General features: G+C 42.7%; 6 protein-coding genes across 8 annotated transcripts; 3 read left to right on the top strand and 3 right to left on the bottom strand.

The window, feature by feature from the left end:
- The first annotated feature begins 73554 nt into the window (after positions 1-73554).
- Positions 73555-75001, top strand: insb (preproinsulin b). Its single transcript, XM_084550253.1, has 2 exons — positions 73555-73947; positions 74663-75001. Exons 1-2 carry the CDS (start codon positions 73758-73760, stop codon positions 74809-74811), a joined length of 339 nt encoding a protein of 112 aa, XP_084406379.1. The 5' UTR covers positions 73555-73757; the 3' UTR covers positions 74812-75001.
- Positions 75002-75131: 130 nt separating this feature from the next.
- On the bottom strand, positions 75132-83587 carry hmmr (hyaluronan-mediated motility receptor (RHAMM)). The gene is made up of 20 exons (XM_084550252.1): positions 83356-83587; positions 83029-83127; positions 82851-82939; positions 82665-82742; positions 82039-82227; positions 81839-81925; positions 81615-81726; positions 81451-81516; positions 81131-81204; positions 80961-81031; positions 80510-80877; positions 80260-80408; positions 79874-80109; positions 78765-78881; positions 78453-78653; positions 76949-77674; positions 76787-76859; positions 76112-76288; positions 75800-75962; positions 75132-75649 (listed from the first exon to the last, which is right to left on the bottom strand). The coding sequence occupies exons 1-20, from the start codon at positions 83399-83401 to the stop codon at positions 75633-75635; spliced, it is 3138 nt and encodes a 1045-aa protein (XP_084406378.1). The 5' UTR covers positions 83402-83587; the 3' UTR covers positions 75132-75632.
- A 380-nt stretch (positions 83588-83967) lies between these two features.
- On the bottom strand, positions 83968-113862 carry cyfip2 (cytoplasmic FMR1 interacting protein 2). Of its 3 annotated transcripts, XM_084550191.1 has the most exons (30): positions 113701-113862; positions 106555-106704; positions 106365-106454; positions 105552-105629; positions 101993-102094; positions 101643-101824; positions 101466-101562; positions 99093-99221; positions 98900-99004; positions 98719-98807; positions 98274-98511; positions 97967-98119; positions 96219-96358; positions 95951-96098; positions 95264-95417; positions 94841-94997; positions 94652-94748; positions 94490-94566; positions 94290-94398; positions 94067-94186; positions 93787-93986; positions 93619-93706; positions 93332-93475; positions 93091-93181; positions 91063-91193; positions 88624-88696; positions 88387-88481; positions 88028-88266; positions 86127-86274; positions 83968-86014 (listed from the first exon to the last, which is right to left on the bottom strand). In XM_084550191.1, exons 2-30 carry the CDS (start codon positions 106669-106671, stop codon positions 85847-85849), a joined length of 3759 nt encoding a protein of 1252 aa, XP_084406317.1. In that variant the 5' UTR covers positions 106672-106704; positions 113701-113862; the 3' UTR covers positions 83968-85846. The 3 variants fall into 3 exon arrangements, with proteins under 3 accessions (XP_084406317.1, XP_084406316.1, XP_084406318.1); XM_084550190.1 differs by having other exon boundaries at positions 106365-106704; XM_084550192.1 differs by lacking the exon at positions 113701-113862 and having other exon boundaries at positions 106555-107187.
- Positions 113863-116056: 2194 nt separating this feature from the next.
- itk (IL2 inducible T cell kinase) lies at positions 116057-123582 on the bottom strand. The gene is made up of 17 exons (XM_084549420.1): positions 123388-123582; positions 123170-123274; positions 122973-123054; positions 122755-122880; positions 122516-122553; positions 121750-121901; positions 121590-121655; positions 121424-121478; positions 120921-121000; positions 120534-120676; positions 120265-120339; positions 119479-119647; positions 119179-119395; positions 119029-119093; positions 118817-118935; positions 117518-117675; positions 116057-117423 (listed from the first exon to the last, which is right to left on the bottom strand). Exons 1-17 carry the CDS (start codon positions 123523-123525, stop codon positions 117358-117360), a joined length of 1854 nt encoding a protein of 617 aa, XP_084405546.1. The 5' UTR covers positions 123526-123582; the 3' UTR covers positions 116057-117357.
- Positions 123583-126315: 2733 nt separating this feature from the next.
- Positions 126316-128085, top strand: med7 (mediator complex subunit 7). The gene is made up of 2 exons (XM_084549662.1): positions 126316-126460; positions 126922-128085. The coding sequence occupies exon 2, from the start codon at positions 126931-126933 to the stop codon at positions 127693-127695; it is 765 nt and encodes a 254-aa protein (XP_084405788.1). The 5' UTR covers positions 126316-126460; positions 126922-126930; the 3' UTR covers positions 127696-128085.
- Positions 128086-128727: 642 nt separating this feature from the next.
- lonrf4 (LON peptidase N-terminal domain and ring finger 4) lies at positions 128728-138959 on the top strand. Its single transcript, XM_084550251.1, has 12 exons — positions 128728-129973; positions 131452-131570; positions 132174-132296; positions 132893-133081; positions 134051-134168; positions 134371-134446; positions 134657-134771; positions 135942-136063; positions 136160-136318; positions 137063-137225; positions 137339-137488; positions 138260-138959. Exons 1-12 carry the CDS (start codon positions 129676-129678, stop codon positions 138407-138409), a joined length of 1782 nt encoding a protein of 593 aa, XP_084406377.1. The 5' UTR covers positions 128728-129675; the 3' UTR covers positions 138410-138959.
- The last annotated feature ends 5220 nt before the right edge of the window (positions 138960-144179 follow it).

Below are 144179 nucleotides of genomic sequence, written 5' to 3'. Positions count from 1 at the left end.
CGGACACCACTTAAAATTAGATTGCAAATGGTGCCAGCATCCCGATTCACAAATGATTGCCACTTATAAATTACATATAAATGTGAAAAGCTCTTCAGCGCTCTCCGGCGCTTGTGCACGCCTCGAAGGCAATGCCTTTCATCTGATGCGTTAAGAGGTGTCAGCACGAGAGAAGATGGACTCGTGATGAAAGCTGCAGCTTGCATATTGCAGATTTTGAGGGCCAGAAATGGGGCCCAGCTCACCTTGTCCTACTTTCTGGTGTCCAAGGCAACTTTACTTCGCAATGTGGGAATAAAGCAGCAACTTTAAACTCCATGCTTAATGGAGTTACCTGGGACATCCAGCACCACGAGAGAAACACTAAGGAGTTATATCCGTTGGATTTTCCTCATATTACATTTTTTTTCTTTCTATGTTTTTATGGCAGTCCCTCGTCAATAAATTATCAGTATTCCGCAACTGTCTGCTCTATATGATGGCTGTAACTGTTACTGCATTCTGCCTTTGCCATGCAGTATTCATACAGCGCAAAGGCACAAGGGACCCACAGGGAACAATGCACGCTAGTGATGTGGAGGATAAAAGCGAGTGCATTTGATCACGTTCTCAGCCTCATTGTTATTGGCTTTGCAATTTATTAAAGCGGTGTGACACCACGAGTCCTCCCATCACGTGGTCAGCGTGGGTGTGATGTGAGGCCATGCACGAGCTGAGCCTCCTCCGTTGCATTTATATTGGAATCACCGCTCGCAGCCCGTTTTGCTGCCTCCACCGATCGATGCATGCAGCATTTCCAATGCAACCTCGGGACCTGTATCGCTAAAATCCACTCGCTGCTACCACCTGTAACCATGCGTGTCGCCAAATCAAGCGGGACTTATGTCTGAATTGTTATGTCTTAAAGCGCAAGAGCATAGCAACACTTCACTTTTGACAGTATTTTATTCTACAAACCAAGACCTGGAGTAGCTGAACAACAAATACTCAAGAGTGGCACATTTAAGTCCGCCCTGTAAATAAACTACAGCGGTGTGGTTGTTAGTTTGCTCTGCGATCATTTTTGCTATTATTTTATTTATTTATTTCCACTTTTTATCGCCTTGTTCTGAGTAAGCAAAATGCTTTATGGCCACACATTCGAGACAGAGTTTCAAGGACCTCTCTTTATGCCGTGCCCTCATTTATTTCCTCACCACGGTTGCTTTGTTCGCATGTACACAAATAATAAAGAAATTTAATTTATAGCCCAACCGGAATAACAATACCTCATGTAGCCACCTCATTTGGATGTGCCCAGACAGATTGAGAGGGGCAGTGTAAACCCTTGATAATCAGTTCAACAGGAAAATATCAGCGCCCAATAGCCACGTGAAGAACTGATCAGATTTTCTCTTCCTGGTTGGAATAAATACAATCTTTCAGTGCGTGTTTGCCTCCCGAGGGGTAAACATCAGGTGATGCGAGGAGTTTCCAGCAGGGACAGAAACATGGCGACAAAAGAAAAACAAATATCTTGTTGATTTGTTTGAACAAAAGCATTCGAAAAGATGAACGAATCCGGAATCGGCGTAAGCAGCGGCGTTAGCAAAGTGGGTCGATCTCGGTCTGTTTTGTTCATCGTCTTCTCTGAAGAAATAACTTCTTCTCCTCGTGCTTCTGTTATGTTTCTGGGAGATACGGTGCTCCACAGCGGGCAGGGCCAGTTTGCAGATTATTATTTCAATAATTTAAGAAACACTGCCCGTGTAAACGTAACCACAGAAGACTTCGATTTATTTCAGATTATTGACTCTGCTCTCTGTTTATGTATTTTAGCTACACTGAGAGTTTAACAAATAACACAAAACCATCGTCATAGAAATCTGCTACTCTGGTTTGCAAAAGATCCATAGCAGACATATATTATTCAGCAGCCAATCTGACTGACATTCACCTGGCCCCTGGCTCCGTATCTCTGCCTCAAAGAGGGGCATTTACTGTTTAAAGCATCCATGAAAGGAGAATATTGATTTCAGCACCAACAGCCTGGCCCTTTTACTGTACGTTGAGATGAATAAATTTACACCACAAAGTGTCTCTTCAAGTGTCTTTCCTGGTTACAAGACTGGACCTTACTGCAAGAAGCTACATTCAGCAAGAATATGAATTATTTCACCTCAAAACTAGCACATTTAAAAAATCCTCATGTTTTCATTTTAGGTTTTATTCCACAAAGATACAGAGCAACATCTGATTTTTACATTGTATTGCCGTCTACCTTTAGTACAATGATGGAGAAAAGACAGTAATATATTGGAAACCTTGAACCGTGTTCAGAAACTGTCAAGACTTCATGCATACGTATTTTTTACCCCCTTTCACCTATTAATGCCCCGTTGTCTAGGCTGTGAATTGTTTCTGGGCAGTGTACAACCACAGATGGATCCGCTGTGGGGTTCTGCTGGTGATTCATATTAATGGACCTGACCCCAATCCCTCCTCTCTTTTTTCTTCTTCCAATCTTTCTCCCCCCTGCTCCTCCCACTGCTCACTCTCTTTCTCATCCCTTCCAAACACCCAGGAGACAGATGGACCGACACTCGACTTCACACCATTTAGCTTTTCAAGGCTGCTAAAATAGTGTGCGCGAAGAGGTGGAGTGAGTTAGTTGGGAAACAAGGACTCTGCGTGGAGCTTTGTGTGTGTGTGACAGATAGAGAGAAAGCGAGAGAGAAAGAATGAGTACATCCCCTCCCTACATTAAATGTGTTTGTGTGCTTGCGCGTTGTGTTTTGGCGCATGTGGTTGTGTGTTTGGGTCACTGGTGTGAGGCTGGCAGACAGGGGAATGTGGGGAGTAAATGAAAGACTTAGTGCTCTACACGACTGACTGGTCAAATCTATGATGCTACCTTGAGCTTCCCTGGCTCAAGTCAAACACTCCTGCTTGTCCAGTAATAGAGACTGAGTGCTGCTCTGTACTAAGCTGAAAAACCTGCATGGCAAAACTTGAAGTAAAGTCAAGAACATACAATTTTTTTATTTTTTTTTATTTTTTTTTGATTCTTTTAAATAAACTTTGCCAACTCGCCAGACTGGAGTGATTGCAAAAAATAATATAGAATATATTGTGCATTAGATCAAGTTAAAGCCAAACAACCACAAAATTATGTACATGCATAGTTATGTTTGAGTTACTTACTTTTCATGGAGGGAAGGCGTTTAATAAGTTTAGTTTAAACGATGAATTGTTAAAATTCTTAAAATGAATAATGAATTTGAAACCTAAAAGCAGCTAAATGGAATTCAGCCATCTGTGAAAATGTCGATAATGTGCAGTCTAGCCTTTCAATAAAGAATTTGACATCAAGTGCATACATTGCATTTATTAATTTCTTTTGCATCTTGGTTTTGTAAAACTTCTTCAAAAACTCATTTTGTTGCTTACATGTTATATCCCAAGTACCTTAAGGACACAATATCTAGTAAGGTCTTATTCCATCATGCCCACATTCCTCTCTGGCACTCGATTGTACAGAATAACATAAAGGCTCCTCTGTTATTATTGATGTGACTCAATAATTGAGCCAAATTCAAGGATGACCCGCAGCTGCAGAGAAACTTCATTCTTCACCTTTGAAAAGAGGTGGTGATAAAACCGCTTTGCACTTAAGTCAACCCTATTCAGTCAGAGTCGCAACTTAACATTGACTTGAAGATGCTGCAGATAGAACTGTAGATTTGTGCTATTTCCAATGGCAGGAAAACCTAAAAACACTCGAAGTTTAAGAAGAACACATGGATGAAAAGTCCCAAACTTGGTCACAAAACGTGATATTTCAAGATCAATATTCCATGAAAGCCCTATACAGTTCAAAAGTAAAGAACACAGCTGAATGGATTTTGTGGTGTGATTGCTTTGTCAGGTTTATGTGTGATCTAGACAGAGTAGCCATAATTTCTTTTTTGACTGCTGAGATGAAGGCCTTCATTTCTTTCTTGTTTTTTTTTTTGCTTTTCTTTTTCTCTGCTTGTAATTATTTCAGTGTTTGAGTGCTTCTGTACTCTCCACACAAGGTGGGTGACTTTACTGAATCCTATGACTAATGGAAGAAAAAGGCCAGCAACCCCCTGAGCCCATCTAACTTCACTGAAACCAAAAACCAAACCTTTTCCCATTGTAACAGGATGTGTCCGTCTACGTGGGGATGATGCCCTGTACTTTGATATCTGACACCATGATTGTCTCCTTGAAATAGATGATGAAATTGACAGTCATTTTGGTGCAAGAGCTGCAGTGATGCAGCAGATGTATTGAGCCACAGCGAGAGGGGAGCACAGGAAAAAAAAATAACTTTAATTTTCCCACTCAATCCTTCGTTTTGACCCTCACGTAAGGTCACAGGTTTTGGACGGTAATTTAAAGAATAAGATCCTGGGCACGCAGAACTGAAATGAGTTTTATCATCAGGGCGAATTGCCTCATCCTAGAGTCCCCTAGGGTAAGGCCTCACACCTACCGGAGCAGGTGCGCTGAATCAGGAACTGGGTATATGCCTCCTGAGACTGTTGCTTTTGGGGTGAACAGGCCATAGGCAACTGCTGGGAGGCTACCCCCTGGGCAGAACTAGGACATGCTTGAGGGGGTGCGTGTTCCATCTGGTGCAGGAGTGTGAGGGGCCTCCCAGAGAGCAGCTGAAACAAGGTTGTGCCCTGTTATGATCTTGACATAAGCGAGGTTGTGAGAGTAGATAGAATAGTGATGATTTCCTTAGTGCTGTTGAACTAAAAGTCAAGTAGTAGTTGTTGAAAATATAAAACAATTTACAGCTTGCAATGGATGTAACAATCTGAACCTGGTTCACGCTTCCTGATTATCACACAAGGACTGCAGTTATCCTTGTAAAGCCACATCAAGAAAATGTTGGGTAAAGGGGCGTGCAAACAATGTTGCCCTATGAGACGAAGGTTTTTAAATAAATTCCCATAGCGAGGACAACTGACAAGTGGCCTTTGGTTACACAAACTGGGCGAGTACCTGATGGAACTACTCTCAACTTTGAGGCAACAAAGTCAGCGTTCCCCCAAATGCAAGGAAACACCATCCGCAACTTTGGTACCTACTAACGGCTGAACGACTTCCGATTATTTAAAGTCGACTAGTCGTGGTGAAAGACGAGTCAACGTCGACTAATCACAGATGACGTCATGTGTAATAACAAAGTAAAAAATAATGGTTTGCAACAATGAAATCTATATTCTTGACCTGAATACATAGTGTCTCACATAAAAGAAGCTATGTAGGCATCTCTGCAAGATAACTGAAGCTTGAACACTGTCTACTGTCAGCCATAGCCCACCCCAACACCATAAACACCATCAGTCAGGCTCTCGTTTGGCGAACTCTCAGCTTTATCATAACTTCCATCTCTCGCATGGTGCATTCACTGACATCAAGGACAACACGCTCTACAGCAATAATGTCAATTAATAAAATGCAACAGAACTGAATATACTTATCAGTACTGTGCGCTGCACCACGGTGATTGTGGGAATGCAACCGTTTGATGAACTCAGATAAAGTTGCAGCAAAGTCAAAGTTGTTTTACACTCAAGCAGAAAAGGCTGACTTCAATGAGAGTTTCCTCTGTGCGATCCATAGGGTACAGGCTCAAAAACTGAAAGAACTGAACTGATTTAAAAAGAATTACCAGTGTTGGGGCAAATGCTGGCTCTCTCCATACACTAGCAGTCTTTTTATCTTCTGTCTGGTGCACTCTGAAACAATTAGTGTGCGAAATATACAAGAGGGTTACATAGGCCACTAGTGACCAACTGTTAGCTACAAAGCAATGGGCATGGAGCAAATGTCTTTATATGTGGATTAAGGGTTTTAAAGTATCTTGTTTCTGCTATCAGTGTGTCACAGCTGCTTGTTCTCACTGCCGACCATGCTGGCCAAACTATAATAACTATCTTTCCTGTATTTTCAAAATTCCTGCATGCGACTGTCTGGTGGATGCACACACACACACACACACACCCTCACGAACACAATTATACCCCTCCATCAACGCATGCATGCATGTTCACCTGAACCTCGCACGCATGCAAACATACTCTGAGCCCAACTTTTATTGAACAAGAATCCAATTACTTAAGCCACCTTCAGGCTCTGTGCCCTCTGCACTCCTCCACCTTGACGAGTCTGCGTTAATATCTGCTGACAGCCTATGTCCACCATTCGCACACCCACACACACAGACACAGGCATACAGCTGATCCCATAAGAGTCTGATTAAATGAAAAGTGTGATGCCCATTTCTCCATCCCAGGGTCAATGAATACCAATGAGAGAGACAGATATCACAGTCCTCGCTGCGTGAATGTGTGCGTGGCAAAGAGAAAGAAGGGGAATTTCCACTTTGCATTCCTACAGTACTGAAAATGTAGCTTTACGGATTTATTTTCATCCTTTTTTTTCAGTCTTCCCGCTTCATACGTCTCCATGGCATCTGGATCTTTATTGTTCCCAGACCATAGATCACTTATTAAGCCAAGTAATGAGGAGGTCATGCATAATTTCATTTGCTCTAGCGCTACCTGGGGACATTTTCTTACTTCACTAAAATCTATGATAGTTTCCTTTTGAAAGGCCATAACTCTCCTTCAGTAGCAGGCATTGGGGTCACAGATGCTAAATGGGCCATTTATAGATTCCTGGTGGAAGGAGAATATTGTGTTGAGTCATTTCAAACCTCTTATTGAGGCTATTTGACTCCACGTGGTTTAATTTGCTCCTGGTGATATATCTGATAAAGGACCGGGCTTTCAAATCATTCTTGTAGCTTTGCTCCGAAACGTGCGCACACTCTCCGACATCAAGTGCAAGGCAGCGCATAACGGATGTTATTTAAGAAGAGTGACTTCAGTTAGGCAAATCGAGTATCAATATTATTGTCCAATAGATATTCTTACCAGCAGTAGCCCACGGGGATTTGCAATGATTACTGGTAAATACAATTATGTCCAGAGCGACGGGGCTTCAGCCAGTGCACAATTTTGATCACAGCAGTCCTGCATTCTGCTTTGCAGTTCAGTAGCAACAATTTAAACCCATTTCCATTTTCATAAGATAACTGTAGCCATCATTACTTAGCCATTGCATTAACTACCCCCAACTGTATTATTTACATTGGAGAGAAAGGCATTTGCAAGTTATCATATTCCTTAGTTCTGCTTCGCTTTATTTCCCTTTGTTTATGTTTATATAATGCACATGATAACCCCTTGCCGCTTGCAGACACACCACCCCACAGACTTTCATATGGAGAAATATCAAATCACAGCAAACAAATAACATTAGCACAGCGTACGTGAAAAATGACTGTCCTTGGAGGCAGTTCATGTATGACAATCAGAGACTTTGAGAGATAGGGAAGGCTGCCTGTGTGATACGGCGTGTGTTTTTTTTCCCCCCTGTGCTTCTTAGCTTGAGAAGTGTGCCACCATTGGTCAGTTGTCCTGCAGGGATGGCTGCGAAGCTTATCGGTCTGTTACAAATCAGCCAGAGAAATTACAGCAGGAACATCTCTCCCCTTTCTCTCTGCTCTCGCTCACCGATATCACTCGAGGGGATTGAAGCGCTAAGAAAACAGCACAAATCTTCGCTTCCTACTTCGCCATCTTTTTTTTTACCTCCTCATGCTTTAGAAAAGTTGCATTAAATGGGCTGCAGTTTTCAGTATGTCATCCAGCTTTCCACCTTTTGCACAATCCATGTTTGAAAAAAAACTCAAAAGTTAAATATCCAAGGGTTTCCATTTCCCTGGGAAGTCTTGGATATTTACAAACAACGTGCGAAGTAAGAGTAGTTTTCACAGAAACTTACCTAAAAAAAACCTAAAACATTTAATAAGGTTGGGAGAAATAAGCCCTTGGGAATTTAGCTTGCTTCATGGGTCAGATTTGTTTAATGATGTATTTTCCCTTTTCATGGGGATAATTGGCCACATGAAAAAGGCGGATAAGGGGCAGAGATAGCAATTTCTCCGATGACAGCCGCCTCAGTACACCATAATGCAGGCACAAGCAATGCTACACTTCATGTTGAAGGCAGCAAAAGAAGGCTGCAAGGCTAATGCCCACAGTTTTGTCTCAAAGGACAGTGATGGATATCACTATTTCTAATTACAACAACACGTTGAACAGAAAACAAGGAGTCATATCATTGAAACTGAGAAAATCCACAGCATATTTACAATACAACTTAATGTAAAGCGATCTTTAAAGCTGTCATTCAAAATTCACACATACAGTAAATGGATTTCGCACTCATTGAAAGTCACACTAACACGCAGATCTCAGAGGTACCTAATGGAAGAGTTATTTCCTCCACTTGCTGTGTCCAATGTGTTCTTTCCGATACAAATTATGTTGTATTGTCACAGCCGCCGGCGTCTCAGAGAGACACACCAGGTGTCCTTTTGCGTCCGTGCAGTGGATTTGCAACTGACCTCAGTGTTAACCCACCGACGGCAACATTAGATGCGGAGCAATAACTCTCGCAGGAGTTTCACCCGGGAAGCTGGGGTATGCGCCGACTCTGGGGACCGTTACGCTTCCACTGAGTTTCATTTTAGTCTCAGATTTAAGTTTTGTTTTAACTCGCCATTTTTTTTTTTCATTGCATCAAAACTACCACTTGCTTGGATTTAGATTGTCATGGTTTGTTTTAAAATATGTCACATGTTCGAAAGAATACTGCTTGTCGCGTGAACAGGAGCTGCACAGAGTGGTCTCATGGCATCCAGTTATGCCTCAAGTGGGCAAAATATTAAATGGCCTTGTATATATTTAGAGTTTTTTTGGGGTGTTTTACAGTCCCAGTCTACTCACACAATCACACACTGGAACTGGGAGAAACTTTGGCTTCAGTGTCTTGCTCAAGAACACATTGGCATGTGGTCCTTGAAGCGCTAACCCCTTGGTCCATGCACAATCTGCTGTACCTACAGAGCCACAGACACAATTGTGCTAGATTCAGCTGCGTACCCTTTGTGTCACATTACCAATGCCAAAAAACACATTGTATTGCTGTGTGAGTGGATTGGGTTATGCCAGTGCCCCGTCCCCTGAGGAGACTGGGGTCAAGTCCTGAGTCTGCTCTATGTGAGCACAGATTCTGATCAACCACTGAGCTAAATATCTGGTGCATATTTGGATCTGCCAGCATGCCTCTTCGCAAAATGACGGAAACAATAAATTCAATTTGTATCAGTCTATCTTCTGTTATTTATATTTATTATCCATCATATTATTTATTCATTGTGTTGACAAGGACAAACAAATAGTCCATCAGTCTGTTTGTGTTAAAAATGCTCCACGCAACAAGGGATAATAACAGTAGTTTTCTTTTTCTTCCAAAGGACGTACAAAATAAATGAGCTATTAATATTAACTAATGTCACACTTTATAATGTAACGCCTATTTTGTTGTGTTAAAGCAAAACCCAGACTACATACATGCATACAAATAATGTTCACAACACATCTGACAGCGCCCTCTTAGAAGACAAGAAGTGTGTACCATTTTTTTTTTTTTTATTTACCATTAGCACAGCTTGTGATGCATTAACGCTTTTGTTAATGCATCCCCTTCCTCCCTCTTCCCCTGGTGCTGCAGGTGGCAGCGAGGTTACACTTCCTGTTTGCCGCACCTCCACATGAAACAGCTTAAGTAAGCGCCATTTCCATATTTTTGATTCCGATAATGGACTGCCTTGCTATCACCAAATTGCCCCGACACCACACTGGCAGTCAAGTAAGTGAATTAGCTAATGTCCAAAAATTATGCGTCCACTATTTCCCACATCCTCGCACGCGTTTGTGTGCTGGAGCTTAATAAGTTTTTCACCTCTCACACGGGCCTTGAAGACACATTTCAGTTTACATTTTCAGTATTGAATTCCTAATTGCTTGTTGGCCGTATAACTTCCTGCATAATGAAATGCTTTCATAATAATCAATAAAGGAAATAGAGCGGATCCATTTGAATGTGGTAGCAATGGGAGAAACGCATCAAGCTCAACCGTTGCTTTCAGTGCAGCAGTGTGTTGTCATATCAGCAAATGTAGCATGCAGAAGAGACGTGGAGTGGATTCCATTTCAAAAAATCTCCACTCGGGGACTGCTATATTTCTCTCCTGAGCGATGACATGCAGGAGGCGAGGAAGGATGGATGTCTGTCTGCGGTGTTGGAACCATTCCTGGCCCTTAGGTGCCCCCTTGCCCAATTTCTCTAGGCAGCTCACAGTGGATTGTGCTTACTCTCATTTGGTCGGGGTTATTTGTCTTCCCTCTAAAGCCCAACCTGCTTCAAAGATGTAATTCCATAAAAGCATGCAATCAATACACCAGAAACTGTACTCATCTATCATTTTTTGAAAAAAAAAAAAAAAAAGCAAATAGGGAAAACTGTGTGTGCCTGTGTGTGTGTGAGTGCACGCATGTCCACGTTCGCCATAAATATTGCAAATCAGCCAAAGTAGGGTCGGTCAGAAACGCTGGCTCAGTCATGAGTGTTGGCACACACACACACACACGCCCATACACACATCGGTGCACAGGACAGCTCTGTCCACTGGATGGCACTGTTAAGAGTTTTTTTTTTTTTTTTCCCCAAAGCAGAGGCAACAATCAATTCATGTGGGGTGTACTGTGTCAGAAATGAGGAAATATTAATTTCTTTGCTCCTGGAAACCTTAACATTTCCAGGAATGATATAAATACAATATCCACACAGGCGCACGCACACAAGCACCCACACGCGCGGCGGGCCTCATTAATCTCCTGTGTAACAGGACTCTATCCTCTGGCTGCAATATTACAGTAAATGGTGATGCTTATCTGCAAGCAGCCCTGCCCTTGAAATAGGTGCTGTTCCATTCCCAGCTAATTCCGCTGCCATTAAATGGCTCGCACATTTTTCACAGGTATATAAATTGCTTTAAGCCGCGGCTTACTCTCAGCACGTTGAAATACAAACACGGATGTTCTCCCCTTTTTATCTCGCTCTGCACTCTGTCTCCTTAATACTTCCAAACACCGGCGACGCCACCCTCCCACCCTCCGTCACACGCCTCCCTGCCACCCCTCCCATCTCCTTACAAGTGAAATGAGCATGGATTGACTTCTAGCTTGCAGCAAGGTTGAGGTAATAGCTTATTAGCAGCCAATAAACATCAGTCATTTCCATTTAAGCTAACACTCCAGCCTTGTTCATAATCACCAAGACATGAATAGGGCTGGAAATCAATGGCACATTTTAACAGGGTGTCCCCTGTGTAGTGTTTGATCTTACCTGATCAAGGAAGTGAGGGGCCGAATTTTTTCTCATCCGAACATATCCAGATGCATTAAAAATAATTACGACTAACCCTTGCATGCTACATCATACAGTCATCCTACCATTGCACAGGACTAATCTACTGTATTATGCAGGCTCCACAGCATGCGGCCATGCCAATAAATCAGAATCTCGAAAACAGCTGAAGATGGCCTGTCCTTCAGTGGAAAGGGGGCTGGAGATCAGCCATTCAAATCACACACCTGCCCATCCAGACCTGACAGCAGGACACCTGCAGCCTCACTGATGAGGGGATGAAATACTCCTCCCCCTTGGGCTCTCACATCCTCTCACCCATCCGTCTTTGCGTTTCTCCCTCCACGTGCGCCCACGGCCACAGAGCAGCTGGCTAGTTATTTGTGACCTGCCAGTCTGCGGGTGTAACAAGGTTTCGGCACAATTAAGAATACATTTCCCAGGTTCCAACGCAACAAATCACAGGCGCCGGGCTCTGGATATACACATACATAAACTTCACCTTCAACAGTCGCACAAATCAAATGGTACACAAATGGCAACATGAAACAACTAATCATTGTCGGAGAAGAAAAAGGCAATTATTAATCGATTCCATTTGTGTTGGGCTGAAAGGGAACGCAAACAGCCCCATTCTTTAGGGGAAATATTTGCCGTGGCAGTGCACCGTGGCTGGCGTAATCACCACCTATTATGTGTGCTGATTTCAAAGTAAGACGCAAAGTGGTCAAATACATCACAGACGGCCATTATTGTGTCAATTCACGGGCAGAAAAACAATCCATTGTATGCAATAAATTATAAACCAGGCAACGGGAAGGCTTCACGGCGCGTTTGATTTTTACAACCTCGGCGGAGGCGCCGGGCAGGTGGGAAGAAAGCGCTGCGGTTTAACAGGGAAATGGTACACTGTCATGTCAGAATTACAGCCTAGTGTTGAGCCTGTCCAGCCTGTTCTTCAAACCCAGGTGCGGCTAGAACAACAGCAACAAGTCAAAGTAGAGGAAATCTGACTTTTTTTTCTCTTTTTAAATTCGTTAAGCTTTGCCACTTTAATCGTCCATGTAGTAAAGGGAAACAGGGCCTGCTTATTTCGAGACGCGTGCAATTTGCATTCGACCAACTCATTTGAATAATTTATTTAAATAGGATTATTAATATTACAAACAGCACTTTTAAACTCAACGTGTCCTTGTGCCTTCTTAAATTCCAGATTTACCCTCGCCATTTGAGCCTACCTCCTGCCTGCGGTCCTCAGGTAAATCCCACCTCATCACTAACAAAACGCTCCGAAGAATTACAAAACTCAAAAGCTTCTTATACCACTCCTCAGAATCTACCATTACAGGAAACCTCTTTTAATACATCTGCTTTTGTTTGCCTACTTTATTATCGTCTCCGTTTTTAATTTAGTTTATTGTTATTACTATAATATATACTATAATAATGGTAGTGGTAATTTATAGATACAAACGCTCCTCTTGAGGAGTCTATGGAAAACATTTTCAGAAGAGGAGTCTGCGCTTATCTGATAAAAAACCAACATGGAGATAAACAGAAGATAGATTAAACAATACTTAATAGCTACAGCTATAAAAAATAAGCAACTCAAACCATGTTTTTTTCTCTCACTAATGGCTCATGGGCAGCTTAACAGTTAAAATAATGATAAAATACTGGGTGTGCATGATACTAGTAACGCAGTTTTGGCATCCAGTGTAAGATTAATCGTAAGCCAATATTAGAGAAGAAGAAGAAGAAGAAGAGGCTTTTATGTCCTGTCATATCACTCGCAGCCAGACTTAACTATTTTTTTTTCTTTTTTTTTTTGGACGATATACAGTATTAAGAGCAGTGTAGCGAGCTACGTATGATTTTTTTTTTTTAATATGCGGCACAATGAACGGTCTCCATTTTATTCTCTTTTTTACCAACTTTTTTTGGATGCATTAAGAATTCTAGCTCAGCTGATGGCAGCTATTTATTGGCGATAGCAGCCTATAATCAGGGTAATGCTGGCTGTAAAAGAAAGCAGTCTCTTGTTTGTCTGTTTCGGGCACTCACGGCCTAGTGCAGTGGTAGTTTTTTTTTATATTTTTATTTTCCTCTCTTGGAGTTTGCCTCACTTGTGTCTAAGAAAAGCTGAACTGTCCCCCCTGGCATGGCACACAAATCCTCATAGTGAGTATCTTTGCACTGCTTGATGTTTGATTCAGTGCTTTGATTCAAATCTCTCATTAGTTAGCTTCTTGCCACAAATGACCCATTCTGGCCAAGTCTGGTCCTGTCCTTGAATAAAATCAAAGTCCGGTTCCTCTTGAGATATAGCGTTACTCTCGTCTTGTTTTTAGTCATCTGCACTTTTACATTTCTTGGACATTTTGTTCCATTCACAAAGTAAAAACGAGGGAAAGTCAGGATAAACTTCCTGCTAGCTGACCTGATGACGCTATTTGAGAGCCATGTTGTGGAGATTGACAGGTAGGCAGATGTAGCCTGCTAGTTTTTGGTGAGAACCAAATCCTTTTTAACTATTTGTATAAAGGTACTTTTAATTATCCAGTGAGTATGTGATTTTACTTTTGAACTGCCCTGATCAATATCAGACACGTCGGATATTGATCAAGGCAACCCCCATGAGTCAGTGAGTGGTTCAAGAGGTTAAAGAGTGGATCTGTTAATCCAAACATAGAGGTAAAGCCTCTGGTAAAGCTGAACCTTGGTATCGAGCAAGGCACGGACCGGATTTATCCTGCAATTATGAAACAGGGGGCCCAAAACTTCTTTCTGCTTATCCTGTCATAAGTGAACTCTGCCTTATATATCTTATACAAAGCCTGGCCAAATACTGTAAAAGTCACACACTCTAATAATTCGTTGGACCGCCTTTAGCTTTGATTACAGTGCACATTCGCTGTGGCATTGTTTCGATAAGCTTCTGCAATGTCACAAGATTTATTTCCATCCAGTGTTGCATTAATTTTTCACCAAGATCTTGTATTGGTGATGGGAGAGTCTGACCACTGCACAAAGCCTTCTCCAGCACATCCCAAAGATTCTCAATGGGGTTAAGGTCTGGACTCTGTGGTGGCCAATCCATGTGTGAAAATGATGTCTCATGCTCCCTGAACCACTCTTTCACAATTTGAGCCCCATGAATCCTGGCATTGTCATCTTGGAATATGCCTGTGCTTCTCTCGGCACATACTGTTGCTGAACCTAGACCTGACCAACTGCAGCAACCCCAGATCATAGCACTGCCCCCACAGGCTTGTACAGTAGGCACTAGGCATGATGGGTGCATCACTTCATCTGCCTCTCTTCTTACCCTGATGAAATGGTTCCCCACTATCCTTCCAGTTTTTAATAATGCGTTGGACAGTTCTTAACCCATTTTCAGTAGTTTCTGCAATCTCTTTAGATGTTTTCTCTTCTTGAAGCATGCCAATGATTTGACCCTTCTCAAACAGACTAACATCTTTTCCACGACCACGGGATGTGTCTTTAGACATGGTTATTTAAGAAATGAGAAGCTACTCATTGCATCAGTTGGGGTTAAATAACTTGTTGCCAGCTGAAAGATAATCGCTCGTACCTATTTGCTTAGTTAAATCCAGGTTGCGACATTTTTTTTGGCCAGGCAGTGTATGTCTTATATGTCTGTTTCTGCAGGACATTTTGCACACCCAGGCTCGGATCTCAGATTGGGAACCATGGGTCCAGCAGTTGGAGATTCAAGACTCGGACTTAAGGGGGTTTTAATCCATGCAAGAATTTTGGAGTGAGCATCCTCAACATCCAAGTGCCCTTAAGGGAGGAAAGTATCCCTCAACAAACTGCTCCCTGGCCACTGCATGTGGCTGCCCACAGCTCTGAATGTGCACACCGCTCTTTACGAGTGTGTCAAATTCACATGTAAACATGAGGACAATGTATAGCTACGCTTTGTCTCGCCATCCAAATAATTACCTCATTCAGTGTCAAGAAAAAATGCGAATACAGCGTTGATGATATGTCGCATGTCTTCTTCCACTGAAATACTACTTCTAAAACGTGTTTGCCTGGGAATAATCACTTAGCATATGAGCATGTAGGCATAACAATATCAAATTCTGCTACTGTCAGCACTAAGCAGCAATCATACAAGCACTAATAACGAAGAAAACAGAAAAACTTGTCGGTACGCTGAGGTAATTCACAAACATCAACACACCATCCAGCGTACACATCATCCACATGACAGGCACTGTATTATTAACACAGACTATAGCACGCGCCCAGATGCTACAACTGACGCTGATGATCATCTAGTGTCACGTCGTAATTTGCCATTGGTTGATGAAACTTTCCACCATTTATTTTAATTGCAGTTTGGGCGATTTCTTATACTCGGCCGTTTCCCAGTCTGCAATTTTCTGAAGTCTACTAAATCAAACTATTAGGAGAATCATAAATTCATTCTTTTATTGTTGGCAGGAAAAAATGCACGTTAAACCGCTCTGAAACTCCACAGCTCGAAGTGAAAGATCCCTCTGATTGCTGATTACACATTGTGCACGGTGCAATTTAAAGAAGCAAGTTTCCCCTGCTTTTATTTATTTATTTAGTCAAAATCGTTTTTTCTTTTTACTTCTTTAATAGAAAGCAGCAGCGGCTCCATTCTGCATCGGACACAATATACATGGCGACACGGCGTTGAGCTCACAAAAAGAGCACACCGATCATACGTATGAGTGGACTGGACTGGAAGGGGTTTGGTGTGCATCACTTCTCCTCCCCAGTCGCCTCTTTCCCTGAGTATTCTGAACAATACAGTTATCTCCACCTCATACGGTTTTCACTGTAAGACACGCAGAATAAACAACCATGCGCCATTTGTGCATGCGTGCACACGTGTGTGCGTGTGTGTACATGCGTGCTTCGTGATGCAGACGTGGCGGAGAGACAGAGGGGGGCTGAGTTCGACATCTGCAAATTGAATTCTGCCCAGACGTGACAGTGATGAAGTGTTGTTCATAGCAGCCGTGATTGTCTCTATCTTCACTCCTGTCCGTGGGTATTACAGAAGGCCTGCCCGCTCCACAGGCCTCAGCCCCAGCCCCAGCCAGCTCATCTATTAATGACAGTACTGGAAAATCAAATTCATACAAGATACATGTTTTATCGGCTCGAGCTGGCTGGAGAGAGGCTCTGCAGCTTTTGTGTCTCTACCTGTCTCTCTCTGCGTGTTTTTCCTCTCCTTCTGTTGCTTCTTGTAAGATCAGGCCTCCTTAGCCCTCAGGCCAGCTTTTAATAATAGGATAAGGTGCGGCAAATTGATCTGGCTTCACAGGCACAAGCTTTTAGGATTATGTCAATAATAAAACAAAGTTTGGCCTTTCCCCATCCTGCATTTCTCTTCAGGCATTCTAAGGTCCACAGCGTTGCACTATGACTCTCTTTGTGGCGTGTACCTTTTAATAGGAGAGACCGGGCGGAGGAGAATAGAAAAGAAGAAGCAGGAGAAGGTGTGGTCACCTGGGGAGATGAAAGAATTTAGAAAGGAACCTTAGCCCGGGAACCTCTGCGAAGATACCCGTTTCCTGCCGGGTGTGAAAGGGGGGGAAGCAAAGTAACTTAAGTGGGAAGAAGTCAAACGTCAGGAGGTATGGAGAGCGTGGTCCTGAAATACAAGCTCAGAATAGAGGTCGTGTTGAGCAGGGAGGCGATTGATCAAATGCAGAGAGAAGAAGAAGGGGGGAAAAAAAATGGGAAACTTGGTTAGCAGCTTGGTTACATCCAGTATGTTCAGCAGCAGTGCACCATGCCCTCCAGGTGTGCTGAAAATAGTGTGGCAGAGGAAGGATCTCAATACCCACGCTTCAAACAAACACTTGAAAAGCTAAGTGGGAAAATATGGAACCCCACATCCAGCTCCTAGGAAATCAAAACTCTCTCAAGTTTGGGTAACAATAAATACTACATATAGCCTCCTATAAAAGCCTATAGACCCTCCTTTCTCTGCTTCCTTCCTTATCGTGGGCGTTGTTTTATTTGGTATTCTAGACACAGAAGCACTCAAGCCCAAGCTTCCTCCTGTGATATGTGCTGTAAGGCTCTTGTTCCTTTCTTCCTCCACATCTCACTAAATGGCAGGCAAACACAGACAAGACGCAGCCGGCTGACTTGACTGACTGACTCCTTCAGCTCACACCAACAATACCACGGAGCCCGAGACAAGGCCGCTCCGACGGATGTAGCCCCTCCTCCGGTAAACTAGAATCCTTTTCTCTCCTTTTCCCGCTCCCTCTCTCCAGATGTCTGTTCCTTTTTCTCTCTTAGCAGAGAGTGCCGCTGCTGTCAGAGTCTGAGTGATGTAAGTGTGAACTTGCTCTGACCTCTCCACTGGTAATAAGGATGGAGCGACATAGCCTTCATCATGACATGAGCCGACAGTGAGGGAAAGGGAGATAGACTGTGTGTGTTTATGTGTGTCGAAGTGTGTGTGCGCGCGCGCGTCAGCGTGTACGTAGCTTTCGTGAAAACGGGTGGCAGGCGGCGGCAATCCCTACAACATAGTTTATGAAGGTTAAGCAAAAATGTCTCCAAATTTCATCATTCTCAGCAAAAGCGCGAGAGGACAAAACAAAGAGAAATAAACCTCTCAGCAGCTGGAAACTTCTGAGGTTTAAGGGGGGAAAGTCACACCAGAGCACTGAGCATAATTCAGGATGAGTTGCGAGCCAGGCCGTTCAGTCTCTGCAACCCACATTAGAGATGAGCCTCTGGGCCAAAGTGTGAAAAAAGGACAGAAAAAGAAAAAAGACTTTTAACTTTTACACAAAAAGCCCCAAACTTTCCCACTCTGCTTTTGATTTGACCGAGAAGAGCGCCGCTGTTTGTCGAAATGCATGCAACAAATACAGAGTGCACAGACCGGCTGGCTAGGGAGACTAATCACGAGTGTACTTAAGGTTAAAGGGAAACATTTTCATGTGCTTGCACTTCAACTCTAAAGGCTCTCTTTCCATGAGCCATTACGGGAGAAAGACTGAACACACCAACAACAGCACTTTCTCTTTCCATTCCCTTTTTATGTTCACTAGCACCAGACCATAACCTTTACCCGATACAAATTTACTTAATAACAGAGCATAATATCTGCATTAAGGGAAGAGCTGGCCATTTTGGAAAACTTGATTTGATGTGGCGCCAGTTAACTTAGCACTGAAACAGCAAGCATGGCTCTTTCCAGCCTGTAGCCTACAACAACCGCTCTCACATGGCAAAATGTAGTGTGATGTACATTTTCCAAGGCTGTCCTCGCCAGAAAAACAACAGTAGTGGTTGAATTTAGAGGGGGACTGGAACTACCAGCGTTTACACAGCTATGTGCACTAATTCAGTCATGTAAATCGAGTAAAGACTCAATTATACAACGCAAAAGTTTGCCTTGTAACATTTGTTTGCTGTTATGAAACCCAACCCATATAGAAATGATTCTTAAACACACACTTGCAGAGAAACTACACAGATATTACTCTCTTCAATCTCAAACTTATACATTAGACTTAGACTTAGATAAACTTTATTCATCCACAAGGGAAATTGCTTGGTCACAGTAGCAGTAACACTCTTAAGAACCACATGGTACATGATTTGAGAATAATAATAATACGTGCAACTACACATTACTTATTTAGGTTATAGTGCCAGATCAGAAAGAGACTGCTGTAACTGCATTACAACTCACAGTAAATCTACACTCGCAGTAAATCTCCACACTCCAGTCCACTAGGCGGCAGTCAGCACCTGCAAAGCGGTTTGCCAACAGCCAACAACAATCGTGTGCGATATTGCAATACTTTCATTGAGTAAATAAAGTCGAAAGGCTAAACAAATGTGGACAACAAAAATGTGAATGTGACGTAGTTAGCACCTCGAGTCGTCAGTGAGAACCGTAGGGGAACTGGATTAACTGTCAGTGGTAGCATGCTAGCCAATTAGGCTCAAGGGACAGAATGATCGCCAACACGGTCAGCTGCTCTGTGTCCATGTAGACATGTCTCACCGGTTATTCTGAAAGTAGATACTAAATACCAAATATGAAATCCAAATAACAAAATTAATAACAAGGCAACTGGACTTGTGGAGTTTCTTGAAGACATTTCACCACTCATTCAAGTAGCTCATTCAGTTCTAAGAGATTGGTGGAGAGTTGTAAAGAAAGACGTTTGCAATTTGAAAGAAAGACACGGTATAACAACACCCATAGATGTTCCTATTCAAACCCCAACTACCCACCTGGCTACTCGGATAAAACGTCTTCAAGATACTCTACAAGTCCAGTTGCCTGTGTCTTAGCTTGTTTTTTTTTTTAGGACATACCATGACCTGCACGGCTGAGAACTGTCACAGATTAAATTAACCCAAGATTCACTAGTGATTTGGGACGTTTAAGAGCAGGTCTGTAAACCAGCAATGTGAGGTAAAGCCTCTGGGAAAGCTGAACCTTGGTACCGAGCAAGGTACCGACCAGATTTCACCTGTGGTTGTGAAACAGGTGCCCAATCTTTTTTGTCTGCTCTCTCCATCATAAGTGCTCTTTCTCAGTCTTATATGTACAGTACCTTTGCCTGCCCACAAATTCATAAGCTGTAATACATGATGTTTCTGCAAACAATTATATGTAACGTCTGGGGAGTCACTGAAAATCGGCCTATTCTTCAGCTTGCATAGTCACCACTTCTCTCTCCCCATACAGTTTTTAGATGTTCCCTGTTTTCAAGACTTATTTGAAGTTGCTAAAGAGTGCTACGAATTTTTCACATTAACAGAAAACAATCACAACGGGCTGGAGGACTTTTAATTAAAAAGTCTGCTGGAAATGTGAAGTTGCACGCACAGTAGCTTAACATCAAATGAGAAACAGCACTGGCGAACTGATGAAGGAAAACAGCCGCAAAGAACTGTGCAAGAAAGAGAATAAATGTCTTTCCCCAACTATCCCATTAAGACCCAATGACGTGTCATCTATAATGAATTCCCTCTATTATGAAAGAGTGCTTGTTGTTTTGACTTTGACCTGGATTGTCCCTTCTCGCCGACTCCTGTTCCAGTGAGAGGAGCTGCACACACACACGGTCATAATCACAAACACATACACACTCCCTCCTGCACGACGGGACATCATGAAAGCTTTTATCGCACACTCCCACAGGTCAGCAGTAAAAAGAGTGAACGAGGGGGACTGACCTTTTAAGACGCACTAAATACCTGAGGCTTGCCTATGCACATGCGCATGTCCTTACCGGTGTGAGTGCAGTCCAGAAAGGAAGGAAGGAAGGAAGGAAGAGCAAGGTGGGGAGGGGAGAGAGGACAGAGTTTTCACTAGTGGTGCAGCTATCACCACCGATAGACATCAAACCTAAAGTAGCCGAGTCCCGATGTCATGGGTGACCTTTAGAAGATCAGACCTGCCACTTTAGTTACAGACCAGCTGAGGATGAGGCACTTACACACTCCTATTCCACCTTTTTTAACTCAATTTTTCCTTAAATGCCCCCTCACAGTCTATATGCTTGTGTTTGTTTTAAAGACAAAATTATCTGGAGCTCACTCATGTCTGTAAAATAAATTAGAGAAGTAAAGCTTTTGATCATGTTTCCTTTACGTCTGCAGCAAGTGCAGCTGATCGAGGGCAACTGAATTCATAGATTCGCAGGAAGGAACAGTAAGGAATGAGGATACTGTCAGGAGTGGATAGATTTGACGCTGGTGCAGCTTTTGCCTTGAACGCAGGTGGTACACTCACTTTTATCCAACGCACCATTTTGCTCGAGCAGCTCTCAACGGCTCGGCAACTACAGAGACTCGCCGCTGTGAGGTTGCTTCCAGGGAGCTCTCTGTGATGCTCCAAGGAGGTATAAGCTGGGTCTGTTGTGTTGACGAGAGAGTATGGTATGTCTGTAACAAGTCAACGTAGCCTACGGGGGGAATGAGAGAGCCGAGATGAAAAGAGGCGGAAATCAGAAGGAGGAACAAGTTTGCAACTTTGTTCTTCCATCTGAAAATAGCTTGTGTTGAGCGTGTGACACGGTGGCCTTTGAGATGAGAATGTGTCCCCCCTGAGAGTGAGAGGAGACGGGGAAGGAGGTGGGGGAGGATCAGAGGAAGGAAGAAGTAGTCGCGCTGTGTGCAGCCTAGCTTGTTGACAGGTCATTGCCTTGGCAGGCTCAGAGTTGCTCATTGTTTCATCGCTGTTTAAGCCTAATCACCGAGATCCCGACAGCCGATCTCATTTTCACGTTTCCAGAAATCTTGGGTGAGAAACAAAGCCTGCTTTTCATTTTATCTTTCCTCTTTTCGCGGCGTAGAAGGAAAATCCTATTAGTATTGTTACAGCCAACAAACTTGTAAAGAGCCATGAAAGCGAGAGACCTGATTAATGATGTGAGATTGCAGCACTGTTTAATCATAATGATGAGAGATTAAAAAACAACTGTTTTCTTGGGATGCACGTAGCACACGACGGCAATTACAGCTATTGTTAGAAATCCACAAAGGCATATTAAATTGTTAACATGATCCTCTCTGTTGTTTCTTCAGAAAACTCCTTTAGGCGTTTTCTATGCATTGCAACATAATCCTATATGATCCATACCATTGCGTCCCAAGGGCCAATTTACTTGGCATCTTCCTCCGATGCTTATTACTTAACGAACCACGATATAGGATATTATCATGTACAGACCATCTCTCTCCCGCCTCCTCCTTCCGCTGTTACTTATTAGCATAAGCTATGCACAGCACTGTTTACCCCATATGACATCGGCTGTGATAGCGGTGAAATTGATTGCTATTACAGGCTCTGTAGTAGGTTCCTGTGGGTAATTTGTGTGACTTTGCAGCAGCTGATTTTGATGAAGTAGTTACTTTCTGGACCGGGGGACAACAGTTGCGGAATATAGAGCAGCTAACTGGTGACCTGCATGTGACACAATGCCTCGCAAACACAGCGCACTGTACATGTGAATTCATGCACCTAATTGGTGTGCAGAGTATGTACGCAAGACAGCCCAGTCCTGGGATTTGACACTGCTGTTTTTGTTTTAATCACCATATTCACATAGTCACGTGGAACAATGCATTATTTTGCCCTGTTTTCTAAAGCTACACATTATTTTTTTGCCTTAAAAAAACAACTTTAATTTGAAATGTACATTATTATTTTTGGGTTGTTTTCAGCAGCACAACAAGATGCAAACACAGTACTGACATACCTGCGCCATCCATACCTGTCAAGTATCCCGTTTTGGCCGGGAAAGTCCCGTATTTTACCCTTCTTTCCCGCCGTCCTCCCGTATTAGTATTTTCCCGTAAATCTCCCGTATTTTAACCTGCGTTATTAAAAAATAATAATACCCCAGGCCCAGGCGGAGTAAAAAAAACAAAAAACATTCCCAATATCAGCTCTGTCACTAGCCTCGCGATATCTGCCGCCTACAGTAGCCTACTACAGGTACTGTAGGTGGCAGTTGTCGCGAGGTTAGTGTGTGACGTCAGACGATGAGTGACAACGTGAGAAAAAAAAGAAAAAAACAGAGATGGATGATGGACGCCACGACAGAGAAGGCACTCCTCCTGCCAAAAAACCAAACTACTTCCTGAACTTAAGCCAGCTCCTTTGTTTCCTGTCTGCCGTTATTGGACAAACTGATTAATCCAGGTGTGTCTGATTATTGTTGATGTGACTATTGAGGTCAGGCACACCTGGATTAATCAGTTTGTCCAATAATGGCAGACAGGAAACAAAGGAGCTGGCTGAAGTTCAGGAAGTAGTGCAGCTGTGCATAAAGCCAATTGTAGTTTATAAGTGGTTGACAAGTGGTGATTTTAGCTTTCTTGTACACCTGTCTTAAAATGTAAGGGATACTGGAGCTTGGTTGGGGTGGTGGGACTGCTTGCGGCGGGTGCCGGAAAATTTCCCTTATTTTCAAATCCAAAACTTGACAGGAATGGCGCCATCGCCTTTTAAAACTGCCACCCTGATTTTCTTTATACAAAAAAGTATATTAGCAATCTCGACTTGGTGTTTTTGTCCACCTATTTATTTTTCAACTTTTGTTCTCAGTTCGGCTTCCACCAAGTCCAGAGGAAAATGTCTTGCTGCTAAATCCTCTGCTGTGTTCTCTAACTTTGGGAGCCTGACAAGGTACTCAGCGGGTACATTTTCACAAAAAGCAGCAGAGGTAGATGGGAACTGTGAGGATCAATCAGGACAGTAAAGTTCCGGGCTGTGAAATTAAAACATTTGAGCTTCAAGACATTAAAACACTGCTGGAAGCTGACGGAAACAGAGTTTATGATTCTGGCCATCGTTTGATCCATTGTTTTCAACAGCATTTCTTTTCTTCTACAAATACAGATCTTCAGACTACCTCAGATTCTCAGGGTAGAGTTCAGAATTTGCTTTCAAATGAACATCATGGACCCAGAACAGCACTGGAAGTAATTATACAATGTTCTGTTTGTAACAAGCTTGGGATATAAGTTATTACATGGGCCTGTTTTTTTTTTTCAGCATTCAAACCCACGTACTTCAACCAGTCAAAGAGTAAATACCGGTATCATCCAAGTGGCTTTTAAGAGCATATTTCCCTTACAAAGGCAGCAGGAATTGTCCACCGACAAGCAAACTACATAGCTACGTAAGTTGACAGCTTGTTGCTTTGCACAGACCACCATTTTGCCGCATCAGGTTATCTAGGTACGCTCACTTGCCAGTTCATTAGGTACGCTACTGAAAACGAATGCATTCTAAGACTTTTTAAATGAAAACGTGTACATATTCTATAAATATACCTGTTAAACAAATAATACACAATCAAATCAACAAACTCACGGCATTGCGTCTATGGTGATTCAAAGCAGATGGTAGCGGGTTGCATCAAGATCATGCACACCTACTCAGAGCCAGGTAAAAAGGTGACAGATGTGACGCCATAGGAGGTGATGTCATTACCCAATGAAATTGTGCAATTACCCAAAAACTAATCTACACCTTCCATTTACATATAATCAACAAATAAAGAGAGAATGTGAAACTTAAAGAAAATGCCTTAAGGGCAACACACTGACTCACAACAGCAACTACAGTACACACATTGTAAAAGAAAACACACAATAATGCAGTATATTAAACTATTGTAACAGTCCTGCATTAAATCTCCCTTCATGACTGTTCTAATGTTTAGTTTATGCTGACAGGGCGTAATAATGGTGGCAATTCAACTGGATGATCATTGTGGAGGATGTAGATTGTGGTGCGGTTAAACTGGATTGAATTAAACACAAAAGTGTTTTATGTGTTAGCCTAGCCCATTGACTAAAATGGGGTTGCCAAAATGATAGAAACATTTGTCAGTACACAACAATACAATCCGAAAGAACTACAAACAGCATCCTTCTAAATGAAAACACTGCTGAATCAGCAACTCACTCAGTTGTTTGAATACCATAACATTCATGAAGATAAGCTTAAGTGCGAGTGTCATATGATGCTCTTAGGCTTCATTTTTCTGGGCAACAGCAGGATTTAGTAAACAAATGAATAAATTTGCATTGAAACAAAATCACTATTGATCTGTAGCCAGGTTAAGGCACCAAGTAGAGACGAGTGGCAGGATTGACTGGACACCTGAAACACTGAGAGGTTTCTGATATATCAGAATAAATTACATTACATAACATGTATTGGCATTTTTTAAGTGCAGTTTCGTCAAAAAATATGCCAAAGCTTAGAAGAAAAGGTTAAGAGGTTTAGTTTGTGTGCTAAATAATTTAACCCACTCCGTCTCAAAGGTTAGAGGTATTTAAAAATATCTAATGCACGGTCTTCGAACCAGATTCCACTTGAACAAAATAAATATGGATATGGTAGAATCAGTATAGAGCTGAATCATGTGGAGCTGCGATTCAACCGAAATAATTATTTGCACTCTTTAAATATTTTATCAGCCATCAAAGTCAGTCAGCTGGTGTCTGCTAATGTGCATGTTTGATTCTTTATTCACTGAACCCGACGGATTGATCATTAAAAAAACATGAGACGTAACTAAAACTCAGACCGAACCTTTAAGGGCCCTTATTCATTATGTGCCAGTGTTTTGTTTTTCAATTTGTGGCGCGGCTGAAAAATATCTTACACACAAGGCCGTGCGTGTCAAAAGATGCCAACGAATCCCAGGACTACACCAATAACCCTAACTCTATGCAAATGACCTGACAGCGAGCTGAACAGTAGAGCCATAAGAAGCCATTAGTGCAGCCCACACAACAGGGCAGAAAATTTGACTGCGTGAACATGAGCTTATTTGAACACTTTACAATAATCCTATATCCCGAGAACAGAATTAATTTGCAGCTTAAAAAGGTGTCAGACATTGTGCTGTTGAGAAAATGGTTGCTATTCCGTGTGACTTGCGGTGATCTAACACACTTTAGTTCCTCTTGAATACTGTGGGAAATGTCCTTCCCTTCCCTGTATGCGACTGAGGTGCTCTTAGACCTCATTTATCAGGGCAATAGGAATATTTAGTAAACGAATAAAGAAATTCTCATTGAGACAAAATCACCATTGATCCGTAGCCGGGTTGAGGCACAGAGTAGAGACGACTGGCAGTAGTGAGTAGCACGATGTGACTGGACATCTGAAACGCTGAGAGGTTTCCCAATGAGTCCAGCAGCATGAGAAGGTCTGTTTGGTAGTCTTGTCGTAGACTGGTCTGCCAGCTCCAATGTGTGTGTTTGTGTGTGGTAGAGTCCGAAATCCATCACATACCCTACTATGAGACCATCCTTCTTCTGCTGCTAGTTTAGTTGCTTTGCTAAGCAGCCAAACTGTTTTCGCTAACTAACCTCTAATACACACACAATTAGAAACTCATTCATTCATTCATTCATTCATCTTCTATAACCGCCTGTTCCTGTGAAGGGTTGCGGGAGGGCTGGAGCCTATCCCAGCTGTCATCGGGCGGTACACCCTGGACAGGTCCCCAGTCTATCTCAGGGCTAACACAGAGAGACAGACAACCATTCACACTCACATTCACACCTACGGCCAATTTAGAATCACCAGTCAACCTAACAAGCATGTCTTTGGACGGTGGGAGGAAGCCGGAGTACCCGGAGAGAACCCACGCAGACACAGGGAGAACATGCACAGGAATTGATGCATTCACATACAGACAATACCCGAATAATTCATGTGAAGTTGTGTTTCTGGCCAGTGGATGAAACTAAGTCTAATATTCACTCTCTAATTTTAACACTAATTTTAGGCTCTGCCAACTCCTGACAAAAATAACTCCGTTGTAGCGGCTAAATGTTACATCTGCGGTTTGGTGCTGGGTATTGTCGGTTCATGAGAGCTTTTTTGATGAAAAAAAAAACAAACGTGCCTGCTGTTACTGATGGAGGCGGTGAGATTTTTGAAAAAATCCCCGTCATAGCATACAGTTTGTGGTATATACTTTATATTCCAGGCTTTAAATATTTGCTGTACGCATGGTACTCTGTATGGTTTGCAATGCATTCAGCAATTGATTGTGACTCAGATGCAAAGGTCACAGGCCCCCACCAACAACTTTAATGCAATAATGTCTTGACATCTGTGAAATGCAACTTAAAAATTTAACTTGACACCTGATCGGGCCCAAGCAAGTACACAGTCAACCCTCGAAGTTAATGCATTGGTAGAAGAAGAAACGGTTGTGTTACACAAATTTGTTGGAGACTCTTCTGTACCTAGTAGGGTGTACCTGGTACACAGTTCATTTATTCATTTGCAGCTATGCAGCAAACCGATCAGAGTGCCCATGGATGTGTCTCGAACCAGCATGTGAGCATCAGAAGTGGACCATGAAACAACTAAAGGTGACCTGATCCGGTCTTTGTGTGTCATGTGGACGACCGGGTATATGTGCACACTGTTGCAGGAGGACACAGAGCGTATGATGGAGGCAGTGTGGTGCTTCGGGCAATGTTCTGCCGGGAAGCCTTTGTTCCCGGCATTGATGTGGCCGTTACTTTGATACATACCACCTACCTATCTATATGGCAATAGTATTCCCTGATAGCAGCGACCTCTTTCAGCAGGATAATGCCGCACAGCGCAAAAAAGTTTCGGGTGAAGACCGATCCACGCGGGCCCCGCCTCGCGACAACTGCTGCTGACGTTCTGACGTCCGACACCGCAGGACACCTTTTCAGAAATCGTCAATTCAAGTCGATGGGTGTATTTTAATCTGCCCTAGTCAGTAAGTAGGAGCCACTCAGTGGAAAATAAGAACATGATCAATCACCGACTTCCCAGAAAATGTTGGAAGTTCTGGTTGACGGGGCAAAGAGCCAAGCCTAAAAAGCACACTAAGATTTAAGAGAATTAGACTTAATTAAAAAAAAAAAAAAAAAGAAAAAAAGGAAAATGGGTCAATCTCATTAAAACTACAGTAGCTGTAAACACTAATAAAACCTTATGGAACTGATACCAGATTCATGTCAGCGGGTACTTTCTGTTTGAGTAATGATATGAAGAATGTAAAGAGCCTGGTTTACAATATAAGTGTGATTTATATGACTGCATTACAGATTATGTTTCCAGAGAGCAAATTCAGACTGCGGGATTCAGTAAGTACCCCAAAATTTTATAGTACTGTAGCTATGAAATCAGCATACACTCATATTTTAGCGGTGTGCACATCTATGCGGAGGCATAGATTTAACATGATTTAAACAGTGGGCTTCGATCCCTCTCACACTTGAAGTCACTGCAATATTACACTGTTCGAGTGCTGCATTAGATAAGTCACTCCATCAGTCCTGAGAGTGGAGGCACAGCACTGTCACTGTTGTTAGTGTTTATGTGCATGTGTGTGCGCTCACTGTGTGTGTGTACGCAAGGATTCGCGAGGGCATGCATAAATTTGTGTGCAAGCTTCCATATGCACGCATGCATGCGGCCGTCCGGACCGCAGAGAGGGCCTAGGAGCAGGTAATTACTGCACTGTGGTGAAACATCATTATTCACTCATCTGCCCACTAGCACCATCTGTCCTGCTGAGCACCACCTCATACACAATCAGCACCACACCAAGGACAACTCCACCCACACACACACACCATCCATCTCCTGGAGCACTGGCTTATAGGACACCACTCATCACTTCACCTTTCCCTCTTTCCATCCTCCATCACTCTCCTTTCTTTTTTTTTTTTCTCTCCCCCCGTATTCTGTCTTTTCCCATCTACGCATGATCCTAGTGGGTTATTCTGTTTCTCATTAAGTAATTGAGTTCCGCACTGTTCTTGCGCGGTTTCATGTATCAGTCTGACACATCAAGAAGAGAAGCCATATTTCACTGTGCAGTTTCACTTTTGGCGTGCATTAGTCCGGATGAGATCATGGGCAAACGAGAAACGCTGCATTACAGCGGGTGTTGTTTGACTGCGAAAAAACGGCGAAGACATGCGGCTAAAAAGAGATAAAAGACAGCAAGGTCACTTAAGACAAAGTGAGAGCTCTGACTCGAGGAGCAAAGTGGGCCGTAAGAAGAAATCCACGACCTAAACTCTGATACTCTTGCAAGTATGGAAGATTTGCTGGCTGCAATTAAAACCACAAGATGACTAAATCTATCCTAATGATGTGCCTTATTATGAGTGTCCATTACTCTCCACTTGCTCTCCTTGCTCTGGTAGAAAAAAGGAACTTTAATAGCAATTTGCAGTAATGCACCATGCCGTAATTCTGACTGTGTCTGCTGGCTGCATCGATGGCTGGGTGTAATTGCTGTTTTACTCAGAGCTGATGGATTAGAACATAAAGTAACAAGAGAGGAACAATCATGTCAAGGAGATGGATGGATGGGCTCATAAGAGTGAGTGTAGGATCGTGTGTGGGTGTGTGTGTGTGTGCGTGTGTTGGGGGGGGGGGTAGCAGGCAGTTGGATAGATAAAGGCAAAAAGCATCAAGCTACAGATGTGGATTGCTTCTGGGAAATACATCCCATTTCCCAACCTCCTTCACCCCGTGTCATTCTGGTGTGCAGCGGGAGCAAACACACGCGGCTCAAACACAGAAATACACGACCCGCACACACACACACCCCGCACGCACACACCCACAGCAAGGAAAGCCTTCAACATCAAAACCAAGCCCTAACTTATTTTTTTAGGACAGATTTTATAATTATCCAATTAATCTAGTCATTTTTCAAAGCCAGCGCGGTCAGACGGATCAAGGAGATGACATTTTTTTTAAAGTGTGTTTCATAGGTATTAGAGACTCTCCCCTGCTTTCTCTCTCAAAGCCTTGAACTAAAGGCTAGTCTGCCGCAGAGCTTTTAAGTTGTTTCGCTGTCAAATAAATTTGATTACCAAGGCCTTCCTGCTTTGCCGTTTCCCCGAGGTCGTAAGTGGAAAAAAGAAAAAAAAAATGTCATGGAATATAAAAAAAAAAGTCAAAGCAGTCATAAAATGCCGCGCATTCAAGCATCAAGGCCTCATAAGCTGCAATACTGAGTATTTTTCAAAATAGTCTGGCCGCACAAAGCAGTGATAATAAGACAGCAACGCAGAGGCTACTCATTCATCACTGCCGCAGATTATAAGACACTGAAGCAGTTCAGTAAGAAAAGACCCTGAATCCTTTAAGAACTGACACAATTACCATCTTTTTTTTTTTTTCTTGAATATACTTAATAGACATGAAACTGCCTCAGAAATATGAAGCCTGCTATTAGAGTCATTAGTTACCGCACTGAAGGTATGTTCCTCTTGCCACACCTAAGTGAAAGATCTACAGGTTTTGTGGACCAGATCTGGACTGAACACTCGGCCCCTGTCAATCCCCACTTTGTCCCGGAGGCACTGAGACGATTAATGCTGTTTTAAAATCTACGGCTAGGTAAATAAATAAGAGGCCAGGGTAAATTAAAACTCTGATGCAATTACACCACCACTTCCAGTTAACCCCCTGGCAATTAACAAGCTGTCAGCTGGGATGGATAGGAGTGTGCGTGGCGGCAGGGCGGGCGGGAATGCGTGTGTGGGTGCATCCAGCTGGCCATATAACATCCCGTTGCTGATGCAAACCCAATACGTTTAATTAAACTGCGCGGAAACTCTATCAGCACACTCTCGGAGGGAGCAGCAGAGCGCCATCGCAAGTAAAAAGTGCTCTTTCAGGAGAAATATTCCGACTGCGCCCTAATAGAAATAAACCTCAATGGGACCAATACATGCTTGGGAATGTCAAGAAAAAGCCTGAATAGAGCAGGGAAAGAAAGAGATTCAACTGGAGCCAAGGATGAGGTGAAATCATAGAATAACGCTGATGCTCCAGCAATAGTCTTTTGCAATACATCAAAGGCTGCAGCAATTTGGCGAGAGAAAGGAGGAGAACGGAAAAAAAGAGTGAAATAAAGAAAAAGGGGGAGATGAGAGCAAGGTCTTGGCTTGGTTTCAGACACCCTGCAGTTTTTTTTATTTTTGTGTGTGTAGGCGCGCGTCTGCGTACACCCATCCCTGGGGCAAGGCTTTAAGGAGCCATTAAAAGCCAGATACAAGCCAGAGTGACCTCCTTGCACTCCTAACGATTTTTGATGCCAGTGGAGAAAAAAAAAAACGAAGCAAAACATATCATCCTGCCTCACAACCATATTGCTATCATAGCACTTTAATGAAAAAGAATGCAGGGTACTGTCCCAGAGGTCCCAGACGGATAGAAAGGTTAGAATCTAGAGTTTAGGAGAAATTAGAGAGAGAGTGAGGCTCGCAGGACATAGATGATGACATAGGACAACATCAGCTTCCTTGGGGAAGTCCTAGACAATATTTGACCTCCTCGGGCCAACGTTTAACACGATCCACACCGATGTCAAATGCCATTCAAGACGCCCGCACGTACTGAATGTATGTACAACACATTCACGTGCGATCGATCTCGGGTGCAACCGCGCCAGGGCAGATCAATTGTGACTCAAGCGCAATTTGCAAAAAAAAACTCCTGCGTGGAAGGTAGGCAAACACAAAGAGTTTGTTCTCTATTGAAATGGCTCATGTAGATGTGCAAAATAGCACACACACACACACATTCGCTGAACCCAGTCTCCCGTCCAATCAAAGCAAAGCTAATTACTGTGTTTCAGCGATGTTATTCCAGCGTGGAAGTAGCTCGCCTGTTGATGGCGTCTAGGCTTAAATTACTGCTTTAATTACTGATGCTAATGTTTTCCCTGCTATTAAACATTTATGCAAAGTGGCATCCGGAGATGTTCAATCCTTATCTGCACGGTTCCCCAGGGGCTACGGGGCTGAAGAGGGAGTGGTGAGGAGGCCAGGGACCGAGACGGGAAAGTGCCACCGTTGCAGTTCCGCTCATCCCGCTCGTTGTAAAACACCAGCGCTGGCCTTTGGCTCGAGGCCCAGGGAGAGAAACACGTCTTTACTGCCGCTGGAGAGAAGTACCAAGGGAATTAGACACACAGGATGGAGGAGAGGTTCTGCGGGGTGTCAAGACAAAGGGCAAAGAGAGGTGGTGAGGTGGGAGGCAGTGGAACGAGAGGAAGTAGATACAGTAGCACTTACTGTACATTATGCTGCTAGAAAGGGGTCGCGAATGAAAAGAAATGAGGAGAAAAAGACACAGGGAGAAGCCGAGACATAATTGGAGTAAGCCTGCTATTACAATAAATGTTAATCAGAGTTTTAGAGACAACTTATCTTGGTCGTAGGTCTCCCACAGCGATACTCTGACTGAATCAATAACTCTGAGTTTCAATTACTCTCCCCTACTGTTCACTGTACTCATCCACTTCTCTTCCTCTCGCCGCCTCTGCATAAGAAATGCAGACAATTAATTTACCAGGGTGACATTGTAGCTCAGTGAGAACGCCAAGGAAACTTAGCACATGCAGGGCCGTGGCAAGTTGGACAATCTTGATAAATGCATGCAGACACTTCATTTTCCTGGGTATTTTTAAAAAAGTAGTTTGCAGCATATTCATTTCTGACTCCTTCCCGTGAAAACAAATAACAAAAAAAAAAAAAACAGCCAGTGTTGTCTTACTGTGAATAAAATATGAGAGTTCCCCTGGTCAAACTACTGGCAGGGATATCTGTGCAGAACAGTTGACATACAGCACTAAAAACAACAAATGTGCTGAAGCTGCCAGTGGCCTCGCAATAACCTCTGTTATTTCTGTATATTTGTAACAGTTTACGGAAAAAAAATAAAAAATCCAACAGTTTTTCTATAGTTCACGTCCTGCTGTCTGCAGTCCATGGTGAATATGCGTTTATGATGTTTTTCTGCTTTCAAGTACTGCAGGAGGTTTATCATTTTAAATGAATCCTCTGGATAAATGGTATATATCGAGTAGAGACACAGTGAAAAATGAGCAGGGATAGGCAGATGCACAAAACAAAAGGTATTTAAAAATGCATGAGCAACTTGGAATTTTTCGCCATGTTTGCGTCTGGCTCCAGGGATTATAATGTCAGCTGGTGGGTCCATCACTGAAATATGACTGAAATACATACGTAAAGGCATTACCAAGACAGGCACCCCTTAGGGCCAATTCCCGGTACCGCGTTGGTGTCCTTTTACGTCGCTCTCTGTCTATGCGGAGCGAAGGATTATGGGAATTTAACTGCAACGGAGGATCTGGAGACATGCTTGCATGCAGCCCTCCGACAAGCTAACAGCTTGTCACCTTTGGATGACGCGTAAGTCAAATGCTGATTGGTTGACAGGTTGGCTAGAAGCAGAAAGGTAACGTCCATAGTAAAGTTCACCACAAAAGGTGCGAAAAAAAAAACTGGACAAAGGAATATCCAATCCAAGTTTTTTTCTGTAACCTGCGGAAAAGCTGAAGGGCCAGCAACAAACACAAAGATGCACAAGAACTGCCTACGTCACGGGTTCACAATAATGTTCATTCATTCATTCATCTTTTGTAACCGCTTATTCCTGTGAAGGGTCGCAGGGTCTGCAGGAGCCTATCCCAGCTTTCATCAGGCGAGAGGCCGGGTACACCCTGGACAGGTTGCCAGTCTATTGCAGGGCTAACACAGAGAGACAGACAGCCATTCACACCATTCAATAATGTTTTGTGGACCAATCTGATATTGACGATCATCTCGTGGACGTGACTGTGAAGACTTAAAAACATTGCAACTGATCGATAACACAGAATCAGAATCAGCAGGAGCAACTTATTTTCCTGTAACAAGGTGGTCCCACTGCGGCGATACTCGGAGACAGCAACAGACTAAATTATGTCCAGTCCAGTTTAGTTTTTGTGTTGCATTCACTGTATAAAAGCCTTTGGACACATGATGTTGGAAATGAAGCAAGGTCTTCAGTGCTTTCTTAGAATACTCTATACAGCTTTGAGCCAGAGTTCTCGCATAGATTTTATGTCAAAGAGTTTTTAGTCGATTGTCTGTTGCAAGCTCATGGAGTAAATCTTTGATTCACAAGGACGTTCAAACATGGGTCATAGAGACACCTCTTTGCATTTGGTAAACTATGGCTGGGAAATAGCAGTCGAATTCTGTCAACATCAAAACTAGGTGACACCGGCTCGGTTAAGGAAGATCCCGCCTCAGTTTCTCCAAAAATCCCATGTGGCGAACATGTCAGATATTCTTCTGTTCACATGTGGTCTGCACATATCCAGTCCAGACCCTTTATTGAAGGGACAGTTGTCATTCTCCTACAAAGTGACAAATTGAGTTCACTGAGCGAGTTGAAGACCCAACAGAAGCAAACAAACTTTGCTGAGCTTTTCTCTGAAAGAAATTTCTGTAGGGGCTCAAGAAACCTGGCCAGGGATCTCCACCTTGTTCACAGGGTCTTGACTAATCATATCTTAACTTTACAGGCCAGTAACAGATCCTGGGTAGTGGTCCAAGGACCTATTTCGAGTTGTTCCACATATCTTTGACACTGCCTTCAAGGGACGGGGGAGAGCAAGAGGTAGCGCAATTATTGGATGAATTGTTACAGACACTGTTACTTAGACATGTACCACCCACCTAGACCAGACCAGGCACCCCCACCCCATAGCAATGACACTCCTTGATGGCAGCAGCCATCCCCAGCAGGATGCAGCCTGACACAGGAACACACACAAAAAAGATTTAGGAACACCTTAAAAAAAAAAACATGAAAACCGGCACAAGGTGTTGACCTGGCCTCCAAATTCACTAGATCCCAAACTGATCAAGTATCTGTGGGATGATCCACAGAGGCCCATCCCCTCAACCCATAGGACCCAAAGGCCCATGTCCATTCTCTGATGAGTCACAACTGTTTTGGAGGCACATGGTAGACCTACGCAATATTACGAAGGTGGTCATAATGTTATGCCTGATAGATGTATCAGGCATCATTTTTTTCGTATTTTCGTAGGATCGTGGGGTTACATACCAGCATTAATTTGTATCCCTTGATGTGTTAATTTTTGACATTAAAAATGCAGGAACTGTCACCTTAATTATGGGTCTAAACGTGTAATTATCACTATTCAAAATGATCATTTGGAATCCCGCCCACCGCTGGGAGGGTTCAGGCAGGTACACACACTGAGAAATCCCTTAAATTCCTCATTCGTCCTCTCCATCAGTGCCCTGAGCCTTTAATGTTTCTTCTCTGTGCAAAGAGCAGAAACCCCTGATTGTTATTGTTTGTTGTTTCTCAATTGAGAATGCAGTTTCATTTTCTGGAACACATCTCCACATCACTCTGTGTGTACACTTACAATGACATGAGTGCTGGGTAGCATGATAGATAATAGAATTCCACTATGTGTGCATCCATTGAAGGGCCATTTCAGACCCAGCAAAGAGAATTATGCTGACAGAAAGGGAATTTCTTTTGTGTTGGAGTGGGGAAAAAAAACAAAGTTTGTTTCTACATTACACCGGGAATTGCTGAGTTCAGAAAAAAAAAAAAAAGAAGCATCCCTACACAGCCTAAAGTGTGCACAGCCAGCATCCTACCTGTCTGCATCCATTTCTCCTCTCCCAGATGAAGCGTGTGGCATCTCTGCGACGTTCCAAGGGCAATCCAGTCCGGTATGCTCCAGTCCTGGCTCGCTCGGCCTGGCAAACGGTCCCCATTCTGCTCAGCTCTGCACAACTTGGCAAACGAATGTAATCTTCCGCTCCCTCGCTCTGTCTCAGGAGCCCTGGGTCAGAACACAATATGTTTGCACGGGATTAGAAGAGTTAAAATCATGTAAATGAGCAGAAATGATTTTCCCGCTGCATCTCTCTGTTCTTCTCAGCGGCATGTAGTTACAGCTACGTTACAGCTCAGTGGAAATACTTGCATATATCTATGGACAGAAAGAAAACCGCAGGGAATGAGCTCGGTGAGAATGGTAGTTTATCTTATACTTGGAAAACCTGGTACTTTTATTGGTTTTTATTTGTGTCGCCGTTTCCCTGCCAACCCCGGCACTCCCTCCAGCTGTGATTAAATTGGAATACACTGTGATATTGCATTATATCTCAGTGTTGTTTCATGCCGTGTCATTAAATGATTGGTGATCCTCCGCAGTGCTCCGTTAACCACTTATCAGTCTGCACGGATCCTCAAGTCTGGTCAGTTGAGACTCATTGGGAAGGGGAAAGAAATAACTCTACGCCAGTGGTACATGATCAGAATATCTCTGTCCTTTCCTGACTACTGTTTCTGAGTGAGCCAATGAGGTTGCTTTCTTACGAATCCATTTGCATCTGCGAGCTGTAAAGGTTGACTCGTCTTTTGTCCGGGGACTTCCTTATTACTATTCACCATACTGTAGCAAACCCTTGCTAAATCCCACCATTCAGTGGATGCTCTAAATAGATATATTGCAGGAAATCAATCTTGTGTATAGAATAAAAAAGAGGCCTGTTAAACTACTTTTCTACCTATAAGTAATTCATCACGTAAGGAAAATAATTATCCAGCAAGGTCTGTGTATCAGTCTGGTCTATATCCCTGCACCGGTTGTCATTATCTCTCTGCTGCAAACATATAGGCACAGATGCACAATGCGCGCCACAGAACTCCCATCTTTGTATTTACTGTATATATCTGTGCACTTTGATTTTCAGCTGTTACTCTCTTGAGTAGTATTTTCCGAGACAGAGCGGAGTCAGCCTCTCAGGAAAGTTCACCAAAACATCCCCAAATAAAGGCGCTTCAGACTGTTTAAGCACAAACAAGATAACGGAGGCACGGCAAGCGCAGGAAAACAGAATTCGGGGCCTTAATAGCGGGGGGAAAACACAAAGAGAATGTTTTTCAAATTTCAGCACGAACACGGTTCTGCTGGAGGATTAGAGCTGAATTTCGAGAGATCTCTCCCACAGACAGCGCTCATGAAAATGTGCTAACTCTATTTCAGAAGGCACTTTTTGCTCAGTGCACCCACCCACGTGGTTGTCAAGCCGTACAGCCCAGTGGAGTCCTAAAGATAGAGTCAAGTCTGTTATCCCCCTTTCAATTCAGAAGTTATGAAACTGGCCTTAACTAATGATTTCTGGTAACCCCAAGTAAATGTCACCAGGGAATGGACTTCTTTCAGTGGCAGCTGGATCCATATTAGTGCGAAATGTCACCAGAGGTACAGCCATGCACGTGTGTATTGATGTGTACGCGTGTGCAAGTATCTTAGCGCGCACATTTGTGTGTGTACTTGTGTGTTTGTGCAGACTGTGCGCTCTGTAAGACAGTGACCTCCTGCAGCCCTGAGCTGAAAGTGCATCCTCAGCAGAACCCCAAGAATGCCGTGAGAAGCCGAGTCTGCAGAATGCTCATAGTTTACACGCACACATACGGGCTCAAGATTTAGAGCATTAAATAACACGCACACACACGCGCGCGCACCCACGCCCGTCTGCGTACACGCACGCACACAGTACACATACTGTAGAGGCGCTTGTGTTTTACATTTTCTCAGCAACATTTATCTCTGCTTTATTTCAGGTGATAAAGCCTCCTGATATAACTCAAAGGGGCAGACTGTAGGACAGCATGTAAATGCAGCCATGAAAATGAAAACTGGGCTTCGGCAGAATTTCAACTGCCCCCAAAAGAATCGAGCCGCTCTGCCTCAAGGAGATATATAACTACTGCTCTTCAAAGTCAGCCTGTGCCAGCTCGGTAATGCAAAATGCATGCAAATGGAGGCGGTTACTGGATGGTCTTAAAAAAGAGAGTACTAATTGAGGATTAACACTTTGGACGACCGATGTTGACTCATCGTTTCGCCTTTAATTACGGCGCAATTTAACGACACGTTTGTGGTTATTGCGGAATCATCAGTCAGTTGTCGTCGGCGGGATAATAGCGCAGAGGGGATTTTGACACGGGAGGGCACGGCTTGCAGTCGCCATCTGCATGCGGTATCATCGTCAGGCACGGGCGAGGTTCCTCAGGACACTGTTTGTTTCCGGCAGCATATGTCACTTTGTCAACGGGAAAGTGTAAAATCATGCAGCCGATGAGCTCATAAACGCCTGCTCCCACAGGTGTTCCATAAAGTTGTTGTTGCAGAGGCTGAGTGTTTTATACTGGGAGGTAACCTTCCATCAAGACACTAACGGTCCCGCTGAGAATCGCGAAGGACGAGCAGGTCACAGGACGAGCCAATAAACGGCGTCTTATCTCCAGGTGAACGCGCAAATAAAATCTGCTCAGCTGCATAGATTTTGCGATTTCACGAGGTCACGACCCGCGTGTGTTTACGCATTTAAAAATGGGTTCAGCTCCTTGATTGGTTATATGGTCTTATTTAAACTACCTAATTATGTGGGCAGATTATGAGGGCTTTTGTAATACATCTGCCTTTCACAGTGACCTCTGGCTACAGGATTTACTGAATCGACTACTCAGTCAAATGATGATGGCAGCCAATAAAGTTTATCAAGCCCAGTTGATGTGGTGCAGAGACTACCGGGAGGCGTAACTGGCAGAGTCTTATCTTTTTAACACCTTCTAACCTCATGGCTGACCTGGTATCAACTTGATGAGAGATGGATGTGGTGAGGAGCCCTGGCATGTTTATTGTGGCACAATCACGAGCTTTACTTGGATTAACTCAACACAGTAGTCGCGGTTTTTATAAGCTTGAGCCATGGCAGTGGTTACGATACATACCTTAAAATAGATCTGCTACAAACACTTACTTTTTTTAATCAATTAATCAGTTTTTTATACAGTCGATTATCCTCTCTCCCTCTAAATATACACTGATCAGCCACAACAATAAAACCACAGACGGAAAAAGTAAATAACATGACCATTTTAAGACAAGGCAGTGTTCTAGTGGGAAATGTTTGGACCTGGTATTTGTGTGGCTGTTACTTAGACATGTACCACCCACCTAGACCAGGCGAAGGACCCCGACCCTATAGCAATGACACTCCTTGATGGCATCCCCAGCAGGATGCAGCCTGACACAGGCACACACACAAAAACGGTTTAGGAACAACTAAAAAAAACATGGAAAACAGCACAAGGTGTTGACCTGGCCTCCAAATTCACTAGATCCCAAACTGATCAAGTATCTGTGGTTGATCCACAGAGGCCCCTCACCTCAACCCATAGGACCCAAAGGAAAGTTATTAGGAAAGTTGCTGTTTACTATATTCTGCCATTAGCTAACAGAGATAGTGCTGAGTAGGATTGATTGTAACAACAGATTAGATTAGATTAGATTCAACTTTATTTTCATTACACATGTACAGGTACAGAGCAACAAAATGCAGTTTAGCATCTAACCAGAAGTGCAATAGGCAGTAAGTGCACGTGGCATAAATATTATGGTATATAAGTGGTATGGTATAGGTTGTTTTTTACAGCATATGGACAATATTTACAGATCAGATCAGAACCTATGTACAGGTGAGACCATATATACAGGCGAATGAGCAGGATATACACAATGATTGAATGAGGTACTATGAACGTGTTATACAGATGGATTTGTTCGTTAAATGTGAGTGGACTATAGGAACTATAACATAACTTAATTTACAATAAAGGAGATGGGCAGATGATAAATTAGGCGATACAAAAACAGATAAAGTGAGCAATTTACAGTGCATAAACAATAAGCAGTAGCTACCTAATGTTGCTAAACTAGTGCAATATTCAGTACATAGCACTGTGCAAATAGATTGTTTAAAGTGCGCATGTGCAGAGCAATAATGCAGTGGTGATGGTGTAAAAGTCTTTGGTCAGCAGGGGGAAGTGGGGGGCAGGGGTCAGCGGGGGTTCGAGTTCAATAAGGTCACAGCTCTGGGGAAAAAGCTATTCCTCAGTCTGCTGGTCCTTGTCCGGAGGCTTCTGAAATGCCTGCCTGAGGGCAGGGGGAAAATAGTCCATGTGCCGGATGGGAGGAGCCCTTCAGAATGCTGCGAGCACGATAGAGGCAGCACTTCTTCTGGACGTCCTCAATGGCAGGGAGTGGAGTTCCTGTGATGCATGTGTACTATTTGTCTCCACAAGGTTGCTTCCACTGACCTACAGCGGAATGTTCTACATTGTTTGGTTTCATAATGTTTACATGTGCGCACTGCTTACAACTTGCAAATGCGCTGGCAAGCTGCGTTGCCGTGCTATCCATTAGCATGCGGTCTTCAACACAACAGGTAAGGACAAAAAGGCGGCTCACGGGCACCGAACAGCGACCGACAATCAGACGGGACTCACTGTAGAATTCCATATGGTCCAAATGACCCCGGCGTCCTGTTGTTTTAAGGTCGGAGAGAAATCCCGCACAAACACAGTGGGCTTTACCTGTCATTTTCCAGAAAAGAAACTTTGTGAAAAGACTGTGGCATTGCACGTTGCTGCAGCCCTACCGTCAATACATAGCGCAATAAGCAGGTCATGTCAATTCCAATTTAATTTTCAGCGATTGCTACATAAAGCTGCACTAATCCATATTTTCAGTCACTGAAAAAAATAAAAAATAGATGTGGTGTGAAAAGCGTCTGTACAGCTCTACAGAGCATTTAACATCTTTTAAACCTTTTAAATCTAGTAATATTAATATGTTAAAGTTATATGTATAGATGTTGTGCTGCCTCAGTATGGGCGAATAAATAATTGAACGCAGATGGGATTAAAATCTACTTATTCGCATTTACTGTAGACTAATATGCAGTTTGTGTGCTCTCACAGACACAAACCTTTACTGGATATTAATGAAGGTCTACCACAAAGAGAAGCAAAATGGTGGAGGCTTTGGCTTCACATGAAATACTTGTTAGAATAAGCTGATAATTGCTTTCGGCCCTTTAATATGTTTTGTTGACAGTTAGTAAAATACTATCCGCCTCATCATTAAAACTGCCATTTTGTCCAGTGTCACTGCATTCAAAGTTTGCGCTCAAAAAAACGGAGATGCCCTTGATTCCCTTTGAGCGCGCCGCCATAAAACCGTTCAATTATCAAACGCTAAACTTTTAATGTTTCTCCGTACTATGATATGAAAATAGCCCCCCCCTCGTAAATGGATATTTGCTTAGGCAGGAGGGATTCATCTCCTGCGGAAAATGGCCTCGTATTCTTTAATTCATCTGTCAGACTAATTGTCTACCAAGACAGCCAGGAGCATAATGCATCAAACAATTTTGTCCCAGCACAACATTAGTTTGGCAAGTCCAACAGAGAAGGCGAAGTAAAAAGTCACAATTTACACTGATAGGAGTATCATTTGTGTTCTTTGCGGATTTTAGAGCTCATTTGTTTGAGATTACTCTTGCTGTTTTATCACTGGGATTGTTCAAATGAAAAGAAAAAGGGGAAAATATTAGTTGCTTTACAATCATCAATTTTACAGCGGAACTTCATTTAATAATGTGTGGAGACAGATGTGTTTAGGGCTGAACGCGCTCCATAAGCCGACACAATAAAAAAGGAAAAATCTCCCTTTATTTTGAGCCATTACGTCGTGAAAACTTGCGTCGGTTTTTGCCTCCCATAAACGTCTAAGTGGTAAAATGAGATGTTTCGCTTCTCTCGGTTGATGAGTCGGACCAGGCACTGCTGCGGCATCTGCATTGTCTCACATTACACGACGCACAAATGCGCGCGCACACAAGCGCTCTCACACACAAATTGCATCCAGAAAATTACATCACTTCCCCGCCGTTGTCTGAAAATTACATCTGTCCCCCACCGTTCCACCAATCACTCCCCGGGTCTCCTTTTTCTCCCCCTCCCTCACCCCCTCCCACTCTCTGTATCGCACCTTTCCCTCACCATTTTAGGCTTTTCCCTCCACTTTAGCTCGGCCCTAAATTGCCGGGCCCAAATTGCCCTGTGAACAGCGTGGGGTGGACAGGCCAGCGGGAGGTGTGTATGAATGCATGAGTCTGTGTGTTATCGCCATCTCTTTTCATTTTCCTCTCCGAGTGATGCTGTCAGGAGCCAAACGAGATATCACTCTCCACCGAACCCCCCGTCCGGCAGGCAGCCGCTACACAACGTCGAGGAAATGGAATAAAAGAGTAAAGACAAAGGTAAACAAAATGGTCGCCTTCCAGACTCCGGCACCTCTACCGTACCCAACTAATCCCGCGGTTCTCTTTGTTCCTTAATCCCATCAGCCACTGGGGCCCTGCATGGCTCTCTGGGTGCAGATAATGGCACCATGCTGTGTGTCTTGATGAAGTTCAGGACCTTATTAAACAGAATTTGCACGCACGTGTAAGCGCAGGAACACTCTCAAAAGGGGAAAGAAAAAACCTCATGATCCTGGTTGCGTGTGCGAAGCTTTTTAACCTTTTCCCCGCATTATTCTGCAACCCATACTGTTCCAATTTTGCCAGTGTCAACAACAACTTTACTTCTCAGCTTAGTGTCTTTCTGTGTAGCTGAATATTTTACTCAGCTTTGAACAAAAACAAAACTTGCCTCTTCGTTGTTTCAAGGTAACTTTGTAAATACTTGACAACCTTTTGACTTTTAATTGTCGTGGCGCATTTTTATTGAGCAAATAAACCTGCGGTCAAGGAGAGACGTGACTACAACTTTGCCAGCGCTGTGAATGAGTGTGTTTAGTCCTCTGTGTCATATTGTATTAGCAGCCTCACTCAACAACAACAGCCACATACATCAAATGCACCGCTGACTTGCGCTTTAACGACCGCGTCCAACTGTAAATCCCAAACCGAGTCCGGTAACAACACCGTGCCGAGAGGTGATTCGGGTTCCGCATTTCTCCAATTACAAAGCATGCCACCTTATTCATTCGCGTGTCAGGGTGGGAAGCCGGGTTATAAAAGCGCGTGATTTAAGCCGCCTGCTATCAGCTATCAAGGCTGTGAGGATCTTGGCTTGTAACAGCTTCTATTCAGCATCGGGGAGGCTAAATGGGTGCACAGGGCTGCATGAGAGGATTCACAAAGCAGATCCGACCTCACTTGGGAGCCCACCCAGAAAAAGTGGACAGTATTTTGAGCGGGAAAGAACAAAGCATTTTCCAACATAAATACCTCACAACGAGTATGCCCTCATTCATTGTTTTGATAAAGAATCGAATAAATCGGCGAGCTGGCGCCTTTAATGAACATGCAGCCTCAGACAGAAGCTGTCGTTAAGTATTCTCGGCTGCCCTGTTCCATGAAGTTATGAAAGCCATTGTAAGTAAAGCACGGTGGGGCTGTCACACAGGCGGCAGCGTTGGCGTGTGTATTTCGGGAACAATGGTTTTGGAGACCTCCAAGTGCCACCAGGAGGTTACAAAATCGCAAGCTTTCTAGTGCCGCAAACAGCTTGAGTGGTGCAATTTCATGCTCAGAGTAAATAAAAACGTGTCTGAAATAAGCAACACTGCCTGCTAATGTTTCGGACTTGGCATCTCGCGCGCCATTTGCAGATGAGCAAACAGTCTCCACGCGCCATCTCTAGAATAGTAAGAGCCATTGAACGAGCTCTTTTGCTCTACTCTGCGTTTATAGGCACACAAATAGTCCGGTGCTGGAGTGATCGCATAACCGGGGCATTTGTGGCGACCCCGAGAGAATTCTGGTCATGCATTACAAATAAACAGCACATTCCTCCCCACTAGTTCTTTTGCAAACTTTCTACAGACACGCGTGCGTGCGTGCGCATATACACACACACTACCAGATGTTTAAGCCTGTGCTCTCCTGTAGCTTGTCTCAGGCAGCATCCATCTCTGCAACTCCATACGCGGAGATTACCCTTAGGGCAACCTGCTCATTACTCCAAGCATTGCTACACAAAGTATCCACGCACCGATTCATCAGCACACACCAATTTGTCAGAGACGCTCACCTCTGCTTGTTAGCGCAGTACTTCATGTCTGAAAGTATGCCAACTCTTGTGCGTATGCCAACTTGCTTCACCAGTGTGTGTGTGTCAGCGTGTGTCTGCTGTATTTTTTTTCTGGATGTGATGTGGAAAAAATCAACAATTTGTGTTTCTTTGTGGTTGCACTTCACATCTGCTGCTCAGTGATTTGTACGTTTGTCCATCTGCGATTTTCTCCGTCGGCCCTGGCCATTTCCGTTGGTCCCAAAAAAAGCACCCGCAGCAGATAAAGCGCGTGCAAACGCGGTGACTGCCTAATCTGCTGCTGCAGAGGAGCCGTGGCGGGGGAGACCGCAGAGGATATCCTTTATCAGACTGATTAGAGTGGAGGAGAGGAGCGATGGACGGCGGGGGAGGGAGAAAAGAAGGATAGGAGGGGGGGGGGGATTGAGCTTTTCGCAGGTAAACACACCCCGGGCGCCGTTCGATCCCAACATTTAAACACACACATGCTCAAAGCTGCAATCCAATTATTCACCGCGAAATCCCGCTTTCAACGAGCTCTAACCTCCATTTAAGAGGTCTGCTCACCCAAAGGATTCTTTTTAATAAACAGCAGCGAACGAGTGTTGACCAAACAGCAGCGAACCATTGTTCTGTGCTTTCACTTTCAGCTACTTAATTAATCAAGGACTTTGGCTGTAATGACCCCAAGATCTCACTTCAAAGTAACTATTTAGACGTGAACGCAAACGAGAAAGGAGTAACGTGGGAGGCATAAAGAGAGACAGAGCTTTATTGCGATGTTGCAGGAGATAAACTGTGCAGCCAGTCTTTTGTATAATATAGCATGAAGAAATGTGCTTGAGTACCAGGTGCCAACCCAACGTGCAATCGCTGCAGCTCAAAATACGGCATGTGAGCGTCACATGCCAAAATAAGAAGAAAAGAAAAAACAATACCTTCTTAAACACTCCTTTTCATGTAAATAAATAGCTTCCATTGAGACAAGACCAGAGGCAGAGTTGCCAGCCAGCTCTCATTTGCATAAACACTTACTGTTCAATACACAGTGAGAGCAGGCAGGCTAAAGCAGATTGACTCTCATGTACCCATCCTATTAAACATTTATTAAACATAGTTAAGGCAGAGACGGGTTCTCATTCTTGGAAAACAGTGTTAAAAAGCCGCACAGAGAAACTGGAGCAGACATTAAAGAGTACAAAGACTGCAAGTCTATTTTTGGAAATCTGGGGTGATTGAATTCCGCTGACCTCTGCTTGCATCACGCGTGCTGATATGTTGACAAGTAGTAAATAGCAGTAGTGATTGGACCTCTCTATTTTCCTCTCTATTTTTTTTTCCCTTTTATGCCCTTTGCTTGCCAGCAGCTCTCTTGTAAACCGTGGTGATGTGAAGCCGGGGCCAGGGGCCAGTCATCATCTTGTCATTATCTGAAGGGAGCACAGATAACTTCCTTACTGCTTCCTTGTTGAGGTGGGAAGGGTCAAGAAGCCGACCTGTGTCAGAAAACTGGAGACGGAGCCGGAGAGAAGGAGCTATGATATATTGATGGCATTGACATATGTAGCAGACTGTGATTTGAATTTGCAAATCCTCATTATAGCCTGAGCCTGTCTGAGGACAGCATTATTAACATAGAGAGAGATGCACACAAGCCCCCATGAATACTAAAGTCCTGCTTGCCTTCAGTGGAGGATTTGCTCCCAAATCGATTAGGAAAATATGTACCCTGCATCAGTATGAGTTGGAGAACTTGACATTATTGAAGTTAAGGCAGTGATTTTCCCCCTACTCAGCACATTAGCAAAAAAATGCTAAACGCAAGGTTAACATATTCATATTGGCCACCCTTTTGGTCAGTGATTTATCGCCTTAGATTTTTTTATGATCGGCCTATTTTGATCTCGGGGGCCGTCAAAGATCATGATATTTCACGGCAAATCGTAACGTGGGAGCGACTTCCAGAATTTGAGTCAGCAAAGTTTTACTCATCACTGTCTAATTTAGGGAGATGTCATTATGCATGCACACGCGCTCGCTCTGAAACACACACACACACACACACACACACACACAAGCCGGGCAATCTCCTGCTTTGGATTGCCCTTGCATCTTTCAGTGTTTGCAAACAGAGCTGCCCTAGAAGCCTCTGGCTGGCCTCTCCATTGCTAATCAGAGCTCACACCCACTGGCCCCTGTAATGCTGCAGCTGCCATAAGCACAAGTGTGGTATCCGGTATTATAACAAAGAGCAACCTTTTCCAAAAAGGATTTTCTAAAAATGTGGTCGATGCGTGATGTCCCATTGTTTTACACTGCATAGTGTTTAATCCGGTGATAGAATGAGAATTATAAGCACGGATAAAGTGATATTTTTAAAGAGGCATGTGCACCACTAATTGTTAAAATAATTCAGCATTTAATAATCTTTTTCTTTTGCCAATTTACGAGCGCAAAATGAGAACGCATGTAAAATATGAAGCTGCGGCTAGGAAACTGCCGCTTAGCTTAGCATAAAAGACTGGACACTGGCAAAGTAACACAATCAACATACAATCTACCTCTAAAATTCAATAATTAGCATCTTTCATAATTTTTGACTCATTGGTTTTAGAGGTGTTGGGAGATTGTGCCGAGCCAGCTGTTTCTCCACTTCCCCTCTTTGTGCTAAGCTAACCGCTAGTTGTACTATCTCTCACGGACAGGCCTGAGAGTCGCCATGGTCACCTCTTTTAACTTTTAAGACAAAAAGTAGTTCACAAAACATCACATTAACCTTTATGAACTGCAGCTTCTGGACCCATTTTGCTGTTCTGTGTGTTTCTTTATTAGCAGATGTCATGCTGAGTTGCTCCCTGCCAGAAGGTAACCAAACACAAGAGTCTGCGTCAGCTCCCCAAAATGGATCAGAACTGTTTCTCTCGGGCCTTGCCGTTTTGCCTAATGAAATTCACAGTGAAAGAAACTGACAATGATTTCTGAAACTTTAAAGCAACTCTGGGGAGACAAAGGGAAAACGCTAGTGTATACCTCACCCTATAACTCTTCACAGACTGATATGTGCACAGCAACGTGATACAATCTTCCTTTGTGAGTCAGTGTTTGCAAGCGTGCACGCTCGTATGTCCCTGTATGATCTCTCGCCCTCTGGGCTGTAATTAATTACGGCTGCAACAAGGCCTGATCAGGATTCCTCTTTGATTCGCAGCCTCGCCGACCTTTCCATCCAGCCTTCAGAACTGATCCCAACCCAATGCAGCTGCTGCTGTTTTATGTATTGAATGTGTGTAAAGCTCATTTAGTCTGGATCGTGTACTACGCTGACTATGGGGATACAGTAAGCATGGACCAGTCATGGAGAATGCAAGAATACACCGATCAGCCACAACATCAAAACCACTGACGGAAGAAATCATCAACATTGACCATCTTGGGACAATGCAATGTTCTGCTGGGAAAATCTTGGGCCTGGCATTTGTACTACGACATGCACCACCCACCTAGACCAGACCAGGCACCCCCACCCTATAGCAATGACACTCCTTGATGGCAGCAGCCAACTCCAGCAGGATGCAGCCTGACACACAATATTAGGAGAGTGGTCATAATGTTATGCATGATTGATGTTCTAAAAATAGGTTTCAAAAATAAGCATGACTTATTGCTCATATGAGTATTGCTATGGTTTAACATGGATTTAACATAGTATTACATGGTGTATTAATGTGATTCAGCAAAAAGATAAATAAATAAAACCTCTTTGCATTCTGCTGGGAAGCTGCCACTGGGAATATCTTGAACACCGCTGCCTCTTGTCCTTGGCCACAGAGGATTACTCCTACTGGCCGGCTATCGGAATTGTTCCTTTTGATCATACATTTCCAAATTAGGATTCTAATTCGCACTATGAAAAATTAATTACCATTTTCTGGAGTTTCAAAGAGAATGGGCGTGATTAGATTCGCACACGGCCCGGCATTAAAACGTGTTAAAACGAGGCTTGCTTTTCTTTCTCGGGGACACGTTTTTTTGTTGCTTGGTCAGGGTGCCGGGCGTTGAATTAGTGATGGCTTTCACGGCGCTGTCTGGAAAGTGAGCGTTTGGGTTTGAGAGGGCACTCTGTGCTCGTGTTGTAAATTGCCCATCAGCAATTATTCAACAGTCTGGTTGAAGAACTCAATTTAAACAATTTTTTTTGTGGACTCTCCAGCTACTTGTCAACGTTTCGGGGGTGTTTTTTTTGGCTCGTCGGTCTGGTTATTCCGCTGTGTAGTTGTTTCCCGTTTTATCTTGAAATTACTTTCCCCTTGTGTCTATAATTGTGTTGCTTCCTGTCTTTGTGGCTTCCCTGCCTGTTTTTTTGTCCTCATCTATCTTGTTAGCCATATCAGGCTTGTGTGTATGCATAGTCTTGTCTCTCTCCACTTATTTCTGTGCCAGATAGCTGTGGCTGCAACTTCACTTCATCCTTCGTGGCACATTTCTCCAGTATTCTCAATTTCGCCGTGTTTTTTTTGCACCTTTTGTGTACTTGTATCACCTCATAGTAACTAAAGGTCACTTTTTGTTTCTTCAACCTGCCTCTTGTGTCCCGCTGCAGGGTCTCAAACTGCACTCTGACACTGCTGTTACAGTTGAGGAAGGTTTTATATATAAAGCTCCCCAGTCTGTTGTCAGGAAAGAAGCGAGGGGGGGAGGATAAAAACAGTCACAGTATCTGTCATAATATTTTTTCTCCTTTAGAATAGGCGGGATAAACCCAGCAGTCCATGTTACTCACAGAATCTTAACATCTTTATATCTTCCCGCCCTGACAGCGAGGGAAAGGGACGCATTTTTAATACAAACTTCGGAACACGTCGGATGCATCGGGGCACCTAGCATCCGCTGAAGACATGATTCAACAGGCTGATTAACATTTACAACCGCATCACCACCGGGCGGCTATTTGTGCGGCCACCAGACGACGGCTACGGGTGCATACGAATGAGAATAACGGCGGTTTGCGTCTATTATGGATGTAGTCTGTTAATTTAAGTGTTTTCATTTGATCGCAGAGACCAAAGTTTCACTCAGCTCGGCTGCTTTGATCACTGGCATATGCCTTTACCCTTCACCGTATCCTTCAAACGGCTCCCCCTTATTGTTCTTCGCTAATTAATGATGTTTCATTCGGTATTTCATTTATATGACAAATGAAGAGTCTTTCTGTCTCGACTGATTGCAGAGTGTTTAACTTCTTTGTCTATTTCAATAAGCGATATTTAGGTATGTAATTAATTTCTTTTGCTGGAAACACAATTGATTCATTAAAAAAAAAAGAGGATTCTCCTTATCATTTTCCCAGAAGGTTTGCACCCACAATTTCCTGTTCTATTTCGAGCATATAAACTGTTGAGTCGAGGCCAATCCCAATCAGGGCGCATTTAATGATAATGGTGGACTCTAGGTAAGCTATTCAAAGTTAGCTGACCTTACAAAATTGAAATGAAAGGAAATTAATTTTCATTGAAATTAACAATATGCTTAACATCCAATGGCAAATTAGCAAAGCTTGAAAGGCTTTCCATCACCTCATGTATGAATATTCTGAAGCTGCAATAGACTTATTCACACTAAAGTGTATATTCCTTGATTATTACAGACAGTGAAGGAGCCTTGATTTGATTGTGGTGTGTATGGTCGCGTAGTAACCTGTTATTTTAGACATTCAAACGAATAAAAACATTTAATTTTTTTTTTTTCACCCCCTAGAATGATCCATTCCTTTTTGTGTCGGAGTATAATAGTTTGAGGGTTTGAAATAAGCAGAAAGAGAGATTCTTGTCTCCTTTCTGAAGCCATTACTGGACAATAGATATTGATCCCTGCTGCACCATCCGAATACTCTATGGTGATCCATTTATCTGTTAATCTGTCTGCGACCAGAGGTGGAGAGCCAAAACGGACGAGAGCCAATACACCCAAGTCTACACAACATTTTATAAACTAATTAATCAATGCTGGGCCTCAGCACAGGCCAAGGAACCCGGCGCGGGGACAGCAGAAGAGCAACACTGCCACCTACTGCCGCTCTGCTCCGCTCCATCAAAAAGTAAGAGGCCGCTTGCTTTGGCACTGACAGTGTTATTAAGATGAGAAAGCAGGCTTTGCCAAACGCTGTCATATTGCGTTTTCTGGTTAAAAGAGACGACCACTGATTCAGCTGTTATGAACCTGAGGGAGATGAGCATATGGCCACGGCGACTAATACAGGACCCGCCGGCGATGTTAATTACAATTTAGGGATTTAATAGAGATGGAATGTTTGGCTTGAGCCACGTTCAAGGTTAGTGTATGATTTATGCAGAATGCGCCGGATTAAATTGTGTTGCTGATAATGACGGAATCAATTGCCAGAAGCCTTTACAGCAATCTGTTAGTAGAATTACAAGAGGATTTGGGCATCGTTGTTTTCTAATGACAAAAATGATATAAAACCAATTTGGATTTGTAACATATATTAAACTGCTCTCAATGGTTAATTCATAGGTGCAATAAACAACTAAATGCACAAGGGATAAGGTTTGAAAGTGTTGTCTTTCATCTCTCTGGATCTGTGTATCTTTCAATCTTTTGTGCTTTTATTTTGTCATGTTCCTCTCTCTTGACCTGATCAGGCTTAAAGGCACTAAATCATACGTGTCAATCATACGGTCCGGGGGCCAAAACCGGCCCGCCAGAGATGAATTTGCGGATTGCAAAAATTACATTGAAGACATAAACTGCAATTTTTCCAATAAAAGAAATTGCTATTCCTAGGGTTCACACAGATTTAGTAAGAGTTGTGGACATAACACAACACTGAGACCTGGAACTAAACAGAAATTGCATTTCCTTTTCTTAAGAAATGTCCAGTCATTAAATGTAAACATTTTCATAATGTTCTTCTTTGCACTAAAACAAAGGGAAACATTTGGAGTTGTCGTTATTTATAGGTAAATATGCTATTGTGTTATTGGTCTGGCCCCCTTGGCATCAAACAGGGCCGTATGTGTCCCCTGAGCTAAAATGAGTTTGACACTCATGGTCACTTTAAATGGTCTTGGTCCTCCTACCATGAAAATGCTAAATGAGCAAGACAAAAACTGATGAAGAGCTGGAAAAAAAAAAAGTTTAACTCAAGCTTTATTTAGTTATTTAGTTCTTTTCTTGATCACACAAAAAGTGAATTCAAGCTGAATAAAGCCGAAAGCTCACTTTAAACACAGCGCTAACCACTCAGTATTCCTCTACGTATTTCGAGGGACTATACGGCAGGAAATACCAATGAAGGAATAATTCAAAGAGGTCCATTTTCAAAGGTAAATATGTCAGACATTTCACTTTTGAAGTGAAATGAAACTGAATTTTAATGCAGCACCATCCTCAACCTATTTCTACAGCTTATTGCAGGATAAATTGATTAAGGATCAGTGGGAAGTTTGCGCATACTTCACGTGCCTCTCGAGGCTTGGGGGAACTTCAGCTAATGTCACACATCTTTATCTACAATAATGATATGATTACCTCCAAATCCCCAAAGCATCTGTTGGTGTTTACAGCGGTGTGTCATCATAATACTGACAAACCACAAGTAAAGAAGAAAAAAATACATTTTGCTTCCTATGCCTCAGTCCTGGCATACGTTCTTGAATCACTACACAACACACAAGGCATCGGGGGAAGTTTATGTCCTGCAGCATCCAGAACTGATTACACTGTAAGTTAATTAATGAACTATGTACTCACGTTTATAATGGTGATGTTCTTTCCTGCTTTAAACGTTTGTTTAAATGACTAAGATTCATTATAAAAAATGTCTTCATGATTTTTCCAATCTAGGTAGTCATTTTTTTTCCTCAAACCTGCAAAAGTACATATTTGACAAAAATATAAATATTATACAGCCAGAGTTATTGAAGACTCTGGTTCTGTTTATCCTCTTCATAGCTTAGGTCAATCATGTACTCAGGAGATTTGAATATATTTGTTTAGCCAATAAAGATTAGCACAAAGTAAACTATAGAATGTGTGAGAACTGTTCCAGCCTGCTAGGTCGTGTAAGGCCCCTGTCAATACCAAGTACCAGTAAACTTTCGAAGTGTGTACTTGGTGGTTTGGAGTTAACATGGTCGTTTCCTAATCTGGAGGACGGGAAGACGCGGGACATTCATTCTTGGAACGGCAGCGTACTTGAAATGCGACTGTACCAAACCAATACAAGTTGCCCCCTGATGCATCCTCGATAAAATGTCTAATGTCTGCTTTGAATCATTTCTAAAATTCATGTGAACAAAATTACAAGAATGCATATTGATAACACCCAGATTTATGTTTTCCCATTGCCTTTCTCCCTCTGCCGGTTTGTCTTAAGCTGGGGACACACTACACAACTTTGACAGTCAATACTAGGCGTACGCACTAACAGAATGGTTTCAGCAGATTTTTGTATGACGACTGAAAGGCTTGGGATCACACACTTAACCACTGCGCATGATGAGGGGTCACAGACTACATGATTTGTCAAACCAGCTAAAGCCAAATGAACGCATCAAACAACCAACATTACATAGGCACTTGTGTTCCTGCCACAACTCGATTAATCTCTCCTCTAGTTCTTTGGTCCGGGTTAGCTTTGTCGCCGTTCTCCCGCTCTTGCTGCTCGTCAACGTTGTTTTGATTTTCCCACTACTTCCTGTCATCTTCTGACGCTGTTTCTTGTGTCCACCCACTCTCTTTTTCATTGGCTGTTGGCAACGTGTTTGCTGTCGGGTCAGTAATCAGATTGCATTACCCAACTGCATCCAGATTTGGCTCAAAGAATTCAAACGTGTTTGCGACTCAGGTCGGGTCAGATCAGTTCCCCCCTCACACACTAACAGATTTTTGTGCCAACTACCCAACTTGTGCAGATTGGTGCAGACTTTGCCCAAATGGGAATCGTGGGTAAAATCTGGCAAAAAATCTTGTAGTGTGTCCTCAGCTATATATATATATATATATATTGCGACAAGCGTACCAGCATCTCTTCATGTGTTGTCTTCTAAGATTTTTGGATTTCCTCTTTGTCCACTCCTGGTCGGATTTGGTTGCGTACTGTTGGACTGGTTTCGTTTTTACCGATCATCTTTTTCCAGTTAAGATTTTCTGCACCATACCTGTTGTGTGGCGTCGCTTTTTTGAGTCCTTTTCTCTTGGTTTTGACGTGTGTCACAATGTGCAGCTAAAAACAATGCAGTGGCAATCCTTATTTTACAATGTGACAACTACAGCACATAAGACTGTTGAAATGCACTGAAATGGGTGCCACAGTCTCCCAGTGTTGTTTGTTCATACTTCTGACTCCTATTTTCTCCTTGGCGTACATTTCATATCGTCATTTACCAAGGCTTGGCCGCTTTACAAGTTCCCAGCTAACCTAACCACCAAAAACAGACTTTTGATACATACTGTAGCTGCTCATGATTGTAGTGCTACAGATGAATGTTAGTGATTTAGACCTCTCAAAAGTTTCTAGGGCATTCACTGAGTTACAAAGGTGCAACCTGATTCAGTCAATCACTTGTGTGAAACTATTTTGTAGACTTACAAAGGATCCTACACACAAACAATGGATTTAAGAACAGGAGCCGCAACACAGTTCAAGAGTGGTGAGATTACAACAACTGCTGCACTCCATCTGATGAGAACAGCTTTAGAACTTCTACTCAAACATTTTCTTGTACTATAGTAATGGTGGTGTTATAGTTATCAGCGTCCCATTTACCTGTAGGTGAGACAAAATCCCCCAGGAATGGTTCCAGACAGATCTCCTGTGGCCAGTCCACCACCTTCATTTCCGCTGGCTCTAGGCACCGGTGTGTAAGTGGTGTATAAATGTCCCGTCTAATAACTTTGCCCTGCAGTGAGCCGAAGCTACCCTGACTAAAATACTCATTGTGTCTCGATGCTCGCCATCTGTTTTTCCGCTGACTGTGGAGACACATATGGGAAGTGGCATGGCAAAATGTGGCATCCTATTTTGCAGAAATTTGCTGGCTAGAAGACAATCAACTCCGAGGGTGGACAGTGCGAGTGTTTGCAAGTAAGTGTAAAGTGTCAAGGTTAATACATCAGACCAGCAGCACTTCATCTCATCACAACTTTTTTTGGTGAAAACAATACTAAGTATGTGCCCAAATGGCAATGGTATAAAAACATTGATGCCACCATCAACAAATCAAAAAATGCTGATTTTCCAGTGAGTTGTTGTTTGAGCCACACAACGAGCACCAGTCGCGATAGAATTATGTACAAGAAGGCAACAAGAGTGCACTAATGAGAGGTCTCCTCTCTTATATGGTGTGTTTGCAGCTGTGCTGCTCATTTATCAGCGTGTGTAATGACTTAGTTCACCCTGTAAACTTATCTTAGCTAATAGAGGGGTACAGATAAACTATTGTACTTCCATGAATTAAATATTAACACCTGCAGCATAATAACAGTAACACAGATGCTTGTCAACTACAGCACATATTGCAAGAGCAAGACAATGAGAGGAAGCCTGTGTGATCTTATCTGCATTACAGAGTCAAGGTGGCTAATAGTTATACAAAACACACAGCCTTCTGTAACCTACGTTATACACAGAGAAGGTTGTAGTTGGTCTGGCCTCTCTGTAGGCTCGTAGAGGTTACTGGTTGGGCCTCAGATTAAAGTGACAAGACAATGTACAGGTCCCAACGTAGCTAGGTGAGTTGTCAGATCAAAGCGTCATTGCCAGCTGCCCCCTACTCTACAATCTCTACACTCTGTACACCTGTGACTGCACCCCGGTCCATCCCAGCAGCACCATTGTTTGGTTTGCCACGCTGGCGGGGCTCATCTCTAAGGGGGATGATTCCGCATACTGGGATGAGGTGGAGAGGTTGTTGGTGTGGTGCACAGACAATCACCTAGGCCTTAACACCACCAAGACTACAGTAAGGATGAGGATCTGACCTGAAGCACAAACACCTCAGCGTTAGTTAAAAATGCACCGCAGAGACTGACTCAAGGATTGCTTGTGCCCTACTACCGCTGCATAGAGAAGCAGAGAGGAATATGCTCCAAAGTGTCGTCGCCACCAACCAGAAGATCTACACAGTACCTGCTGCCTAAAAAAAGCCCATGGCATCATCAAAGACTCATCCCACCCAGGACACCGTCTGTTTGAACTTCTGCATTTGGGCAGATGTTTTAGGACAACACAGACTAAAAAGACAGACTAAAATCAAAAGCTGCCATCTCTTGAATGCTTTAAGAGGAACTGGTTGTTCAATAAATGTGAAATGTCTTGTGTGTTTGACTTCCATTTCAGAGTCTTATTTTTTCTTTTTATTGTTTTGCCATTTTTTGCACTGTGGAGGTCAACTTTTTGAATTATGTTGCACATGTACAGTGACTGTAAAGTCAATATATTGCACTATATCACTGGTAATTGGTTTATTTCAGTAAGGTAAAAGAAACTAATGCTCAACACAGAAGTAATTTGACTGCAAAATGGATCAAATTAGCATTTTCTATGTACAATGTACCTTCTCGGGTGGACATATTTTTATTTGACCTAATGTCTTTAGATTATGTAGAAACTATTCTCATTACCTAGTTTTTTTCTGCTGGTTTTGTTTTGTTCTGCTATTTAGTATTGAAGTCAAGCGTCATTTGTTTTCGTCCTAAACAGGGTGGGGGCGTGTTGCACGCCAAAGTTCCTGGATTATGGCTTTGCGTTAGAATGATTGGTGAGTTTTTCTCCTTTTCCTTTTATATTATTTGCCAAGTCCAACAGAGAGTGACATTATGAGAAGGGAAGCAATAAATTAAACATTACTTGGTGGAGAAAAAAATAAATAAAATGTTGTGCCGGATGAAATGAACAAAAGGTCACAACAGCGGAATATTCAGCATACATAAAGAAGCTGAGCACTTGCTTCCCTGCTGCAGGAGCTCCTGTAAACATTTTTTAAGGCTTTAGGTGGGACACTGAACTTGGTTTTATTTGCGAACCAGCCCCGCATTTTAACTTCTTGCAATAAACAACTGTTAATGACGAGGCTCTTAAACCTCTTGCGTCGAAGTTTCTCAACAGAGGACGTGAAGTAGTTTTATCATTCTTCATCCCTACTGATGGACTTCGGGTCCCCAGGCCTCTCTACTTTCAAAAAGTATTTGGAACCTCATTCTCATGACCCAGTTCAAAGAATAGGCTGTGCCTTGGAATGGAAGGACTTATAAGTTGTAAAGATTGAAAAGCCCTGAGTGATTTTGGTCGATATATATAACGTTGACCTTCACTCTCCCCCAGTTTGATGGACTTCAGCCACATGGGTCTCTGCAAAGGATAAGAGGGAAAGAGATGATGGATGGATGAAACTGACTTAACTTGACTGGAATCTCAGTTCAATCTGTATCAGAAACAAACCAGTCACTCTTTTTTCTTTCTGGGCACGTACATCCTTCTATGGCATTAAGCGCTCGTTCACCGTGTACATCAGTTTAATATTTTCAGGGTTTTTGCCGTTTGTATTCGCTGCCACTTTCTAGTAATAGGTAAGAAATGGTAGAATTTCTGTATGTATACTAAAATATTATAAGGCGTTTCTGTGTTAGTGTCCAGCAAACAGCATATGCTGAAGACCTGGTAAACAGAGTAACATATTTGAAAACTAGGTCGGTTAGAGAGATTGTTGGAGTGAAATTAAGTTGTGTTTGTATGTAAGTGCAGGAGTGTGTATCCCCCTTCTTTGCACGCGGTGGTGTGTACTGAATCGCATGCCATTTTGAGAAAATGCCGCTTATGAGCGCCTGGATCGACGGTGGAGGCGACAAGGGAACGTGGGGGAATTGAGGAAGGAGTGTGAGCTACACTTAAAAGAATGTGACAGCTACAAAATGACAGGGTTTGGCCCGGGAATCAGGATGCCATGTTGTGCGCGCACAACACACACGCACACACACACTCTCGGGCTCTCAAAATCCCCAAACACAGACACAGACACACTTAAGACACACACACACACATATATGTGCACTCCGCCGTGGAAAAGTGGGTACAAGCATGAGGGGACAATTTGATCTGTTCCACCAAACACAAATCAATGTCGATATGTGGCTCCATTTTCAACACACACACATCTCTGTAATTCCAACTTTGTGAGGACCCTCATCCACATAATGCATTCTCAATAGCCCCTTACTGTAACAGTCACAGCTAAACGCCTAACGCCCCAAACACTCACAGGCTCTAACCTCAACCTGAATGCTTACAGCAAGTTGAACATTTGCCACAAAATCCAACGAACGTCCTCACTCTCAAGGTCGAAAACCCAAATTGGTCCTCAGATACGGACAAAACAAAGTCATCTGAACCACCAAGTGACTGTTACGCCCGGCTGTGACAGCCAGTTTGCTATTAGATAGATTAACCTCAGGGATTTCTGCCCAACCCGTGCTGCTGCTGCTGCTGCTGCTGCTGCTGCTGCTGCTGCTGAGCAAGGACACTGCATTCTCTGTCTCTTTAGCTGCACGGTTCTTTAATCAAAATGGACATTTACAAGCTCACGGTCTTTGAATGTGTATATTAAATGTGTATATTAAATATGGGGGAGAACTCTAAAGAAGAGACAAAAGTTATATCAGACGTGTTAAATCATTCATTCATTCATCTTCTGTAACCGCTTGTTCCTGTGAAGGGGTGCGGGGTCTGCTGAAGCCTATCCCAGCAGTCATCGGGCGAAAGGCGCGGTACACCCTGGACAGGTCGCCAGTCTATCGCAGGGCAAACACAGAGAGACACACAATCATTCACACTCACATTCACACCTACGGCCAATTTAGAATCACCAATGAACCTAACCAGCATGTCTTTTGGACAGTGGGAGGAAGCTGGAGTACCCGGGGAGAACCCACGCAGACACAGGGAGAACATGCAAACTCCACACAGAAAGGACCTGTGGATTGGAACCTGGGACCTTCTCGCTGTGAGGCATCAGTGCTAACCACCTCGCCACTGTGCCGCCATGTGTTAAATTGTTTTGTTTATATATATATATGTGTGTTAAAATTGCATGCGACAAACGTGTTACATTATACATTAGGATGAAGGCCAAATATCCAGGATGTGCTGTTCTCTAACAGGTTTGTAAAAACGCCAGATCGCTGCTAAAAAGAAAGAGGAACTTTATACAGCTTGACCCTCAAGTGTACACACAGCACGACCGAGCCAGCCACTATTAATCTAGCAATGTCAGAAAACACTAAAATAAATATAGGTGCAGAACATCCCCTGTTCGCTACACTACTCACAACTCTGCATGTATCAGCACATTTGGCTACGGCTGAGCTAAGACTCAGGCAACAAAAGGATATCTCTCTTCTCCGACGTGGCCACCTCTAACTATTTGTATCCCATTTCAAAACCTGAATCCTCTAGCGTCTCACATACGGAGACAGAAAAAAAAAATATAAAAACTATTGCTTGGCACAAAGCATTGTGCTCGGTGGTCCTTTAATACAGTGGGGTGAATTCCAAATATTCATTGCCTCCACTCCTATCTCCTGCCTGTCTCAGTCAGTCAAAATAATGGCCGCAGCCGTGAGTCATCTCCCATGAGCTGAGCATGCTTACCGTGAAACATTGAATCTAAAGCGGTGTATTTAAGGAGTCGGAGCAAGGGTGAGTAAAGAACTGAGAGACTGGAGCGGTGTAAAAAAGATGTGAAGAGGCCGACAATACCGACGCGTTTCCTGGATGTGTGTAAGTAACACGGAAACGAGCGAGGGAATAATACGGGTGGGGAACAGGTGGATGAAGAGAAATAAGAAGTGGAGGAGAAAAGGGTGAAATGCAGCAGGATGACAGTGACGGATGAGGGCCAGAGCTGACAGAGCGCTCAGCGATGGCAGTTTATCAGCATCTGGGCCGCGGGGTCACTTCAGCTCCCGGAGTCTCGTTCTCATCTGTCTCCATCTCTCCCCCCCTCCCTTATCTTCTGACCCCACATCCTCTCCCCTCCCCCCACCCCTCCGTTTTAAACCGACGATCCCGACACAAAAAACAAAATGTGCTGCAGTGCTCTTTTTTTTCCCTTTCATGACCCAAGACATTTTCTAACATTATTGTTCTGCTGCACTTCAGTTGCAGCTGTCTCAGCTCTGATTTGAGTAGGTTTGAATTAATATAGAAAGCACTGTGTGTGAGACAACGACCAAAGTGTCAGGGTTCAGAGGTAGTGTTCAGCCCGAATTTTTTTGGCAGGAAAAGCAGCAGGATAGTGGGGTTTCTCTGCCTTCTCTTCATCTACTGGAATGCAGCTCAGTCGGATTAAGATCAGGCGATTGACTCGGCCAATTGAGGATATCCCGGATCGTCACCCGGACAAGCTCTTTGGCCATATGTTTAGGATCGTCACCGGCTGAATTTCGATGCATTCAGCTAAATGCTTTCCGGATACCCCCCCCGAGTACACCCCGCTGCTTCAGTCAGCAGTGAAACCATCGATAAATTCCTGTGTGGCAGCTCCACTGGCATATTGTCACACCAGAAGCATCGCCATGTTCGACAGATGGTGTGGTATTCTTTGGCTCGTGAGCCGTTCCCATTTTACACTCGACGCTCCTCTTCCCACTGCCTTAATAAATGTGGATTTTAGTTTGGTCAGGCAGGAGATCTTTGTGGCTCAACTTTAAATCACTTCTTCTTGTTTTGTTTTCTTTTATCAAACCGAACGCCGAGCTTTATGTATCTGATGCTTACCAGGGGGTCCACATCTTGTCGTGAGTACTCTGAAGTTATGGTCATAGTCTTTCCTTGATCACTGGCGAGAAAGTCTTACGCCTACGACCTGGAGACCCTCGCTGTGCCATCATAAAAGCTTTTTTTCTTTTCTATGCTAATGATTTTTCCGGCCATCAACAAGACTCACACTGGTAAACTTAAAAACAACTACTTACATGCAAATATAAACTTATAGCTTGATTCTGGTAGAAGCAGGCACCCCCAACGGTTCTGTATAAAGGCTATGGGCTTCTTGAAGTTGCAGCGGAAAACAGAAGTTCACTTGGCAAATTACCAGTCGATAAGGTACATACAGTACATTTATCAGAGCTATGTTATTAAAATGCAACAAGACAAGCTCACTGTAAAACTGACATTTTAACTGACTGCTGTTTTTTTGCAACATGGCTGAATATTTTTTCCGATTCTGAGGTTGTGGACAACGACTTTCTTTATGATAGACATCCTTACCGTTTTGAGCCAGAGTATACGGATGAGGAGCTCGTTGAAAGGAGGCAGAGAGAGAAACAGCTGGCCAAAGAACAACAAACCGCTGCACGTCCGCGAACAGATAACAGGTAACTCCGGACTCATCGGGGAATAGCACTAGCGTGGGTGAGTAAATGATCATATTTTATGCCAGAAATAAGGTCCAGGTTGTAAAAAATGGTAATTCCCCTTTAAGATTTCCACTGTTTTTAAAACTTTCTGAACTGCAAACACAAACTGGTGTTACATGGGGTTACACAAATTTCAGTGTTTAAGTCTTTAATACTCCATTTCGAAAGTATAATTAATCACTCCCTTAATTAACTCTTCCGTAGGCATTCAAGATGCCTGACAAACTGCCAATAACGTGTTGCCTTTATAAGTAATTACTGTTACTTCAGCACACTTCGTGAACTTTTAGCATCTTGTTTCTTTTTTTTTCTTTTTCACATCGAGATGGAGATAACTTTGGAAGCTCATCTTCGAAGATATCTGTCAGCTAAAACTGCACAAAAGTTTTCAGACAGCAGATCTGGCAGCCGAAAGTAGTTGCTGCTCTTGACCTTCACTAATTTGAACAGATATTTTTTTTATTCCGTTCAAGAAGCATTGGTGTTTATTTATTTTTTTTTCTGTTGAAAAATAGTCAATATAAATGCATTTTCAATGAGCGACACTGCTTTTTGAGACGATGGATGCAAGACACAGAACTGTGAATAATCCAACAGTCAATTCATATTTCCATGTTTATGTTTGTTTGTTTTTTTTTTGTTAATGAACTCTTCTTGGTTTACCAGCTTGTTTTCCATTTTCTAGTTTTCCCGTATCCTTTACTTTGTTCATTTTGGCATCCACCTTGGATACTTTGCTTTTTGGCCCCAGTATATCTTCTTTACTTGCTACTGGCCTTCGCCTCCACCCCCATCTAAACAGCAACTGTCAATTGTCCTCAACTCTGAGCCACGTGTAAGCACTGCTGCACATGCAGTAAGGGCTGTGATGCACCAAGCCAGCAGTCGGCTATCAGGGCATTGGCGAGCATCTGTCGCCCCGGTTTTGGCGCTGCGTCTCACACCATTGGCACTAGTCGGGCCCCTGTTGGTGGCTTTTCGGCCGACTGAACATGTGCGATCGGCGGCGGAGTGAGTCGATGGGAGACATCCCTTTGATTGTCTGTTTATCTTGGCAAACCGACGCTCGAGAAGAAGAGAACAGAAATTAGGAAAGTAAGCAAACTAAAGGGCACACGCAAGGTTCTTCTGATGCTTCAATTTCATCTCTTCCGAACTTTGAAATCCACAAATACTTTGACAACAAGGTCGCTGTCTGAAAGTAGAAACTGTCCAACTGATCAGCATTATTCTGGGAAGGCCAGGTCTGTACAACAGCTTGTAGCTCTTCCCAGCTATTCTTAGCGAATGCAAACTACTTCCAGCTGCTGGTATCGCAAGTTATTTTCTCTCCTCTACTTGAGCACTGTCTCTAGCCTTTGTGCAGTGTTCAGTTGCAACTACGTGACCCAAACAAAAGCAGCAAGAGGCTCGTCGCCAATTGCCTTTTGTCGCCCTTAGTTCTTTGAGATCTAACACAAAGCTACTCACTTTTTTTAGGAAGATCTGCGTGGTGCCCACCTGAGGGTCAATGACCGATCCCAAACTCACCTGCAACTAGAGCTTCTCTAACAACCCATTAATCTGTCTCTGGGTAAAATGTGTGCATTGTTAAGGACAACTTTAATGCTTAAAGCTTTAATTTAGCTATACTATGTCCTGCATGACCGAGAATCATCACAGACACATTCTTTGACGTTGTGTGTCTGGGCCTTAACACTGAAACGCAGTCACTTTTGAGCCTTTGCCACTTTGGCACTACGTGTTAACACAGCCACACACAGTCATTTCAATATTAATGTAAGCCTAATCAAATTAAAGCTGGGACTTGGGACTTCAATCAAGTATCCATTATTTTATTTCCACTTCAATGTGCCGGAGGACCGAAACTGAGCAACTTGACCAGTCTGAACGACACACACAGTGAGCACAGTGTCCACAAAAACAAATCCACCAGTGCGCCAATTAAGATAAAGAAATAGTGCTAACAATCTAATAATAGTTGTCAATACCCTCCACGGTAGACTAACCAAAGACTTTATTGCTTCGGCATTAACATATTTAAAACGCCTGCCTCCTTGTGCAAGAGCAGTGGATTTATGCCAACGTCCACCAGCTGATTAAATGTGATGTTCCGGGATAAAATACAGCCTTGGTGAACGAACGAGGAGAAAGTCAGGGGAGGCCAGGCTCACACTGCATGTGTACGACATCTTAATTGCATCAATGATTATCCCTCCACATTACGCTTTCCCTGCTCATATTTATAGTTGTGTCCAATTTTCATTATGCTCTTCATTATGGAGCATAAATAACCTGCGTAAATGTGCCGGCGCACCATGACACACCCCACAACATTGCCAAGCGATATCCATCTTGTCCCCCAGTGATCTGACATTACCTGGCTGAATTATGTCTATTAGCTGCATGTGGCCCCTCCCACTCCATAAGGACAGCAGTCTGCAGATGACAGCATTAACTTTTAAGGCTTTATAGCATCTTCTTTACCCAACACACACCATTAATCCACTTAATGGCCACCATGACCCCTTTCATCGTGTTTCATAAAATAAAAATATGAATAAAGCCCATTACAGTCTCTATTGTGGAGCCTCGGTGATAAATCAGAGCGGCTCTATTAGAAGGATTGCCTTCTGTGACAAGTCAGGTTAGCTGCTCTAAATCATCAGAGCTGTTTGCTTTATCACAGCTTTTTTTTTTTTTACATGCTTTAATGCTTAAATCTGGAAACTTTCTATACGAGTCATAGATCAGTCCCTTCTGCCCTTAAGTTGTTCATGTGAAAATCTTTGACTGGTATTTACCACTGTCTTTAAGCAAGTTTTTCCTTTCTCACATCTGGGAGATTTTGCTTGCTTGCCTTAGGTATTCGTTTCTTCTTGTTTACATATGTTGCAGGGAAACGCATTGACAGGCCTATTACTTAACTGAATTACAGTGGTCCTCCACTGTATAAGTATATTATTCTCTTTCCACTCCGTGCTGTTGATTTATATGTTTGAGACTGCAAAACTGACTTCCTATGTACAGTAATTGTCTCTAGACGGACTTTATTAGCCTTCTCTGCCAAAGAGGTCACCACACGCACTCACGAAGCCAGAACATGTCAGACATGTCAGTCTAGCTAACTAGCAAGTTAAAAGTCTAGCTAACTAGCAAGTTAGCTATACTTTTGATAAAAGATTAAAGTCGCTCAAATCCATATTTTTATACCAACAATGCACCTGTTGATAATGTTTAAATGAAAGGAACCACCAGAACTTATTGTCTAGACAAAGCTTTATGTCTTTTGTTAAAGCAGTCCAAAATTATTTAGGTTCACTCCTATTACACAGATCTTTGTTATACTCACTAATTTACCAGCAGCACATTGCACATGGATAGTGGATAGCACATTTAGCTGCCTAAGGTCGCATAGTTTTTAGCTAGTAGAGACAAAAACAGAGCGTCTCTCATCACATGGCCTCAAACACAACTTCAAATATTCATCTAACTAGCCGATTAAAGCCACTCTTTGCTAACAAGACCCATTTACCAATGTTACAGTTACAAATATGCAATGCCACTAAAAACCACTGTGAAAAAAAAAATGCCTGCAACTATTAGCTTGCTTGGGGTATGTACACTAGACTTTTTATATCTACTGTGAATTTAAAATAAATTCAATTAAAGGGTCCGCTTTAAAAGCTTGTCCTCGAAGTCCGGCAGGAAAAAATCTGCAAAGCTGATATTTTTTTCTTTAAGATTTAATCCCATTGCCACTGAAAAAAAAAAAAAAAGCCATTTTTCATTGCCTCCTTTTCCTTGGTTATTACACCACCCACATGTCTTCGAATGCGCATCTATTTGTGCAAGACAGGGACACGTTCAAAAGAAAACTGCTTTATAAATCGACTAGAGGTCAGAGAGCCTTTCATGCTTTTGTCTGTTGTTGCAGGACGATGAGATTTGTTAGGACATAAAAGATAAAAATGGTATCACTTTAATTTCAGTCACTGAAAATTATCCTACAAACGCAGCAATTATTAACTAGTGGCCTAAACGTCAGAGACTCATCAATGTGATAAAGCAGAATCTGCATTCAGGACGACTCACATCTCAAGACAACCCATCCTGTGAACCAGGGCAAAGGCCAAACACACAGTGTGCAAGGTGACTGCTCTTGTGCACGTGTGTATAGTGGAAGTACTGTGTGGATGAAGAGCTGAGGTCTGGATACTGTTGAATTATGGAGCAATCCCTGCCTGGAAAGAACTTTGTATTCTTGCGTAGTTTCAACAAAACCCTCAGTCTTCTGTTTTCTCCTTTTTCCATTCCCACCATGTCTTCTTTTCCTTGAAATTCTCCTTTGTGGCGTCTCAGAGGGGAGACCTCTGGTTCACTTCAAAGAATTATCTTCTACTTCCATTAATGGGTAACAACCTTGCTATTGAGCGTCACATATAATTTGTTGTTTGGGCACTACAAACCAGTTTGCGGGAAGACACAGTAATGATAAATAGAATCACGCTTAACAAAAATGCTATCACTGGGTGCAGTACAAAGGCCTTTCAGTAAATTCTCAATTTGAGGATCTAACGCTGCCCTTGAATTGTTTAGGCACAACTGGGACGGGTGGAGGAATTAATTTCAGATATTACCGAACAGCGGGATACACAGCTCCCCAGGCACCACTGACAAAATCTTTCATCCCTGTTAAAAAAAATTGAATGGGGATTTAAGGAGAACACACATAATTCAATCTTTATCTGCGGCGAGCCACAATGAAATGTTAAGTTTCCATGGGATCCTCGTACCTCAAAGGAGGAGCCTTGAATGAAAGGACAACACATCTGAAACATGTCCCTCCAGCTCTCGAGGAAAAGAGGAAAACACATGCACGGACACACACAGTCTCTCAGAGATGCAAACTCACGGCATAAAAGGTTCTCATCAACATATCAAAGCTAACGCGTCCTGATCACCATGCTACATGCAAACACAGTGGATGCCAACAAGGCATTGTGCAGTCTAGGCATTGTGCAGTCTATATATCATATATATATATATATATATATATAAATATATATATATATAGTTGCAAAAAACACACTGACAGCTCCTGCAGAAAGCAGACAGCTACACGTTGAGATAACTCTCAGGCGTCAGATATACATGCACGTACACACCGACCCGGACACATTTAGCATTCTACTCCACAACCACCAGCACCTCTCTCTCACTCACACTTACACCCGCATCAAGTATAAGAAGAAGAGATAACAGCTCTGGCTTGGTAACATCAAGTCAAACTCCCCGAGATAGCCTGTAACAGCGCATAGATACTCTTGCAGAAAAGCTCCGCTCTAACATTAAACTTGTCAACATGCATCTAATCCAGCAGTCTGGAGCCCGTTACACTGAGTCAATATGCAATTTGAGGCCGGTTGACAGGGAATATTGGATTGATTGATTTTGACCTTTTCCTTGACAGTACCTGCTGTACACTTTCCCCACAATATAATGAAAAGTGCTGGAATCCTTATATCTTTAGCTTTCGCCTCTTTTCTTCTCCCAAATAAGCGCCTGTTGTTAATCCCACTCATATGTCTGGCTGTAGGTCTTCTCTCTCTACTTTATCTCTAAGAGCAGGGGGAGATGGGCTCAGGGGGGTGATACCAGCCATATCGATTTGTAGAAACATGCAGGGACGCACGCACACACCAGACGTGGTGGCTGTGCACAACTTTGCTATAATCCTCGAGATTTAACTCCATCTATTCTCCAGCACCACTACAAGGTGATTCATAATACGAATGAATACTCTTTCTCATTATCAGTATACTGTATAGACACAAATGTGTAGACAAGGTGGTCGAGTGGGTAAGGCGATGGCTGCTAATCCACTGTGGTCTGAACAAATCCTCTCCTCGTCGGCAATGCACATTTACCAGGAGATAAATAAATTATCTATCTACATTCAACAATCAACAGTCTAATTCAGACAGACCATATAATAATGTACAAACAGGAAGAGACTAGCAGCGACGTGGTAACTGGAGACCATGGATTTAAAATGAAGTTCAGCTCATTGCAGTGAAATAACCTTTGGTACCCAATTGCAGCTTTCATGCAATTATGGCTACGACCACTGGGAACTACCAACACTGATGAGTTGAATGTTATACGCCGCAAACTACAAGTTCCCCAAACGTTTACCATCAAGAAACACCATCCACGGCTTTGATTCCTACTACCAAATTCACCATGGAGATAGCAGGCTTGGAGCGTCAGATGTACCCAGATGGAACGGCAACGTCGATGACACTTTCTTTTAGGAACAAAAAGCGGTGACATCAAGAAGATACTTCCTTCACACAGAAACATTTGGGGTGGGAAATATACAAAAGAGTTACTAGCTGTAAGACAGTTTATTAGCTACCAGCTGTCAGCTACAAAGCAATGGGCAACGAGCGAATCGCAGGGCTTCAGGGATGATAGCAATGGCGGATAGACTCGACGACTGCTGCATGGATAACCATGAAATTGGGTACACACAGACGTGGTTTCCCCCATGATGGATCCCACCGACTTCCGTGATCTTCTGACTTTTCCTCTTGTGACATCATGACCTTCACATTTGTGGTTTTGAGTGAAAACAACTTAACAGCTATTGGATGGATCACGATGAAGTTTCACAGAGATCGTCATGTCCCATTCCAGTGAATTTCAAACACTTTGGTCAGCACTGTAACACAGCACAGACAAACATGGCGACCAAACACCTGTGTCTGCGTGGGTTCTCTCCGGGTGCACCGTCCAAAGACATGCTCGTTAGGTTAATTTGTGATTCTAAATTGGCCGTAGATGTCTCTCTGCGATAGACTGGCGACCTGTCCAGGGTGTACCACGCCTCTCGCCCAGTGACAGCTGGGAAAGGCTCCAGCCCAACTGCGACCCTCCAGGGGACAAGCGGTTAACCAAACCTCTATGTCTTGATTCCAATTCATGCTTTCAGCATCTACATGTCCACACTCCTGTGGATGTGACTACACATGCGCCAGAAAAAAAAGTTTGTTTTAAGGCGTGGGTATGTGAGATTTGCAGTTATCCACACTTTCATAAATTACCACTGAAAAAGTCCAAGGACACACAGATGGTGTTAAAACTCCCTGTGAGAAATTCTCCAGAAACCATGTGCTATATGCACCAACTGTGCGTGGGATGGAAAGGCAACGAGCTCCGGCCGCAAGCTACCCCATAGTGCTTGGCACTGCACATCAGTGACACTCTCCTACTGCCCAATATGTAGCTAGATGCTATGCTGCAAAGATCCTGTAGCTGAAAAGGGTAGAGTCAGAGCCAGCCCTTCAGAAACATCCACAGTAGCCCTGTGTGTGCACGTATAAAGAATCCATCCATTTGCCTACGCGATGTGTAAACAATGGCCTTTAGTGCTGCCTCACGCAGCCACTAGCATGGCTGTAGGCGTGTCGTCTCAAGACAGATGCAGCCATAAAACAGATTTCAAATGCTGTCAACATCAACAAGATAAAGACTGTATCGCATCAATCCAGAGCTTAACTGAACACCCTGTTATCACATTTCAAGCTGATGCTACTTCTTATTGGTGCATTGAAGGGTATAATACCCAGTTGAGAGGGTCACAATTCAAAAAGACATACATCGTTTTCCCTTCAGATGTGGCGAGAAAAAAAAAATCCCTTTAGAGAGAAACCAAGACGCTCTCATATCAATCGATCAAAGCAAAAACCAGCAAAATGCCACTTCTAAATGAAATTCTCTTGTCTTACAGCGGGCTCGGCTTGAAAAGGCCGGTCACACGAGGGTTTAAATAGAAATCTGTTTTCATGGCTGAAAATCAAACTGGCCATCATTCTGTCTTGCCTCACCCCTCTCTTGGGAACTTGTCACATTTATAACATGTAGTCATTTTCTCAGCTGTCAAACCCTGGTCTTGCCGAGCTCCGTTCCTCAGCTCATCCTGTCAACTTCTAATTCTTATCTGCTCAAATGTGTGTGTAAAACGTGTGCACGCTGCGAATCAAGTACAGTTCTTCCAAAGGTCCCTTTGGAATTATAAGGAGTTTCATTTCTTTATTCATTAATAATATACGTGTGCGTTCTGTAAAGGTCCGGACAGAGGTGGCATAGCAAAGTAGGTCATGACAGAGGTTAGTACCGCATTAGCGATTGTCACTGGCCGGACAGGAGAGTGCAGACACCAGGGCAGCCCTCTCTCTCTCTCTCACTCAGTCTCTCTCACACACACAGCAACCATTTCTGAAACTCTGCGGTGTTCTGTCATGGATCTGAGCCAGCAGGCCGTGACACACATGGAGGGCAGTGTCTGGAACAGGAGGACGTGTCCAGTCTGTCTTTTGTGTGTTTGGGCACATGGCACTGTGTTCGCATATGACAGGGGCGCTTGACCTGCCAGAATCCAAACTTTGTGCTTGCCCTTGCCAAAGATTCACATAAAAAAGAAAAAAGAAGAGCTCTCAACTTTTTTTTTTGACACTTTTTTGATGTTTTCTCCTTTTCCTCCCGGAGTCATTTTGAACAGTACTCGTTCAGCATTCAAAGATTTGCTCCGTCAAAGCACAGATGAATCCTCGCGGAGCCTTTCAATAAGTATCAGAGTTGACTTATGGAAATCTGTCTCATTTCTTTGCGCCTTCTTACGGTTCAAACATAAAAACATAATCATCCAAGCAGCTTCTGTTGTCTACTGCATTAGTCAACGTTTTTTTTTTTTTTTGGTTTTTAAGTTCGAAGTCTCCTCAGTTTCTATCCTCAGAAAGTCGGAGATAATTATGGGAGTAAAGAGGCTCACTTTCAGAGCAGATTAACAACATCTCACTAGGCTGAACTCCTCACTCCCTTTTATCTCCTCAAACGCGGTAGAAGAGGAGTTACGCAACCTTCCACCTTAGGGACCCAGCCGACTTTCCACCCAACTCCTGTCTGTCTCTGCGTGTCTAGGGCATCTGCTAGTCCTCTGCTATTTGATGTGCATGTTTGAAGCAGCCCCGCGACCAGGGCGGAAAGGATGTGCCTGTTGTTCACAGCTCTTTGCTCTGCTCCCTCGAGGAACGACTTTCAAAGGATGGAAAGTTGGACCTTTCCTGGTTCTACATTCAACACCTTCTCAAATCACAGCGCCAAGGTGCTGGATAGTTTCCTTCCCACCCTTTCCTTTATCGTTCCTCTAAAGACCCTCTATCCTTAACTGTTTTCTTTTTAAAGCTCTTCCTTTCTTCTACTGTCATTTAGCTGAAATGTATCCTTTATAGCTGTGCCCAAAACACCACTTTAGCATTCATGAACCTTAATGTGAGATACTCTCAATTATTAAACGGATATCAGATCACGTCAGCTTGAAAAGAAGAGAGAAAAAAAACACATTAAAAATGCTTAAATCTTAGAAGATTTTCACAACCCTGATGGAAAATAAATGAACAACAAGCTGAACTTTAGGTTAATTAGTCTTTGGCCGTTCCAAAAGAAGTTTCTGCTTGAAAATGTTTTGGCTTCGACTGCCTGGCTGCTTGCGTGCGCCAATAATTAAATAAATGGTTAATAGTAACTATAAAGTCTGTCCAAATGTAAATGAATTCACGCGTTTCCCTTCACTGATCAGATATTTGTTTTTCATATTATCTGTGAGGGAGGAGCGATGTGTAGCACTAAAAATAACTAAACCAAAATCGAAATTTCTGATTGCTGCGGAACCCGATTTGATTGAAAACCTCGGATATTCCCGACTTCACTTTATTTTTTCCGCTCCAACAGAAGAAGTGGAGTTATCAGAAATATTAACATTATGAGATCTTTCTTCAGCTGGATCCAGTTTGATGTTCCAGAGGTTATCATGGAGCATTTGTGTATCTGCAAAGTTAATAGCTCACATATTAATCTCAGTGAGAAAGTTTTTTATACACATAAAATCGCACCCGGCCCACATGACTGCTGCAGCAGAAATGGAGGCCATACATAAAAGCACCCAAATACATTATACGCTGAAGACCACAATCTCAAAAATGTAACATAGACGGCTTTTTGCATTGGTTGTAGGGCGATTAGAAGAGATAGCTGTATCAGTCAAGCTTTGGGTTTCTCTTCTGGTCACAGTGAAATTATAGTTATACATCATTAAAAAGTGCTCGTCTTGTCTGCTGGATCTTTTTCAAGGTGAGCACGCAGCCTATGAATTCAATTTTGCAATGACAGCTGCAAGGGGAATGGACACATATTCCCCGTCGTAGGACAGCTCAGCCGACACTCATGAACATAAGCTCCCGGGTGTTAAAAATTGGGGAACTAGCACCGAAGAATCATGTATCTGTATCCATTTTAAATGTGCTATATATATATATATATATATATATATATATATATATATATTATAGGAGACTTAATGTTTAATTCTGTCTGTGAAAGAGAAACATCTGAGCTACAACATAAAAAGGTTCTTATACCTTGCCAGTGAAAATACATCTAAAGCCACTTCTTTCTGCTTTTCTAGCATGAAGGTGTAGATCCGGCCTTTTATCACGGGTACAGACCAATTAGTGTGCAGAAGAATTACGCTGTCGGGCCTCTCATCCAGACCAGAAATGTTGGATAGAACACAGTATTACTATTTGTGTTTATCGAAATGTCCTATTGTTAAACAACATAAACTGAACCTATAGCTGGGATGCCTTACAGATTTCAATGGACCAATAAGAGATTTGGCTTTTTGGGAGAAATACTATTATGTTCAGTCGCATATTTAATGCCAGTTGTGGGAAACTTCACAAGATCCTGGTCCTAGAAGAGTTCAGCCGACACTCATTAACCAGAGCTTCCTGAAGTTAAAATCTGACAAATTTGCACCAAACAGTTACTGAGTCGGTGATATACCTGTTTTAAACCGTGTTAGTCAGAGCTGGACGGATGGCTTTACATGTAAATAGACCTATAAGGGATCTGGCTGTTTGTGAGATATCATTACACAGTGAAATGCACAAATATTTAATGTCAGTTATAGGAAACAATGGTTTGAAAAGATGGAAGTGCTAATTCTTAACTTTCAGACTAAGAAATTGTAAGAACCACTGTTTTCCCTGGACTATACTCTCTGTCTAATGCTCAACCCAGAGTGGCTACTAAGGCTTCTTCTATAGCAGACAAAATAAAGCAAAAATGAAGAATGAACTATCCTCAGGTAAGTTTGAATATGACTCCTGTGTGGATGACCAAAGACACTGCCTTTCACCAACATTCGCATTTATAGGTTGTCCTTTTAAGTTAAATTAAACCCGCCGTCAAGGTGGTGACAGCACAGAGCTGTGCTGCATTCCCCCAGGGCCCGACGGTTGAGTCATCATTTGATATAAAATTATACAGCGTGTCACCGCTCGTCTAAATCGGGCTCACCCTCGGAGAGGTGCACTGAAATTATAAAGAACAGGTGACGCTTACGTGAGATGACTCAAAACCTATGCAATAAAGACGGATACCGTTTCCTCCAAAGGCTTACATTTATGATACAGTTGACACTTTGGTTTTGTATGATCAACAGATCCTTTGGGGACTTCAGGGCAGCTCACTGCTACAATTACCCAGTGCATCTAACAGTCAGTGTGACACTTTTCTTCAGAGACGCTGCTTTAGGAGTAAAGGCTCAGTAGTAAAACAATAAAACCATGTTGCACTGACACTTTTTTTTCCAGAGACCCATTTTGCATTTGCTTAAATTATTTCAGACTAGGAGAAATACATTCTTATTCTCATGAGTGCCTCAAGACACTGCTCAAAGACGCCACTAGTGGTCACTGATAAGCAAGGAAGTCTTCTAATCTACGCTATGTGATCAGAATGTGACATATGGTGTTTGTCTGTCAGCCTGAAAACAGTGCCAGTCAGGCCACCACACAGCAGGGGTTGAACTGGGTATCACTCAGGGTGACTGCTTGTGTTGTCGGTCCCCTCTCAGTTAGGTGACGTAAGGCCACTCAAGAGCAGATCAGCATGCTTACAGGTCAGGGTGTTAATGAGAGGACCTTAGCGTTTTCCGCTGAGGCTGACAAAGGCCAGGTGGACGCAGGTAGTTATAAATGGGAGAGGTAGCCAAGTGGAGATGTTCTCTGTGCCTGTATAGCCCTTGGGTATAGGCCCTTTTCATCTGTAACCACCAGCTGCTCTGCTGCACTGAGGCCTCAAACACAGGTAAGCAAGCTCCTCTACACACACATATATATATCTATATATTCCCTCAAGATTCTAACTGATGCAATTTATGTGTTTAATAACCAGGATGAAAATAAAACGTAGCATGGGCAGGATCTATAATTCAACCTGTCTACTGTGCCAAGGAGGCTGGCTCGCAGTCAAGAAGGATAGAGGAGTGGCGAGCCTGATAGAGAGCGCGCTGCCAATGTTTTAATGCCTGGCACGGATGCATTGTTAAAGACACAGTTAAAATGATTCATTTTCAGTCCAATCATCCGCAGAACGCTGTGGGATGTCCACAAAAGGTCTATATGGTTTCTAAACGACTGCTGGATATGTTTTTCATCTCGAAAAACAGAGCTGATATTTAAACCTGCGAGAATTTCCATCACAAATGAGATTTAACTAGTTTAAACGGTTCCGTAATCTTGGACAAATCGCTTCGGCTCTTGAACTGCCGAGTTGGAAATGCAAAGTGCGACGTGACCTTGAGGAGATGGTATTCACATTAGTGATTCTGGAGGGTTATAGATATTCTTTCTGGCTTAGGTGGTGCTATCATAAAGTATGGCTCAACTGGGGATAAAAGTAAAGCAACAAGGAATCAAAATGAAATCAATTTTCAATCTACTTCAATAGAGACTGTGTAGAAATAACATTAAAAAATAACTTTGATTGGTGTAAAGAGCTGTTTGCAAATATTAACTATAAAATCCTCCTAAGTATAGTTCTGGGGTCGATTTAACTTATAACTGTAGAGTTCTCTTAGGAACTTAGATCATTATTATCATCATGTCCTATTTTATTACCATGACAAAGAGCATGAAGACCACCTGAGTAATCAAGATGTAGTTGTTAAAACTTTTCTCTATCTGGACTTTTGTCTGCTTAGGCCGGTGCTAATTTGCTTGGCTTTAGAAATGTGAGATATACAGCATGTCATATAATGACTCTTTTGCAGACCTTGTTTCACCGCAGCGTTTCATCCCAGCCTTTGATTTCCAATGAAAGAATAAATTATTCAGTTTTCTGCTCTCTTCAAAGCCCTTATTTTGAGTTGGGGTATTGCTGCATGCCTCCGTCTGTGTTTTCTGTTATTATACTCGGCTTGGTGCCATCGGGCAGAATTTCGCAGGAGCGTGGCAAAACATCTATAACTGAAGTTATTAAAAGAAAGTGGGCTTCTAATGGCACAGTGTCATCAAGAAAGGTTCGCTCAAACTTCACTTTCTCCTCCAACTTTCATCTATTGGGCCTCGGGGTATTGAGTATTGATAGTTGAACTCTGTTTTACACATTGTCTTTGAAACGTAAATGTTTGACCAACTGTATACGACCTTTTGTGTGAAGTTTTATTTTTGTGCTCTGCCCAGACGCTCTCTCTCATATGGCCAGGGTACCATGGGTGGTGTCCATGCTGTTACTGCTGGTGCTCTGCTCCCCAGGGGCGTCCTCGGTCCCTGTCCAGCACCTGTGCGGCTCCCACCTGGTGGACGCCCTCTACTTCGTATGTGGAGAACGGGGGTTCTTCTACAGCCCGAGGCGAACCCACAAGCGGGATCTGGAACATGTGCTCGGTAAGGCTGCCTCAGCTCTGGCTACAGTTTTTAATTCTTTGGTCAGGCTTGTGTAAAGTCAATTCTAATTGTCCCCTTGATGGTGGAAGTTCAGAAAAGAACAGCATGACATCGCCCACAAGACCCCGGTCTGGCTTTGTGTTTCCGCAGCCTCTGCACACCATGCTCAAAGTTCAGACCCAGTCTAATGAAAAGGCCAAATTGGATGCTAGCTGGAGGAAAAATGTTTTAGAGACAGCATGCTGAAAACTTTACTGAAGCGAATCTGCGTGTTTGTCTGAGCTATCATTAGTGTGCAAGGCCTCTCTCCGACCTCTTTTTTGAGTTCCATGGTGTTGCCGGGCTTCTGGTTTCTTATTGTTGCTTTGAACATTTATGATGTGACAAATCCATTCATCACAAATCCTGTGAAATCCCCAAATTCCTCATTATGTTACTCCCAGAATGCATTATTTGGATCTTCCGCCTCAAACATTCTATTGATGTTTTGAAGTTAACATTCGGGGCTGTGGGCTATGATGTGCCTCTGCTGGAGCGCCGTCATATCTCTTGAAGTAGAGACTAACAAGACTAAATGGATTGGGTAGATCAGATTAACTAGCCATTAAGTCTCCATTAAAGTGTGAACAGTAAATTGTATTTTGGGGAACTGGCGGTTTGCACAGCAGCAGCAGGATTTAACGCAGGGCTATGGAAACTTTCTCCCACTTCAAAGGGTTCCTGTCGAAAAGGGCCAGACAGCAGCAGCAGCGGCTACGGGGGGCTCCAACTGACCGCAATGAGCCCAAGGTGAAGAGAGGCATCGTGGAGCAGTGCTGTCATAAGCCGTGCAGCATTTACCACCTGGAGGGCTACTGCGACTGACTCGCCACTCCACAACCGACAACACTCATAGCTTGTAAAAAAAGGTCCCGAAGTCAATTTCTGGCCTAGTACTTGCTGGCTATGTCTTATCAACTGAAGGAAATAAAGCTTCATGACCCATAACCCATGGCTCCTCTCTGCAAAGATGTGAATCTGTGTTCTCTGTAGCGGATATACAGTACAGTGTGGGTGAAACATGGGTTGGGGTAGCATTTTGCTGTGCTCCAACCTATGGCTGCGGTCCTAGAGTGCTCTCTACTGGCTGAGGACAGACATGGTCAAGATGATTTGAACAAACAAACAAAAAAAAAGGTTTTGTACATGGCATTTTTACACTTGGGAAGCAAATAAATCTCAGCAACACTTTTGTTTAAGAAGAATATTAAAGTCTGTCTTTATTTACAAAAGAAGAAATTTGTAAAGAGCTATCCCACAAGGTATTATTACAGGTCCCGCTACCCTAAGCATTGCTAAGGAGGTTACAAGACTAAAGTTATAATCTAAGCGTATTTTATATTTTTATGCCAATTAATGCTTTTCTGACTGTAAGCAAGTAAGGCTCAATTTTTTTTTAAAAAAACACTGCTGTATCCATTGTTCACACACACTACATGCATTTCTTTAAAAAAAAAGAAATCCTAACAGCACAATTATATCAACTTACGATCTAAAAATTTTAGCATAAAAGGCTGTAAAACATTAAAATGTGGGATGCTGCTTATAATTATATATTGTGGATAAAAACATAGCTACACCAAACCGTAGATACATATTTGCCCACCCATTAGTTTTCAGATCCCGTGTCCGCAAGGAGAGCTCCACTACTCATATTGGTTTCCTATATAAACAAAGAAATAATCAGATGTCCGTTAATACCTCTGTAATTACGTGGAATTGAAAATCATCAACAGAAAAGGTTCAATTTTTATGATATTTTGAAAAGTTCTGTCCTCGTGTAGGTTCGAGGTGTTTTGAGTTCACTGCTCACCTTCTTTAAGAGGTTCAGTTGTTTCACTTGGCCTGTTCTCCTTGTCGTGCTGGAAAGCCTTGCTGGGATCAAACCTTCGGCGAGGAGCACTGGGGAGCTTTGAGTTCAGCTGCTCCAGATCACTCTTCTGCTTGCTGACCTGGAAACGAAGCTTTGACACCTCCTATTCACACACGCACACACACACACACACACACAGAGAAGAAAATAAATAAATAAATAAAAAATACAAAGGACGAAGTACAGGCACATGAGCTACAAAAAAAACAAAACAAAAAAAACGTGTTTTGGGATGCCGTTGTCATATTTTACCTGTTTTAGGGAGACGTTCTCATCTTTCAGCTTCATCACGTGTTTGATCTTCTGCTTCTGGTTCTGGTGCCCCAGGAGGCGAGCGTAAGCATCGGCCAATTTGTTTAATTCCTCCTGGTTTGCTCCATTCTCATTAAGTAGTGCATTTCGCTCTGCTGCAAACGCATTGAGCTGTTCCTGTGGGTGCACAGCAACATGAACATTGAGAGCGTTGGAGCTAATTTTATTTTAACTTGCATAAATTGGGACGTTTTCAACTGGGGGCCGAACACACCATCGACATGCTGTTGCGTGTTCTAATTAATATAGCGCATGTGTTTCCAGTGTTAGCAATCATTTTCATCTTTTTAACTGCTAAATGCTGGAGTACTTTCACCGCTAACTGCGTCTCTCAGCCAATTGACCTTGGGCAAGGAGCATAAGATGGGTTTGTCTGAGCTCTTTGCTGCTGTATTATATATTCTGTTTCTGAATGGGTGACGAGATAGGTTGACCTGGCCTTTTCCAACAACAGGTTGAATGACAACCAGAGCTGAGTTGAACTGCAAAGAAGGATGATAATTATCTGTGGGTTCATCACTACAAGTCATTTTTCCCCTCATTGTTAATACACTGAGGGTGTTGGTGTTAGTGCAGCTTTTAATTAAAGCTCATCTTATAAGATTCATGACTAACCTGGAAGGGCCTGACTTTTGCAAACAGCTCTTCGTATTGTTGCTTCCACTGCTCGGCTTGTGAACTTTGGGAGCTTAGAGGGAAGGAATAAAGAATTAAAATTTAACAATAATTATATCAATATCCTTGATCGCAAACATAAAATAACTGAGTTTTCCTCACCTCTTCTCTTGTGCTTCAGTTATTTGTCTTTGGAGCTCCTGCCGCTGCTCTTCCACCTCCCACTGCAGTGTAACTTTCTCCTGACTCAGTACTTTCACCTGATCCCTCAGAGCTTGTCCGCCTTGGCGTTGTTCTTCCACCTCGCGCTGCAGACCCTGCATCCTCTCCTCCATAAGCTCTAGTTTGGCCTGGAGGCTCACACCCTCTTGTTCAACCACATCCAGGCGAGACTGAAGCAGATTTCTTTCCTGCTCGGCAGTGCTTAGTTGATTTTCGAGAGCACGTCTGGACTGGTCTTTGAGCTCTACCTCAGACAGCAGACTCTTCCTTTCCTTGTCTACACTCTCAAGCGTGGCCTGTAGTCTGAGCACCTCTGACCTGACCTGCTGGTGATCTTTCCTTTCAACCTCCAATGCTCCTTGTCCCTCCTGAAGGGCTGTCTGAATTTTAACTTTCTCCTCTCTTTCTTGCTGGAGCTGTTGAATTATTTCCTCTTTTTCCTGGCAGACCTCCTCCACCAGCTTTTGGGCTTTTTCCGTCTCACTTTGAAGTCGAGAAACAATATGACCTCTCTGTTCCTCCAGCCGGCCCAGCGCCTCTTCCTTCTCCTTCGTTTGCAGATGTAGCTCGTGCTGCAGCTGACTGATTTGAGCCGCGTAGCTCGCCTCTGTGGCCTTCAACTCCTCGTCTTTTTGTGCAAGACGAGTCTGCACCTCCAGCAGCACACTACCAAGTCAAAGAAAAAGGGGATATAATAAAAGTGGAGAACTTATTTCAACACAGTCTGAAAGTAGATTTTAAACAGGGATATCCCTAGGAGTATATGGGCTGTCAAGGCATTTTTCTTACAGCTGCAGTGAACCACAATCTAACGCTAAAGAGCGTAGCTAAATGTATCTGCTGCCTGGAAGTGCCTCCTTTTTTATAATGCAACAGAACACTGATTTAGTATTTCTTGTGACAGAGTAAATGTTCACGTTAAGCTATACACCACACCGTTAAGCTATACACCACACAGTATATTTCAGTTTGTTGTAGGCTATTTATTTTGCTAAAACCATCCAGCTCTAAAGGTTTTTAGTGTTCGAAACTAACATACTTTTCCTTTTTTTACTGTTATTTATTTTTGCACAACAAAAAAGGCTTTATGGTTGCGAAATAAAATAAAAATGAGCAATTGATTGGAGGAAGATTTTTTTTTTTTAAAGCACAGCAGAGCTATTCAGCTGTCAGCATAGAGGCCTACATTGGATTGATTTTGAAGTCTATTGTACTTAATCCAATGGCACAGTGCACATGTGCGTTCTCTAGGAGAAAACAAGTAAGATAAAAAAAGGGCCTTGGTGAATCACCATAGAAGGAAATTTAGTTTTTGATTGATTTACAAATCGTGCTGCTTAAAATTTGAAACCAATTGGATCGGGACTCAGGTCAGCTGATACTCAATATCCAGTTATCGGAATTGGAGGGAGGGGGGATTGATCGGGACTAATTTGAAGCATACCTTGAATTCTCCTCCCTGGCTTTCGCTTCTGCTAATTGTCTCGTGCGGTGCTCTTCAAACTCCTCCCTAACTCTCTTGATCTCCTCCTCTTTCTGGTCAGCCATTCTCTCCATCTCCTCCTTCATTCTGTGGGTCACTCTCTCCACCGCCTCCTCCAGTTCTCTCTGTCTCTCCTTTGCTCCCTTTAGAGCCTCTTTGGTGCTGCAAGGCAAGACAAACATTGTTTAAAGCCCACATGCAGACGGAATTTTAAGCCTAAAGCAAACACGATTAAAGCCGACTTTCAAGAAATACAGACACTCCAGTGCTTACCTTTCCAGCTCGGTGACAATATCTCCCATCTTGCTCAGTGAGTTGGCGTACGCCTCTTGGAGCTCTCTTGTGGCATCTAGATGTTTCTCTTTCAGCGCAGCCACATCACCGCCCTTACTAAAAATTACAAGCACGCAGTTTCACTGTTAGATGGTATATTGATTTTACAGTCCTAAAACAAATAATACACCGATTTGTGAAGTACTAGTTACGTAAAAATCAATATCAATCCCAAAAGTCTGTGTTAAAAAGTTATGTTGGTGAATCACGCCACAAGACGCCATAATTTATTTGTAGCTTGCAGACTAATCATCCCACCGATTAAAGAAAACCAAACAAATATTTTGGTTATTGATGGATAATTTAAGTGATTTTTAACAGGCGGCAAAATCCCAACTTTGTTTCTAACCTTTTCAAACCCAACAGTTTGCTGATTTGTTTGTCATCTATGATAATTATCTGAATATTGTTAGGTTTAGACAGCTGGTCTTTCCAAATAACAAATTTGAAGGCAACATCTAAGACACAGAACAACAAATGAACAACCTATTGTCTAACCCAAAAAATAACTGGCAGGAATAACTGACAGATTAAATGACAACAGAATAATCCATAACGGCAGCTCTAGTTCCAAGGTGCACGTCAAAAGATTCTAAGAAAATAGCAACATGACACTCAACAAACATCACGCGTCATATTTGAACTGTCACTCTCTGCTGCCAACCGTCTAATAAAAGAAGAAAACATGTGACCTGCTGCCCTTACATAACAATGTTGCAGTAGTGAGGTGACTTGCAAACTTGAAATTGGCCATAAACAAAAATAGACGATGACCCACTGACTGTGTCACACGTGTGATGGACTGGCTACCTCATTTATTTTTCTCTACTATGTTTGGTACATGTCTTGACAGCTGCCTCCGAGTCTAAATAGTAACACACAGGCAGTGATAACAAGTCCAAAAAAGGTGCTCCGTTGCAAGCTTGTCGAGTACGCCTTATTTAATCCAAGAACGACTTTCAAACTTTGTCTTGATAAGGTTAACTGAAAGTCGCTCAAAGTTTCACCGTCATATTTACTATAGCCGTGTTTGGCCTTTGGTTTCTTACTTCTCCAAAAGAGCCCTTGCATTGCCGAGCTGCGTCTCCAGCTCCTCGTTTTCCTTCTGCAGCCTCTGGATTTCCCCCCGACTCTTCTCCACCACCTCCTGCCTCCTCTGCTCCTCATCCTCCATGATAGCAAGCTCACCCAGCACCTCCTCCATCTCCTCTTTCAGCTGTCTCGACCGTTCCTCAGAGTCGTCCCTCTCCTGCTCCACCAGCACAGACAGGGAATCCACAAGTGCCTGTACACCAATAAATAAATAAATAAATAAATAAATAAATAAATAAAATCTGCAACTTAAACACCACTGCTCTAAATGTTAGTCAAAAGAGTATTTATATTATCTACAATATGTTGGACTATTAGTCGATATTGGACAAACATGTTTAACCTTTTCTTTCGTCAATTCCTCAGTAAGAGCAGCATGTTCTTGCTCAAGTTGAATCCGTCTCTCTTGCTCGACTTTTTTAGCCTCCTTTAGCAAGTTCAGCTCCATCTTCAACTCCTCCACTCTCCTCAGCCCTTCCTCCTGAGTCCTGCCTAAAACCCATCATACACACACACACACAATACATGCATCACAAACTTCACATTATTATTCCATCTGAAAAAACAAAGTTACTGGAACAGGATAAACATACTTCTCTCTTCCTCGGAAAACAGACACCTCTGTTCAAGATGTGCCACCCTCTCATCCAGCTCCCTCTCTGTTCTCCTGAGCACCTCCCTCAGCCGAACAAGTTCTACCTCCTGCTGGCGAACTGTCGCTTGAAAGTCTTGAACTTCTTGATGGGCCAACTTTATTTGCTCCTCCATGTGACTCAGAGCTTTTTGTGAAGACTTAAACTCCTGTTCTTGGTTCTCCAGCGTCTTTTCCACTTCAAATAAAGCCTCCTTTGCTCTCTGCAGCTCTTGCTGGAATTTGTGGGCCTCCTCCTCTTTTTGTCTCAGCGCATCTCTGGCTGTCTCTAGCTCAGTAGTGCGCTGCTCGAGTTCAGACTCTACTTGGCTGTGGAAAAGTGACAAATGAGTGTACGTGGCATAGCCATACAGCGGATATAAAATAGGAGGAAGCACTAAGCATTTGCTTACTGTAGTTTCTCAGCTTGAGAATCAGCTTTGGTAGTCTCCTGTGTCTTCTCTTGAATCTTCAATCGGAGATCCTACAATCACACACACAGATAACACCTGTCTTTCACAAAGCATCACTGAAAGATGGGAAAGGGCTTAGTAAAAAGTGTCTTTATAGACATAGTTTTTACCTGGATCTGGTCATTTGCAGAGTCCAGGTATCCCTGCAATACTTGGACCTCCTCCTTCAGCTCTCGTATCACAGCTGGAAAAATCACCAGTGTAACAGCAAGCATATCAACAAACAGAAGCAAGAACTGTGTTACATCCAACTCTAACTAAGGTATTTGTACATCAAGCAGCATCGAGCAATAGCAGGGACAAACGTGCATCTTTGTGTGCAGGAGATATGCTGACGTTGAAGTTTTGTAACTTGACCGCAGATGATGAAAATGTGTGTTGTCCTTCTCAAACAACTGTAGTGTAGAGAACGTCATACACAGACTCTTACCATGTAACCTAGCATTTTCATTCTCCAAGTCTTCATTTTGGGTTTTTGTAACTTGATGGAGGTCCTCTGTAAATAGTTAAAACAGAAGTACATTTAGTTCATCTCTAGATACTAGAAAACACATCTGTCTTTTTGGTGACACTTTATGTATTCATAGATTTTACCCAAGTCTTTATTCCTGTCCTTTAGAGCAGTGACAGTGGCCCTGGCAGCTTGGAGGTCAGTTTCTAACACCTTCAGTTGGCCTTCAGTGTTAATCTGCAGGACACTCAGCTCCTGAATACAAACACAAACATTAGACATAAGCACACTCTGCTGTGGCTGAGAACGTGCTTATTAACACTGACCTAGTATTTAGCTGGGATTAAACCAGTAAAGGATGACATACCTTGTTTTTAGCATCCAAGTTGTTCCTAGCCTCCATCAGCTCCATTGAGAGAGAATTGATTTTCTTTTTTGTAGTATCAGCAGAAACCTAAAAAATGTGAAGACACATTTTCATGAAGTATCTTTTGGTAAAATACATCCTTATAGCATAAGAAACGTTTCATTAATGAGTCATAAGGGAGGATTTTTAAATCACCGCACCTTGTTTTTTAGGAACTCGTTGACTTTCTTGAGCTCGGCTCGCTGTCTTTCAAGTGTGGTCACATTTGCCGCGAGGCCCGTCTTCTCCCTTACTGCAGCCAGCAGCTTGGACTCCACCTTCTTCAGCTCCTCTTCCAGGGCCAGCAACTGGCGATCCTGCTCCCCTCGCTGATGCACCAAGGAGCGGATCTGGAGAGAAATAAAGTCATCACCAACACAGGCAGTAACAGGATTAATGACACTGTGAACACCTGTTAACCGGTGTCCTTACTGTCATTGTACATGTACAACAAAAGTGAAAATGCAGACACAGAAAGCCGAAAGAAAAGCAACACTTTGAAATTATTAAAAACTAGAACAAAAAGAAATAACTTTCTAAAATGAAAGTTACACATTACTGCACACCCCTTCCACTTAAAGAGTTCAATAGTCGCAGTATTTAGTGAGTTTAAGTGGTAAAAGCGGTTTATTTGTCCATGTTTTAGTTGTCCTGCATCATCAGCCCATGGACATCAGTTCAAACAGTGTCCCTGGGTAAGAGCTTACAAGCTTTAGCATAGAAAACTAGCAATTAAACCAATAGTTTGGGGTTAAACAATAGAACATGTGTTTTTGAGGCACAGTACCTCTTTCTCCAAGAGTTTCTGCTGCTTCCTTTCCACCGTCATACCATTCTTCTCCTTCTTCACACTAGATCCTTCAACCTGGGTTTTAATAACACATTAAGAAGGTGTTAAAAGCAAGTGACGGACTGGTAGAGTCAACGCGAGTGGCTGAATTCATTTTAAATGTTGAAGTGGCAGTGGACTTACAAGACCGTCAACCGACATGGTCCTGCGGATGGGAGACACAAACACATTTCTAGAAGGGGACGGGGGCGGAAGAGCAGCTGCAGGAGCCGCTGTAGAGACAGATCAGGAAAATGAATGCCACAGAAATATTGTGTTTTCAGCGGCACTGTTTTATGTTGTGACTGTCAAGTCCACTCACCTGCCTTAACAGGCCTGAATCGATCGGATTTGTCGAAGGACGCAGCTCCCTTCAGGTCCCCAGGTTTGATCTCATAGGACCCCGGTGGAGGCGCGCAACCTTCAGTCAACATCACAACGTTAGGATGATACAAAGTAAACAAGTATTTGATAAAGTTATATATCTAACTTGTTTTAATTAGTTAGATAAACCCACCAAGGTATCACACTGACCAAGTGTAACTTGACGTCGGCTTAGCAAATAGCTAAGTCAGTGAGCTAACATGCTAACTTAAGAGGATCATTTGGCAACGCGCGTCTAGCGCCCAGCTTTTCTAACGCTACTTACCTACGTTCTCGTTGAACCTCTTCAACGGGGCTCTCGAAAAAGACATTTCTGGACCAGTGTGTGTGGCTAACTTTGAATTTCCAACAGAGTCGCGAAGGCTGCAGCGCAGCTCCCGATGACAGACAACAACAAACGATCGGCCGCTGAAATTTCAAACTAACGTCATACGCACGTTTGTGTACGCGTTGGCCAATAGGAAGCCAGTCCCGTGTTACGTCATTACGTCATTATTCACGTAAGCCGTCATGTCGCTCAAACGAAATAACTCACTGATTCTGATTTGTGTGTAAATTCAAATATGGCTGAATTGTAAAGTACGTACACTTTTGTTGTCTGTTTTTCTAGTTTGTTTGTTTTTCTGTTTGTTATCTTAAAGTGCTCATTGTGTGTATACCTCCCATTCCCATCTTTCACAGGTGTATATATTCCTACATTCTTTGTAATGCACCTGTCAAAAAGTAGATTTTCCACATTTTCCACTATAATCTGGAAATCAATCAAGAAATTAGGATGTGACGTTAAATTGTTTTTTTTTTCAGCTGTGAACAGAGGGATTCTGTGTACCAAAAGGAAATTATATTTTCAATAACAAGGTACTGGTCAGCAGTCTAAATATTCCTACCCACACCTTATCCACATAGGAAACCCAGTTGACCACCAAGCAAACTCTCTTAAATACAACATTTGGTTCAGTTAAACATTTTTTATTTCATGGAAATACAACATAATTTCAAATCCTTTGCAGGACCATCGTTGTACATTTTATATTCTTTTCTCCACTTTTTTTCTCTTCTTTTTTTTTGTACTTCAAAACATGGTCACTTGTACAACAATATCATAAACAAAGCCTCATGTCACAAATGGAGCCATTGATGACAATAAATTACATTTGCCATGCTAAGGTTTGGAAATGATACATTGGTACCTTCAGTTTCTACTAGATTAACCTTTAAATGAACAATAACTCGGAGTTGAATAAATATGATAAAAAGACACCGGAGTTACAAAAGAAACTTTCTTCATTCAAAACAGAGCAGAAAAAGATCACAGGGCTGTTTGGGGAATTCTTAATAACTCATTTGTTTTCCGTCATATGAAAAAAATAGGGACAATTTATAATTTTTTATTTATTTTTTTGCATATTGTGATAACACTGCTAAATCTAAAGCAAAAGTCCAACAATAGTAAATACTGACTATATTTAGGAAACTGCCCTTTAATTATAATTGACATTTTAGTTATGATTTCCTTCGTTTACTGTACGCAGAGAGTATTTTTATAAGTCTGCAAGACCAATGTCATCCATTCACACTCAAAACAGGTTAATCTAGTACAGCACTGTCTTTATACAACCTAGAGGTATTTTCTAATGTTTTTTTTAACTCTCGAAAAAGCAAACACATTTACTCAGACGAAGATGTGTCTCCTCCAAATTGTAAATAATATCACTGTATTCATGTACAGAATATAAAAATCTTTCCAACAGACAAAGGTGAGGGGGGAAAAAGAAAAACAGTCCATGAGGTTTCCAGTCAATAGCGGAGAGGAGAGTATACGGTGGGTGTGTAAATTAAAATATTTATAATTAAAAACAAGAACAATTACAACACTCAACACTTCACTTTTTTCCCAACAGTGAAATTTACAGTGGAACTGGTACCAAATAATAATAAAAAAAAAGGTGTTAGGAGGTAAGTTAAATAAAAGCGAATAAAAAAAAAAGTACCTCCATTCTTCTGAAAGCAAGCTAAGGTGTAGAAGACGTAGGCGTAGAGACCATGTGTCAGGGACACGGGTCGACCAGATTATTGTACAAATGCGACTGAAATGATACGATAAACAGGTTTGGGTCTTAATAGAGGGCACACATAGCGATAGCACAGGCCTGCTGGTGCCAGTGCTAGTACTGTTAGTAGCCGTAGGAGCACTTAAGAGCACCATGTTGAACTTAAAAGATCTTTATTTAACTTAGAAAAACTATTTGCTGCACAATTGAGTAATTAAATCTTATCTGATAATTGTTGTTTTTTTATTTTTTTTTGTCTCAGCTCTTGATTGTGAACTCTAAAATTCAAATGTAACGACTCTGAACGACTGCAATTTCCGCTATGTGCCGCCAAGTAAACAGAGGTTCTCTTTTGGCATTCGCGTCAGTGGTCCAAATGCACAGGTGTGCAGCTGAAGGAGAAAGAGAAGGCATGCATGAGTCTGAGAGAGAGAGAGAGCCACACGAATAAAAAGAAAAGGTGCGAATATACACCGCCACCTCTGGTCTGGTCCACTTCTTTGGAGAATCCAAAGACAGCCGCGTTTTTAAATAGAAGAACAGTATGAGAGGGTTTGTCTTTGGATTCTGACAACAAGTGTGGAGCCATCGCGTTAACCGACACCTCTCAAAGACCAGCAAGAGGCAGAAATTAGCATCACAGCTAAGGGGAATGTGTGTGTGTGTTTGTGTGTGTGTGTCTCCTATATGGCAAGGGTTTATTTTTCAACAGGTGGTAGCCAGAGATTGGTGTATAGGAGGCTGGAAACAGCGAACATGCTCCACAGTGGAACTGTCCGTCTCCACCGCCTTCATGTACTTGTTGAGGATGGCAAATATCTCATTGTTGAGGATCTGGTACTTCCTGATGCGGTCCGCCATCTTCTTCAGGGGCTGTCGAGGAGAGGAGAGAAGAAAAGAAGGGCATATATTTAAATTAAAACAAGCCAAATATCACCTATGTGTGTGGGGGTGTGTGGAAATGAAGTTGATTGAGTATACCCACCACATTTTTGATGATCTCATCCTTGCCGTCCTGCCTTTGGACTTTGAGCAGGTGGTAGCAGAAGTCAAAGAGGTCAAAGCGACGCTGCTGTCCCAACAGGACGATGATGGCACAGCCGGCCCAGTTCAGCCCGTCGCCAAAGCACTGCCTGGAAGGAGAAGCACGCACGGGACAGGGTATGCCATGAATTCTTAAGGAGACGCGACAAGGCGGCATAATTAATGGTGCAACAGAAGTTCGCCTCCTCTGACGCGAGGATACCGTGTAGCGTTTTATCGAGAGGGCGTTGCACCCTTCTGGGGTGACAGAAGGGTGCAACACGACACAGAAAAATGTCTGGCTCCGAAGTGCGCTCACACATGCCCAACTCCCCTCTTTCTGTTTACTTATTTATTCTCAGCTCTCCCAGCGAAGCAGAGCCACGTGAAGGATGAGTGGCAGCGTGATACAGCAGAAGGAGCAAAATCGGTCACCGCAGCATCTGTGTCGACCGAGAGAAATCGCGTGCCTTAAGCCTCTCTTTGTGGATATGCCAACTATTCCACCTCAGCCAAGATGAAAGGCATTTAAGCAATAGTTTGCCTTATTATTTTTTTTACTCACACCAAACTGATAGTGTTTCCAAAGACACAGATTCCAACAACAAAAAAAAAAAAGAAACAAAAAAATCCTCCAAAATCATCTCAAAACCTAACCTAATTCTGGTAAGGCATTTCAGAAGAGCGCAACAGCAGGCAGGCGACTTTTCAGTCAGTTCGACAGCATCTCACACCACATATGGTCGTAGAATGTCACACAGAAGCCTTTTAACCGTTCTGTTTTCCAGGAATAAAACATAAAAGCACACTCCTGCTGGAAAGAAAGCCGGAAAGAGCTGTTTCAATTCAACATCTCGAGCACAAACTGCACGATTTCTATTACAACACAAAGCGTAAAGCAGTGTAAAAACATGACTGTCCTACTGCCTTCAATTGGCTTCAGGGATTAATGAACTGAAGAAGAAACTGACACCACATAAGCTGAGAACAACTGACACTGTCTGATTCCCTCATCAGTTTATGGGTAAATGCAGAAAGCTTCACGAGCATCTCCAATTTATGAAACACAAATGTTTGAATTTCAACGTCCACTTGCTGGAGAGAGATTCATTAAAATAATTTACATTTTAATAATTATTCTGTTACTGCTGCAAATCTGCTTCAAGTATATTCAACTGTCTCTTGGTAAAATCACTGAAGAGGCAGCAGGCAGGTGTTTTATGAGAAACAGACAGGACTCCAAGATAAAACCTAAAAAACGTAAACTAGTTTTTAACTGAAATGAGAATTTCAGTGAAAAAACTTTAATGAATGCAGTGGAGACTTAACGAAGTGAAGCTGACCTTTGACATTTTGAATATAAAATATCATCCCCTCATAACTGGATTTGTGGTTTGGATGCACAACAAAACTATCTATTCTATTCTGACCTCCTTCATTGTTGCCCGTAACAAACGTCCCCCTCACTATCATAAAAAAAAATGAGCAAAGGAACTAATGAATCACAAACAAAATGAAAAATTAAACTGAAATGAAATCTAAAATAAAATAAAAATAGAAACTGAAACCACATACACTCAATCTAGTCAAAAACACATTTTCCACCTACAGTAAATTCCAACAACTTACTGCCCTTTACCTTATCTAAAACCTATCTGCACGTTTCCTTCCACCCTCTGCAGCGGTCAGAGAACTGATAATTCTGCCTGCGCGTAAACAGCTCAACATTTCCATCCCTACAACATGTGCCGTTTTACAACTGCATCATACATATTATCGCGGTTAGCTGCACACTCCACGTGGCTGATCCCCGACTCCTGCAAACGCAGGACGTCAGCCGGACGTCAGCCGGACGTTACTTACTCTGCTGTGAACTCGTGTGTGCCCACGGGGATGCAGTAGACGAACTGCATGGCGCTCCACAGGCGGTGGAACTCCATGCACTCGTCGACGTGCATCACGCCGTTGGTGGGCGGAGGCCCGCGCCACACCCCGTCCTGCAGGAAGCTGCGGATGCGCGTTAGGATGACCTCAAACATGGACAGGCCGCAGCACAGGCGCTCTTTGGTCAGCAGGTCTCCCTCCCGGGCTATGGCGATTTGCTGGTGAAAAGAAAGACAAATGTATAGAACACACAATTTAATGTGTTTGATATAGATACTGTGAACTATATATGTTTGCTTTCAAGGCCTTTTATTTTTCATACAACGTGTTAAACTCACTTGTGGAGTTCCCAACCTCTCGATTAGAGGCACAAGGTGGAGAGGGGCATACTTCGCTTCCAGCCTCTTCATCCTCACCTCTAGACGCTCTCCCTCTGTACAACACAAGCACCAACAGTTACACACATGCTGTGGCAGGAGATGTGGGGCAATGCTCCCAAAAACTCCCCCAAACTTTAAGTAATCCGATTTCCACCCATCTGCCCTCAATTCACCACATTTAACCCCGTTGAATACCTTTGATGTAGACTCTGGGCAGAATGTTCTGGAAGGGGGCGGCGTGAAGCAGGTCACACACTTCCTCCTGGGACTAAGTATGGAGCACACACACACACAAACAAAAAACACGACTTCAATCGGGAACCTCACCCTCTTTGGTTCACTGACACCCTTACAAAGCATGCAGGTAGCCATGAGGTGATTTGGGTTTCGCTGAATTCCTTAATTTAGTCTCAAAAGCAGCTGCTGCCCTGGAACTGGAAACGTTTTGCCTTATTCTTTTAAACGACTAATGCAATATTTTAAGTGCATGCTGATGGATTACTCAACACGATCTCCAGCTTACGCAGACAGGGAGATAAGATAAGTGAATGTGAGTGCGAGGCTATGTTTATCAAGCCATGATGACAGGCCGATATTAACGGGATTATAAGTTGTCAGACTATGAGCACAAAATCCCATCTAGGCTGGTTTAGCAGCCAGAGGTCATGTTTAAGAGCATCTAGAATGCCAAGCATAATATCAGTGTGTTCTTTCGGCTGGTCAAAGGATGGCTCATTTATCAAACTGGTGGTGAATCAAACTAAATGCAGAAAAGCAGCATCTTGAAACCTCGGCTGAAGGGTCAGGAGGGTGAGAAGTGAGAGAGGTGAGCCATGCGGTGATGAAAGCGGGGGACACCCAAACTCCTAACACACTTACAGGCAATCCAAACCGACACACACACAGGTTATAAACACACGGGTCAGTGTGGTGAGACGAGAATGGTAGAAAAGAGTGAGAGCTGACTAGTGTTGCATGTACATTACAGGGCGCCCAAATTAGAAGAGAGTATGGAGGCGAAAGTATAAAGTCAAGCACAAGGCTGTACTGAAAGAAAAATATATAAACCAGAAATCACCTCTTCCATGGAAGACAAGGACTAACAGATACCGGAACAAAGCTGACAAATGTGTCTGCATGTTTTATTCTTTTACTTTTAAACCATCACAGTCAAATGTCTGTACCCAAATACTAATAATACACTACCTGGCCAAAAAAAAAAAAGGTTGTTTCGATAAGCTTCTGCAATGTCACTAGATTTATTTCCATCCAGTGTTGCATTCATTTTTCACCAAGATCTTATATTGATGATGGGAGAGTCTGACCACTGTGCAAAGCCTTCTCCAGCACATCCCAAAGATTCTCAATGGGGTTAAGGTCTGGACTCTGTGGTGGCCAATCCATGTGTGAAAATTATGTCTCATGCTCCCCGAACCACTCTTTCACAATTTGAGCCCCATGAATCCTGGCATTGTCATCTTGGAATATGCCCGTGCCATCAGGGAGGAAAATATCCATTGATGGAATAACCTGGTCATTCAGTATATTCAGGTAGTCAGCTGACCTCATTCTTTGGGCAACATAATGTTGCTGAACCTAGACCTGAGCAACTGCAGCAACCCCAGATCATAGCACTGCCCCCACAGGCTTGTACAGTAGACACTAGTCATGATGGGTGCATCACTTTATCTGCCTCTCTTCTTACCCTGATGCGATGGTTCTCCACTATCTTTCCAGTTTTTAATAATGTGTTGGACAGTTCTTAACCCAATTTTAGTAGTTTCTACAATCTCCTTAGATGATTTCTCATCTTTTCCATGACCACAGGATGTGTCTTTCAACATGGTTGTTTAAGAAATGAGAAGCTACTCATTGCATCAGTTGTGGTTAAACTTCTTGCCCGCTGAAAGATAATCGCCCATGCAGTAATTATCCATTAGGGTTAGGGTTAGGGTTTGGGCTCGTACCTATTTGCTCAGTCAAATCCAGGTGGCGACTTTTTTTTTTTTGGACAGGCAGTGTATATTTATGCAACTGCGATATGTTCACAAAATCTCGCAATCTCAGTCCTTTTGCTTCCATGGCGGAATTAGTGTCAAACTAACATGAAGAAGAAATAGAAACACGGCAACCCAAACCAACAAGAGATTAAAAAAAAAGAAGAAGAAGAGAAGAAATAAACATATTTGGTCTCAATGTTATTTCGACAAGACCTAAATCCTTACCACCTGTGGTAGTTGCCAGCGTGTAATGAAAAATAGAGTTGTATTTCAGAAAAAAAAAAAAAAACATCAAATATTAAACACACTTTTGGGGGCACGTGGACTGAGAGCCTGACCAGTTTCTGCCCACATGTGAATTAGCGGGTGAATTGACATCATAAATCGGGCAGAAACCTTCAGGCACCCAGGTTACTGGTCACCCACATAAACACAGCAGTCAAGACATAATAGTGGTCCTGTCCACTGAGCACAATTATCAGAGCAGGGGAGTGTCTTGAGAAAGCAATAGAATCAGGGTAGACAATAAATTGTGGCAAGAAAATCACAAATAGAGAAAACAGGAGTATAATAATAATATTATTAACAGTACAGGATAATTGGGATTTTGACACTTGTAGAGGGGATGTCCTACCAGAGCTTGCTCGATGAGCAGGCAGAAGAGAATGGCGTTTCCCACCTCCCTCAAGCTTTGGAAGACATCTGTCTTCAGCTCGGCATACTCAATGATATCCTTGAGCTGGTGGTGGAAGAACTCCAGGATACCTGGAATGGCAGAAATTGTATAATACAGCCATGATACTCTGCTAAATCCACATTTTTTATTATCAGGGAACACCTACAACTTCTGTACTAGCCGACTCTCAGACTTTCAGCCAAGAATTAATTGCCTGTTAATACCTTATTAAGTCACTGATAATTCATAGCTATCGGGATGAATCAGGAGGATGTCAGCGGGTCTGCCCGGCTGCCCTGACCCACATTTGGTATCAGGCCCTCACAGCGGAGGAAGGATAGGAGGATCATTAACTGCTGACAGTAAGATCACAGGCAGTAAGCCAGGTAAGGAACTCAAGGTACAGAACATCAGTAATCTACAGATTATCTTATCTTATGTTACCTCATAGGGATATTCAGTCTGACTGGCTGTAATCTGCGCACACAGCCGCAGCAGAAATGCATGATGGCAGATCAGGAAATATACAAAGATGCAACACAAGTAGGTCGGGAAGCGAGACGGTGCTTGGGAGTGTAATTAGGACACCTTTCAAGGGATATTCTTGAATGGCTAGATTTTGATGCAATTTGTCGTCGGTCTCCATTTATACTGCTCCTGACTGAATTAAGCAATGATTCACAAGCTGTCCACAAGTGTTTTAATACATCTGCAAATTGTAGCCGAGCCTTTTTCTAGCACCGTTTGATGTTTTCAAGGCATAACTGCAGTCAGAGAGGCAGTCTGCGTGGCATCCATGGATTTGAATTTGTAAGATAACAGGAAACGGGACCAGTAAACGAGCGGCAAATCTGTAAATGTGTGTGTGCGTTGTTGCAACAGTGATTCTGAAAAAAGTGGATATTTTATATGTCCACTTTAGACTAAACATGTGATCTGATACAGCAAAGGTGAATCTGCTTTCACAGACTGCACCGTGGGTTAATGATGTTCTTGGATTTTTTTTGTGGAATGTATTCAATTTAGTGTAACTTAATAAAAGGAGAGAAAATAAGTGACGTGATAAAGACGTATCAAAATAAGACACTTTTGTTTAACATTTGACATCTTACTTTAGCATGTTTGCATGCTAACATTAGCTTAGCACAAAATGCTAAATAAAGAAAAGGCTGATCCCACATAAAAACTCAGAGGATCTCCAAAGTTTGGCTGTTATTAACCTGTCACATATATATTGGTATCGATGTTTGAGTTTTTTTATGTGCCGGTGCTCATTCCTTTTATTCCAATTAACCCAACGTGCATTTCTCTAGAATGCTGGAAGAAGACAAAGCACCCGGAGAAAACTCAAGCAGGCGCAGGGAGAACACGCAAGCAAATACGAAAGACCCAAGCCGGCTGGTGGGTTCTGGGTTCTGTGATTTTTTTTTTTACATTTCATTTACAGACTGTAATGGTCTCATCACATGGTCTGCCCAGTAGTAAACGCCCGAACTCTGGTGCAGAGTCGAGCACTGTCTTCCCGTTAAGTTGATATGCCACAATTTTCCCTTCACTGTGTAACTCTAACATAACCCGTCCTTCACAAACGTCATGCCACTCATCTGTCAGCAGTATAGCTCGCCACCCATTGACTGTATGTGGCCATCTCAACAAATGTGGAATAGCTCAGACACTAAGTTTATGCCACACTCATGTGAATCTCATGTGTTAATCTAACCTTTGCTAGTACATTCCTATTTGGCACAATGTAGTGAAATAAACAACAATCCAACCAACAGACACCAAATACGTTATTCACGGGAAATTCTGAACACTCTTGTCCTCTTATCGAACTCTTTATTTGACTCACCGCGAGTCAAATAAAGAGTTCCAACTCACGAGGGCATGCAGTGTCTGAAAGGCGTTCAAACTGATGCTGTAAATGTTACAGATGTAACTCCACATGGCCTCTTTTCATTGTAATAGTGGAGAATGCAAGCTCACCTGGGGAGCCGTACTCGTGGCGCGGTAGGCGGCAGATCTTGGGCATGACTTCTATCAGTGTTTTTACGTACTGCAGTATGGTGCCCTGCAACTGCAAAGAGACGGAGAAGACCAATGTGGCACAGCAGGCGAGGGGAAGAGAGGGCACAAAGAGGAGAGAGAATAATAAGCGTGAGAATTCGACACAGCGAGGGGAGGGGAGGGGAGGACATTTTTAGGGAAGGAAAATGAAGATAAATACCAGGCTCTTGACAATCTTAAGCAGCTCCTCCATCACCACAGCAATGCCTTGGTAACCAAGGAGGCGGCAGATGGTCTTGAAGTGAGGCGGGCCAACAAAGTTTCTGTAGGAGCTGTATATGTGGGAGTAGGCGATGTTCAGAGGCTGAGAAGAGAAGAAACAGAAGCAGAGACGGCGTTAATCTGGAGCAGAAGGATGGCGGCTTTATTTTACACACACGGCACAAGCTTCCATGAATATCTTCCTATCAATAATAGCAAATACAAACCACAGATAGAATACCGCACCTTAGACCCGTACAGGTAGTAAGGCTGCACATTGGCTGGTTTGTCTCTTTGAGGCTCCTGGGTGAAGGGAATAGCTGTGCGTACAAAGCTGGAAGAGAAAGGGAAAAAATGTAAACATCAAGGAGTAAACTAAAAATCTCAGTCTCATACCTAATCCATCCAACTGACCGGTTTGTGGATCCGTTGTAGCAGTAGTTGGGGAGGAAATCGAAGTTGAGCTCCCAGAAGACGTGGAGCGTGATTCGTCCGTAGGGCGCGGAGACGTTGTGGTTGGCCTCGCGGAACATGGCGTCAAAGCTGTCCAGGGTCATGTGCTTGGACAGGAGCCGGTGGGTTAGCCTGTTGATCTCCAGCAGCCACTCCAGCTCCTGTGGAAAGACACAGAAAGATGATAAGTGGAATACACAGAGGAGAGAAGTTATTTTCACTCACTGATGTGTGATCTTACCACTATGGAGGTGAGGTCCTCGCTCTCAAAGCGGCTGATGGCGTGGTCCAGGGACTTGTACATCGCGGCAGAGATCCTCTGGGTGATCAGGCGGTTCAGGTCAATGGAGCGACCCAGCAGCTGCACAACATAGGAAGAAAGAAATGCAGTACAACAGACAAATTAATGGTTGTCTTTCCAGATGGAGGTGAGCTACGGAGGACAGTCCTCGTGTTTCTCGTACCTGTACGTGTCTCTGTTTGAGCAGCGTCTCGTAGCGGTTCGATGGAGGGTACGGGATGATTACGCCATAGTTTTTACACTCTGCTCTGAAGCGCTTGTCTAGGAGGACGCTGTGGAACACATGCCGTGTGATATATAAGTTATATTTTCACAGGTTCGGCCCAAAAACAAAATGTATAAAGACGAAGTTGCTCCATCTACCTTCCAGCCATTGCTTTGTAGTAGGCAAATATCTGATCTGCTAACTTGTAGACAAACTGATCAAAGCAGAGGTTTACCTAAGGACAAGAAAGACAGTATTAAAATAGTGAAATCTTTGAATTTAAAATGAGACTAATTAAAGAGAAGACCATTAGTCCTGACCTCAGCCTCGATTTCATCGTACAGGAACTGTTTCTTGAACTTGGTGAGAGCGTAGTAGCCACTGTCGTTATACAAGTCTAGAGGATACAGCACATATCTGGAGGGGAGGAGAATGGACATTATAACACTGCTTGTCTTTTTTTTTTTAAGCAGCAACACAACCTGAGTCTGTCAGTCGGCTTGTCTTACTCCATCATGGAAGGCTCCTTGGTCTCCAGGATGTGGTCGGTGAGGATCCAGGGCATGGACATCTCAATGGGGAACTGGATTCTGCGGCCCATGGTCAGCTCCAGGAAGAACTCTCTGAACCACAGCTGGGACAGGTCGCAGCACTGCTGCAGGGCCTCTGGACAGCAGAAGGACAAAGACGGCAAGTAGAAAATGAATGAATTTGAAAACAGACTAGCTTTAAAATGATCCGTAACAATCAGCCATGTCGGTCATCTTCATCTGACGTAGGTCTGTGGACTAAAATGTGGTGTTCATGGGATGGACGGCGCGCAGAATTCTTTAATTTCTCCTCCAATCAAGACTTCTTACACACTAAGATATGTGCCGTGCAAGAGCTTTACGGAAATATCGAATGGAATCTATCTGAGAATTTCAGCTCACCGCTGAAGTTGAGCAAGTGCGTGAAGAAGAAGGATTGCTTGTGGAAGTCCTCTATGGCCACAACTATGGGTCCATCCAGACTGCTGCGGAGAGTCTTCTTAGACCCACTCTTATCAGCTATGAGTGACTCCAGCATGGTGCGTACCATGTACAGCTGTGGAGGGAGAAAAGACAAAAAACATAAAGACCCCAACAGGCACCATAACAAACCTGTATTAGTCACACCAGACAAAGGTGAATGATTACAAACGTGTGTGGTGAACCATTATTACTCATTTGCCACCCATACTATATTTACATATTTCCATGTTTCCTATCAAAACAGAAGGAGTAACACACCCCCCTCCTAGAAAAGTCCAGTCCGTTCTGACAGGCAAAGAACAGAAGCGCTGTGAAGGAGGGGTGTGAAAATTCAAGGAAGCTTTCAATGGATCGCGTCAGTGTACGCCCACAAGTTCAAGTTGACTCATCAGCATTTTTCATCAACAAGTGTATTTATGGGAAATGACATACACTAAAATACCATTAACAACACCCACAAATTAACCTTTTGTCACTGTTGGGCAAGAAATGTAGTCATATTTAAAGTGTCAAGGAAATCTAACTGTTGTTTTTCTACAGACAGTTGTAGGTCAAATGTAAATGCTTTCACTTTTCTTAGGGACTCTTCTCTGTTCCATATCTCACCTGTGTGCTAGAGGGCCCCACTGCCCTACGGGGCACCTTGATGTCAAAGCCACCTTTCGGGTCCTTCTCCCCCCTCAGACAGGGGTCGTTTGGAGGTTCCCTCGCCCCTTCCCAGTCGCACACAGTCTTTCGAATGGCCTGGAGGACACTACAGACAAATCAAACGGAATCACATTCAGTATATTTTATTATTTAAGACTGAAGAACAGAAGAGCCATGATTCATTTAAAGCTCTTATGATTAAATAATTCTTTCGTTTACGGGGTACCTAATGAGGACGTTCTTCTTCTTGCGTACAGCCTGGCGCAGAGGCTCCCTCAGGGTCATCTGGGCAAAATCCTGTAGGGCTGCATAGATGGTGTTCCTGATGGCCTGGTTGAACACGGACTCCATTCGGCCCATCAGAACCTACAGATTACAACGGTGGTTTTAAGATTTGGCCAAAACTGCATACATAACATTAACTGGTCACTGCTTACAAGATTAAAACCATTAACGTGTGTAATAAATAACATTGATCATCTCGTTAAGGTCCAAGGTTCTGTTGGGAAACCTTTGGCCCTGACATTCATGTGGATGTTACTTAGCAGCAGCCATCCAAAGCAGCACAATGTGTCCTGCCACACCACAAAATTTACTTAGGAACTGCTCAAAAAATATGAAAATTAGCCCAACAGCATGATTTGTTTCTTCCGTTTCTTGCACGTTGCCACATTTGCTTTCATCGTACGTACGCAGCAGTGATTATAAACTAATATGTACAGTATTTTAAGGGACGGATTCCTGATGCCCGTCAACTGGTGTCTGGAATTAGCTTCGGGCTGTAAGTGTGTGTGAGAGTACAGTACATCGGAGTGCTGTTGTGTAGTTGCCCAAATACACAAACAAATGAGACAATAAATGCAAAACTGCAGAATCATCTGTGTCAACTGAATATGCAAATATTTCCCTGCATGCAAGTTGTCTCCTACTTCAAAAACTTTTGAAAGCCTGTGCATGGACGTTCTCGAGTTCTCACATAACACTTACAGTAAGTTTGCGAGTGAACCACACCGGGCCTTTAAACTACTTGTGAAACCAGCCTCCCTGTGCCAGACTTCGCACATGCATCATTCTCCACAGTGAAGGTCAAAGATTCAAGCAAAGAGAAAATAACAAAACGCATTCTTTGAGCTTAGCTTAGCACAAAGGCAGGAAAGAGGGGGAAAAACGGTTATTCATGCTCTGTCTGAAGGGGAGACCAAATTCAGCCAAGAAACACCAACAGATACAGCGAGGCTAACCATTTTTCTTGTCTCTTGCCTTTACGCTGAACTATGCATTTTGTCTGCTAGTTGCAGCTTCACATGTACGAAAAGCATTTTTATTCTTACCCTAGTGTACTTTGCTGTTACCTATGGATGACATTGAAGCTGTTCGGTAAGGTTTCTTATCCTTGTCTCACTTAATAACTTTCTTATTTAAACCAATCATTGGTTAACAGCCAGTTATAAAATGTCATTTAACTACTACTTGTTACAAACATTAATAAAAGATCAATTTATACACTGATCAAGCATGTCCTAATATTGTGCAGGTTTCCCTTGTGCCTCCAAAACAGTTGTGACTCATCAGAGAATGGACATTGGCCTTCTGAGGGTGTCCTGTGGTGTCTGGCAACAGAATGTTGTTAGTGGGGGCCTTTGGGTCCTATGGGTTGAGGGGAGGGGCCTCTGTGGATCAGGCTTGTTCCAGTGCATCCCACAGATACTTGACCAGTTTGGATTCTAGTGAATTTGGAGGCCAGGTCAACACCTTGTGCTGTTTTTTATGTCAGGCTGCATCAAGGAGTGTCGCTGCTATGGGGTGGGGGTGCCTTGTCTGGTCTAGGTGGGTGCTACATGACTAAGTAACATCCACATGAATGTCAGGTCCAAAAATTTTCCAGCGGAACATTGTGTCGTCACAAGAATGTTATTTACTTCTCCTGTCAGTGGTTGTAATGTTCTGGCTGATCGGTGTATTTCATTGTTTTACCTGCAGCCCTTTGATCATGGCTATCACCTCCACGAGGGCAAATTTCTCCTCACTGGTGTAATTGTAGCGCGTGGCCCGTTCGTACTCCTCCGCTGTGCCTGGACAGTCCTTGTTGCAGAACTTATCCGTGGGATGTACCAACTTCCACGAGTACTGAGAGGGAAAACGGGAAAAATATAAGTAGGTCAAAACCAGAACGATCAATGGGGAAAAAAAACTTTGCTTACTTGCTAAACCCACACATATTGACTGTCAAAACATTCTCACTGCCCACGCGCCGACACAATCAATCCCCCGCTTCACTCACAACTTCCATGACGTGCGTGCTCCACTTGGACAGCAGCTGCAGGCCCCTCAGCGCCAGGTCGAACAGCTCTCTGTACTCCTCGTCCGACTTCTGGCTGTCCAGGCCGGAGCCCGTCACCACTTCGCTGTTGCTGTAGCGCGCCAGCTCCGAGATGAAACGAATGTGGTCCTCCCTGATCTGCACCATCTGCTCGCACAGGTTGTACTGCGGCGAGATGCTGCTCTGGGTGCACGTCCACCTGGGCACACAGGGGAGAAGGTGGAGGGTTGGGGCAGGCGGGAGCAGATGGCACAGTGGTCAACAATTTCTAATTGTGCTTGTGGATGAGGCCTTTTTTTATTTATTTTTTTATTTTTTTGGCTTGCATCAGTTCAGACACAGACGGGAAATGAAAAGGACATGACATGCAACAATGCACCAATTTCTGTAAACTAGGTTTTCTTACTTGGACTTGTTTTCTTCGTAGTGAGCACTTGTCTCAATGTAGCGTGACAGCTCTATCTGCATGTCTCCAAACAGCGGCACCACTTGAAGCTGAAAAACAAAGAAAGGAATGACTCACACTCCCGTTATGCACACAAATACAACTCCAGACAAGAGAGATGCAAAACAAGCCGAAGTCTCACCTTGAAGAACTTGTCGATCTTGCTCAGGTTGATCCTCTTCTTGGCATCCAGTTTGTAGATATTGCTCACATTCCCATCCATCAGATACAGACCAAAGCCCATCACCTGACAAACCGAAAAGGGGAGATTTGTCTAAAATTGGCAATGACTGTTACAGACTGGCGGCAGATGAAGGTGTCGAATGCGGGTTTACCTTAAGCAGCATGTGTTTCTCGCTGGGAGTCAAATACATTTTGTTCTCGTAATAGTCTACGCAGATGTTGACAATGTCGGCCAAAAGTTCTTCGTAGCCAGGGATCACCTCCAACTGTTGATGCAGGCACTGCACAGAGACAGAGGGGGGACAGCAGGTCACCTTCAGATAAGCAGCAATTAAGGACGAGTCGAATCGTATTGTCCAAAATTACTGGGTTGGATATTTGGGGGAGAAATGCTATATATAGTCTGTTACAATCCATAAATTAATTATGTAAAATGGGATATGAGTTACAGATAATCTAGTAGTGAAGACTACACTAAAAATTTGGTTTCTATTCAAGTCAAGTTTATGTCGGCCTCCGTATTGATCCTTATGGTGAAGAATCATTAATTTTACTCTCTGTTAAGGATATCACTCATCAGAGTAACGCCATTAATTCTTTTGGAGATCTACCGTACATAAAGATGGACGTCTTTCTTGTCACTCTGATCTATTTTGAGACTTTAATTTGCTAACAGCCCACCAGACATTGTGTTTTTTCTCTCTTTTTACACATTACCGTTCTCTTTCTGCAGCGCAGCTATGGCACGACCTACCGATTCTCTTTTTACACATTACCGTTCTCTTTCTGCAGCGCAGCTATGGCACGACCTACCGATTCTAAAACCACATCAGGAATCACTCATCATGAAAATATATGAACAAGTCACGGTTAACAATGAGCATTTGGCCACTCAAAAGGGAGTTGTCCGAGGGGAGGAGTTGAGGGTGGAAGTCACAAGCCAACTGTGGGCTAGCGTTGTGACGTTCACGAACGAATCGAATCTATTGACCGGCTCTTCAGATTCGAGATGTTCCTTTTCCTCCTTTGCTACTCTAATGCTAATGTTGCATGCTAATGTTGCATGACGTCACCCGAGTTCATATGAGGGCGTCAGTAGGCAGTGGTCTCAAGAAGGGGAGGAGGACATGGCACATTCAAAGTGAGCGGCTGGCGACTCAAAAAGACAAAACGACCCAAAGAAAATGCATCAGCACTTTTGTGATGACAAAAACAACAAAGCAAAGTGTAATAAAATGAGTTACCCCTAGCCATGCTAGTTTCTTAAAAATAAATAAATATAAAAATGAGGCAGTCTTTTGAACGACTCTTTGAAAGGAACGGATCCACAAGATCCGTCTCCCTTCAAAGAGCCGTAAATCCCACTCTCCTGTGGGATCAAGCTGCGCAAAAAATAACTTTTGGTAGCCTACAACTTTAATTTAAGGTGTTGCATCCTTGTAATTTGAGTCATATGTTCTTTTCTCGTCTCAGATTACACAACATTTTTGTCCCGTGTATAGCTGTATTTGGAATCTCTGCAACATATTAATGGCTCACAAGCCGACACACTGGCCAACACTTCCCTCCTGGCAAGATCCTTTATTTTACTATTAAAGACATCTCATTACAGGCCCATCCATTTCTTTGTGGTTTAGAGATGTTATCTCCTTTTATAAGTTAGGAAGGACATGATTTTCAGCCCTGCAGAATTTCTCCAAAAAGTTTTTTTCATAATAAAACTTCAATTCCTTACGAACCCCACTCCTCAGCTAAGTGTCTCTTTCTTTATAATGTTGAGGTTTTTTCTTTGTTTGCATGAATGAGGGCTTTCGAGTTGGTACTGGCAGATGCTCAAGGTTGCGATAGAAGTACCGGACATGAAAAAGGGATGCTCATAAAGGAGTGAGGACCTCAATTCAGGATGGCCTTGTTCTTACCATTTCAAAGAAGAAGAATCTTACCAGTTAAGTTTTAATTGGGTCTCTGTGAGCTCTTTGGTTATTAAAAATTAGCACTCTTGCAATCTTGCAAAGACATTTGTCTGTCCAGACAATCAATCACAGTGTGGTTTATCATCCATAACCTGAACTAATGAGACACATAAAGAATATAGATATATTCAGCGTGTTCACTGGGTCAGATCCTAGATTAGCTAAGTATAGGTTGCATAATTGCATAATTGCTCCTTTGCTCCGACTACGTTCAGGCAGCTAGACCCGTGACACAGCATGTATTACAAATGTGAGTCATTCATTTCCTCAGTTAGTCTAGTAATTCATTTCCTGGAGTATTAATCAAGACGGTTAAAAGCTTAGCTGTTGTGCTATCACTGCAGATTGAAGAGAATATGTAGGTTGGAATATTTTGTTATTTGCAGAAACCACAAATTTTAAATGTCCCTGTTTAAGTTGCAATGAAAAAAACAGCCCTGAGTCATTTCACAACAGCTGTGCAGCATGAGAAAGTTTTGGTAATGGAAACTGTCATCCGCCAAGCCCCAGTTTTACCCACACACACTGTAGCGATAGGAAATAATCACTAACCTGAGTGATCCTGTTGTGGTTGGCTAAAAACATGGAGAGGTTCTGGGACTCCTGGATGGACTGAGGGTCGGCCATCTTCCTCAAGAACTGAGCTGCCCTGGAGACAGAGGAGGACAGAAATGTTTATTTCACTCTGCAGACAAAAAAAAAAAAGAGATTTGGATTATGGTACGCTACCGTTTGTAGGCAGAGTGGTCGTTCTTGACGCTACACTTCATATTCTTCAGTTCGTCCAGCACTGCAAACATGTTGATGAATTTGCCCAGAGTGAGCAGATAGGCCTCTGACACAAAGTCCTTCCTTCTCTCGGCGTGACAGAGACGCTTCACTTCACTACAGAAGCGTTCTATAGCTTTCCGCTGTAAACAAACAAAACAAAAAATTACATATACAACAATTCCATCAGCATTTAAGACACACACCTTCACCCCAAAGACGTAAGATGTTCGTTTAGCTCTTCACCTAGTGTGTCACCTGACCCTTTCTGGTTCAATTAATAACTCTTCAGGTGTTAAGAAGAAACTCACCTGGAAGTACATGAACTTCATGAGCTTGGTCACTTCAGGTTCCAACACCTCCACCGTTTTCTCATAGATCTCCACTCTGTTGGGCTGCTCGTTGCATTTCACCTAACAAACACAAGAGGGCGCCATCACACAGATTGATCTTGCAGAAATAGTTCAGCTCCTTCATGCAGTGTCTTTTTTTTTTGCAGTTGCACTTAATCTAAAAAAAAATAAATAAAAAAAATCCAAGCACCTTTTTTTCCTCTCTGGCAGAGGTATAGTTCAGGTAATTATAATATAAGGAGGTAACCCAAATAACACTGTAGACCCGTTAATGTTTTGTGGTCCTATCATTAGATTAAAATGTGACGTGTTTCTATAACGGCGTGTTCACTGGTGTATTATAAATGCATCTAAAATTATAGCCATCGAAAAGTAAGGGCGGAGGGGAGGCGCAACACAGACAACTGAGCTTTTTTTAAGTGGCCAGACAACGTCAGGTCTGGCAAACCACATTTCATTTTTGGCCGCAGAGCTGCCTCCACTAACACAGTTTCACAAGTTTCATCTGAGTATTGGCTCCCCACACCTTAGGGGACACAGGCTGACAGCTTGAATTGAACTTCGAGTCACGCATGCGTTTATTTTACAGGCAAATTCCAGCTGATGGTTTATCAATGGGTCTCTTCTCTGTTGATTCTGCTGAATTAAAACTCAGTTTAATTTACATAGAACTGCAGACAATTACTGAGAAAAGCAGGTAATTGAATTAGAGTTAGTAATTGTCTGCAAGTACAAATAAATGTTGTATTTGTGGTGCGACTTCACCTGCTACCAAGGTGCACAGAGGAGAAGAAATACTACAAAGTTGGAGACTCCTGCAGCACTTGTAGTAAATGGAATAACTTTATTAGGCCAACACGTTTCGGCTTGGGGTCATCCTTATAATAAATGACATCTGAATGTGTTAAAGTGTATGTAGACAAGAAATGTGCAGGAATGCCTTCTTTTGGTAAGACGGCTTTCAATAGTGGAATGGTCAAATTAATTTAACAGTATGTACCCAAACCCTCAGAGTTGTCTTTGATTTTGCACCCCCTTGCATTTTTCTGACCGTCTAATAAATGTGCATTGCTTCAAGAAACCTTAGTTGGCCATGTCTGCAGCCAGAGAAGCCTAGCAAGGAAGGTGGACATGTCCTTGTATGCATTTTAGTACATCAACAATATTTCCTTCTGAAAGGGGTGAGGGAATGTAAGGGGATCTATGTAAGGGATAATGCATTGTGACATGTCCATTATCAGAAACTAATGGCCATTCATTTCTGTTAATGGACACCTTGAAGGGCATCATCCTGCTTATACCACGGTCACTTCAGTAGTTAGGACCATTAAGTTATATTTTCATGCATTTTGCTAAACTTATAATGACATAACTCAATTTCCATTATTAACTGGAAGCCAGAAAGCTCATGTTACGCTCGTAAGATTCAAAGCCGATAACACTGCATATGACTAACAAACAGAAAAATTATCAGTTTGACAGTTATGTTAAACATCAAGAGCAGCTAGCCACCGGGATATGTCACTGTACCCAAACCAACATCATGATTTCCACAAACAAATGTCAGGCCATCTGTGTTGTAAAACTGCAGCCTGAAGAAGCGAGCTGAACAGCGATTGGGGCCTGAGAAGATTGCTCATGTGATATGAGCCCTCAGGGAGTTCAGCGGGGCGGTGAAACCTAGTTCTTGCAGCTTGTGTGTTACAGTCGGCGCTTGTGGTGTTCAGAGAATAAGGTATTGCAGGACTGATGTTAGGTTATTAACCTGTTGCTATAAATTGTCAACAGAAGCTTTGGCTGCATCCCCGTTGCTATGGTTTCCTATTTAAATACAGGCTGAGTCAGTTCATTTATTTAGAACAGTGAGCAGACAGTTTCAATCGAACTATTTAGTAAGTGTCCTTTCTCAGGAATTAATGGAACCACACCCAGTCATGTAAAATGAAGTATTCTGCTGCACTGTTTGGTGAGGTTTACACTGCCTGATGTTTTCAAATCAAAAGTACAGGGTAGAAAAAAAATACAGTATGGTAATGTACGTCTTTTGCAACATGCAAATGGTAGTACAATCAATACAAACTTAACCAGAACAATTTAATCATCACATCATGAACAGTTGAACTAATCTGCCTTCAACAGGACATGGTCAATAGATAATGGATGGATGGACTGAAGATGGGAGGTATTGATCAAGGTGTACTGGAGGGGTTAAACAGGAGAGACAAACCACTTAAAGTACCCTGAAAAGAAATCTATGGGAAAAGGCCATCGTACCAAAGAGGGGCTTGTCAGCCTAGAAGCTAGACCAACTACCCAGCCTACAATTTTTTTTGTGGCAGAGATTTGGTATGGAAGCCCTCTGCTAGGAACTGATCATGCCCCGACATAGATCTGCCAGGCCAATCAAATCGTTTGAGTAGGCTTTATAGAGCCCTTTTATGTGAATAAACATGATGGAGTTTTTAGTGGGCGGGGCTTAGCTGGAGGCAAAACAAACCACAGGAATACGTTAGTTAACACAGACTAGCAGTTTCTGTTGTTGAAAATGGCTTGTTTTTGAAAATGGTGGAAGAAAACGGGAGTTCTTTATTTGTATATGTATGGCCACACACTCCCTGGGACTGAGACTGTCACTTGGAAAAGTTAACTTTAATAGACTGGACCAGACTGGCCGACCCGTACTCAGTAACACAATGGATGGACAATCTGATAGTCGGACACTTGACAGAGAAACCAAGCATGTACACTAAAGTGAAAATGAGGTGATATACATCCTTAGATGCCTACAACTATGTACTGAACGGTCATGAACAAGATTTAACTTACAAAGACTTAACAGATGAGTTTTGTGAGCAAAAGTTCTGCCTAGCTAGCGGCAAGGCTGGAAAACAAACCTGCATCAGGCTTGGGTTATTGTGAACCGAACCAACGGCTACGTCTGGACAGCTAACTGCACTAGCATGGCTGGATTAGTAACGCACATCTGGTATTTATCAACCATAATGTTAACTACACACGTGTTATATATGCGATAGTTATATAGGCCAATGCGTATGCCAATGTCAATACAGGCTAACGGCTAAGCGGCTAATGTAAAAGCAAAATGTTGTTAGCTGTGTTATGTTGAGCAAAATATGAAGTGAATAAGGCTTGCTATCAAAGTATCAGAGGAGCTCAGTGTTCTAACGTTTGCTAACTTTCGTTTGCTATTTTGTGAAGGCACACAACTATTTTTGACGACTGCCTCTCATTTTATCACGCTTGATCACAGGTTTCTATGATCTTTTCACTCACAGTGGCAGCTGGTAAGGGATACAATTTCAGTTTGTAGTTATTCACCGTCCTCCTCTCCCTCCTCCTCCGACAGATCGATAGATAGATAGATAGATAGATAGATAGATAGATAGATAACACATTGCTATGCTAATGAAGTAACTAAAATACTTGGATTTCAACAGCGTAAACTATTATATTTCAAAAGTGACTTTCCAAACACAGGTCTGTGTTAGTATGTTACCTGGGGAATGGCCCTGGAGCAGCTTCTCCAGGTGTAAAGCATCACGGCATACTCATGTCCTTCCTCCAGCATCTCGTTCTGCACAAATGGACGACATAAAACAAATTAATGCAAAGCCGTAGCTGTAAAGTTTCTAGCGGTAAAAGCCTTAGACGTAAATGCCAAAAATCCTTGTATCTCTTATTCGTTCAGGTTTATGTGCGGTCTATTCATGGACATTCTAAAAACCCACTTAACAAAACAACACATATCAAGCATCCCAGATGAGTCACACATTACAGGACTTCAGTATTTTAAAGGGTAACATTTCTTCCATTCACTCAGTGTGCGTGAGACAGGTTTATCCATCCCTGTGGCTAAAGGAGGAGACTTCCCAAATAGACTGGCTTACACATCAGCGTACTTCCTTATTAAATATAGTTAAATAAAGTGCTACTTCCCCTCTTTGCCAGTCAAATCACACTCTCCACTCATTCAGCATCAGGGGTAAGAGGTTTAATAGTCCACTGCCCGTCTGATTCACAAGTGTGTGAGTGGAATGTCTCTCTATATGAGTGTTTGTGTCTATGTGTGCCCCGCCATAGACCTAGCCAAACCCCAACAAAGAAACCAAATGACAATAAATTCACATAAAACAAGGCTCTCTTTAAGGGCTTGACGCTGCTTCCCACAGTTGGCTTTGTGTTCACTGAAAGAGGAACAGCAGTTACCGAAGCTAGACCACAAGCGAATGAATGGGACTAGTTGGATGCAAAAACCAACACGACGGCTAGTCATGACATGCGGTCTTTCAAACGAGAACAGTGGTCTCACCATGCTCGAGTGGACTGTGGCTTGCTCTATATAGCGGGCGATGCCAGTCACAAATGCGTTCCTGTCTTCAAAGTTGGTGTCAAAATTAGCCTGCAGAAGGGGAAGAGACAAGGCAGTCAGAGAGGAGGAAACTGAAAAGGTCAACTGGGGATAACGGCGGATGTCTGTGACAGCGTGTGTGAGCGTGTACCTGGTACATGATGGAGGAGGGAGGGGGTTCGATGCATGGCTGCTGGTCGGGGAGGGGCAGCTCCTCCAGCAGGTCCACGTTGGACAGAGCATCCTCCAGGGTCACGTGGGTCGTCATGGTAACAGGGAGTCACTCAAACAACACCCCCGTCTGACGGCCGGAGAGAAAGAGAGAGCGAGGAAGGTTTATAATAGGACAGGATGCACTTTGTAACAGTCATAAAACTATGACACAAGTTAAAACATTATGGAGCAAACGTGATAAAGCAGAATTAACATCTGGAAAATAACCGTTGTAAATAAGAGTGCATGAAAAGTAACAGCAAACGAGGAAAGAAGTGGAAACAGGAAACTTAGGTCTCACAGAAATGGGTATATACATCAAAGCCACAGATGAATGATTAGCTAAAAGTAACAGGTAGAGAAATATAGTGAATGTTAGAAGTACATTTTAGAAACGTGGAAGTAACCCACAGCTGACCAGACCAACCATCTAACCATCATATCTGCTGTTTGAAATAACATGGAATAAGATAATAGGTGTTTACGAAGGAGTATGAATTGGAGATGTTAAAAAAAAATCCTGTGTAGAAATCTTTGAGTAATGTCGATGGGTAATGTTATATGACCTATAGTATATCCCACACCTTTCCCCAAAAAGCCAATCGTCTAATTAAAAACAGCCAAACCGGGAACACATCAAGCCAATTGCTCTGACGGAAATGCACAGTTGAGGTTCATGATAGTTTCTTGGCTTACAGTATCTATAGTGTGGCATATGTCCAAGTGCTCTTATTTAGGGGAAAAGTTACAGAGCTATCAAACTAGATTTGCATGGTGCTTCTGTTCATGCAATCATCATCCAACTAGCAAGATGAACCAGGACAACTGGACTTGACGAGTTGAAGACGTTTTGCAACTCATCCAAGTAACTCTAAAAGCATCTTTAACAAATTCTACGAGTTCAGCTACCCTTGTTTCAGCTTGTTCTTCAGATAGATTATTACCTGGATGACTCACAACCTCCAAAGACATACTGTAGTCCTGTTAGCCCAAACTAACTGTGGCAATACCAAGGTTGGTACCAAGTGACACGAGACTGAGGCCCACGTTTAAGGACGTTGGGGTGCTTGAGTCCATCTGACATGGCTGATGGGGTATGTCTGATCTGGGGATGTCCTGACCAGTATCGGATTGGTATCAGGGCCTATTCAGGCTGATGCACGCATTTGGAAGAAGACTTCTTCTTCTTCTTTTTCTGTTTTAGTGTCGGTTTGCCTGCATCACAGCTGTCGAAAATTGAAGAAGAAGACCTAAAATCACATGACTAAACGTGTCTGCTGTGTGGAAGTACTTGTAGACACTGTAGACAAGTCAGCCAGTACTACCCAAAAAAAGCACTCAGGCAAAGGCTGCACCGAAACAACAACAACAAGCACTGAGCGCTACATTTAAGAAAGTTTCCTCCAGACAGTGTCAGGATGAAAAATATTCCAGAGAGGGTTCCAGAGTTTATGGCGTTGGATGACCAGCCCATTTCTGGAGTAGAGAACACAGGTTTTCACCGTCCGCTGAGCTACCCTCTGGACAGTACAACAGCTTTGACAGCCCCAATATACAGTACTTAATAAAGACGCACGATGCATTCGTGAGCTAGGAGAAAACTAGTAAGATAAAAAAAAAAAAAGGTTTCATGACTCCGGGGAGGAAATGTTGTTCGGATGGGGAATTGGATGGGCCAACACGGAGTATTAACAGATCGGTATCGGAGCAGGAGCAAAAAACTTGATCAGGACACCCCTAGTCTGATCAAAAAGTTTGGACTCACTGTATTAAAAGATGCAAGATCAGCAAATCCAATGAAGAGGAAGTCAGCAATAATACAATGATAATGCTTTCCAGCCACAAGCAGATACGCCTGCTTTCTCCTGACATGCCTAGACATCTTCATTTCCTCTTATGAAATCCTATTTATGCTTTGCAGCGCTGCATGTCTGCATGTTCACCCCGCACCTGTATCCCCTCCTATTTTACTATATGACAATAACAGACTAACGCTCAGGGGAAGTAAGAGGCAGAGGCCCCTCATAGTTTCCTTTTTGGCTTTTCATTTGACAAGAGGCATGCGTGGAGCATGCAGTTCTTGAAACGCCAGCACCTGGAAATGTCATTGATCTGACAACAGTGGAGAGCAGTGAACGACATTTTGACAAAAGCGGTATTGGCAACACTGCAAAGGCGGCCTCCTGCCTGGAAAATGTGTTTATCTTTTAAAATATTGAGCGAGGTGATATGTTTTTTTTTTTTTTATTAATTAATAGAAATACTGGATGGTACATATGAACACACAAGTAAGTATTCCCTTCATGTGCAAGGCCATGATGATACTCCACCTGATCCATACTTGAATAAATGGCTACACACTCTTGAAACTCTTCAGTCCCGGTAGTGCAATCTCCTCATTATAAACCCTGGCTCAGCCACAGCGGTGCGCATGTGGCCACCCGAGCATCACGTGCCTCTCAGAAATGTGTGTTTTGCGTCTGACCTGGCAGACAGGGCTGACAGCGCCGATAATCAGCTTAATATTCACAGCCAGAGACGGCACAGGAAGAGCTGAGAGGGCCCGGGAGCCCAAGAGCAGAGAGGAAAAAGAGACACACTAATGCACAAATGGACCACTCATTCCCAACAGGTAGGCAATAAATGTCACAGGAACAGTGGGAAAGTTGCAAAATGAGTAAAGGAATGAGAGGCCTACGTCGTAAAAAGACACAGAGCCGCGTTGTTGTTGGCCACGCTCACATGTGCGAGCTCAAGAAGAGATCACAAACGAACCGAGTGGGAGGCGGGTGGGGTTTCCTGTCATGTCGAACTGTCACATTCAACATATACAAAGGCTGCAATCTTGAAAGCTGCATGAGGTAAAGCAAAATCTGGCAAAAGGCTGAGTCATTAAAGGACATTGTGGGTGAGTTACCACATGGGCGGCTGTGAATAATAGATAATATAAAAACGTAGGGTGAGGTTTACTGGATGCTAAATCGATCTATCTCTACCTCTTTTTCCAATTATTGTCATACTACCCCTTTACTGGAAGCTCTGACCAACCTTCTTTTTTATGTGCGACTTGTCTAATTTTGGACGATTAAATAAATACGGCTCTACACATTTCCGGTCATCTTGGTGTACACTGGCTTATGGATGCAATATCGTGTGCTGACTTGATAATATTTAACTGGACACTGAGTTTTACTGCATTCTTTGTGCTGCTTTACAACCCCGATGCACGTGCTCTTTGGTTCTTTTAAGGCTCCGTTGGTTATTTTTAACTATTCATGATCAACACAAAATGAAACACGCAGCTTGCTACAGGGTTTTGTTTTTTTTTTCCTTTTCTTTTTGTCAGGCTGACAAACACGCTCAGTGCTACTAAACTCCCATCTGTGGTTGGGAATACAGACGCAGTCTAAAGCCCGGGTTGGCTGAATAAACTTTCCCACCCTATACCAGACTCTGCTCAACAGTTGGTGTGTCTGTCCCTGTGTGTATGTGCATCTTCACAAAGCAAAGGGCCCCTTCATTCCCTTCTGGGCACTTGGTAACGTAGCTGTATAGGCCTGTATTGCACCGGAACAGCTAAAGAAGGACAAACAAGACAACAACCCTCTTCAGAAATCTCATGCATCTCTCACAGTCACTAGACATCAATACAATGCGTAGCAAAACTGGCCCCGGGCAAAGCTGACAGTCTAACTAAAGCCCCTATACATCAAGAGCTTTGGTGAGATGCCCTCGTGACAGCGCTAAACCACGAGAACCCAAGGGTGTTAATAAGTGTTCCAAATATCACAACTAAAAAAAATGAAGTGGAAGAGATAGCAAGAGCAGCAGTAGACAGTATCTACTGTAGCAGCTACAGTACATGATACAAATCATGACCACTATGTGCTGCGAGGCGATTGTGTAACACATCCAGTCAAAGAGAAAGACAGGGAGTGAGAGAAAGTGTGTCAACTCCACGCTCAGTCCACTCAATGGGATCTCCCCCCAAGGCTAGCTCTGTAATACATATTCACCCTCACAATAAGATGCGATCCGATCGGCGTGAAGGCCAGGGAAATCGTGAGCGTTTAGGGCACATTCACCCGACATGCTGCAGTTAAAACTAGTGTTCCAGCAGCTGCATCAGTGCAGGACACCGGCCTGCTGAGGTATTTCACACACTCATTGTCGTTTTAGAAATCAACACACGCAAAACCGCTGCCGTCTCATGATCCCCATGATGTCATCCTTTCCTTTTAGACCAACAACAAAGGCCAGCGCATGAATATCGAGCGTGGGGGATAACATGGCTTACATGACAGCTACGAAGCTGAACAGGTAGAAAAAATATGTGTGGTATTCACACAGGACAACATTATGGAAACATCTGTAATTAATGGCATTAGTAATGGCTTCCATTTGCTGAAGCCTGTCAATGTTGTCTACCTCTAGTTCCCTTTTCTTTGGCTGTTTGGTTATTTATGCCCACAGGCCTTTGTCAGAGTCTCTCTCTGTATCCGTCTCTGAAATTATTCAGCTGTAAATAACAAAAACAGCAACAGCACTATCATCTGCTTCAAGCTACAAGGGTACTATACAGATGTCACAACAAAGCTGTTCCCATTAGAAATGATTATTAGGGCTGTCACAATCACAAAACTTAACTTGACAATTAAGTGTCATATAAAAAATTGTTGCGGCAATTCTAAACATCTTTAACAAATTTTTGCAGCATTTTTATTTATTTATTTTTTTTAAATCCCTGTTGTTCCACCACACCGAACAGCTGCATTTCTTCGGCTACGTGCTAGAACCATTTTAGCAGCTAAAGCGCCTTGACATAAAGCGTGGGTGGCACTAATTCTACTTTCTAGTGCCATATAACCATAGAAGAAGAAGGAAACGTTTATGCAAAAGAATCACAGTCGCCACAAATAACTGCAATTATGTGGTACAGAAAATTCTCTGAGCTAAAAAAACGTTTTTTTAAAAAAAACAAAACACACCATTTCCTGCATCCTCTTGTTAGAAATCTTGCTACGGTCTCGTGAGTCTGATTTTGCATGACAAATATCGTGAGAATGCGCGACGAGATTAGTCCTCGTATGAGAGAGATTCAAAAGGTGGCAGAGGTTACAAAACTGAGAGCTCGATCAGGCCTGAAAGCTGACTGGATGTAAAAAGTACGACGATATGGAAGAGCTGTACAAAAGCAAAGCCCTGTGCAAGATGTGCCAACTAGGGTAAAATATTGCGGAAATACCACAAATCTCTGGAACCAATGACAACATTCACTGTGTGAAAATCTCTTCCATAACCAAGTAAATTGAAACTGAAATATCTCAAAATGAATGTTGAATCTAATCGAATCGGTACATTGAGGTATTGGAATTTAATTCATTCAGAAAATCAGTAGCGACACCCATCTCTAGCTCGTTAGTGTATAATCACTTGTAACTATGAATTCTAACGTTTTCATTGGCTTAGAACGAGCCCCTAGTAACTACATTCGGAGTAGGTCATCTTCTATGGAGTCCGCCATGTTGCACCATATTTCTATTTCTACAGTAGCTCATAATGGACAAACCAAACATTGGCCCAAGAGAATTTTTCACATTTTTTTCATTTAAGATGTAGCTAACATAGGCTTGGAAAGGGAGGGGCCTTCCCTTGGCTGCAATCTGCAACCTCGCCACTAGATGCTACTACATTCTAAACACTGGTCCTTTAAAATATAACACTGGCGTTGCAAATAATAATTATCACTATGAATAATTTGCTCTTTTTTTAGTGTGTACATAATTTAGACCAGCTAGGGGAATCTACAACTTCCTGTTATGTCCAAATAACAGTCCAAAATGCATAGATAATCCAGTTTTGATTAGATTCATCACTCGAACCATCTTTTAATTATAAAACCAGTTGATTGCAAGTGATGTTCTACTGATGTATTTGTCAATTAATTGATTTGTCATTAAGCACAAGAAGCTGCACAGACATTACGGGGGAAACAAGAGCCGCAGGCTGCTAGTATTCTGTAATCCATTACATATCACATCTAATGCATGACTGTGAATTTTTGAAAAGAAGCCCTTTTGTTTTTAAAGTTTATTTTTCTTATCCAAACTGCATCAAGTGCAAAACTATTAAGGAATACAGAATGTGATCAGAGGCTATATAGATAAGCACGACTAGTAATACCACTAAAATATTAAGGAGGTGTTGTTTTTTGTGTTTTCTTTTGCATCGATCAGCAGCAGCATCTCCAGCACAGTCTATCATTACATCACTGCTACTTGGTGAGAATACAGATGCACAAGTGAGTGAGTCTGCAACAGTGGCACGTTGCTGTTTCTACTCGAAGTGGCAGGATGCTTTTGTGTCGATCGGGTTATGCAGTAAACGGAGACGGCAGCGTTTTGTGGACGTGTGTTTGAAACGGAAGTAGGTGAACCTGTCATCTGTGCATCTGGAGCAGGCCTGCCGGTGTCAAAGCTGCAAAAGCGCCCCGTATAATGTTGTGCACCTCGCTCGCCTGCCGTGTGGCCTGCTGGTCAGGACGGATCAAACACGATGGAAAAACAGTAAAAGCCTCCCGAGTGCAATCGAGCCATCTTCAAACATCAGATTCCTCTTATGGTAGCGGATATACCTTTTCCCTGCGTGCGAGGCCAAAAGCTTGTTATCAGGTCGGAGAGAAAAAAAAAAATAGCTCAGCCTTTACGCGCTCCATCATTCATCAGTGCACTTGCTACACGGGAACCCTCTCCTCACCCCACCCATCTCAGTGTGAGCTACGATGCCGATGCAAGCTAACGGAGCTCCCATTCATGTGTCGGCGGAATAATCCGCGAGAAACCGGGGCGCTCCACCCGGCGATCTCTCAGCGATCGACCTCTCGTCTCGTTTACGCACGGGGAAATAAGTAAAGAACAGAGATGCAAACCGAGAAGAAGAAGAATTAGAAGAAGGAGAAGGGGTGGGTAAAAAAAAAAAAAAACAGCACTCCGGTCTCCAGCCATCATCACTACCCAGAGCACATCACCAGCTCCGTTCATCTCCAGCGCTGCGGCTCGCATCCGCCGCTACATTCGCCACATACCTGTAAATTGCATGTCCGTCCGGCGGCTAGCTGAGGCGGGCGGACGGTGTCGCGGTGTGCGACGGCGATCCAATGTTCCCCGGGTGGCTTTTTTTTTTTTTTCCCTGGTCTTCTGTGCCGATTGATGCTCTAGTTTCGCCCAGTACCTACCCAGTGCTAATCCACCCCACACAAAGAGCAGAAAATGGCTGCAAGTGCATTTTCTTAAAGGGACAGTCGCAGAGGAGCGATGGGCTGATAATGAGGAGGGGGGCCCGACATGTTGGTTCAGATGCTTTTCGTGATTTTACGCAAACTTACTTTTCTTACAGTTTTTGTTTTTTCTTTTATTCACATTTATTATAGTATATATGTGTGTGAAGGGAAATATGACTTGAACAGGATACAGCTCCAGCTCTACAAAGGGGAAATTAATCAAAATAGACTTTTCATATATATCTTGAATTGGAACTGGGCTTTTGGCTTTTTTATATATATTTTTTTATATTATAATAATAATAATTCAAACTAACTAAATTTTAAGGTGTCTTAAACTGCCCCCAATGGATTAGGCTGGCACATATTTGGCTTAAAACACACCACTCACAATGACACACTAATATAAATTATTAGCAATGTTTTGTGGTTATATAAGGTGATTTGGTTCGTAAGGTCACTGGTTTGAATCCCTTTTACTTTCATCACTGAGGTCCCTTGAGCAAGCACCATTAAACCCCCTCAAACTGCTCCCAAGCCACTGCATGTGTGGATGCCCACTGCTCCGTGTCCACTAATGGATGGGTAAAATGCAGACAACCATTTCCTCATGAAGGACATTGTTTTCGACCTCGGGGCTGACTAACTATTAGCAGCTACAAGAACTTGGGCCCGACAACAACTTAATCTTCATGAAATATACACCGATCAGCCACAACATTAAAACCACTGAGAGAAGAAGTAAATAACACTGACTTTCTTCTGGCAATACAATGTTCTGCTGGGAAACTTTTGGACCTGGCATCTGTGCGGATGTTACTCAGACATGTACCACCCACCTAGACCAGACCAGGCAATGACACTTGATGCAGCCCGACACAGGCACACACACAAAAACTGTTTAACTCAAAAACCACGAGAAACAGCACAAAGTGTTGACCTGACCTCCAAATTCACTAGATCCCAAACTGATCAATTGCCTGTGGGATGCACTGGAACAAGCCTGATCCGCAGAGGCCCCTCCCTTCAACCCATAGGACCCAAAGGCCCCCACTAACAACATTCTGTCACCAGACACCACAGGACACCCTCAGAAGGCCCATGTCCATTCTCTGATGAGTTACAACTGTTTTGGAGGCACAAGCGAGACCTACACAATATTAGGAAGGCGGTCATAATGTTATGCCTGATTAGTGGAGGTTGCAGGAAGCTATGAATTTTTGTACAATTATTAGTTTTATTGATCCTATGAAGCAGACATGTGTGCACTGGTCTGCTCTTGAAATACAGAGCAGGCCAATATAGGCATCTAGATATATTGCTTAGATTATACGTTTTTACTTCGCTCCACCACAAGCTAAGTTAACCTTACACAGTCAACTAACACGAGTGACATGTTTACACACTGGCAAATTAATGGTGCACAACCTTCTAGACTGGAGGCCTCTCATTAGTGCCCTTTTTCTGCGCCTTAATAAATCCAACCTAGCTGTGTTCAAAGGCTCCTGGAAGATCATAGTTTTTGAACGTACTCAGCAACTCCTTGTCAAAACCGTTATTAAGTCACACAAGTGTTTTCACTTTTGCCGCCTGCACAGTGGATTGTAGTATGGTGATAAGAGCTGCTCTGCATGAATGCGTGTTGCCAGTCCGATGTATTGCTGCCTTCAAATGGGGTCGTGGTTACGATGTTCAAGGGAAGTGTCCACATGACTCTCCTGCGGTATTCATAACCTCAGTGACCCCAATCTTCAGTTAGGTCAGCGTTCATGAGTTGTGACGGGCTTGCTGGCGTTTTCAGAAATCACTGAGTAATTTTATAATATTTTTTATAAATCCTGATATTCCAAAGACGTCATCTTTTTGTTACGCCTTTCCTACATTGAGTTACTTGGTCATTCGCTTGCTAACTGTTAACCTCAGTGGCTGCTAGGCGCCAACAGTTGCCTAGCAGCCACCGAGCAGCGCAAGTTCACAAGTTCCCTTTTCTCTTTCCAAAAGTTTAGTGTTGAATCCAATTTGTCCAGAAGAAAAACATACTTTTGCCATTAGCTAGTTCCCAGCACTATTAAACTATTAAACCGTTTGATTTTCTTTAACCACAACATAAAGAAAATTGATGGAGCATGGCAGGAATTGACAGCTACAAGGATTACAAGGAATTCATTTTAATATTTCATCAGTTGACAGCAAAACAATGTCAACAAACGCTTGAGCAACACTTCACAGTGACCCGGTGACAATGTACTGTCGTGGACATGACTGGGCGTTTTGCAATACTGTCGCTCATAATCTGAACATTGCATTATTCTGCATTGAGACGGAACTCATAAGCTTATGATGACACTGAAATTCTCAGGTTTGAAATGGAAAGCTGTAAGATACAAAAGCACAGCTGTGGCAGCTGCTGCGCAACCTTCCCTGTCTAGAAGCCACATAAGCCAGTGATTGAGCCAGCTAATGAGCAAGCAGTGTATTGTAGAAATACATGTACACCGATCAGCCACAACATTATGCAGCCACCCCCAGCAGGATGCGGCCTGACACAGGCACACACACAAAAACGGTTTAAGAACAACTCAAAAAACATAAAGAACAGCACAAGGTGTTGACCTGACCTCCAAATTAACTAGATCCCAAACTGAGCAAGTATCTGTGGGATGATCCACGGAGCCCCCTCCCCTCAACCCATAGGACCCAAAGGCCTCCACTAACAACATTCTGTTGCCAGACACCACAGGACACCTTCAGAAGGTCCATGTCCATTCTCTGATGAGTGACAACTGTTTTGGAGGCACAAGAGAGACCTACACAATATTAGGAAGGTGATCATAATGTCATGCTTGATCGGTGCATATCAAGATGAAGAGATTTAGAATATCAACACTTTCCTCAGGCATATTACAAAATATGTACATAACAAAACTTGCCAACTCAGCGCTTAACAGAATAATATTAAGAGTGTGAATATAACAAAGGGGCGTTCACATGGGCTCTTCTTGTGAAAGCGACCTCATTAGTAGTTTGTGAGAGTAAGTTTGGCAAAACATCTTTCTAGGCCCCAACCGGGCTTGCAGTTCCAACCTTGGCCACTAAGTCTGCCAAATATCCTGACTGCCCTGATAGAGGAGAATCATTATTATTCACCTGTGTAAACTGTCACTGTTGTAGCTGTTCTCAACAAATAAGCTTTGACCAGAATTTGTCAGAATGTAGTCAAATGAAAATCTTCCCATTTCCGGTAACATTTCTGAACCTTTTTCATTTCTCATAAAGTCTTATTTACACAGATATGAAACAGATTTAGTGCAAAATCCAGGGAACTGTCTTCAGTTTTAAAAAAAAATTAACACATTTTTACACACAATACATATTACAAACAAAATCTGACTTGCAGCAGTGCATTGAGTCAATAAATAAAATAAATTAAGCTCTGTTTTAAATGATCCTCTCTAAATCTGTTCACAGATCTGCGAGGGATGCCAGCTCATGCAGAAGTAGAGCAAACGACGGGCGATCATCCGGTTTCTGGAAAAGAGAACAGGAGAAATGCGCCGTTTCAGTGCTGGCTTTGCGTTTTAGCGGTCCTCCTACTTAAAATGTGTTTAATTCCCGTCCTCACCTCCTTCCAGCACCAGTCCATGAGCAGGTGGACGGAGTCCGGGGCTAGCCGTGGCTTCAGGAGCCTCAGGCCTGCCTTCAGGGACTCCACCACCTCTGCATTAGAGCGGTTCTCGTAGGGTAGGCGGCCCTCGGAATACACCTCCCACATGAGCACACCTGGACGGAGAGAGGAGACGATTCTTACAGAATATACAAACCTGCGGTCAGCTGTGATGAGGAGAAACCGCAGTTCTTCGGTTCCCGTGGCTCTGGTTAATAGTTTGCATGTCTGAGGTTGTTCCAGGTTAGCTGTTTTGCATACACTATGGTGAAATGTTATGATAAGCAATGTATTTATCCATCTTTTACCCAAATAATCCCAACTGATCCAGGACAATGGCACTTAATCAGAATAATAAAAAAATACAGTATATATATATATATATATATATATATATATATATATATATATACATATACTTTTGTGTACTCTTGACGGACCACTACACAGCTGGTCGTTCTCATCCTGAGCAAACAACTAGATTTGTCTCAGGTTAGGTGGGCAGGTCATTCCACTGATGTTTAATTGGATTAAGACTGAGACTCATAGCAGGTCACTTCATTATGGTCCAATGTTCTCTTCTCATCCACTCTTAATTAACATGTTGGACGAGGGATGACCTGCCCCCAGGGGCCCCCTTCTAGCTGCCTTATAACAGATTTTGCTAGTTTGGATTGCATTCGCCGTGTGTACAGTCGATTTAGTCTCTTCTATAATTAAACCCACAGATACTATTCCGGATCTGTTTGACAGACGGCAAATGAGTCACCGCATCAGAATTCACAATCTTGTCCGAAGAAATTTGTCAAGTTAAAAACTTGCTGCCTGTTTAATCTAGTATTTTGGAGACATTCCCAACAGTATTAGCTACTCTGAGCTTACTGTAAATCCACTAGTTGGCACCTCACCATGAAAATAGCTTCTGATACTTACAGTCTTAATTAAAGGCATATTAAATGATTAAAACCAAAAGCTCAATATCACTTTTTTTCGGAAGAAATTGCTTCTCTCGTTCACACTGTGTGACATATAATGGAATAATTTGACACAAAATGTGTCCTGTGACTGAAAAGGGAAATTGAAACCATTGCAGCGTTGCAGCTTAAGGTCTTCCATAGAAGAGAACGCGGTGTGCTATCAAACTACAAACTTAATGAGATGATTCACAAATGACAGATGCAGACACAGCTTTGAAAGGCAGCGAATGAGACACACATAGAAATCAACTGAAATATCCAGAAGCATCGATAAACGTACCAAAAGACCAAACGTCGGACTTGCTGCTGAACTTGCTGTAGTTGATGACCTCTGGGGCCGACCACTTGACAGGGAACTTGGAGCCGTGGGAGCTCGTGTACTGATCATCAAGAACGAGTCTACGGTGGATACAACAAACCACGCACAATTACATAAATAAATACACACAACAATTTGGCAATGGATGTTCAGAACTGTTGATAAAGACATACCTGGTCATGCCAAAATCCGAAACTTTCACCTCATTGTTCTTTGAGACAAGGCAGTTCCTGGCAGCCTGTGCAAGAACAGAGGAAGGATGAGCTCTTCTGACAGAGAGGAACAAAAGTTGCATCACAATAACTTCCTATCAGCCAGTCTACCAGATCTCTGTGGATGAAGTTGGAGCTCTCCAGGTACGCCATCCCCTCACTGACATCCAGACACATCCCCAGCACAGTATCCTGAGACAAACGGCCCTTCCTGGCCCGCAGGTAGTCCGACAGGCAGCCGTTCTCCATGAACTCAAACAGCAGACACATGGGAGCACGGTTGATGCACACACCGTAGAGCTGCACTAGCTTACTGTGAGACAGTTTCCTGTGAAAACACACACAAGGTAAGCCGCTTCGCGTTTCACTTCACAACGAACGGCGCGGCTCGTCACCACTAGCTGTACTCACATCATAATCTTTGCCTCTTCTTTAAATTCCTCCTCCGACATGCTGTCTTCTCTTGTCATCTTCACAGCCACCTTCTTATCCCTCCATTTCCCCTCCAGCACCAACCCGAACTGGCCGCTGCCTAACTCCTTACCGAGGATCAGCTCCTGCGGGTCCACTTCCCACTGATCTATTGAGCAATAAACAGGTGGAAAACAGCAAAGCTCGTTAGAATTTTCAGTTAAATAGCCACAGAGGGGTCAAACTCATTTTAGTTCAGGGGAAAAATACAGCCCAATTTGATCTCAAGCGGGCCGGACCAATAACATTATAGTATAATATTATAAATTATGACAACTCCAGATTTCTCCCTTTGTTCAAGTGCGTAAAATAAGGGAATGTTTAAATTTAATGAAATATCCTGAGAAAAATAATGCAATTTCGGCACATTGCTGTCTGCTGTCTAGTTCTGGGTCTCTGTGCTGTGTTCTGTCCACTATGTCTCATTTTTTATTGACTGACTTTTTCGTTTGGCCACGGGCCACATAAGACCCTCAGGTAGGCCACTTTTGGTCCGCGGGCTGCATGTTTGACACCCCTGCCTTAATGAATATGGCAAATGCAAAAGTGAAAAACAGACTTTTTTCCAGACATATCGGAAAATCTTAAATTATTTTTGCAACACAGTAAACAGATAAGAGTCTGTACTAGTGTGCTGGACATGGAGTCCAGTGAAAACCAGCAGAGGTCAGCAAAAACAAGATTTTCAGCATCATTAGATCCTGTTCATCCAGTTCATGCTCTCACCGTCCGAGGGACTGGCAGTTTCTTGTGTACTTCCTCGGCCTTGAGAGACAGGGTGCCTCAGGCGTGTTATCAGACCTGCCAAGTAAAAAAAAAAAAAATGTAAACTGTGAGTTACACATATTAGACCACATGTAAAGCATAGCAGAGGAAGATTTTTTTTTTCATTCTTTTTGTCATGTTTGTGAATCATGAGCTATTCTGTCAGATGAACTTCCATGCAGCCTTTGGTGTTTCTGCTTTGATTCTGTTTCATGCGGAAGGACGCTTACCGGCAGCGTTGTGTTGATGGTAATGAATGAGCTCGGGAATGGTGCTGAACAGGTACTTCTCTGCCAAGTAAAATGCCGTCTGACCTGTTTCTGGCTGTCTTATTTGGTAATGCTTCACTCTTGGATTCTTCTCCCCATTAGAACTGAAAACAACAAAGATTAGTAGTCATACAACAAATCACATATGAAGTAAAGGTCTGCCTGCCGTGAAATGTGCACAGTTAGACAAAACAGCATGAGCATGCATCTGACAACTTAAAAAAGATTGGAATCTGATGAGATAATCAGATACACTTTTATCCACTAATGAAATATAATTATTATCGATTTATTTAATTAATGTAGTTAAAAACATAAGAACAATCTGAACTAAGGGGGTAAAATTACCCTGGTGCTTTGCTGAACACAGACACCGTGTAGACTCCTGGCTGTCTTGAGTCACGCACCATGAATGCACCTTCTTTTCCCTAAAAATAGAGAGTTGAAATCATAAAAGATCGCCAGCCTTGAAAATAAAAACACATTTCATCTCGTGTTAGGCGTGTCTCTAATCTGCAGCTAATATCAGCACGGACCCGGCAGACGTTTCGAGAAGCAGGTGGCGATGGATAGCTGCTCTCCCTCCTGCTTGCAAAAGTTAGCAGAGCACTTTGCAGCAGGAAATTCAGCATTGGAGGAAACACTGTGGTCGTGAAAAATTTTTTGCGTCCCATGTCACGTCAGATTCTCGTGGTGCAGGTGCACTGATGTTGCAAGTGCACGCAGTAGGTGGTACAGTCACAGCAAAAGTGTGCTGTATTATGCAGGGGCTACAGCCTTCTTATTTCTTATCAGTATTATTGACTGGAACAGTTTTATCAGAAGATAACGTAATTTGTGTTTTGTTTTACCTCTTTCATGAGCAGATTTTCTGCATCTTGTCTGTTGATGTTTTTGTTGTACCATCTGTGGGAAGACAATTTAACAGCTGATTAAATTCCATAGAGAACAAATGAACAAATTAAGAGAAATACATGTGTTAACAGGTAGAAGCTTTAAAAAGAGAAATGAACTCACTCGAATCTCTCAAAGTTGCTGCCGTATTTTTCTGCTACGTACGTGCTGGGCACAAAACCCGTGTTCCTGATCAGCGGCCAGAAGAAACACATCACAAACGGATCACTTTTATTGCGAAAGAAGCTGCCTTTTCATTTTAGACGTTCGCCAGCCATCTTACCCTCTGTCATCCTTCACGGCCCACCAGTCGGAGTTGCAGTTGTTGATCAGGATATACTCTTGATCTTTCTGGAGAGGCAAGTCGTTGTCTCCAAGAGGTGCGTAGTCTTGCAGGGCGACGACCATCTGCTGATCTGGGTCTTGCATTTCCATCTGCCACAGATCAAAACAAAATTTTACAGAAAGAAAGCACACATAGTGGTATTTTTGAGACATTTCCATATCAGTTTATTTTCTATTTTACATATTAGGAACATACTGTATGTAAAAAGAGCAAAGTATGTGGAACACTTTGTAGACAAACAGAACTGATTCAGCTGGCTGACGAAATATGTGATAACTGAGCATTTTCTTTTTCCATTTCTTTATCAGAGCACTGCTTGGATTACATAAGATGAAATCATTATGATTTTCCATAAGTATGAACTCGGCTGCAGTGGAGGCCTTGCAGTCACATGATGTGAAAACTACAAGATAACTAACCAAGCAGCAAACACACAAATTCGCCTGTGACAAACCACAGGCATGACGGTTAAAAGCCAACGCACAGTGTAAATATTAGAGATATATTAAGATATCAAGAGAAGCTTTCTTGAAAGTGACTTTTCAAATGCAAGGCAGCCATAAATAGAGCAGCCAAACCGGTTTTAAAGACGCTAAAAATCCAAAAAGCCATTTTGTCCGCACCCTGTAATTTGAACAGTTCTTGTTAACCTGACAGATTATATTCCCCATGCTGTTTTAGTGTGTGCCGTATAATTTGATACCTTTGGATCCGGAAGTTGGGGAAGAGGCTTCTTAGAACCTGTGGGAAAATCCGAAATGTCAATTTGTTTCCAGCGCATACAAACTGACACTGAACTGAAGATTTCAAACAAGACACACTATAATCACATATTCATAAGGTTTAGAAAAATCACCTCACACTTCGACTGAATCGCAAATTAAGGCAAAGCTTTGGTGAAACTGTATATATTAGGAGAGGAGTTAAATAAATAATACCAACCACAGCCCACTGGGTCATACACTTGACAACCTGCTGCCAGTTTCTCTGCTTGTTGGCAGCATCTCCACTTTCCATCCATCCAAAAGTTGGGGTGGTACTTTGCAACCAAATTGTTGCCCTTCGTCTCTGCGTCAGGCAAAGCAAAAGAAGTCAGACACGGGGAATATGCAGGCGAGTCATTATTTCTCTTGTTGCTGCAGTGTTCGCAGACCGCTTACCCTCTTTGAGAGCTCTGACCCATCTTTGACGGCAATCGTTGTCAGGGGCAAATATGTACAAGTAATGGCTGTCATGAAAAACCTGCAGAGACATTTGTATTTGAAATACGTTACTTTTGCAGTAAATGACATGATACTTCAATTTATTTTGTTTCTACAGTACGAAAATACGTATTAATTTGAATTGTGAGCCATGCCTGAAAAGGGTATTTATACGTGCATGGGATGGGAACATCAGTACACACAATCTCCACACACTTAATTCTGGACAGTTGTATGCAGCCTTTCTCCAGCGGCTTTTTCTGAAAGAACAGCATATTAGCTTTATGTTTTTGTGATTTAAATCATAGCAAGAAACATTTCCAGACCAAGCCCACTGTATAATTTGAAATAAAGCAAGCATGAAGCTACTCACCCCGGGGCGGCGTTCAGAATACTTGAGGTCTTGTGTGTCCAATATAAACATTCTCTCCTTGTAATTACATGGCGATGTTCTTTTCTTTTGTTGAGATTTTTTGATCAGAGTTCCCTTCATAATCACCCTGGGGAACATGGTAAGAGCTACGAAGAACGCCACTAGTGACAAACACTGGCTGAGTTTGTCATGCGTACGGAGAGTGCACCTCAGTGACGGTGAAAGAAAAAAAAAAAAAAAAAAAGAAAAAATCGTGGATGATTATTTGATAGTTGCTTCCGGCATGAAGTTGTTGCACACAGTAAACCACATCCTTACGGCGACGCGGGTTAAGCAAGCAAACACACACCGCTCTAAACACACACACACATGCACACACACACTGCACATGCGCTCACATACTTTCACTTGGTGTGTTGCAATAAGCCAGTATGTGGAGTGTGTAGAAGTAGGGGGAGGATTTTTTAAATCTTTGCAATTCTGAATGTTTTACACCAAAATGGGCACAGCAAAGGTAACAGCTGTGTCTTGGTAATGACACAAAGTTTTGGTAGCAGTGTAGAATGTGAAACCGGTGCTAATGTTCCAAAATCTCACAAAAACAGAAAAACTATGAGCATTTTACCATCAAAACAAGATCTTGAAACAAGATTAAACTCTTTAAACTTACTTAAAAACAAAATGACATCTATGCCGAAACTAAGGTTTCAGGAAATGTCTGCCCTTTTGCTGGTGTGATGAAGATTTGGCTGTTAGACTTTTATGATGTTACAGTTTTACAGTTTATTCCACAATCAATGTCAATTCGGCAATTGGTCAGTTTTTTTTTTCCCTCTCAGCTTCTATATCTTACAGTCTCTTTCTGTCTCCCATACATTAATCCCATACAAGTACAGAGAAATGTTATTTTTGGAAAAGTGTTTTTTTTTTTTTTTGTTTTGGTCTTTGGTGGAGAAAAACAATGTCAGCTAAAGTGTCTAGTTTCTATGTAGTAACAATAAAACTGTGTTTCAGTAACAGAAACTTCTATGACTTCTCCATAAATAGTGGTTAGGATGACGGTATTGAACTCTAGTTGAAATCTGAAACAATCCACACTCAGATTAGTTGAAAGAATAAATAGAGGCTCTAGCACCACCATCAGGAAAAGAGTTTAATCTGAATAATCATTTTAAAGTGCTGTTGGCCAACAGAAAACAAAGATAATGCTAAAATCAGAAAGAAAGGAGTTAAAGAAGAAAAACTGCTCGGTGTTGTTAAAAAATATTTCTTTAATATTTCTCCCTCTTATTTGTTATGCAATTTTTAAACCGTGCAAAGGTTCAAAATCCATTGCTTGTTGTTTTTTTGTTAAATTAATTTTTTTTTCTTTGACAAATTTTTAAAATATACTCCCAAGCGTATTATAAAAGAATATGAACACATAATGAAGAGAAGAGACTGTGGTCTGATGTGAATATTGTCAGGGAAATAAATGTAAGGTGGACACGTGGTGTTGCCCATAAAGCTGGAATAATTTTGTTTTCAGACGCGTTCCTCTTAATTATTCGTATTTTTTAAATCACACTGTTACAATCATTTCACAAGAAGAAGTAAAAAAAAGACTGAAGCAGAAAATTGTTGTCTTTTTTTTTATTTTATTTTTCTTACACAGTGATGTCCACTAAATTATAGCATCTGGATAATATTTTAAGGCTCCATCACATGTGAAACCAAGAAATGGTCAATTTGCCTTGCTTAACAACTCCCTCTGTAGTTTATGTGTTGCTTTTTAACTTACTCTGGATCACTTTGCCTTTAAAGATTGTATTAGCAAGAAGCCAGCTAAAGCTAGAAAACTATCAAGATGGCTGTTTCAATATACTGCGCTCTCTAGGACACAAGGACAGCGTCTTCCCATCACTCTGAAGAACAGTTAACAGTCAGACAGAGACAATCCCCCTCTAACACAAAATCCACTTTATAACAGACTATTACACTCATATTTATATTACAGTTTAACTGTCCAGAAAAAGGTTCAAAAAAGGCAACTGGACTTGTAGAGTTTTTTGAGAAGACGTTTCACCACTCATCCGAGGGGCTTCTTCAGTTCTAGGGGACTGGTGAGAAGTTTGAGGTTTAAATAGGAACTCCTCCTGCTTTTTATATTAACAACCAGAAACCGGTGCAGCTAATTTCCTTCCCACCAGTCCCCTAGAACTGAAGAAGCCCCTCGGATGAGTGGTGAAACGTCTTCTCAAAAAACTCTACAAGTCCAGTTGCCTTTTTTGAACCTTTTTTGGATATACCATGACCTGGATGACTGAGAACCTTCACAGACATACAGTTTAATTGCACTGACCACCTGTTTTTTAACATCCTGCAAATGCATTATATAGGCTACTCCTCAGTGTAAATGCAGCTGTACTTACTTACCTTCCGTCTTTTACACACAAACTTTATCTTGTACATAGTAATCCTGTCCAGTAGCCTATATACTCCACTGTTGTTCTTTTTTAAAAAAAATCTCAGTACTCAAAGTACTCAGAAAGTCATTTTGTAACCAAAGTCAGATCTCTTTTGTGTGTGTTCATACATGGCCAAATTAAGCTGATTCTGATTCGAATTCTTAGTTGTGGCAAGTAATGGTGATAATGTTTAGCGTTTTAAAGTAGGTCATGCGCTAGTATTCACTATAACGTGCCTATCAAATTACGCATTTTGCTTTTCGTGAGAAAAAAAATAAAAAATTCCAACTATACATTTTGCTGTAAACTAAAGGTTTTAATCGACTCGTCTTTAATCAAATACGTCTAACGCAACAGTCTTCTCCTCAACAAACCCACAAACCATAATCATTTGCCCAAAAATTCCGGCCAATCAGCGTTTAGTTTATTCGTCAGTAACGGTCCAATCCGCGCGTCCATAGCGTGTCACGAGGACAGTTCAGCCAATAGAATTGGGACTGAAACGGCCGGTCTTGTCAGTGTGAATGTAAGGAGCTAAGCTAGTCATGAGCTAACCGTCCGATACATATTTTGGTGACAATTCACATCTTAAACCTGCATTCGGCGACTAAAGGGTCATTTGAAAGGTGGGTGGAAATACTATTACTACAGGTTCATCGTTCTGTTTTATTATTTACCTCAATTTTGTTCTACTGATGGAACTATTTACCGGAGGCTAGCAACGTTAGCTACGTTTTAAAACGCCGCGGTTCCGCTTGTGTCTACTTTTGTTTATAGAGTGAATCGAAGACAATCGGTAACGCAAATAATTGTTTTACACAACAAATAATGTTTGCTCAGAAGTATTCATTTACAGGAAATCGTTAGCATAAGTAGTAAGACTTGCTTGTTATGTTCGACTTAAACCGTACGTACTAGTGGCAGTGTAACTTTATGTACGCTTATATATTTTATTTATCCGCACTATTAGTACAACAGATATAATTTTAGTTTGCATTTTTATTTCATTTTGATGGTGTTCATTTTTCGATGTTATTATGAGTGGCAGTCTGTGATTTATATAATGTTGTGTACTTGTGTCTTTCAGGTCTGCATCATGGGTGAACCACAGCAGGTCAGTGCCCTGCCTCCTCCACCTATGCAGTACATCAAAGAGTACACAGATGAAAATATCCGCAAGGGTCTGGCCCCTAAGCCGCCGCCACCCATCAGGGACAACTATATGATGTTTGGCAACCAGTTCCAGTGCGATGACCTTATCATCCGGCCTCTGGAGAGCCAAGGCATCGAGAGGCTCCATCCTATGCAGTTTGACCACAAACAGGAGCTCAAGAAACTCAACATGTCCATTCTCGTCAACTTCCTGGACCTGCTGGACATCCTCATCAAGAGCCCTGGCAGTATCAAGCGTGAAGAGAAGCTGGAGGATATAAAGCTTCTGTTTGTTCACATGCACCATCTGATAAATGAGTACAGGCCACACCAAGCAAGGGAGACACTGAGGGTGATGATGGAGGTGCAGAAGAGGCAACGGCTGGAGACGGCAGAGAGGTTCCAGAAACATCTAGAGAGGGTGGTGGAGATGATCCACGGGTGCCTTGCCTCCCTGCCTGATGACTTGCCACAGATGGAAGGTCCAGATGGTGCTTGTGAAGTGACAAAGAGTGCATCTGCAGCAGCTAGTGTCAGCTGTTCCTCTGGGCAGGCCCCCAGACTGAAAACTGAACCAATGGATGTAGAGGAAGCAGGTACCAGCTGCATGGCAACGGGTCACCAGGACAAGAGCATCCCTACTTCAAAGAGAGACAAAGTTTGGGACAAAGATGCTGCCATGTGCAGTATTATTGATGAAATAGCGTAGGTTTTATGTAGATTGCTTTTTGTTTTTTTTTTGTCTTTGTTTTTGTATGTTGTACTTAGTGTAAATATGAATGTTTGCTGTGTTTTCACTGGGCATAAACCCCTGTCATTGAATGGGGTTTATTTAAATGCTATCGTATAGATCACATTATCAGTTTCTGTAAAGACACTCACACAGCTGAAATATTATACAGGTCTATGGGGGTGTCAGCTTTCAGTTTTTGTAATGAAACCAATAAAAAAAAAAAAGTGTCATGTACAGCAGGAGTGCAATGCTGTCACAACACTGATGTATTCATTTAAAACCATCGGCATCGATGTTCGAATAGAAATCCGTGTACACAGTGTCGTTCTTTTATGTTTGAAAAGCATTAAAATATCTTCACTGCGACTTTCAGTTTGTACAATCGAGTGACAGCGCAGCGGTTATGAAAAGGTCTGCACAAATGGAACACAATGTAGTTGTATAACCACTTCTATTGCCCGCAGACCTTTTTTACTTCAGGGTTTCCCGGATGCACATTAGCTCAGGCTGTGTGTTTAGCTTCTGCGAATGCACATGTTTAATTAGGAAGACGTAAATGCATTCATCTCAGACAGTGGTAAATCATTAGAGGGAGAGTCTGAGAAGCGAAAAACACTAGGTACATTACTGTCACTTTCACTTAGGTGCGTGTACATTAATCCAGTAAATATTTGGCAGTGTGACAGCCAAGTCTAGATGTTGTATTGCAGAGATTTCTAGGTTTTTCATGCAAGAATATGACAAGTTTTTGTGAATATTCACAATTTGTTCCACGATATGTGGAGATGCGCCAGTGACTGTATTTAAAGCGTGTTCTTTGTCACGGAGAGATCTTTGAGGCATCAATGTGGCCCTCTGAGGCAGCTGGCTGCACTGTAGTCAACCAAACAAGCGCTTGCACCTACTGCCTTTTTTTTAGACCCATATATGCAGAAACACTCTCAAGTTTTTGTAATGACCTAATAAAGCAATGCAATCTTAAGTGCAGTCTGCACCTCCAAAAAAGACATTACATAATTTGGTTTTTACACGAAAGTGTTAATACTTTTTACAGGATATGTATGTTAATCAAAACCGAGGATATACATAAGTAGGGTTATGCTGTAATCCCCCCTACCCCGCCCCCTGGCTGTTATTACCGTCTGTAGGGATTCCCTACACTGTGACATGGTAACTTCCACATGCTGCACCCCCTGAACTACCACCACTATAATTTCACTACACGGAACTCTACATCTTAATCTCCGTGTGTTTTAATAAAGCCGAAAAGAAAAACAAGAACTTTAGTCGCAGGAATTATGTTATGAAACCCGGCATCTTTTGGTTTCACAACAGGGCGTAAAACCATTCCACCGTCCAATCAGGGGGCGCGCTTCGGCGTCACGTGATCTTTATTTATGTAACGTAATGGTGTTACACAGTAACCTAGCTTCGCTGGCTGGGGATACGTCCGTACAGGGGTTAAAAGCGGACACGGACTACTGGAAAAGAAAGAAATATTAATGTGCGGCGGTACCGGTCGGGTTCGTGTGGCGTTCGCCGAGGTCGGGGCGTCGAGAAAAGCGGCGTGCGGGACCAGAAGCTGAGTATTTGTCCAGTTTTTTTCTTAAAGGGAAGATGTTATTCGCCTCATACCACAGACTAAGTTAGGGCTGGTAACGCATAATGTCCGTGAGTGCGTTTCATAAGAAAAGGAAATTCGTGAGGTGTGCATATGAGGACTCGGGACGACAGTAGCTTAGCTGGACAGAAAGCGGTCCGGTTCGAGCAGATGTGGGACACGTTTACTGTAGCACCGGCCGTCAGCATGTTATTTAAATGGTACCTGCGACAACAAAAATAATAATAAGAAGAAGAAGAAGGACGACGCGCAGAAGAGCCTCTCCGCTTTGCTTTGACGTACAAAGCGACCGTTCTTCCAGCGGGACATTGTTCTGGTGACATAACCACTCCACAATGGATCTGCTGGAGTGTCCGCTCTGCCTCTTCCTGATGTGCGAGCCGGTGACCATGTCGTGCGGCCACACGTTCTGCCGGAGGTGCGTGGCAGGCTGCCTCCCGTCCAAATGCCCCTCGTGCAAAGAGAGGTTGAAACAAAAGGAGGTGAAAAGCATGAAGAACAACGTCCTGCTCATCGGCGTCGTGGAAAAGTGCCACCCCGACGAGACGAGGATGAAGTGCCATATTCAGGAGAAGCTCAAAGCTAACGAATTCTCGGAAGCGTTACGCATCGCCAACGAGGGGCTGCGCTTGGGTAAGGTTGCGCGTGTGCACCACACCTGTGCAGCTGCGGACGCTGTGCAGGAGTTTAGTCTGATATATGCGTTTTAGGTCGTAAAGAAAAACACACCACACTGCTTAACGCACTGCAGAGAGGCACACTTCTTCTTTTTTTCTTTGCAGCCCCACTTTTACGCACTGCACACAGCCTTGGCTGTTGCCCAGTGATGGTGACTATAAGCGCATCCCTGTCTGTCCTCTATGACACAGTCAGAATGTGAGCTGCAGGGGGTGCAATGGAAAAAAAAAAGGGACGAAACTTGGCGTCTGGATCTCAGATCTGGATGCAGCAGGAAGCATTGTATCCAACGTCCCAGACTATTGATGACCTGATTATAAAACAGTGTCAGTAAACAGTCTCCAGATTTACTTGCGTCACTGACAGAGGAAGATACCTTATCTTTTGGCAACAGTGGAAGAGTCGAGTTGAAACAACAACCTAACAAATAAAGAAAGATTTACTACAGGACGCGTCAGTCCGGTTAAACATTTTCCCATCTGGCTAAGTCAGTCACGCACAGAATGACACACAGTACAGGGTGCTGTGACAGCTGTTGGCTATAGGGAAAATATATTTGGCTGTGTTTTGGAGCAGGCTTTGTATACATTTCTGGGTGGAAGATTGGAGAATTTACAGAGCGTGTTGTTTAACAGTTTATGTCTTGCATCCCATGACACACATTTGCACGCTATCTTTGCCGCTGTTTACCCGTTGCACTTGCCATTGTTTGTGCAGTTGACCTTATTTCCCTTATGCGGCTACAAGGAAGTAAAAAGGGACAATTTCTGCCCTGGATGAGTTTATCTAGTTGGTCGGTGTCCTCTGGGTCGTAGGAGCTTTGCGCTGCAGTGAATCGGCATGTGGTTAAATTACCTGTAGGCTCTTGCGTGGTTTTTATGTAACAATCTCCTGGTGGACTTGCCGTTTTTCAGGTTTGACCTGGTCACACAGAATTGATCAGGCTGAATAAACATGACAACTGGTGTAACGGCTTTAGTTAATACTGAGTCTTTGAGGCTGAAATGCATGTGTGCACATGTGTTTGTGTAATACCAGTTTAAATACATGAGCAGAAACATGAAACTTCAACGCTTATGTTTACCTTGTAGGACTGTTTCAGTGCTTTAATTTAACGTAGAAGTAGCATTTCAAGGGGATCTGGTTTTGTTTATTTGTTTATTTGCCAATAGAAACCGGTTATATTTAATCGGTGCTTCACAAGATTTGCTCGTTTGCATACATTGATTTTCCCTGAAGTTCCAAACACAGTAGAAGTAATTATAGACGGGCGGGCCATTTACATGCACGTTATTACATGTTGCATTTTTTTCTAACGCAGAGAGGTGAGTAAATAAAGTCGAAACTACAAACTTTTTCATAAGACGTGCAATGCTCTAAGAATCTTCTCTTTTTTCTTTCGTCTCTTTTCTTCCTCTCTCGGTTACTTCCAGCCCCAGATGATCAGAGTTTGAAGGTGTACAGAGCTGATGCCAACTCGGGCCTGATGCGTTTCTCTGATGCCCTCACGGACCTTGACTACCTCTGCTGCCTTCGTCCCAGTTGGACAGAGGTGAGAGACGCACCAGCCGCGCAACCGATCTGTTGTGCACAGGCCACATACAAGGCCACGTTTTAAAGCATTTTGCTCTAGTCAGTGCAAGTCTGACTTTAACCCCACGCGCACTCCATCGGTTGGTTTTGTAATGTGCACGTAATTGCACACATGAAACAACACACGGGAGGTGCTACCTGTTTTTATATTTCGCCTTAGTGCTCCAGGCTGACCCATTTGAAGCAATTTTCTCAGCTTTTATTGGCGTTATGTCATTCACGGCGTTATGCAAACTGCTACTTATGTCATAATGTCATTTAATCACTCGTAGCCAGTAGACGGCTCACTGCTAATGTAGAGCCGTATACTGTGTGTAATCAACTATATTGTTTCATTTTGCTTTTAGCATCACATTTTACCATTTAACAATCCAGTTTATAGTGCTCCACAGTGCAAAACCATGAAAAAGTAGAATAATATACGGCAGCACAGACTCATCTTAACTTCTTTTGATTAGGTTATGTTATACGTTTTTTTGTGTTCTCTACTGTGAGATGCTGTGCAGTCCTTTGCTTACCGGGCAGCGATGTGCAGATTGCATTATTCTGTTGCTCTGTGCAGGGCTTCTTTCGTAAAGGGAATGTGCTGCTGGAAATGGGTCAGCAGAAAGAAGCCCTCGTCCAGTTCCACCATTGCCTAAAACTTCAAGCCGACTTTGTTCCTGCGAAGAGCCAGATCAAGAAGGTTTGTTTATCTTACCGACAGCTCGTCCGAGAGGGAGATTTAACGTAGCGGGATTTATTATTTATGACAGCAGCCGCAGCATTTGGATAAAAATATATATGTTTATACGAAGATGTGCAGAGCTGCAGTTTGAAATACATTGGTCTTTGTTTAGTTGAAGCAGCCTTAACAAAAGAGGTCGCTACAGCATTCCACAGATCACTTTTAGACCTTTAAGACGAGTTTATGAACTATGTCATGAATGTGTGGTTTTGTCATTTTAGGTCACATCTTGCTTCATATGTTCAGAAGCCAAACTTGCCTTTCATGATCGCCTGCTCTGATTAAAGATTGTTTCCAGTATGTGTCGGTGTGGATACATTGCTGTAGTTACAGTTTTTTCAGTTTAGATTTAGATTTTTGAATGGATTTTTTTCTTTATTAGTAGTAAGTGTAGTACTAAAATTAGGTAACCTGTATTTAACATGTAAAGAGAATACAATGTTTAGATATGGTACATGTGTTAAGTTTTTGTCTGTATGTTTTTTTTTCTCTATAACAACTTTGCAACTGATGCATTTTTTTTTGCGATTAATTTGTTTTTGTTAAAATGGCAGATCCTGGAGGCAGAGGGAGTGGCAGTGCCTGAAGAGGTGCCCTGCATTTTGCAGGCGGTGTCCGAGTACGTCAAAGAGCCCTGTCCCATTACCACCCTCAGTGGCTCGCAGGGGCCGAATTATTCTGAGGGCCTACAACATCCACATGGAGATAAGGGAGAGGGAAAAGGGAGGAGAGAGGGACACCAGGTCAGTTTGAAAATCTTGCAAATCTCAATTTTATCCTCTTTAAGCCATAAGTGGTGCACTGGGTGGGAGATCTAAAGAGTTTACATAGATAATATTTCTTCAATGCGACTGAAAACGTACTAATTAGAAATTCCAACTTAACTTTACAGAGATTCTAAATAAAATGATCTGAAAATATGTATGCATTTACATGCCAGAAAACCTCAATCGTAATTTAACTTTTTTTTATGCAAAGTGGTTCTTCCCGCCATGTTCAAGGTTTGTTTATTGTCATTCAACCATGTTAAAAACACGAAGGAATGAAATTTGTAACCCAGGTCCAGCATCGGACTTAATACATAAATAACAAGATAAGACCTAAAAGCCTATAACAAGTAACTAGAACACATAGTTGAAAACTGAGGAGCATGGAAGTGTAACAGAAGAAAATGTTTTCTTTCTAGCTATATTGACTACACTGAATTCATTCAATAGACAAAGATGATCCAGATGTTTCAGACGCTGCTGCCTACATCGATTCTGGCTTTGTTTACTATTTCAGACAAGTTTTAAACCTTGTTGTTTTGCTACCAACATGATTGTGTCCATCCCAGAGACTCCATTCAGTCTGTTCAATCTGACGTTTTTTGGGCTTATATTCTGATTATTAGTGGAAAATTAGTGTCCATGTAAAAGTCAGTGACATTTTTCCTGTTCCCGACAGAAAGACAGCTGCATGATGGATGGCTCTGCACAGCCTGTGATTTTGTGCGGGAGCATCTCCACAGACACCCAGCTCTGAACACTGTAGTATTAATGCAGTCTACCTCTCAAACAGCCTTTTGTTGTTTCTTCATTTGGCAACAAATTTACTTCACAGACATTTATTTAAAATTTAAGATGTTGCCTCTTTATTGCTTGGTTGTGCATTGGGAGGGGTTTGAATGTAAGCTCTAACTGCTAAAAGCCTGTATCTTTTTTGGCGCCAAGGTGAAACACGACACAGGTACGGAGTGCTGCCTCAGCCTCTGCCAAGCTGTTTCCTTCCTCCCTGCTGCTGAAGAGGATGAGGAGATGATGATGAGGAAGGAAGATGGGCATGGCAGAGGTAGGCTGATACTCCGCCACACATATTCTTTTCCGATTTGACCGTCCTCATCATGAGTCATCTTTGTCACTGCAGACTGCTTTCCGATACCATACACCAGATTTTTTGAAATTGCATAATAGTCGCAACTTTTTCTTCTTCCGCAGAACAACAGACTCATCACAAATCCCTAAAGTGACATTTCTTTCTATTTCTATCCTAGGTGAAAGAGATCTCCACAGAGAGAAAACCCTGGCCGTTCTCAGCGTGTCAGACTTTGAGTGTCCTCTCTGCATTAGGTCAGTGTCCTGGACTGCTCTGTGTAATCCATGCAGCTTTGCAGTGTGTAATTCGTCTGCAGCAGAGTCATATATCAGCCTAATTCTGTTCTCGTCCGCCGGTTAATGTTCAGCACACATGCAGTATGTACACAAACGCTCACCATACTTAAGAGCTAGATTATAAATGGCATAAATGTCCATCCTTATGTCTGTCTCTGTCCCCTGAAGGTTGTTTTTTGAGCCAGTCACAACACCCTGTGGTCACACCTTCTGCAAAAACTGCATAGAGAGGAGTCTGGACCACAACCTCCGCTGTCCACTCTGCAAACAGCCACTACAAGAGGTATACATCTATTTTAATCCTAATGGGGAAAAAATACTTTGTTTTTATGTCACAAACATCTTAAACTTAAGAGCTGCCTAATTATCAGAGCTTTGTGATTGTGGTCTTCGGGCAGAGTGAATTACATCCACACACACATACCAATCCTCTGCTTTAGCTTTGTGACTGTGTGGTAAGAAGGATTTTTTTCCAAAAACTAATTTCTCAGCCATCTCTCCTCTGACAGCAGATTTACACTACTTTTCAGGACAAGAAAAATGTTGGTTCTTAATTTCTATATTATTTTTTGCTCATAATAAATTCCGTGATAAGTTCCACTCCTGTATTAGCAGTGTGGATGGATTTATCCATGTGTATACATACACAGCATAGATCACACTCACATAAAATACAAAATGCTCGTATATAACATGGACTGTATAAATATGGACAAAGTCTCGCCACTGCCTTGCATTGGCAAGGCACTGACGCTATTTTCCCGGGGATATGGGCGGCGCCAGCTTGCGTGTTTGGAGCCAGAGTCTGCGCAGTACGGTCCGAGTTATCAATGACCCGACCACACTTCCACCAGACTAACTCACGTTTTCATTTAATTAATACTGCGCTCTGCAGTGTACTTATTTTTTTATTTTATTTTTTTTACAACTCTCACGGTCCCACTGGATGCTTTACGGAGCATTTGGCATGGCAACTGTTAGTCGCCATTATGTCACATACTGTTTCTACAGTGTCAAATAACTAACTAAAACGAAACTTATCCTAACCATTGACACCTGAACATGCATCGACGTTATATTAACTACCTAAAATGACAGAAACCATCCTTGAAAAAATTTGACGCGTATTATAGTGTTTTAGTTTGGGCCAAGTTCCATCCACTAACATGGAGGAGGCGGAGTTTATGATATATACCGTAGCCAGCCACCAGGGGGAGCTCTACTTCCTTTAGCTTCATTTTTGAGAAGCAGTTCCATGTCCATCTTTGTACTGTCTACCGTACAAAACCACAGAAGCATTGTGGGATTGTGTAATATTTCTTTAGTGCACCCAAGTACACGTTTTTGTAAATATTATCTTCTGAATATCAGCTTTCTTCATTGTACAGTTGCTGAAAACACCACAGTGTTTGCACTTTAGCTTATTGCTCTCTGTTTTTCCCCTCTCTTCCAGTACTTCAGGAACAGGAAATACAACCCCACCGTTCTGCTTCAGGACATTATGACTCTACTGTTTCCATCTCAGTTGGCTGAGAGAAAACAGATCCATGATGCAGAGATGGCTGAACTGTCCAAGTAGGCACCTGCCCGACTTATTTACAATCGCAACTTTAATTGGGCCTTATTCTTGCAATTCTCCCCCTTATGTCTTCTTTTTTTGCCTCCTCTTAGTCTCACTAAGGACATCCCTATATTCGTCTGCACGGTGGCCTACCCCGGAGTTCCCTGCCCACTGCACATCTTTGAGCCTCGATACCGGCTGATGATGCGTCGCTGCATGGAGACCGGCACCAAGAAGTTCGGCATGTGCAGCTATGAGCACGGCAAAGGGTACGCAGCACACAGGGCGAATTTCTATCTGTGGTGCAGCTCTCAAATCCTGATTAACAAATCGGTATTTAGTAGTTATTTTGACCAGACTGTCTGGGTGTGGGGAGACCATGTTTGACATTTCCCTGACTGTGAAGCTCGCAGCAGGCTAGGAGGAGCCTGATGGGATTGTCAGCAGTGCAGCACCAACAGACAGCACAGCGGGCAAAGTTTAAACCAGTCATATGTGACCCCTGTGGGGGTGGAGAGTGGCAGCATGGCCGCCAGTCTGCCACTAGATCTGCCGTGCATTTTCCACCGTGTTGTCATGGTATTACGTCTGCGAGCGAGCAGCATTATTGACAAATCTAAAATTACATGGAAGCTTAGTTTTTAAATGTCAACGAAATGCAGGTATTAGCTGCACATAGCTAGGTAGATTTTAAAGCAGAGCCGTCACCATCTTTGATCAATCACAGGAAGACAGGGATTTGAAAGTGCGGGGGAGCTCTGGACTAATGGCTGGAATTCTCTTTATAAACCATAATAAGAATGTATGTTTCTAGGATTTTTATTATTACTTTTGCTACAAACACAAGTTGTATCTTCTTGAATTTTTATAAAATAAAGAGGACTAAAAAAAATAGAATAGAGGAACGCTAAATATAATCTAATTCATGTTGCCAGGAATTGCAAATATCATATCAAGATGTGTATTCTAAGCATTAAACATTAAGACTCAACATTTTGTCTCATGTGCCTCAGGTTTGCAGACTATGGCTGTATGTTGGAGATCCTTGGTCTGGAGGTGCTGCCTGATGGACGGTCTTATGTGGAAACAGTGGGTGGCAGCAGATTCAGGGTGCTGAAGAGAGGCCAGAGGGACGGCTACCACACCGCTGATATAGAGTACCTGGAGGACCTCAAGGTCTATACCAACTCTGAAAATATTACAAATGGACTAAAAACTTCACCAAACATCTCTCTCACCTTTTCTTGTCATGACTGTGCATTCTCTCTCCCTCCCTTTCTTTCTCTCAGGTTGATGATAGTGAGCTGGAGCTCTTGCAGCGTCTCCATGACAGCGTGTACCAGCAGGCTCAGGACTGGTACCAGCGCCTTGGCAGCCGCATCCGCGAGCAGATCAACCGGCAGTACGGCCCCATGCCAGATAAGGAGGAAGACATTCAGGTTAGTGCCTTAACATACTGTGGCAGTAGCTCTAAACACTTACTGATGTTTCCTGGGTACAGAAATCAGAAAACAGCGAGTCATTTTCTTATGGGCGACAGCCATGTAAAAGACTGGGATAAATTGTATTTGTTTTAATACAGGCTTTTGTAGATGTTTCTTAACTTAAAGGCTCGTGCATCCCAAAGCCTCCATATGCAATGCATTACTACAAAACATCTTTTTTTGGTTGTTAAGCAGGTCTAGGTTTTATAAGTGCTATGAAGATATCACAATACGGAACCTGCAGAGAAATGGACTATATGACAAATGGAAATGGAAATATCTAGAAATGAGCCATGAGAACATCTTATATGAAACAAAAAACAAGGACTCGTGGTGGGTTGCTGTTTTATGCACCCTTTGTGCTTCAGTAAAACCTAAACTAAAATATCTTTCTTTCACCTGAACATGCCATCTGCAAATCAGCTGTGCTTGCATTTTGCCTGCCCTTCACATTTGTGTTCTTCTCTCCTACTGTCTTTGCTTAGATATATATACGGACACATTTCCAAAAAAGCCGTTCACATATCATTCTGTTTCTGATGTCAGACGAGTCTGTTAATGCATAATGAGAACATTAATCCTGACAACAATAAATGCAGGCATTTGTAGAGATAGAGTATCATAAAGCCGGTGAACTGAAGGGTTGATAAGAATGTTTGAGGCTGGGAAAACCGCAATTGATTACACATTTTTACGATGACCACCCTGTCCTGACCTTTCCTCCAGGCCTCGTCCAACGGCCCGGCGTGGTGCTGGTGGCTGCTGTCTGTCCTCCAGCTGGATCCTGCCTATCAGACCACTGTCCTGTCCCTGACCTCACTCAGAGAGCGCCTGGGACACCTCCGCCTCGTTCTTGAGTACTTCTCTCAGAGCTAGAAAGCACAGCGCAGCGGCACTTTCGCCACTATTAGCCGCCAGTTAAATATTACGCACACAAACGGGAATGATACCAGTGAATGCACATACTCACTTAGAGTTTGAGATCGGGTTTGGGACTTCTCTGAATCGTGGAGGCACTGTCTTAAAGTCACAGCCCAAGGCCAATGTCACCTGGTCAACAGCAGAAGGCTTTATTACAGTGTGCTGTACAGAGTTGGGTTTTTTGCTGCTTGCATTTGTTCTTTTTTTCTTACACTAGAGGAGTTTTCTGAATACGCATTGCACTTGCTGTACGAGTAAGAACCGCAGGGTTGACCAAAGATGCTTCTCATTTAAGGGTCATCAAAGGCAAATGTGGATAAACTAAATCACTTTCAAATAATGTTGCTGAAAATAGACACTGGGTGTCATTGTTTTTTCTCAAACCATTGCAAACATGAAGGACATGCAGTAGCACAGAACACTGTGCTGGCATGTGTTGCCTATTCTGATCTGACTTTTTTGCATTAGTGAATTTGGAATGAGAATAAACATTAATAGAACATCATTTGTAGTGATTTTTTTTCAGGACTATGCACCTCAGAGGGTTTAAGCTGTCGTGTTCTGAGTGACTGTCCTTTGCTACAGGGCACTACTTGTAATGCTTGCCTTATAGTTGCATTTATTGGCCTTGGCAGCCATTGAGTATGGCTCATTTTTTACTATTGAATAAAATCCCTATTTAGTAATAGTAACTATTGCAATAACAATTTATAATCTCACATGGCAGCAGTCGGAAGGGTCTTGTGTCTCGTTTTAATAAATGAAAGCTACTGTCTCTGGATGCTGTTTGTAAATCATCCAGTAGACAACAAGGATATGGGAAGGTGCAACAGGTCCGTTTTACAGTGTGAAACTTTAATTCTAGGAATACAGCATTGTGTTTATATGTCCGCTGTAAATAATAAGTCGTTTTTGTCCCTCGCCATCTTCACTAGCTTTTTTTTTTTTTGTTTTGTTTTTTGAAGTGGCGTCAGCACTGATAACCGCTAGTATAATGTTCTCTCCTGTGAGATCCAAGACACCGTGGTGACATCTGTTGAACAGGGACAGCCTCAGAAATAACTTGGCTCTGATACTTTGGCTGTCGTCCAACGAGGACTAGGCTCACGTGTAGGCCACAACACCTACCTCTGACCCTTAATCCACATTTGTGTCTGTCTGGCCCTCCCACCACCGGTCACGTTGCCTTTGAGTACCCGGGCCAGCTCGTCAGGAGACCCGCAAGTCTTACATGATGTGATTTTTATTTACATAGTGCTACATTCCATGGAATGTTAAAGCTGCAAAGATATGTGTAGTTAATTTACTAACAACCATGGGGTTAACTGGGTTTTTTTTTTTTTTTTGCTCTTGGAAAATGTGCCATAGATATTTCCATGTTGTAGGAGTAGCCAGCTAAGTTGTCACTGTGTTTGTCTACATCTTGGACTCTGAAGGCCTTGAAGCGCATGCCTTTTGTACGGTCAGTGAGCAGTTAATAATCACTTCATACTCTGTATCACTTAAAAAAGTACAGAATAAGCCCAGAAAACACACTTGTATATACAGTTTGTACGACAGAGAGCAATAGCCCTGCTAGCATGGCAGTGTGGATATGGGTTACGATCATTAAACTCAAAAGGTCAACAGCACCAGCAGCGGTTGCTTGATTCACAGACTCATCTCTGAACACTTTGCTTGAGGGGGAGGAAACGCTCTCTTCCCTATTTCTCATGAACTTTTCAAAGCCATCTGTGTATGAGATTGTGTAGTCAAGTAAGGCATTAAAAACGTGCCATTTTTCACAGCATGTCTCCAAAGCATGTAGTGTTGTTTTCACTGAAAAAATAAATAAAAATCAACTTCCTGGACACGATTAAAGCCGAATCATATGAAAAAGAGATTGAGATTCTCATAGAATGTTTGAATGAGCGCCATAAACATAGCAGCAATACAAGTCCATGTCCACTGAGGGGATTCTGCACAATGAAACCGTTTTGCGTGCTTTGTTTTTCATCTGTAGCTCATCACACGTTTTGCACGTCATGAATATTTCTGTTTGATTTATTACTTTATGAGGGCGCCTTACTGTGAATAAACTGGTGATTTATGCTAATCACAGCCGTCAGTCTCATGTTAGGTGACCCTGGTAGATATATCTTGTCTGCACTGTCGCGAGATTCACTTCATAATAACATATACACGTTTAAACACATTTTGATTCAACTTAATGTTGCCATTAGCTGTTGCTGCAGTTTAGTCAAGCTCCATTTCGGTTCATTTAGGCTGCAGCTTTCCACCCATTTTATTCCCCGGTGCACGGCCATTAACTTTAGCTGCAGTGTTATTGGACTCTTGGAAAATGCCCTTCAACGCAGCTAAAAACTATTCGCACTGAATCCACACTGTCTCCCAACGCAGAACACCAAGCACAATGAGCGACCCGTACTTGGCAGCGATTCCCCCCTGAGAACGAGTCTTAACACTTGTCTAGCTGGGACAGGCTGTGAAAAAGCACCACGGTGATGCGTTCCTGCTATGTGCTGCAGCTTCGCAGGAAGCGTTGGCTGCTGTGGTCTAATGGTCAGTGGTCTGCGGTCTGTGTGAACTTGAGACATGCCTCTATTTCTCTGCACAAAGTTCAAAAACCTCTCTGTAGGCAACAAGTACATTGAAAACCCACACTGAAACTGGGGCAGTTTTAGGCTCATTAAGTTGCATTCATTCCTCCACCTCCAAGCCAAGAGAAGTCAAATTACCTTGAACTTTAATTTGCTTGCTCCCTGGATGACTTTTTAAATGTTACTATGAATAAAGATTTTCAAAGAAAATTCAACATTATCTTTGTTTATTATGTCTGATTGATTTTAATGTTATTCTCCCAATTTCCTTTGGTTATTAAGGTGATATTTCACACCAAATGGAAGCAGCGGGATCTATTAAAATTCACAGCATGACAGAAGCCGGTACATAAGAGGGGTGATTGGAGTGAAACATGCCTCACATACTGATAACAAGACTCTTTGGCTTAGAAACAGTTATAATTACTGAGAGAACTGTGAAGTGCTGCAGCTGCAGCAGAGTGAAAGGAGCCGGCGCTTTGCTCTTGCAGATAGAAATTAAAATTAGAATAGATAGAATGGGTATTCCCAGTGAATGTCCAATTAGATTGTATTTTTAGATGAACTTTCTAGACTTAGCTATAAGGAAATGGCTTGGGTTTTCACTCGTGATCTTGTGCCATAGTTTCTTAAAACCGTATCTCGAAATTTAAACCACCTTTTTGCACTCTGACCAGTGTGTTATGTGAAAGGATGACACTGCTACATGTGATCTTCACTACAGCACAGTAGAATAAAGAAATATAAAAAGAAATAAAATAATAAAAGCTATGAAACAAATGTTCCACCAGGGGGCAGTCTGTAGCTGCGTAAGTATGAGCTAAAAACTAATGGAATCATTCTTCATAAACTGGGAGAATTGTCATGATCAAACTGATCATGTTTATGGCCCCAGAAAAGGTTAGAAAGTGTGATTTTGTCTGACAGAGGGGACCAATGACTAAATAAATGTGTGAAAAAAAAAATAAAAAATGAGGTGAGAGTGAAACTAGATGTGTGAGGGTAGGTGTTCCTGAACTGCACTGCTCTTTGAACGAGAAGAAAAGGAAACACAGTGCTGCAGAAGTGTGGTGTATTTCCTGCCATCGTCCTCTGCATAGGAAGCAGGCAGATAAAAAGCGGTTTCGCTGGCTTCACTGGGGTTCTGTAATGCAGCTCAGCGTCTACATCAAAGCCCATTACGTTTGAAGAATGCCACAGCTTTTCTGTACTAAATTGATCCATCGGCTTGCGCTGACTCCCTGCTTGTGTATGACTGAGTAAGGATGACAGGCGTTTTGTAGGAGTTATCGCAAACCGGGGGAGCCGGCTGTGGCTCTGTGTATATGTGTGTGTGTGTTCTTGTATTTCTGCTGGTAAGAGGACCGAATATCTTCACAGGGATAGAGGGACAGAGAAAATCCTCCACATGGCGGATGTTTTGGTTAGTCTAGAGAGAATTTAGGTTTAGCTGGAATTTATGTTAGGCGAAGGCCAAGGTGCAATCCAGGACAGAGAACCAAAGTTCAGAAGATTGCCTCAAAGTCCTGAAAAGCGTATTACAATCAAGTGCGTGTGAATCTTTAATAATTATCCTCCATAATTATGGAACAACTCACTGGGGGCCTCCACTAAAATAGACAAGCCTGCCTCTCCTCGCAATATGGAACAACAGCAAAAAGAGCCATGGCGACAATCAGAGGATGGATGCGGCTCCGTTGTCATAGGAACAAAGCCCAGCCAGGCAGGCCTCAGTGTCGAGAGCGGGATTATAAATTAGGAAATTGAGAAACTTTGTCTTTGAAGTGAAACGCGTTTTGTTTACCTTTGCGCGGCTTGACAGACGACACGCACGGAGCTAATTCCCGCTGATATAAGTGCGGTGAATTAAAGCAGGGTGAAGGGAGGAGAGGAAGATAGTGGAAAAGAGCTGGAAATGTGTGTGCTTTCAGCAGCGCTCAGTGCACGTCTTCTTTTTTTTTGCAAGAGATTAGAGTTTGTTCAGGTTGTGTGTCTTTGCGTGCATGGGCTCTCTTGTGGGTCTGAAGCTGATAGACCTTGCTTGTTTCTGTCTTTGTTTAATCCCACTGAGTGTCAGCCCGATGATAAACCCATGAGTACGCTCTTGTGTGTCAGCGCCTCGGAGAGCCAAGGTAAACACATTGGCCACCTGCCTCTGCTAGCACTACAGGGCACACCGACAATAGTTTGATATTAAGAAACACCACAGATCCAGGGAAACTACAGACAAAAAAAGGAGCATTGTGTCGCAAGATTAAGCCTCAAAATTCTTTAATTTCTTTCTCTTAAAGCTTTCTTTACCCCCCGAAAGAAGACACTTGATGATTCAAGCCTAAAACTTAGGATTTGCTTCGGGAACAGAACAATTTGACCTCCCATATTATCTGATTGACAGCTAAACATGTCAAAAATGATGGATTGGCTATCTCCTGGCCCCATTAAAACGTCCCCAAGGTAACACTGACGCAGACTGACTGGATTAGAGGAGGGGAGAATAAAAACACATGGGTGCTCTGCATGTTCTGGTGATTCCGTGTAGAGCAAATATAAGAAAAACAAACGAAGCAGATCCGGATCACCTGCCGACAGTTGAAGGACAGGAGAAACAGGAAGAGGGGGGGACGCTGCAGGAGACGCGATGTCATGCAACTGGCTCACTGATTCGAAAAGTTACCGCCTGCAGAGACGCACACCTGTCTGTGCCTGTGTACGGTCCTCACGGTTGCGTGAAGCATCCGGTGCGCAAGGCATTTTGCACAAGGACAAAGAGCTAAATCTAATAATATAAGGTCATTCAGACACACTTGGAAATGCACATTGTTCTCATTCTGGCAGTACTGTAGTGAGTAGATGTCGTGTTTGAGTGTCCAAGGCCAGCTGAGTGCTCCCAGGTAAGTTTATATGCAGCGTGTTTGAATAGGCAAGATGTTCCTGGGAAGTTGTGCCATAAGACGTGCAAACGAGACAGCGCCAGGGTGTCACTAGCATTTTTGGATGTACAACGTGTAGGGTTTGGGGAATCTAACAGCAGATATGGAACTAGCGAACTAGCAGTGTGAAAATACTTCACTGAAGAGGAAGCCCCTTCTGCCCTGACATGCAGAATATGTAAGTCAGTCCTGAAA

Source organism: Chelon labrosus (genome assembly GCF_963514085.1).
Source record: "Chelon labrosus genome assembly, chromosome: 8".
NCBI classification, from domain to species: Eukaryota; Metazoa; Chordata; class Actinopteri; order Mugiliformes; family Mugilidae; genus Chelon; species Chelon labrosus.
The sequence above is the reverse complement of the archived record's forward strand: the minus strand, read 5'-3'. Positions and strand labels throughout refer to the sequence as shown.

Excerpts from the sequence above, each read along its gene's own strand:
- lonrf4 (XM_084550251.1), top strand. The coding sequence starts at position 129,676 with ATGGATCTGCTGGAGTGTCCGCTCTGCCTCTTCCTGATGTGCGAGCCG. Across the intron at positions 136,064-136,159 it reads GAGATGGCTGAACTGTCCAA|TCTCACTAAGGACATCCCTA; the intron begins GTAGGCACCTGC and ends GCCTCCTCTTAG. Across the intron at positions 137,489-138,259 it reads ATAAGGAGGAAGACATTCAG|GCCTCGTCCAACGGCCCGGC; the intron begins GTTAGTGCCTTA and ends CCTTTCCTCCAG.
- med7 (XM_084549662.1), top strand. The coding sequence starts at position 126,931 with ATGGGTGAACCACAGCAGGTCAGTGCCCTGCCTCCTCCACCTATGCAG.
- itk (XM_084549420.1), bottom strand. The coding sequence starts at position 123,525 with ATGTTCCCCAGGGTGATTATGAAGGGAACTCTGATCAAAAAATCTCAA. Across the intron at positions 121,001-121,423 it reads AAAATCTGCTCATGAAAGAG|GGAAAAGAAGGTGCATTCAT; the intron begins GTAAAACAAAAC and ends CTCTATTTTTAG. Across the intron at positions 120,677-120,920 it reads GTGTTCAGCAAAGCACCAGG|TTCTAATGGGGAGAAGAATC; the intron begins GTAATTTTACCC and ends TGTTGTTTTCAG.
- hmmr (XM_084550252.1), bottom strand. The coding sequence starts at position 83,401 with ATGTCTTTTTCGAGAGCCCCGTTGAAGAGGTTCAACGAGAACGTAG. Across the intron at positions 82,743-82,850 it reads CCATGTCGGTTGACGGTCTT|GTTGAAGGATCTAGTGTGAA; the intron begins GTAAGTCCACTG and ends ATTAAAACCCAG. Across the intron at positions 76,289-76,786 it reads CAAAAGTCAGGCCCTTCCAG|GAACAGCTCAATGCGTTTGC; the intron begins GTTAGTCATGAA and ends GTGCACCCACAG.
- cyfip2 (XM_084550190.1), bottom strand. The coding sequence starts at position 106,646 with ATGCTCTGTCCAACGTGGACCTGCTGGAGGAGCTGCCCCTCCCCGACC. Across the intron at positions 94,749-94,840 it reads AAGGAGCCTTCCATGATGGA|ATATGTGCTGTATCCTCTAG; the intron begins GTAAGACAAGCC and ends CCTCCCCTCCAG. Across the intron at positions 88,267-88,386 it reads AGAGGTTGGGAACTCCACAA|CAAATCGCCATAGCCCGGGA; the intron begins GTGAGTTTAACA and ends TCTTTTCACCAG.
- insb (XM_084550253.1), top strand. The coding sequence starts at position 73,758 with ATGGCCAGGGTACCATGGGTGGTGTCCATGCTGTTACTGCTGGTGCTC. Across the intron at positions 73,948-74,662 it reads GGATCTGGAACATGTGCTCG|GGTTCCTGTCGAAAAGGGCC; the intron begins GTAAGGCTGCCT and ends CCCACTTCAAAG.